The 144,179-nt window shown below is 41.0% G+C and overlaps 3 protein-coding genes across 4 annotated transcripts in view; all 3 read left to right on the forward strand.

Moving 5' to 3' along the window:
- Positions 1–4,180: 4,180 nt before the first annotated feature.
- nrcama (neuronal cell adhesion molecule a) lies at positions 4,181–54,876 on the forward strand (the record flags this gene model as incomplete). The annotated part of the gene is made up of 30 exons (XM_080491680.1): positions 4,181–4,395; positions 5,103–5,421; positions 27,878–27,928; positions 40,204–40,387; positions 41,784–41,889; positions 42,684–42,877; positions 43,056–43,178; positions 43,385–43,555; positions 44,707–44,818; positions 44,945–45,129; positions 45,238–45,369; positions 45,837–45,980; positions 46,079–46,190; positions 46,290–46,456; positions 46,564–46,711; positions 46,837–46,961; positions 47,772–47,873; positions 48,013–48,210; positions 48,312–48,382; positions 48,469–48,694; positions 48,898–49,013; positions 49,131–49,338; positions 49,903–50,025; positions 50,131–50,307; positions 50,501–50,533; positions 51,583–51,705; positions 51,826–51,981; positions 52,370–52,501; positions 52,582–52,660; positions 54,642–54,876. Exons 4-30 carry the CDS (start codon positions 40,294–40,296, stop codon positions 54,874–54,876), a joined length of 3,792 nt encoding a protein of 1,263 aa, XP_080347806.1. The 5' UTR covers positions 4,181–4,395; positions 5,103–5,421; positions 27,878–27,928; positions 40,204–40,293.
- Positions 54,877–59,707: 4,831 nt separating this feature from the next.
- Positions 59,708–70,380, forward strand: cntn1b (contactin 1b). 2 transcript variants are annotated; one of them, XM_080491924.1, is made up of 24 exons: positions 59,708–59,835; positions 62,100–62,235; positions 62,335–62,370; positions 62,471–62,597; positions 62,712–62,893; positions 63,549–63,644; positions 63,739–63,951; positions 64,040–64,139; positions 64,259–64,443; positions 64,556–64,680; positions 64,768–64,885; positions 64,978–65,128; positions 65,399–65,526; positions 65,637–65,809; positions 65,936–66,059; positions 66,159–66,326; positions 66,499–66,648; positions 66,744–66,814; positions 66,907–67,159; positions 67,274–67,395; positions 68,201–68,390; positions 68,481–68,602; positions 68,698–68,854; positions 68,941–70,380. In XM_080491924.1, the coding sequence occupies exons 2-24, from the start codon at positions 62,181–62,183 to the stop codon at positions 69,021–69,023; spliced, it is 3,129 nt and encodes a 1,042-aa protein (XP_080348050.1). In that variant the 5' UTR covers positions 59,708–59,835; positions 62,100–62,180; the 3' UTR covers positions 69,024–70,380. The 2 variants fall into 2 exon arrangements, with proteins under 2 accessions (XP_080348050.1, XP_080348051.1); XM_080491925.1 differs by having other exon boundaries at positions 59,763–60,029.
- Positions 70,381–141,815: 71,435 nt separating this feature from the next.
- pdzrn4 (PDZ domain containing ring finger 4) overlaps positions 141,816–144,179 on the forward strand; it is a gene marked incomplete at both ends in the record, with an annotated part of 12,253 nt that continues 9,889 nt past the window's right edge. Inside the window, 3 exons of the mRNA XM_080491586.1 lie at positions 141,816–141,848; positions 141,971–142,236; positions 143,054–143,156. Of these exons, the coding sequence (XP_080347712.1) occupies positions 141,816–141,848; positions 141,971–142,236; positions 143,054–143,156 (402 nt within the window). The remainder of the gene's footprint in view (positions 141,849–141,970; positions 142,237–143,053; positions 143,157–144,179) is intronic.

Here is a 144,179-nt window from a genome sequence, read left to right on the forward strand (position 1 = left end):
ACTGAAAGATGGAACGTCTGCCGCTGCTGATGGTACTGGGAGTAGAAATGGTTTTACACGAGAGCAGATATCAGTGTGATTTATAGATTTTTTTTTTTAAATTTTAAGCAATATTGAATATTAAAAACATTTCTTTCTGCATTGTGGGAGGAAATCAGAGTACCAAATCAAAAGCGCATGCGAACACAGGCCACAAGTGCAAACTCCTCGAAGAAAGACTCCTTACCTGCCTGTAACTTGAGGTAATCTAATCTAAAGCAATAATCTGTATTATTATTACTCACTGACCCACTTCATTACGTCCCTTTGCTAGTGTCCGGTTGGACCTGCCAGAACTGTCTTCGTGTTTCATGGCAGAGATTCAACGAGCTGCTGCAGAAATTCCTCGGATTTGGATCCATAATGTTGCGGCAGCTGTTGATTTGTTGGCTGCACATCCATGACGGAAATGTCCTGTTCCACCACATACCAAAGGTGCTCGGTTTGATTGAGATTTGGTGACTATGGAGTACCATTGACATTCAAGAAACGGGTGAACGATTCAAGCTTCCTGGTATGGTACGTTTACCCGATAACCTTTTTTTTCTTTTTAAAGGGAAACATTGGATTTATATATGAATATTCCTCAGGGTGTTGGTATATTTGACTTATTATTTGAGGTTTGAGTTGAATAGTTTAAAAGAATCCTTGCCGGTATTAAGATTTAAAACTTCCCCTCAAATTTAATGATATGAATTCTGCACAAAACGCAGAGGTGAGTGAATAATTCCACTACTCGGGTGTGTGAAACATCACATTGCGTAACACATGACAAAATATTATTCGGGTCTCCTGTCAGGCTGTTTGGAGACCGGGAGTCTTTGACAAGTGCCGCTCGGGCAGATAAATGAGGTGAACATGAGATTAGCGATCCGTGGCGGCGTTCATCCTGTTGGCAATTTTCCCCCACACGTGAAAGGCCTCGGTGCCAAGGTGAAGTGGAGCCTGCCGGCCAGTGTTCGTGTGAAGTCGCAGGATATATGTGTACATTTATAGATATTATAGTTCAAACCTCTGCAATATTAGTTGCTTGTCGTGGCAGGAGCTGTCTGTCTCTCCACCCACTCCTCAAGCAGAATTGGATTGTGTGGTCTTATGGTGTTCCCTAGCAACCGTTATAGTTCCTTTCTCATTCACAATCTTCTCAATGTATGTGTGCCCACGTTTGCCTAAAATTGTCCCGGATCCGCCAGAAAGATGTTATATAATAAACCCTTTTTAGGCTTTATTTATTCATTCAAATGGTTTTTTTTTTTTGTCAGGTGGAAAATGCAATGGAGATAAAATAATGATGCTTCCTTTATTTTGAAGCTGCTTCAGTTGGCCCGTGTCTTGATCAGCCTAACGAGTGCCAGGATGCGCCATCTTCTTATACAAACAACGCCACGGCATGTGAAGAGACTTTAAATACAAGCTGTCCCAGCTTGTTTAATCATGTCTCACTTTGTTTTCAAATGCACGCCAGTAACACAGCCTCACCCACTTGGGACAGGCTACATAATTTCACTTTCCCATAACAATACAATCTCTGGGGCTATCGTGGCTCCGATCCGCCAAGTGAACCAACAAAGAAGTCCATATGAGGTCAGAAAAGCGTGAAGCCGTCTTTATATATACAAAGAAAAGACAATAAACTGATTGTGTCATTGAGAAATAATCACCCAAATGGCTTTTTATCTCAGGAGTGTTCCTTATAGTCTCACCCGGGTCATTGCAGGATAAGTAGTGTGAAGACACTTGGAGCTACGAGTGGGGGTCAGTTAGGTAGGCTGTTCGGTCAACATTAACCGTATGGAAATGTGTCTGGTGAATGTCAAAGGGACATTGTTTCACCAGATTACATCCTGGCCTCAGTAAATAGGTGGAAAGAAAGCATTTCTGGAGTGACGTGTGCTTAAGAACCAGATAACTGCGTCCCAAAAATGTCAGACTTTACAGGGAAATTGTTAAATGTCTTTCTTGTGCAAATAACTAGAAGTCAAGTAATGAAATATTTCATTAATCAGTTTACAGGACTGTTTTCATCTTATGCGATGGCTCTGTAGGCAGAGAAGCTTCTACCATTTAGAAATAGTACTAAGAACATGGTACAGGACTTTTTCACAATTGGCTGCAGTATGTCTGCAATGTCACGCTGAAAACACAAAACAAAAGCATGTGTCTGTTACCACGTCTCCAGAGACGCCACAGCCGTTTACACAGTGGTGTGGCTCTCCACAGATCTCTGCCAGTCGGTTAGTGGAAGGGGGTGGGGTGGGGGATACACCTGCGCGCACAAACGCATACATCCCATTTACCCGGCATAAATGTCAGGACAGCACTGCTTGTGCCCCGTCTCCGTCCACAGTGAGATGTCTCACTCAAGCAAAAACAATCGTGCTTTTAAATCAGTTGGCCGGTGGAAAAGTTTGTTATGTTTGTACAGACCATTAATGGTGCTAAAGGCACATTATCTAGTGGTGAATGTTAATGATTTTCTTCAGTCCAGATGAATATGAAAAAATTATGGTTGTGCTGGTTTTACTTTAACAGCGCTGATGACCTGACAAATAATAAAAAAAAAAAAACTACAGGTCCCAGTACAGGTTTGACTCTCCTGACATTTCATTAAAAATGGCGGTGAAACAGTCAGAGTGAGACATGCGGGTCATTAGTGGTACTGCTGATGGCCGCGGTGCTGCTGACAGTCTGAATGTGTGTCAGACATGCTCCGTCTGGAATCGGTTGATGTGGGATTGGTGAGGGCTGTCGGCGCACAGCTGTCAGGCAAGAATAAGGACCTGCAGATTAATCTGCGGTGCAGATTGGTGGGCTGGTAGCGATAATGCAATGTGCAGTGGAGGGTTTGACACCGGCACCGCCTTGCACGGGTATGCACCGAGCCACTTGTCCAATGATGATGGCTGAGAAACACCTGTCTCAAGTCTGACATCTGAAGTTATCCAGAACCTGCACATCACATTAGTTTTAGTCACTGTTAACATTCCCAGACAGCGACTTGGACTCTATAACAAAGTTCAATGGTTTCACACCTGAGGTTGACAGGACTCCATTGACTCCGTTGACAGAGATCACATGCTGTGGAGGCGACTGAGTCTTTGCCCGTTTTGAGGGAGTAAAAATTAATTTCGGGGGAAAATCTTCAATAAGAACATTGGAGGGAACCAGTGGATTCATCTGAAAAAGCTTTTTCACGCTTCAAATTACATATTGTGACCTTTGGTTCATTCCTCATGTCTACTGGACCACTTTGTACCAGCACTAGTAGCTTTGTGCTTTATAGTCCTCTCCGTATTTTTTTCTCTACTAGTCTATACATCTGTTTATTGTTGGTGAATACATAAAGGCAGGTCTCTGCTTGTTTGTTTTGTGTGTGTGTTGTCTAATAGATAGAGATATTGTCCATGCACCCAGGTTATTTGGTGTCTGTGTTTGTCTATATTTCCACACATACGTGTCACTTTTGCATGAGAAAAAATATCCAGGATGATTATTCAATTTATTCCTCCAAGGACCATTTAAGATGCGGTGCAACTCTGAAGTGTCTTAAAAGAAAAAAGTTAAATATAAGTGCTGAAATCTGTGACCTTTGATGACTTTGAGTTGGGGTTGCTTCTGGTGCCAGATGGACGATGGATTTAATGAATATACAAAATGTTTTCCACAATACATGTGTTTTTGTGCTTCAGTGAAGTTCTATGTACTGTTAAATCACATCTACAAATCACATCTAAATATATATTCATGAGATTTGTTTCAGAAAGAATGAATGAGACCAATCATTTTTGAAAATACAGAAATATGACACATTTTATATGTATAGCACACTTTAAAATCAAACAACACCTCAAGGTGATTAACAGGAGGATGATTGAAAAATACAAAACAGAAAATACATTAGTAAAATTTGTGAAAACATAATCTGGAGATGTCTGGAGGTAGATTGTCGCAAAAATGTTGTCAAGGGGAAGCATTAAAAAGAGCAGGAGCCCCAAGACTGACTCCTGAGGGATGCCAGATGCAACATGTCTCTTGCTGGAGGCGGTTTCTCCCAATTTCACAAACTTGTGTCTTCCTGAAAGGTAGGAGTGGAAGAAGTCAAGAGCCATCCCCGTGCCTCCCACATCCTTGAGGCACTGACACAGGAAGCCATGGTCCACCGTGTTGAAGGCGGCAGTGTAGGTCGAGCAGGATTAACAGGCTGGGGCAGCCAGAGTCCGCCGCCCTGAGGAGGTCAGTTACAACTCTGACCAGAACAGTCTCTGTGCTGTGGGATGGTGTAAACACTTATTGAAACGTCTCATAAAGTTGGTGGGATTGGAGATGTTCTTGGAGCTGCAGGACCTCTGGATCCAGGTTGTACTTCTTTAATACAGGTTTGATAGATGCAAGTTTGAGGGAAGGTGATAATTCACTCGTCGACAGTGAGCAGTTTACTCTATGTGTCATGATGTTAATACTGGCAGGAAGACACATTTTTCAGAAGCGATGTTAGGAAGGGAATCTAGAGAGCTCGCGGTAAACAACTATTCCCAACTAAAACACGCCTGTCTTGTAGGGTTGTTTATATAGTATGTCCTGTTTCTGCCTGCAGTTCCCTCTACCGCCACCCATTTTTTGAAGGGGCGCTGTTGTCACGATCTATTTTTCTTTCTGCACCGATTTGGGAACGACTGAAAGATCCACGGAAGAAACGACCTCCCACTCCAATACGTTTTACTTTCACTGACAGTGGCGTGGATTTCAGTGCAGCAGTTTCTGGTTCTGGTCTTGCAGATGAAGAAATTGTCTGTTTTCATGTTTCTGTGGTTCTATGATTGTTACTAAAAGCTCACGGTGTTGATAAACATACTGAAATAAATTCAGCTATTATAGGAGAGAAGAGAAAAAAAATGGGATTTTTTAATTTAATTACATTTTTTTATAAATAGGCCTGTGCGGTTTTAACTGAATGTGATATCAGAGGATGAAGTTATAGAAAATGATAAATAAGGGACGCCCACTTTAAGATGAACCAGTTTATAAAGCGATCCATTTATTTTAATGTTCTTTCTCCCTTGTAGGAGTGTGTGGTCCTCTCGCCGTCGCAGAGACGATCTGTGCGGCTGCTGGTCTTTGACAGCGGCGGGGAGCTGCTGGTGCGGAGAGACTGAAGAGACTGAAGCGGAGGATCCGTGTGGACCACAGCTTGCTGTTGCAGCGGCTGAAGGGGGACGGACACACCAGCCGGGCACGGTCCCTCCATCACACACACACACACACGCACACACACACATTCGCTCATTCGCATACACACCTCATCATTCCCAGCAACATCAACACACACACACACACGTACAATATCAGACTGGGAAGGAAGAAGCAGCCGGTCTGCAGAAATCGGTGAGTTTATGCATTTTTTTTCATTCATTTTTTTTTTTTTTTGTGATTGAATTGCAATGTTCTCATTGTTATGTTGCATGAGAATAATGGTGCAGTGAAGGTGTCACCGCGGTGCTTCTTATTTACTACAGCATCACAGTGATGTTTGCTGTCTAGTATGGCTCAGGTGCACATATTCTCGCAATATGGACGCCGATTGTGGTTTTTTTTAAATTTTTATTTCAATTTTTTTTAACTGGATTGTGCAAAGCATCAAAGACGCACGGACCCATTGCGGTCTGCGCGCTCACCGCCATGGCACGCACTGCATCTTGAGGAGCAACCATCAAAGCAACCGGAGGGAGAGAAAGCAGTGCGATGATGATGATGATGATGAGGAGGAGGATGCTGATGATTGTGTTGGATGAATGTATTCAGCCGGTGCTGCAGCAGCCGGGGTTTGGGCTCGTTTGTGCCGCCGGCCGGCCGGTGCACGCAGGCCCGCCGCGCTGAGCCGATTATTTGATGTCTGCTGGAGATGCTGCTGCCAGCTGTAGCTCTGCTCCTCTGGGTATCATTTCAAGTGTTTGGACTTGAAAGGAGGGGTGCAAAAAAAAAAAAAAAAGCCACCGAGGCCCCGCTCATTTAAAACGAGGCAGGAAGATGTAGAAGGGGGATCCGTTTTTTTTTCTTTTTCTTCTATTCGGATCCGCACACAGATTATTGATTCTGTCATAAATAAAACACGGGCTCCCAAGGATTATTCTTTTTGTGATAGCTCTGCCTTCAAACTACTCAATTTTTGCAGTAGATTTTTTTTCTCCCACAGGGAGCCATATGTCTTTCATCAGGAGTCATAAATGAAAGATAGATGAGGTTACAATATTTGGAGATTTCATTGGCTGTGAGAATCAATTCTGTGGCCAATTATTGAAATTACAAGTCAGAACTAAAGCTGTTTTTAAAAGCAACCTCGAGATCAACTATTGTTGTATTCTGGCTTTTAACTGCACTGTTTGTTAATTTTGTATTTGTGTATTTTATTGATCATCAACAAAAGAAATATTAAATAAATGACTTAACCACTGATTGATCAAAAAGTAACTTAGCATTAAATCAGCCCACCAGCTTCAAGCAAAAGTTCCATGTATATCTTAACAGGCCTGCATTATGACTCTTTTTGCAACACATCATAGATAAAAATGATTAAGGATTGCCAGATTGTAGTGAAAGTTACTGTCAGCCTCAGCCCACGTCAAATCCCATCTGAGTAAACTGTCTGTGCGTGCAGAAACAAATGTGCAAGAGTAAGTAAAAACAAACCGTGGAAGTCCATGGTCGAGTCTTGGCAGAAGCGAAAATCATGCTCGTATATTTGGATGATGGTATGGTGTGTGGGGATACACAGAGGTGTGCTGAGGTGTTTGTTGTTTGGCTTCATCCTTCATTCCATCTGTATGCTTGTGATTTAAACATGCAGAGTTGCCCCCTTCCTGTGTGATATAGTCTTCTGATAGAGTCAGAATGTGTTCAATTGATGCTCATCGATGTTGTTGACGACACAGCGAGGGTCCACTCGGTCTCGCGCCTGACTCCAAAAACAGGTCGTGAATTGGAAGAATTGCTGCGGCGGTAATAAGGGTGGCGTTGTGTGTCAGCGAGGAGCTGAAAGTGTGAGCGGTATCATGCAGTGTTAATATTTGCAGTCAGCATCTGCTGTTGTTGTAACACTCCGTGATACAATATGACGTGATGCTGTGTTTTCATTTTGACCCTGCGCCCTGTCTAAGCCGGTGAGCTGCTTCACTGAGTTTCACATAGAATAACTCTGCAGTGAAGGAACAACTTGTGGTCTATTTAACCTGCATGGAAATGTTAATAGAAGCTCTCTAACCTAAATTTATTTTGTCTTGATCACACTCTGGTTGGAAAGTAGGCAAAACAGCAGAATTTGCTTTTATTTCATGGGAAAAAAATTACATTGTTCCCAACATCCTTTTCATTGTATTACATAAAAATGCAGTTACAGGAATCCCACATGGGCATCATCATAGTTTAGTTGTAAGTACTCTCATATCACAATGAGAATATTCCCAGTTTGAGTCCAGGTTCCTCCAGGGACCCTGGCTTCCTCCTACAGCTCAAAAACTTGCATTCAAGGTCAGTTGGTGACTGTATAGGTGTGACTGTAGGTGGGTGGTTTTCTGTCTCTCTGTGTTTGTCTCAAGTTGGATAAAGCATTGGGGTGGACGAATAGATTAATCTCACATGCATCGTTTCATAATCAGCCCATCACGCAGCATTGCTAAGGAAGTTGTGTTGCAGAATGTATATCAGATGTGCCCTTGCAGGTCTGTTGGTTAAATCCTTTGGTCCAATTTAAAAATGCCAGTGTGACCCTTAAAGAGAACCAAGACGATTTGTATGTTTTCTAATCTCTTTGACCTTTAATCTGGACCAGGAAGCCCAGATTACATGAGTGAACACTGTTTAAACCACATATTGGAAATAGTGTTGCTTTCAGTCGCTATGTGCTTTTCATATTGAGTAAAATTCCAATTTATTTCAAAATAGTAATAATGCTATGTGGTATTTTGTTAAGTGGCATACCAGGTGTTGTCTGGTAGCACTGTGGCTGTCACGACCGCTGTCGGCCAGCTTTTCCACTCGCGAGACATTGGAAGACATGACTTCAGTCTCCCCAGACCGTCAGTGCAGAGCCAGCACGGAGCCATTACTCATGGCAGAAGCAGTGTCATTGTCACTCTCCCTGTTCCCCTCCTCATTTATCCACAGCCCATTAGGCAGGACGTCGGGGTGGTGGAGCCTACGGTGTGTTTAGGTGCATTCTCATTCTGCCCACTGTCACCTTAAGTGATGGCACAATCTCCAGACAAGAGGGACGCATAATATTGCCTTCAGGCTTTTTGCGAATCAGGACTGATGACAGCTTGCTCATGTGTCATGTATTATTACTTTTATTTCCGTGAACTTATTAGTTGTTTTGAACATTTTATTGTGTCATGGTATTTTTTTTAACTCATCAAATGTTGTTGTTAAGAGGCGAGAATGTTAGTCACTGCCCATCAATGTAGACTGAAGTCTGGATTCTGGCCCGAGTTTGCATGTCCTCCCTGTGTTGCAGTTGGGTTTTCATCATTTACTGCAGAGTCCCTCTACAAGTCAATGATGACTCCATTGTGTTTCTTTCTTTGTTGTGATGGAGTATGTCTTTCAGCCATTGTCCGCTGGGATCGGCTCCAGCTTCCCACCGCTGAGCTTGACACCGGTGTAGAGGAAAGGGTGTGAAAGGTGGAAGGATGGGCCGGATGCAAAGATGGTTTGTCCAATGAGACGGGAGTTTTTACACACTGAACCAACAAACAGTTGCCAAAACAGCACACTGAAAATGTATTTGACTTTATTAGTAAAAACACTTTATCTTGTTGAATTCATCCCTCGAGATTGTCAGACTCCCAAAGTCATTATCCATGCAGGTGCAGATGTTAATGAAATAATAACAGAAACATCCCATGATTCTGTCTCACACTTGATTTATTGAATCTGTGCAGACATTTGTGAGGCCGCCGTGGAAGCTCTTACCAAATGAAGACAATTAGCTTCACAGATCCTTCTGCTCATTTTGGGTTAATCGCACCCTGCAGCTATGATGGTGGGCTTTGGGGTGGGAGGCGCGGAGAACGCCCTCCCCCCCTCACCCCCTCACCCCCTCTTTGATACAGACCCTCAGCTTGTAGCGGAACACATTTGGGTGGTTGTTTTCATTAGAAGATTGAGACATTAAATTAGCGTGATTGACTAAAGATTGATGAATGGGAAAATGGGGACAAGTTGAACTTGTGCTGATCGACTTCTGAGATAGCAGATGTCGTTGTTCTCTCCCATCCTTGTGGGACAGATGGCTATTTCATTTTTTCTCCTCCTTTTATGGAAGATGATGTTTTTGCTGGTAGACGGGAGGGACTCACTTTTGTATGATGATGAATGAGGAGTGAAAGAGCTGAGTTCAAATACTTTGTCGCGCATGCATAAATGTCTTTACACCATTGAGTGACACACTGCAGAGGAAACGGTTGAAATGTGTCATTTCTGTGAGAGTGTGTGATGTATTTTTCACCATTTAAGAGATGGTATTATGCTTGTTATATTAAGGTATTTACAGTGCTTGAAACAACTGTTTAACTGCAAATGTCACTGCTGAGTTACAGAATCAACGAAAGAAAAAAGGTAGAAAGAAAGATAAAGATCTGAGGAGATTGAGGGAATTAAAAAGAAAAAAACAAAGGGATTTTCAAAAAGACAAAAGAACAAAGAAATGGTGGCCATGTATAAGAGGAAGGAAATGGAGAGGAAAATTTAAATTGCAGAAGGGAAAATGTGCAAAGGAAAATAGAAGATAAAGGAATTGAAAAAACAGAAACCGCAATGAACAAGAAACAAAGAATTGGAAAGGGATTAAAGAAAAAATTGAGAAAAATGAAAAGTAAGAGTAGAGTAAGGTAAAAAATAAGGAGTAAAAACACAGGAAAAGGTGACATGAGGGGAAGAGGAAGATAAATAAAAGGAGATGAAAGAAAAAGATTAAGGAAGTCACATTGGCAATATAAAAAGTAGAGGGGAATCAAGTGGAATTTGGAAAAAAAAAAAAAAAAAGAGGACAGAAATAAAGCTGTGTTGAGGAGGAGTAGGGTGAAAAAGAGTGGCGAGGGCAGGAACGGTGCGCCGCTGCGATCACCAGCTGTGCCAAGACGCATCGGAAGTAGAGCAAGAGGCTGGAGATTAATAAAAGGAGACTTAACGTACCACTCCCCAACTGCTGGCAGGCACATACGCTGGTTCTCTCTGTGCGTGTTAGTACAACCACAGTTAAATAACTTAGAAAGGTCAATAATTACACCTCGTCTTGCCTCATGCACGTCTTCAAAACTCCAAGCCACAAGGATCTCCTGAATGCCGGCAGTTGGTTCGCTTGCAGGCTGCAGATCGGTTGCTTGTGCAGATAAGGTGGGCAACAGATGGGACAGTGGGAGCCATGAGAGGAAGTTGCCAGACTGGTTGTAGCTGTCACTTGCTGAGTGTAGAAATGCATCAATGTATCAGTCTGATTTAATTTTATATACTGAGCCATATGCAGACAAACCGCGTTTCTGCTTTAGTTACATTGGAGTTTACTGAGGTGTGACTGTCACTGCAGCAAGACGGCAAACGCTTCAACGTTAAACACTGCTCGAGAGTTTCAAAAGGAGATTCGCACAAGGTAAAGACAACTATGAGGCCCTTTTCAGATGCTAAGGCTGGAGATATTGTGCATGAAGTCTCCTGCTTTTGGGTGTTCTCAGGTTTGTAGTAATAGGAAATAGGACAGGAGACGAGCCTGATTTAGAATGACTCTGAAAGCGGTGCAATTAAAAGGTTGGGAACCACTGATATAGAGCAAATTATAATCAAATTAAAGGGATTTTCAATATGACATTGTTTCATACGTGAATGGAAGCCGATGTTGAAGGCTTATGTCTTTTTCACTTTTTCCAGTTTCATTAAAAAGCAGTATTGAGATGTGCTTCACATTAATATTTACCTGATTTCATAGGAAAACTAATGTTTTGGCTCTTTTTTAAGTCAGAAATCAAACCATATTGAGGTCATATGACACAATATTGAACACAAAGGGGGATTGGCACATTGGTTCATTATACATAAGGCTTAAAAATAATACCCCCCCCCCCCCCCCCCCATCTACCACAATCGTTGTCACAGCTCTAAAATGATTAGTGAGGATTTAGGTCAAAGAAGCCATTAACCAGCTCTCTTTATCACACTCAACTTCCAATTGGTCTGTGGCACCAGCATCACATGACAAGTGTCAGCCAGGATAGAATTGAACCCATCACCTATGGCAGTTTTTACTTAACTGCATTACTTTCCAATTAGTGAACCTGTATTTTGAAGTAGATTTTTAACCCGCCCCCTGTTGTGAGATGAGATTAGCTCGATTGAAAATGTATCTTCGGGCTTTCGCACATGACTTGTGAAGTATGTAATTATGTATTGCTTTGTGTTTTTAAGCAGTTTTTAGCCCCCCCCCCCCCCCCCCCCCCAGCGGCTCTGCCAATTATCAATATTCTTATGGGGCGGGGAGAGTGGCTCCAGTTCAATGGAGTCCGCATGGTGTCCTCGGTCCTACTCGTCTGACCCCAGAGAGAAGGCCGATCTGAGGCCAGCCCGCCTTCGCTGAGCTTCCCCCGCTTGCGCTGAAAGAAGGTCTTTGTGGAAAAAAGATAAACCGGCTGCGAGCAGATGAGTAGGACGGAGAAGAGAAGCGCCTCTCAGTGTGGAGAAGCCATCGATCAGCTGAAGATGTGTCTGTTAACTGATAAACCAATTAAAAGCGGTCAGACCCTCATGTTTGTGGGCCTTGACGAGAGAAAAGACAGGCATCTATCATCTTAGCATCTTTCAGTGCTGATATGTGTCAACCTTAAATTCTATTACAACTGATACATGGGCCAGCTGTGCAATGCAGAGTGAATGGAACCCCCCCCCCCCTTAATGTTTAATAAAAAAACCTCTGTCATCATTTCTGAGAAATCACAGTGCAAATTGCCCTTTTATTATTTTGTATGTGGTCAATTTCAATTATTGTGTTTACAAGCTTTGTTTTTATTTTCACTCTGTTGTCTAACGTGGGAGTTTCTACTTCACTGCTTTTATGAGAGTGCCATCTAAATTTCATTGCAGTGACAATAAAGCTTCCTTATGCCCTCTACAATTGTTCTTCCAGTTATAAACGTTTCATTAATCACCTTAAATGTCCTTCCAGCATGTCTGTTTTACAGTCAGCTGGCCTGACATAAACGGCTCCCCGGGAAATATGACTTACAGTAAGAATAAGTCATTTCCTTTTTATTCTTACTCAGCATCACTGGATGCGTCTGGATGTCCGCCCATATAAGTCAACGGCTTTTCAAATCAGTGATAATGGTGCGCTCTGCCACTCTTGCCACTCCACCTGCTTCTCTGTCTCTTTCACCCTTCAAACTGCTGAGCCGGCGTTTTTTGGGGGGGATGCCGGATTCACCGTGTTGTCCCATCAGAGCGGGGCTGTGTGTTGCTCACCTTGTCCCTTTGCTCTGTGACACAATGCTGCTGCTCCAGCACTTTAGCTTATTGCAATTTGACGTGCGATCCGAAGCAACGACCCCACTTTTATGAGAAGTGCTCGTCTCAAGGTTGTTATTTAAAAGGAAAAAAAAAAAGTAATTTATTCTTCTTTTTTTTTTGGTTGATACCACTTGAGTCGAGAGGGGCCTCTCATTTGCAAATACACATCAGTTTATTATTGTGAGTCTTTGCAGCTGGCACTGATCAAACGAGGGAACAGATTGCAATCGAGCCACTTTCGACTAAATTACCTGCTCGCTTCTGCACTCTCTGCTTTTGTTATGTGGGAGATAGATGACCTTGATGTCCCTCCTCAGATTGCTAAGATATACAGTGATGATACACACGGCAAGATGGGAATCCAGCAGGCTGCATGCACAAAAGCCGGTGCACGCACACACACACACACACACACACACACACACACACACACACACACACACACACACACACACACACACACACACACACACACACACACACACACACACACACACACACACACACACACACACACACACACACACATCCGTGCAGGTCCACAGACAAGTTAGGTCATCCATCAACGCGTTGCCAGCCATGCAAGGACAGAAGCTACAACCTGCCCGTCAAAAATCAAACAGTGGATCCATTTTCATATTGGTGATTTCAAGTCACATCACAAAGTCGTTTTAATACCAGTTGCTTGGAGATTACAGCTTCTTGTATTCCATTGCACAGTAGAGAGTCACTGACCACAGGAAAACATGTATTACTTTGAATGGGAAGCTTATGGTGTTTTCAGTTGTTTTGTGAAAGATGTTTTCTTCAAAATTTAAACGTTTCAAAAACACACAAATCACTCATGACATCATGACGACCTGCAGGTCCTCCATTTCCCGCCAAAAACAGCCCCGACCCACTGAGGCATGAACTCTATGAGATGTATGAATGTGTGGTCACCCCAGGAAGTTCACAGCAAATTCCTTCAGCACTTTGATTCTGATCCTCTATGGGACAACCGGCTTTAATGAGCCTCAGTCACTCATGGCCCCATGACTCGTTCACCACTTATCTTCCGTGGATCAATTTGCATGATTGCTGGGATTGACTGAATCCCAGATTTCATGTACTTTCAAAATAAAACATATCCACCAAGGCAGACCCGCATGCAATGAATAGCAATTGTTCGCGTGCGCTTGGTGGATTTGCATTTATATACATGGTAAATTAGCTTTTGTTCAGAATATGTAGCAGGATATTTGAAAATCTTACTGACATTTCAGTCTTTAATAGCTTCAGTAGATAGCTACAGCTCATATGCCAAGAGGAAATGGAAGAAACAACCTCTCAATTACACTGAATAACGTTCTGTTCATGTTTTTTGCCTTTTGATATCAACATGATCGTACAGTTTTCTATGGAAATGTCATGGACATGAGCCTGTTTAGCTAGATCATGAAATATGACATTTGAAGACTTCCACATTCTTTAAATTGTAATTGCTTCCATGCCTGGGAGGGCTGCAGATGGCTCCACACTACGCCTATTTGCCCGGCTTTCTTTTCCCCTGCGTCCTCCCAGCATTTTCCCACCGTATGCACACTGCTGGTATTGACCCTCAACCCACTCCATCTCTCCTCTTCTCTCTGCTCTGATCCGTGACTCACAAAGACTATTTAACCTTTACCCAGCTAAGTGCAAGCCAGTACTTGGTTTCTACCCACTGGCTGCAAGCGCCAAATATCTCTTCTTCTTCTTTTTTTTATTGCTTTTGCTTGCTTTTATGGAAATACTTGAAAATATGACACTTCTGTATATATTTCATTGCCGTTTGCCTTTCTCTTCTGTATGTACCATAAAGTTCCTATAAGACAAAAACGAACAAATAAGCAGCAGCTTTCTATTTTCCACCTGAACATGTCAAAGGTCAGGAAACCTTTTCACTTTATGTATTCATTTGAGCTGGTCGTCCGTTACAGCTATGCGACACATTATCTGCAAGACATTCGCTCGACAAAAGGCCCATTAATAAGTACAAAAAGGAGATACTTTTCAAGAATGAATATCCATTCCCCTTTTCCCATGGTGTTTTCCCCTCGCACAACCAGGTAACACAAGCTATCAGGTGACGAGGGCGTGTCCTCTCACTGTTGGATCACATTAACTGCCACTCATCCGGTCAACACAGACACAGCAAACACACCCGTTCTCCTGTATTACCCTCGTCTTTTCGCGCAGCTTTACTAAACAAACTGAAGCGGCCGTGGTTCTGTCAACTCATGCACAGACACTTGACTGATCTACACTGTGATTGATGCTCTGGTATCACACCTTGTGGCGGCCCTCCTCTCTATTATCTCTCTCCAGCTGTACATCAATCTTTACCCTCTCTTCAGAGGCAGATTATTTGAAGGGAGACCTCCGCCTTACGTGGGACTGTAGATCAAAAAGAGAATAAACTGGAAGGGACCATCGCCTTGTGCTTTAGGAGGCTGATAAAATTGTAGACCAGCACTTACTCACAAATGCTGAAGCAGTCACCAGCGTGTTCTCGGACAATTGGATGAACTTGGTTTCTGTTTATCTACAGTTTGAAGGATCGTATATTGTGTTTTTGTTTTTTTTTTGGTGGTATGAGTCCTGCTAGTAATGTCAATCAGTTCAAAGCCAATTGATCCAAACTGTAATTGATCATTATTTCAACAATAATTCATATATTTTCTGAGATATTTAAGAAAACACGAGTTCAGTTTGTGGCACTTGCTTAGGAAACCCATACGTGCTCTGGGAGAACATGTAAACTCCACACAGAAGGATGATGGCTGACATATCTGCTTTATGAAAACGATGTTGCCCTTTAGGAACCTTTACATGGGGACCTCCAGCATGCGCTTGGACAGTTTGCTGCCTCTCTCATGGTTTTGTCACGGAAAACGATGGCATGCCCTCTCCAGGTAGTGGGACGAACCACAGAGCCTCCACAGGAAGCTCTCCGGCAGGATTCACAGTACGACTCCTGCAGCCCCAAGAGATAATTTCTGTTTGAATAATTGATGCCCTCCCACTTATGTGAAAATTTGTGTCTTATCATCTTGCTCACCATTACTGCTTTGGTGAATGAAATCTTGGCCACAAAATACTGTTCCTACTGATAAATTATTTAGTGCAGTTTCCCGCTTGTCACTTGCACTTGCAAAAAGCCTCCATGTTTTGGGGTGGAATTCGGGAGTGCTCTGGATATGCTGTGAAATGGAAGACGGTTACCGACATATGCATTTCTGGATCATTCGGTCATCTATTCTCGGAAGCATTTTGAGTTGTTGCTACTTTCCTTTTGATTTCATCATTTTGTGGTTTGCTTCTTTGTGTTTCTCGTGTTTTGGATTTATTTGTGTTTTGGACCTTTTCGATCACCCCTCTAGGATACCTTTGCCTCAGATTTTTACCTTTAATAAACTGTTAAACTTGGATATAAGTCTGCTTGTTGGGTTTGCCACTGATATCTGACAGCGTTTTCCAACCACACTGAACGTTTGCACCAACACACTGATTGATACCAGGGATTACTATCACAAATCCATAAGTGTCAGGCCAGCAGGTTGTATCGACATCCAGATTATTGATCCGGGGATTAGAATTGGGGACCTAGAGGGCATCAGTGCCGCTTTAAGCAGAGCCCTCTGTTTAGGGAAGCTGTGTGATCCCTCACAATCTCATTAACGGCGGACAGACACAGTCGAGTGGGTTAACTCAGTTGATCTTTTTCGCCAAAATCCCTGCAGTCATTTTGTGAGACGGGAGTTCCTCCAGCCATTCACTTCTGACAAGAGCCAAATTAATTTCATGGTCCGTCATTTTTGAATGTACAAAAAAATAAAAAATAATCCAGAGCTGCTTAATGGGCCTTTTGTAGAGCGAATTTTGTGGATTTTGATACTTTCTGAATATCCATTTTATAACAACAATATTGTACATTTTAATCAACTAATAAAAAAAAGAGGACGTATTCACACAGACGGCGTTGTAGACTGTCCCAATGTAAACCCAGCGCTGCTTTTCTGTGAGCGACACTCGTTAGCTCAGACGGCATCTGTTTTTAGAGAAGCAAAGTGCTGAGTGGGGCCTTTGTATAGAGATGGCTACAGCCGGGCCCTTGCTGTCTGGCCTTCCACAAGCTCAGCACCGCTCGCCAACAAGGCAGCGGAGGCCTGTGGGCACTGTTGAATAGCATGAGCTTGTGTGTATGCATGCATGCGCCACACGAGATGGCGAGATAGCAAGCTGCTAGGGTCTGCTACTTTGGTGCGGCCTTTCCTGAGCCGAGCTTCACATGTTTTTCAATAACTGGGGTTTTGCTTTATTTCCCGCCTACTGCTGTTGATCTGGGATCTTTTTTGGTTTAACGGAAAAGCTGTGAGACAAGAACTGTTGTGAATTACACATGTGTTGGAGGTTACTGTCTCTTTATTTATTGCGACACTTTGAAGTGTTTCTAAATCACATAAATATGCATAATTTCTGTCAAGGGCTTACAAAGTCACTTTGTAGAAGGATCTTTTGGGCACACTGCATATACTGAATGATGGTGTCAAACTGTGTAAAAAAAGGATGTGGATGAGAAGTGGGAAGGAGAGGAGTTGCGTCCAAAATTCCTACATAAACAACTCCGATGTTTAGTACAAATGCTGATAATTCATTGTTAATTCAGGAGATAACAAATATGGTCACTCGCCTATAAAAGTAGTCAAGGATTGTACTCCTTGTAAACTTGAAGCTGATTTCTTTTTTGGTCCATTGGTTATAACTTTTGTTTATTCACACTTGTTCTGCATGTTTCAGCTCAGCAGGGAGAAAAAAATATATATTTTGGTTGTCTGTACAGTATATTTTGCATAAGCACAAGAGTGCTCTGCAGATCCTCCAGGCTGGCAGGTAGCTGAGTCACAGCAGGTGTCCAGTTATTTATAAAGGGATACTGACCAATGGCTGTTGCCTCTTGCTGCAATGACAAAGAACGAGTACACATTTTGGCAGTAATACGCTAACTTATCACTATTAAAAAAATGCAACGCCGTTACAGTAAATGGTTACTTCTTCAATGTGTTGCACAGTACAAGAACATAGCCACAAATCTGTCATATTCCTTGTTTGTCTTTTTTTAAATTCCAACTCTAAGTAATATTAATATTAGCCTGTATCAACGCTTTATCTTATCAAGACGTGACTGCAGCTGTCTGTTTGTGGTTTATATCAGCGTTTTAGTTTTTTGCTTCTTCTTGTTATCACTAGTTCATTCACCCTTTAATTTTAAGAACAGGTGCCACGAAAAGTGTGTTCCCCTCACGCGAGCTTGTGCAGATGAAAATACTTGACTTTGATGATAGCTTATGACACTAAACAGACCAAAATATTGTGTGTTTATCACCGTTGATTCCTAACTGTCTGAACCTGAGTGAAACAATGATTGTGACCTACACAGTGAAAGCTCAGCAGCACAGTACCGCATATATTCAGACAATAATACACTATTAAATAGAAATGCACTAATAATACAAGTAACTACTTACTTTTTTATTTTCAGTAACTAGTTATCAATTAAAGCACTTGCACAAAAAGTCACTGGTAACTTCATTCGATTACTTGTTTTCTTTTTTCAACTCGCACAAAGAACTGAAGACGATTTTTAAAGTCAGTAGAATTAAAAATGGAATTCTTGTTTGTCACCACCGAAAGCATGAAAAACAGAAGACTTGCATATTGCGATGAAGTTTGTGCAACAAATGTGTTTGCAGTTGTTAATGAGATCTAACAGAGAACAGTGTTGGCTTTCCTTTGTAGATGTGTTTATGTCCATGATGACATTCTGATCCTGATAGTTGCTTTGACAGTTTGGCTCTAAAATCTCAAAGTTTTGCAGTGAGAATCCAAAACAAAAACACACCACTGATCGTTTTGCGTGACCTCTTAAGTGATTCTCTTTACATAGTAATTTGCTTTCTCGTTTAAAACTAAATGATTATTTAAAAGGAATGTTAGTTCAAAGACAGATTATAACTTGTCTGACTTATATAATGCTTAATGAGGATGACGGAAGAGGTGCCTGTGGTTAAAAAGCAAAACTTTAAAAAAATTTTCCTTACTTCCACAAGCATTTTTAAAGTATTACAAGACACACACAACCTGTCCTCCTTTTTACTAAGAAGAGACAGACCACATAATGCCGTTATTGGGACACACAGACACTTATTCATTCAAGGGTCACAAATGTATTGCATTAACATCACAGCATGGCATCATTTTCATCTGAATGGTTTTAAAAATGGCACGATTGTGATATTATTGTGCTGCAGTCCTGTGACTCCGAGCATTTCAGGCCACTGTGGGTTTGCATTGTCTGCCAGATTTGAATGCAGGTGAACGCTGCCTCGATGTGAATTTGTTTAATGGAAATCAAGGCACAGACTTGGAAGCAAATAAAGCAACTCTATGTGTGTGAATCCATGTGTGTACACTATATGTGTGTATGGATGTTGATTCGCCGCCTCAGTGATCCTGCGCACCGCACTGTGCGCCACAGGAAGCGGCAGCTCCACGGTACAACCGAGCCGCGGCAGCATCCAAACAAGTTATGCTGCGCCTTTTCATTTTGCTGCTTGGGTGAGGTCATAGCTCACGGCTGTCACATCATCCAGGGAGACATTTGCACACATCATCTGCAGCATTATTAGTGCCTCCTTTGTTATGTGATGTTATGTTGCCATAATAGCAACGCTTGGAGCTCCAGAGGTGAAAACCATGCAAGGGTCCGTTGAAATTTATTTGACCTTCAGGTGCATAAACAAATTAGGCACTTAGAAATGCCAAAACAAAGCACACAGACATGTCAATTCAGCCACCACAAAGGCTCCAGCGAGTACATTATACTGCTTTTGACATGGCACTACGTTTTGTCTCCGTGTAAATTGGGAGTACTTGTTCAGAAGTGGACTGTTCGCGTCAAGTCTATCCATTCTTGTGAAGTACGTGTTTCCGAGCTTTTGCTTTTAGTGAAGGGCAACTGCTGAGTGGATTGTAATTAGTCACTTTGCGTTAGACACGCACAGCCACAGACACACAAGTGATGGAAACTCTCTGATCCTGCAGGCGCCACAGAGTAGCATTCTGTTGTTTTCACTGTCGTCTGCAGAAACGTAATATATGACATATCTGCGTGCTGTCATGAAACAAACAAAAGGCGTGATTGTAGTGCAGATTTTTCTTAACAATTCTGTGTTTGGAGAAAACGTGTGGTCTACATTTGCCATTGATGTTTCAACGACTCAAACTGAAGCTGCGGATTATGAGAGAGCGTCTTAGTCATTCACAATGACCTGCATGTCCACAGATTGAACGTAGTCTTACGACACATGTGTCAAACCCATTTTAGTTCAGGGGCCCCATACAGCCCAGTTTTATCTCAGCGAGGCTGGACCAGTGAGAAGATACCAATGATATGCACTGATTTACATGCAAATAAGCAATGGGGACATTTTAATAAATTGCCATCTGAATTCTTCTTTGCCACAGTGATTTAATTCAGATTTATGTTGGTGAAAGCCTGTTGCCGTGTTGGCCTGTCCACTCTGATACCTTTTGTTCAGTGTGCCTGTTTTTCATACACCCAGCCTTTCTCTGACTTGATGCAGATGTAATTTTCTTCTTGTGACGATCCCAAATACATTGCATTGCATTTGTGGTATGTAGTGAATTTCGGGTAAAAGTTGGGTAACCGAACTGTAAGTGGTTTGTGTATGTGGGTCTTGTTGAATGTTGGATAATCTAGTAATACAGAAAGGCCATAACGATTGTGAAAAGCTATGACTTTTCTCTCAACTGGCAGGGACTCTGGAGTTGAGGCTAAACTGAAATACCACATCTGATGGGCTGTCAGTGGAAATCGAATCCATACATACACATATTCAGAAAAAAAAAGGAAAAAAAAAAACCCCTGAGGGAGGGAGGCACGCTTTATAGTGGAAAGCAAGTCTACGTCTTCCTTGATATATTCTAAAAATAGCAAATGCAGCCTTGACGTCTCCTGCTTGCTCGTTTCCAGATCAGATCGGTCTTTGCAGAGCGCTGTGCTGCAGGATGCACCATATGCGCAGCCTTGAGGTGCTTTGTTTGTCCGGCGCGAGACGGGATGAGGAGTGAGTCGCGTTCATGCTGGGATTTTGTTAAAACACGAAATAAAAGTGATCCCATTTGCTTTAATCTCACTTGGTTACAGTTACACAGTCAGACAGATGTAGGGAATGTAATATCTGCACGGGCACCGCTACGGGAAGCTTTTGTGTTTGCCCGTCACTTCTTCATCACACATTCTGAGAAGCCTTTTTTTTTTTTTTATGAGTCCTAAATTAATTAAAGCAATCCCCCTTTATCGGTGTTTCTAATATTAGTAGGCCTCAATTCTCTGTGCGACTCGTGTCTTTGTCTCTGTTAGGCGGAGGCGGCGTAGTCAATATTAGGCGTCTGTCTCCCAGGCGCCCTATAGGTCCATACCCTTTGCTGTTTGCGCACTCATGTAAACAGGCCTTCACTTCGTCTCACTCTCATGCTCAGTTTCTCATCAGCCTCCACCCACTTGAGGTCTCATTGCTTTCCTTTACATCTGTCTCCGTCTTTGCTTTCCCTTACGTGTCCTTTGTGTTGTTGCCGTAGATATGATGGTCTCCTGGGTGCAGGCTGCACAAATGTTCCGCAGCGTCATTCTGACATGTCCTGTCATCGAAAGCTGAGTCCCGCTCTCTCGCTTGACTTTCTCCATGGTAATAGAGCCACATAGTTTCTTTAGGAGTATGGGCTATCCTCAGTCTTTTGTAGATACATGGAAAATTGCATTGTGTGCTGCATTTTCAGTCATAATATAGACTTTTCATTTTCCATCTTGCACAATGTTGAATGTCACCCACTATAAATTAGACCAACTAAATCCATTTGAGTTCTTTTAGGATCTCATATAAGTTTTACCCGATCTGCACCTGCTTCATGCTAAGTTAAGTTTGCAGACGAGTGGAGCCTATCCCAGCTGACACTGACTGAAGGGAAGGCGCGCCCAGGACAGATCCCACAGATTGCTACGAGGCAATAGTGCCACTGCTTCACGTGTTTACCCTTTTGTACTTCTCTTGTATGTTGAAAATGTTTATGAAGACACTTTTTCTGAGACTTCAGGGTGTGTCACAGTATTAAGTCTCCCTAATCTGTGTTTTCCAAATCAACTTAAACAAAATTAGGACATGTTATGGAAAAATAAATTAAATATATCTACTAAAACTTTCTCTTTCCTGGTTTATTTTTTGTTTATTTAAAGTTAAACTGGACTGATCTACTGGTCGGGTATGCTTGTTCAAAGTTGTCGGTCATTAGAGCTATGTGCAATTTAATCACAGAAAACTGTGATGATAAATAATTTGCTGCAATATAAAATTCAGTCCTCTTCATTCAATAAAGGAGTTCTCTATAGTTCTCTTCATGGTATGTTCACACCACCTTCTTTTCTGTATTGTACTTGTATTCAGTTTGGGCAGGAAGGATTAAAATCCTGCGAGAAGAAACCAGAAGTCGCTATTTCCAAACATGGTGCTTCATTGCACGAGTCTGTGATCTGTAAAGGAAGTCACATGTTGGAAAGGTCCAATGTGGAGGAGTACATGTTTGTGTTAAATGAGGTTTTATAGCCTTGGGAGAGACCCTCCACCCTATCCCCACCCCCAGCTCAGCCTGCAGAAATCCAGAAATTAAAATGGAAATCAACGTGTGCGACAGCCCCTCTCACACTGACTTATTTAATGGAGTCGGGCATATGGCGAGCTATCTGTCTGCCTTCATTGTGCCACACAGCTTGTCTTTTAAAGTCACCCCACAAATCACGAGTTGTTTTCTTTCTAGTCTCTCTGTGTCTTCTTTTGTTGCTTCAGACCTCCCTCACTTCGCTCCATACACTCCTTGTGTTGGGGCTTTGAAATGAGTCTGATGATTGAAAACATACCTGGACACTTTTACAAAAAGCTCCCCCACATTGCAGAGGGCTTAGCGGAGGATCAGCCGAAGTGGAATGCTACATCCTATGGTTTCTTAATCTCGATTTATCTATCGTGCTCTTACTCTGCCTGCGTGTACATGTGACATTCATGATGACGCCATATTGCGCACTGTGTGGTGTTGAGTGGGAACGGCGGCGGTGGGAGAAGTGCCCCTTTAACCTCTGTAGGCAAAGAAGAAGGAAAAAAAAAATAAAAAATTCCAGGGGGCAGTAAATCTCTCTGATTAAACCCAGCTCTTGTAAACTGCTCTTTTTGTGTTGGACTGGACTGTGTGCGTTGTCTGTCATCTGAAGGATGCTCCCAGACTTGAAATTAAAAAGCCTTGGAATAGTCATGGTAACCAACCCCCAGTGTCTTTCTAACACGCACAGACACACACACACACACACACACACACACACACACACACACACACACACACACACACACACACACACACACACACACACACACACTACAAGGGGATGTATGGAGACCTTCAATAGCTGCTGGCAAGGCCAACTTCTCACTGGCCTGTGGTATTTGTCGATATCCTCATACACTGACATAAAGAAAAGTTGTTCTTTTTTCATAATTTGCTAAATGTGTCCAAATCCAATCCAACAATAGATAAAAGCACCCGTGACTATTTCAAAATCCTACATGAATTCAGACTCAGTTTCATGAACAATCCGAGTGACATATTCTCTGAACATTGCAGACAGCCATAATTTATTTGTTCCCAAGGGGGAAATGTATCTGTGTGACACAACGACATGGAGCAGTAAACCCAACCTGGTGAGCAATTTAATAAGATCGTCGATCATTCGCGGTGACGACAGGAACATGCAGACAGATGTACATGAGCACAGAACATGCACAAGTCGTAATAAATAACCAAAGCTTGCATTCAGACCTCATCCTCACGGCATCACAGACGGTATGTTTAATACTGATCAGACCAACCTTCAGGCCTTCAGCTGTCTACGAAGCAGAAATCCCACCAATTGTTGTCAATTATTTTTAGTTTTTCTTTTACACTAATAGGAGTTTCAGCACTGAATGCATTTTGTCATTGTTGAACTTGGTCCAGTAGCGACTAATGAAGACTTTTGATTGAATCAGCGTGTTTCTCGTTGTTTGACCATTTCAAGGTCAGTTGATGTGTGAACATCAGACTTAATTGGGGCTAAGATGCTCTAGGTGCAGGATTTTACAACTAAAACACAAGGGAGCGTGAATATGAAGTCCAGGCACCACAGAAGACACCCTACTTGAATTTAATGTCAGCTTTTTATATTAAAGTTAATAAACAAAGCATTAAAGTGGTCTTTCCACAGGTACTTGCAAATGTTTGCGACAATTCATGACAAGGGTTTTGATACAGGACGTTTTCACCCTCACTAAAACAGTAAAGGACCAATGAAATAGTCTTCTTTTTGAAGGCCCCTACTCTTGTATGTTCATGACATATGTTTTCACTGTAATAGATTGACAAATCTGAAAAAAAATGGGGTGATTTCAGAAAAAGAAAAGGTTGAAGTGACATCCTAATGACATAGGATCTGGTTATGATCACCTTTTAAGTTGTTATTATTCATAATGCTGATCTGGCACTTTGTGAGGTAACAGAGTTTGCACGTGTAAATCATTTTGGATAGAAATCAGATGGAAGTAAGAATCTGGGTGAGGAGGCAGTCGAGTCGTGTGTTCAATGTATTTTTTGGGCAGCTGCTAGTTTCACTGAATGCTGAGGCCCCTGAGCCTCTGGGATTACACACACACACACACACACACACACACACACACACACACACACACACACACACACACACACACACACACACACACACACACACACACACACACACACACACACACACACACACACACACACACACACACACACACACACACACACACACACACACACACATTTCTATTCATGCCTGGGGTCAGTTATTCTATCACAGTCTGCAAAATCCCCTCTTCTACCACACCAAACATTGAGGCACATGCAGTTTACGGCTCCCAGTGGAAAAATAAACCCAGGGAGCTAATTGAAACAGCGAATACATAGTAAATCAAAGAGGTATTGCAGCAGATCTCAATGCGTTTGGCTTTACTCATCAAATGTGGAGATCAAACTGTAGTTAGTGGACGGAGATCCAGGGACTTCAGAAGAGACAGTGGCCTTTTTCTTTGGTGCGTATGTTTCACATTCACACGGTTGCCATGGATATATTTTGGATTCTTCCCGAGATCAAATCTAATTTTGCTTTGTGGATCTTTCTGAAGGTTAATCAAACAGATTCCCAATATTTAATCGAGCTTATGTGCTTCTGTAATGTGACACACTAAAATAGAAAGTTGTTCTATCATCTTCCTTTCAGTTTACTCAATACCCCCCCAAAATTAAGGTATGTTGGCAGGAATCAATATATTTGACTGATTATATTACATCTGTCTGTTATATCACTTTTGCCAACTTAGGGTTACTGCAGGTTGTGCCAATCTCAGCTGACCATGAGGGAGGATCGCCAGTCCATCACAGTGGAACTACATAGAGAAACAACCGCACAGTCACACATAATACACATCGATGGGCAATGAAAAAACACATACTTGCTCAGGGAGAACATGCAAACCCGTCGTTTACCCGAATTCCAAATTTTCTCCATGTTAGGTGAGAGTACGAACCATTACACCACTTTGCGACTCTAATGTAATGTCTCAATCAATTTGCTTTGCAATACATTTTTAAGACAGGGCATCCTTATTTGTGGCTTTTTTCGACAAGACAATACCAAGTGCTTCACACTAACAAAGATACAATCAATGCTGCAGCAAATGCAGTATGAGGAAAGAGGAAAAAAAATGTGAAAAGGTACAAACATCTAAGCATAATTAAAAATTCATAACGGGCTAAAAATAAGGCACATCATTAAATGAGTAATTACTTTAACTAATGTGTAATCTGTTGTATATACACCATTATATATGATAATTTGTTATTAAAACCCCCATGTGTTATTTATAGCTGACTGGTGTGACTCGAAAAGGTTTCAACCTAATATATTACATGCATAAACAGTACCGTTTGAAGTGATTAGGGTATATTGTCTTTACAAGAACGAATAGGCACCAATGAGGTACAAAATAATGATATTGTGTGATAGATTTGATGGATCCATTTTAAACAGTAGATGGGATTCAGGGTCATTTGTTCTGTGCTGAAGTGTTTTATCACTGAGAAATGTAACAATTTCCATTTTTAAATAATGTCCATTATAATCTCTGATGGCCTTATGTTTACATCAAAAGCGTCATGCTGTGTTAAGATAATCTGCTTCTGTTGTAAGAGGCCTATCACGTAAATATAAGAATATTCTCTATGATTGGCTGAAAGTAAGTGAATGGACGAGTTTCCTAAAATGTTGAACTATGTCTTTAACAGTGAGCTGCAGTCTCTGCTCCTGGAGGTCGTCCTCGTCGTCCGTATGTCTCTTTTTTGTCTCCATGGCAACGCACTGGAGCATGGGGTCAGCTCAGTTAGGTTTGCTCTTCTGTTTGCCCCCCCCTTCCAGTTCTCCTCCTCCGTGGCTCTCTCCTCCCCCCTTCTCTTGTGCCCTGATGATGAAGCGCTTTTAGATTTGCCCGTTAATAATGCATGTTTCTGATCCCAGCTCTCTCTTCATTTTTTCATGTTTGTTCTCACTCCTTCTCACACACTCTCTCTCTCTCTCTCACTCTCTTGCACTGTCTTTCTGAGGCGCTCTCTTTTCCCCGCATTCTCCGTCTTCCTCTCATCTTCCTCGCCCTGCCTTTCCTGCCACAGTTTTCTGACTTCTCGGTGCATTTCTGCCTCCGTTCATTAACATCTTGCACTCATTTTTTCCTCTTTCCCCTCGATTTCCTCCTGCCTCCCCTTAGTCTCATTTCGATTTGTTTCAGTTCAGCTGCGATAGAGATCAATACAGCTCAGTTCGAATCAGATCAGTCCATGTGGTTGAATTTAGTCGACCCGACCTCATACGTCTCAGATATTCCCTTGAATTCAGCTCAAACTAAAGTATTTTTTCTCCATGGTGCCAGCATTGCACATCATACAACCTTTATTTCCTTTTGCTTTGTACACCTTCTTCCCTTTCATGGGTCATGGTTGGGGTTGGGTCATGTGAGTTTCTCTGATTCCTCAGTGTGACACCAGCTATTCTCCCGAGTCGATAGTTCAAGAGGAAGTCCTCCTCTCTCATGTTTTTGTACGACCAGACAAGTTCAAACACCTCAGCCTCAGCCATTAACGGCCGCTCGCATAACTCACCATCTTTCCCCGCGGAGCTTACTACAGTTTTAATGGCTTTACGTCGAAATGGGCCGGCGTTCTTTGTCTGTCACATTTGTTTTGCTAATGTGAGATGAATGGAGACTCCCTCTGGAGATTATGATAATGCATTCACGGTCACGGAGGGAAGGCGGTTTGTGCCGAGGTGGGAGGCAAAGTGTGCATGAGTGTGAATGTGTTTTGGGTGTTGGGGGGGGTAACTTTTCATTTGTGCGTGTCCCCCGCTGGAGGTAAAAGTAATAAAAAATGACACGAGACATTTGGGTTATTGAGTGAGGAGCTTGTGTTCAGCAGGACAGAGTCATTTACTTGGTATTCCCCCGAGAAGCAGGGGCTGCCCCGCTCGTGTGCGACACTGGCCTTATATTAGAAAGAAATTAGATTCTGGTAGCTTTGAGTGCCAAATGAGATCCTCAGTTACTTGTAGTTTGTTAACTTAATTTGAAGAACTAATTTCCAGAGTAATTGTTTTGTCAATTTAGGGCTGCAGTACCTTTTACATGTATAAATAGATTCATCATTGCCTGATGAATCTGAATTTTATGAATGTGTCAGAAGTGCTTCTCCGAGTCCTTAAATTTTATTTGATGCTGAACTGATGATATGAGGATAATATTCTAAGTTTGCATAATTGTAAGCTCTGATAGGTTTTTCTTTCTCTGTCAAATTAGTCGTTAAAAAAAACAACAACCCAAAAATCCATCAGTGCTGCAAAATGTCAGAGGGAATCAAGTTACTACGAACATATATTTGATCATATTATAGTTTGTTTGAGATGTACTTTGTCATTCCATTGTAGTAGTAGTGCGTGCATTACGCATATCTTTGTTTTGCGTCTCTCTGAGAGAAATTTATTCTTGATTATTATTATTCATTGCATTTTTTCTTTTGTTTGCTGCAGGTTTGGAAATCCATCTGAAGACAGCTCACAGCTGAGGTTTAATCCACACAGGTCAGTGAAGGATTTTTTTGAAGCTCTATCATTATTGATTTGTTTATTTTGTTAATCCAGTTTCAAGTGAAATGGTACAATGCTATTAATAAAAGCTTTATTTGGATGCACTCCTTATGCAAACAAAATGCACACAGAACATATTTAAGAAAGAGCCTTCCCATCAGAATGCTTCAAAGCACTAAATAGCAATGAATAACAATAAGAATAGAGGAAATGCTTATTAATGGAGTCTTCATTGCAATTTGGAAACACAAAAGGATTCAAAATCGATTAAAAAAAATAAATAGATAGATGAATTGATGGATAGATACAAGTGAACATTTTGTATTCAAAGTTGACATGATAGAAGATGGAAAAATAGGAAAACGGGAGGATTTAAATGAGCTTGACAGTGAGAGCATCTCCAGAGCGGTTGTACAGTGCTCCTGGTCTCCAGTGATCAGCATCGTCATATCATAATTTGTCCAAGGACGGAAAGGTAATAAACCTTCAACAAGGTCATGGCTGGCCAAGACTCAATGATACAGCTGGGGAGCGAAGGCTAACCCATAAGGTTCAGGCCAACAGATGTAGAGAGACTGTGGCTGAAACTGCCACAGACGTTGATGCTTGTTCTGATAGGAAGCTCACACCAGGAGGATACGCCTTGAAGTTGCTTTTAAAACTATCAACAGTGTTGTCCTTTGGCCATCAGGACATCTTTTCCAAATAGAGAGCAAAGTTTGTTCACACGGACTCTGAGCCTGACAGGGAGCCAGTGCATGCAAATCGGTATATTATTATTATTGTTTTAAATCACATTCAGCTAAATTTAAACACAGTTAGAGAGTCAAAAGTCCTTTATATGTCACACACAACAATTATACAAAGTATAATGTGCAGTGAAATGCTTTAATCACCTGTTCTGGACCAAAACAACAGTTTTTTACAGGATGGGAGAATAAGAATAAAAATCTAAAATTCACATCATGAAAAAATAGCACACTCTATGACATTAATAACAATTAATTAAAAAAAAAAAAAGGAAAGGAAATTAAGGCACACAAAAGATAAATAGATAAATACACATGGGTAGACCAGTGTTGAATAGTGCAAATAAACTGTATATACAAGGAAATTTGCCGGGTCTATTTAACAGGTTGTTTATGAATCCAACAGTGGCAACACCAAAAATCTAATTACACCGAGCATAAAGCTTCAGTGACATTAATGCTTTCATAGTTAGATTGTCACTCTGCAGCCACTTTTTCTGCTTTGTTCAAGGTGATGTTATTAAATGTGTTACATCTGTCGTCCGCTTTGTCTATTTCATTTCTGCCTGTCAGCGATATGTTATTACACAATGAATTGAGCTGTTTTCCCTTTAGGTTCAGTTTAGTGACAAATTGCCTTTTTGTATCAGCTTCTCAGATGATGCTTGTGCTTAAAAGGAAAGGTCAGTTAGCCTGGATGAAAAGTGCTGAGTGTTGGTGGGTGACTCACAGCTGGCAGTGACTGATTTATACCCTTTGCAGTCCTGCCTGCACCATGTTTGTAACTGCACTATGTAAACTTAACGAGTGGTACGTTAACAAGCCAAGGACAGTTGCTTAATGCACGCTGTAACCTTTGTGTGGCAGTGATTTGAGTTTCACCTGGGAACTGTCTAAGTGTTCGATTTTGCTCTAAGGGGAGGAAATATCAGTGATCATATATTGTGACGTTCAGGAGCCAGAAGTTTAAAACGTCACACCTCAGCATCGGTTTCTTAGGTGCGATACATTTGTGCTAAATCATGCTAAATCCTTAGCCAGCCGGTAACAGGATGCCGACACTCTGAAAAGTGAGAGGACAGTATGATTACTCAGCATGTGTTTTTGGAACCAGGACTTTGTTTAAATATGGCTGGGAAAAAAAAAAAATAGGAGCCACATGTCCTGGCATCACCTGCTGTTCATCTGCTGCTGCACATACTCCTGTGCGCACGCACACACACACACACACACACACACACACACACACACACACACACACACACACACACACACACACACACACACACACACACACACACACACACACACACACACACACACACACACACACACAAGCAGTGGATACAATTCAACCCATGTAATGCAGGGGATTTTAAAGTTTAAATGAGGTTTTTCCCAGTGAATCAGTCTCACACTGATTCACTCGGGCATATTGTGGACTACAAAGAATCACACAGAGGAGGTTTTCCTCTTCGATAAGCCGTCTGGATTCCTGTTGGAATACCTTGGATTGACAAATACGGGGCTTACACTAATGAGTGCAGATAAAAAGCTGCTCGCATGCTGCATCCACCTTGCGGAAAACCCATAAAACATGTTTGTCAGCAGGGAGCAATACTCTTTGTAAGTAGAGCACGCTCAGCAGAGTATTACATAACACACCGCTACAGTGTCTCCACCTTCCATTACTACCGTTGTTACCTGAACAGTCCCATGAGTGCCCTCCATATTATTGAACTGAGCCATCATTTTAAGAGTGAGTCATTATCATGGTGTTTTATTCCACTGAGAAGCTGTCATGGAAGAGTGTTTAGAATCGGAGGCCTCAATTATGGATTTTGTCTCCTCTCCTCTCCTGCCTGCCCTCCTCCTGTACCTTCTCCCCTCTTGTCCACCCGTCTCTATGAGTAATCCCGATGAACAGATGGATGGAGGAGGAAACAAAAGGGGCATGCCAGCTTGTTGCGCTGTTTTAACACCGTCAATCAGTCTCCTCCCCCCTCTCACCTCCTGCCCCCTTCCCATCATGCTCTTGTTTTTATTTGTGTCAACATTTCAGCCTGTTCTGTCTTAATCTGTACCCCCTTCATCCCTCCTCTTTAATCGTTTCATTCAGTTCTATTCCCCAGCCATCCCTGCTGGGTTTATTGGTCATCTCACAGCCAGATATGTGTGGTCTGTAACTGTAAAAGGGTTGTCAGTGTTGCCCTGAAGGACAAACACTCTCACATACTAATGGATAGTACCTCACGTCAGAGTAGTCACGTAGCAAGGCCACGTGCCGCTTTGTGTTCATCAATAACTTTTACCTAGCAATAGCATCCAGGAATACCAACGAGGTGGACTTGTTTACTAGCCTGGCTGGATTTATGTCTCCACTTGCTCTTTGTCGCACTGTATGAAAACGAAGCTGCTTGTATTGATCTTCGGTGTTGCATTCAGAACGCTTGCTCTTTGCGTGTTTGATCTTACTTTGTCACAATTGACTGTTTCACCACTGTTGCACATGAGCAGTAAGATGAGCGGTTATAAATGATCCAACTTAAATGCCGATATATCCAACTTATGGTTGTGGGGTGCGGTGGTTGAAAAATGCACACCCCACATTAAAAGACATGCATTGTTGACATAAATTATGTTTTCATGTGTTTTGTTCTGGTACCACAATATATTTTATACGTATGTCAAATGAGTGACCTGGTAACGTGAAGGGCGAACACACAAAATCCAATGAAATATGGTCTAAAAATGTCATTATAAAAGGGGAAATCAATATATTGATTTAATAAAATTGATCATGGTGAATACTAATTCATATTTTCTTCGACTTCCACTGTCGTGTTTGTTCTTTTGGATTATCGGTTACCTCAAAGAACGCCTTTGTTTGCATTTGTACTATGCAATTATGATCAACTCACTGATGCATCAATTTGCTAGTTCAGTTCAGTGCAACAGACTTTGCAGGCTTCAGAGTGATGTACTTTCAAATGATGTTCAATATCAAGCCATTTTTCAAGGATATTGATGATACTTCACGCTACCTGTCACACATACACACACATACACCACAATTACTTATGGATTGATCCAGCCTGGCTCTGTGCCCTGCCCCTGACTGAGATCACGCTTTGTGATGAGATGACCTTAGACAGGCGAGACGTGGCTCCACAAGCGCACGCTGACATTCATGCTTACAGATTAATGCAGTCATAGACGGACATAGGCAAACCAACAAGTTAGCTGAAAAGCAGTTTAATTTCCATTCTACCAAGATTTGTTATCATTTTTTCAGTCTCTTGGATTTTCATGGTATATTTTTATTATTGGTGGGGTTTTTTTTTTTACTGACAACTTTGCTATTGTTGACATTTGACACAAACTGAACTCCTCCGCTTGTTATTGCAGCTCTCTCTCAGTCACTGGAAACATAATCCTTTGAATCGTTCAACCTTCGAACTCTTCCCCCGCTTCAGAGTGACGGCAGCTCTTTTACACAAGTGCGCCGGGAGCAAAGCTGTTAATGCAAAAGAAGCGCCGCTCACATTCCCTGAAAAGGAAACAGGGGAAACAGGAAATGACCAAGATGCTCATTCTTCATCAGGGTCAAGTGCTTGAACATGCTCGGGAATGCTTTGCAGAGGGGCTCATATTTTCAAGTCCACCCCCAGAGACATGTATGAAGTGATATGCTTCTTGTTTCACAAAGTGTGACATTGCAGGTTAAAATATTTGCCACCATTCATGCATAAATATGCTTGTTCTTCTAAACCTGCATCAGGCCAGTGACCATATTTGGTAACTTGTGCCTCCCTTGCAACTGGTAAATCAAAGGAGATACTCCAGGAAAACATATTTGAACTAATAGTAGTATATTTAAAATACCATAATAAACAGTGTTTGGTCTTTGCTTTGACAAAGTGTCAACTATTCCCAGTACGTTTACCTTATTGATGCATTTTCATGAAAAAAAAATAGTAGGAGAGTCATTTCAAACATCTCTCTGATAAGTATAGTACTGTGGTTAACATGCAGATGACATCGTTCCCTATTCTTGATTAATCTCATATTTTGAACAAGGAAAACTCATTCATGAAATATTCCATAACTTTTAAAAGTAGTTTGCAGCGTACATGTAAATAGTTGTTTTTCTTTCCCCTCATCATGCCTGCACACGTCGGCACTGCAGCCACGTGTTTTATTGCCAGAGGTGTCACCTTGTGCCCCAGAACACGCCTGCCGTTTCAGCATTATCCCGTTGGTAAACAACGAGGAAGGACAATGGCGCCCCACGGGTCAGTGTTTGGTGGGTGGATGTGGGCAGGCGTTGCCTGGCACATGCTGACCATCAGCACTTCGCAAAGCCTCAGAGAAAAGCAGCCGCTGGGGGATTCTGCGGATGATGCTAGAACGACTGACCCGAAAAGGGAAGGCCTCCGCCCGCGCGCTCGTGTGTGTGTGTGTGTAAACATGCATGTGTGTGTTTCTATGTGTGCACTTGCAAAAGTGGCTGAGATAGTTTGTTTTGATTCGGTGGCTGTGTGTGATCCGGTTTGGGGGCTGTTCCAGACAAAGGGCCCGCCATCTCTGTCTATTCACTGTACAGAAGTGGTGTTAGTGGAGTGAAAGCTGCTCTTATTCCAACTTCCAGTGGGTCAGACAGCCTCTGGTGAAGTCAGCAGTTCAAAGATGGGGTCCTGCGGTTCACAACATTCATACAGTAACTACGAAAGTAAAGCTAAACGCCGGAAGACGCACCCATTCTCACAAACACACTTAAAAGCAGGAGCCTTCAAAAGTCTGCTATAGGTTCTTCATCTTATTAGGGGTTTTCAATGAATATGTGCAAAACTACTTTTCAAAAAACCTCAAAACAGCCAAAGTCCCTTCCCGTTATTAGTGATGCCTTCCCAGGACTAAGTTATTAACCACGGACTGCTTTTAATGCACTCATAACTTTTATTATATTGTACACACTGACTTACCTTTTGAGTTAGTTCAACTCAAGCCATTCCAATAACTATTTTTACAGCTTCAGTAAATCCAGTAGACTCTTTTATGTTATTAAAAATACTTTACTGACATCAAATTTGTACCATTTACAAGATCATTACAAATAATAAAGCCACTATATAACGTATAGATATAAAATAAAAAATGCAACCCTCTCAAGCCATTCATTTGTACCATTTTTAGGATCAGTGAAAACTAATTAGGATCATAATGATTTATAGAATAGATCAAAATAAAGATTAAAAATATCTCAAATGAATTATATTTTGCTTAATCTGCAATGATACTGTCATTGGGCATCAAGTCAACTTAAATAAAATGGGTTTATTAAACTCAATAAAGTTATGATACTGATGCTTAAAATGATAAAGTGTACTCAGTTCAGTTGAGTTATCATGACAAATATTCATTTTTTTTTTGTTGAAAGACATCAATGCAAATGATATTTATCTTGCATTCAAGTGATTACAACATCCTTCTTTGATTAAGATGTGCTATTAGGAATTACAGTTTTTTTGAAAACTTGACAGAAAACTCACAACTAAACATCTAATAACTTGATTATATTCTTAAAATATGTTACCAAAACCTTGATGTTTTAAGTCCAAGACGATACAAGCATATAATATGCTCATCCCGATCCAAACAGAACCAAAGATACAAGATGATCCGTCGAGGTCTGTCTGTGTTCAACGCTCAAAATAACTAAATCCCTTTCAGTAACAAAAGGATGCTGTTACCTCACCTGAGTTTTTGTCATTTTTACAATAAAATCTGCGTCCCAGCTGTGCTTTTCCCAGTGTATAATATGTGTTTGAGAGAAAATACACCTTTTGTAACACCCAGCATAGCTTGGCATTGTGTCGAGAGTGACTTCCTTAATGCCGTCGCTCTTATTAAGTGTCTCCTTACCTTCCGAAGCAAGAAAAAGTGCAACCTTATCCACCCATTGTGTTCACCGTAAATGTGCTTAAGTAAATGATACTTAACTCTGTAAGAGGATATGAATAAGCTCTCATCGATCAAAGAGAGATAGTGAAGTGTTAAAACCTGCAGCTTATCTTCCAAATTGAATAGTCCGGTTATAGAGTGCTGCAATTTTCACCTTATAGTAGACGTGTTTTCTCAAAGGTCGAAAGAGAAAGGGAGAAAAAATTCAGCCAATAACATTACTAAGGCAGCTTTTTTCAGACGTTTAATATTTTACTGTGTCTCATACTGTGCAATAATTGTTTTTTAACTTGTGAACATGACGTACAGCACATAAAAAGGAGTTTATTGAAAGTGTAAGGCTTTATTGGTCAACAAATAGTAAGTACAAGTAAGAGGGGAAAAAAAGCTTATTCTTGGAATATAGTAAAGTGAATGTTAAATATGATAAATAATATATAATAATATAAATAATAATATGATAATAATGCTCAATTGAGCCTCTGAGGTAAAGTCCGAGTCTCAGGCACTGGTTGCACAAAGGCAATTGTTAGTTGTTATCGGCAATTTCACTCATATTCACTTACATTTAGGTGCCTTTCAGCACAGAGGAGTCAGAACTGTGCCTGCAGAGAAAATATGTCTACTGTTGATTTTAATCTCATGACAGACTTAAGTTTTTATCCTCAAACTGTTGCTGTGGTGTCACATGTGCACGACCAGTGATCTCCCCATCCAGTCTCGCTGAAAGCAATCAGACTCAGTCTATTGTCTCTCGAATCTCTCGGCGGCCTTGATTGGATGTGACTGCACTTGATTGCGTCCTCCATCCCTCCCTCCGATTCCCCTTCCCGCCTCACTTTTCCTTCGCCTCATCCGTCTCGTCAGGCTGTCATCCCTCTGCGTCTCCGGCTGTGACTGAAGGCTGTGTAGTGACCAACTTAGCACATTGCTTTAGGGTTTGCAAACTGAGAGGCAGGAGCGACGGTTGGGTTTGTGTCAGCGGGCTTCACGTCACGTTGAGAAGTGTTTGCTATGCTTAAGCTTGCAGTGGCTGCTTCCACTGAGGTGACCCGAAATAAAATCACAGAGGAACACTGTGTTTAGCTCACAATAGCCGAATCTGTCTGAGCGGTTGAATTTTAGCATGTTAGTATAGGGGTAAAATCTGGATTGAGGCATTTTTAGTGGGAGTTTGCACTGAAATGCCAATTATGACTTTACATCAAAATATGCTTTTCTTTTGGGCTCCGTAGATAACAAAAAATACATGCCAGTAACAAGCTTTACTGCGTTCAGTCCTAGTTCAGCAATGCAACCAGCACACCTGTTACACTTACAAATGGTTTTGCATTGTTGCTTATTTTAAAATTAAGATTTGTTTTCACTGCATTTACATTTCATTCATCAGCTCTGAAAACCTTTATCCATCAGTATATTTCTTCTACAAAATCACAAAAGAAAAAGAGGCATGCTGGTGAACGGATAAGAAAGTAAGAGTCTAAGACAAAGTCAAACATCTGCTGAAAATGTTGCTGTATAGAAATATTTTAGAAAAAGATACTCATCATTCTTTGTAACTTCAAGTGATGCATTTTTACATCAAGATTAAGGCTGAATGCGACGAAAGCGTTTGCATTTTGTGAAGGTCATTTCAAATTTCAGGGAATCCACACACAAACAGGCTTTAATAAATCTGATATGTCAGTTTAAACATCTAATTAATTTTCTCTTGTTGCCAAAGCTTTTTTTTTTTTCTTCTTTATTTTTTTGTCACTGTCCTACATATCAGTCAGCTCAGTCAACGTGCACATGGCGAACGAGGCACCACAGCCATGGCGGCTGAAGGTCAGCGTGTGGCGCGCATGTAAACGGTCCCACTGGTGGATTAATTCAGTTACATGCGCGGCGTGCAAACACGAATGACATTTTATCTGGGCTTATACGTGGTATTATACTGCGCGGCCGAGACTTCCCAAAAGGTCTGTGTACCAGCGACTCATCCTTTAATAGGGACTCTTAAAATATCTTTGCAAATTCATGCTGCGTGCGGTAAAGTGTGATATCTTGAGGTCAGAGGTTTCGCACGTGTACCCTTCAGATTTATCTCAAAAAAGAACGGCAGCCTCCAGAAATGCTCAACAAGTACTGGAACACAGTGGCCAGATGAGAGACTATAACCCTGATGTAAGGAAGAAGAGGTCATAGACGGACCTGCCCACCAGCTGATGGCATCCTACTCCTCTTCCTCTCTCTTATCTTTGCTTTTGTTTTCTCGCCTGTGAGAAAATGAGCAATGAGAAATTATTTTTGACCCGGCAGCTTCAGGACGAACATAAGACATGTGCATGTGTGCACATTTCTTTGGACATTATTGCTGCCAGAGGAATATCTTCCACTGCAATGAGCAGCACAGCCTTTAACTCGGAAAATAAAACTCCCCCAACAGGCGTCGTACGCCCATTAACATATTCAACAAACAGCTATGAAAGAGTGTTTGTCCCCTTCACGTTGAAGTTCACTTTAATGCTGCATGTTCATGTGTTTCCAACATGAATGTCTAAACAGTGTCCCGGTTCACACTTGGTGACATTCTAGCTGTTGAAATATGGAGATCTTGACATTTGCACATGGTTGTGTGTGTGTGTGTGTGTGTGTGTGTGTGTGTGTGTGTGTGTGTGTGTGTGTGTGTGTGTGTGTGTGTGTGTGTGTGTGTGTGTGTGTGTGTGTGTGTGTGTGTGTGTGTGTGTGTGTGTGTGTGTGTGTGTGTGTGTGTGTGTGTGTGTGTGTGTGTGTGTGTGTGTGTGTGTGTGTGTGTGTGTGTGTACTTTTTTTTTCTTTTTCGCCCTTGGGCAATCTCATCTCTGGAGATAAAAACAGAAACGCAGGACACCAACAGATGACGGATGAAGACTTATTGCCATGCTGGGGATATGTACAAGATAAAGGACTTTATTTCAAAATTAAAGAACAAAAATTCCAATCGAAGAAACACTGAAATGTTGTGAAAATACATCAGCATTTACATACATCTTCTTTATTATCATTAAATACACACCAATCATCTCTTGATATTTTGTTCCAAAGAATCTTTTTGAATCTTCTACTAAAGTAAACGATGCAGTATTCAAACTGTCTTTACATTTCTTTCTGGTATTCCATAAGTTCCTTCCATGAGCAGGCCTATAAATGCGCTGGGTTTCACCGTGTCTCTGTGAGGAAACGGCCTGCGGTCCAGTTAACTTCAATATGGCCACTGTCACTGTGGGCGAAGAAGCCGCTTTCGCTGTGGCAGAGTGGAGCATTAATCTAATTAATCTTAAAATGGGATATTACATTTGCATGATCATATTGCCTGCCCCCCCCCCCCCCCCCCCCCCAATGAGATTAGAGGATTTTAGTATGCATGGACAGCGCTTTCTCTCTGTTGTTTTTCAGTCTCGATTTACGAGTGCGAGTTGCATCCAACAGGACATTTGTAATTAGCCGTGTCCTGGGGTTACACTCTCTGGCGAACTCAGCTGGAAAGCAATGTGACACAATGCTTTCTGAGCGTGTTTTCATTACTATACTCTCCATCTGACATGCTTGTTCTCCGGTACACTTCTATTTAGCAAGGAGCTTTGTGAGTTCACCTTGAGATGCCTCTGAACGCTCCCTGTGGCTGCTCCACATGTATGCACGTGTGTGTGTGTGTGCGCTCTGTATGTGCAGATGCTCACTGTGAGTAATGAAGATGTAAAGATGCACTTACCTACCTGACAGCAGAGCACTGCTCTATCCCATCTCGAGCAGCTCACGAGGGTTGGTGTCACCCTCTGAATACAATATTCATTCCTGCGTCTTTATCATAGAGAATAAAAGACACAATCACACAAGTTATATTTGCAATGCAATAAAGGCTGGCTCACGTGCTGCACGTGAACCAGCCTTTATTGCATTATTTATATTTATTTACTGCTTTTCAGAGTTTAAGCAATTGTTGTTGTTTTAAGGACTACAGCACAAGTCAAATTTTATATTTTCACTCATGTTAAAATCTGTTGCGGCTTCTTCTGTTCTTAGATTGAATGCAGGAAGAGAAGCAGAATGACTCGTGGTGTCGTTATTTTTACGAAATGGTTTTACAAGACTGATAGGGCTTGTTATTTTTGATTTCCTTCTGCAATGATATTGACTGTTCTTGGGTCGTTAAAAAAAACAAATTACACCTTTGAACTTTTTTGAACAAATATATTGCTCTGTGAAAATGTACATTTTCTGAAGGTGCCCGTCAACAAACGTGTATTAGTTTGAAAGCAAGAAAGAAAGAAAGACAGACAGACATTCATCGGCTGACCGCAGATTGCAATATTTAAGTTTCTTTCTCCCTCAGTACTTTAAGGATCCCTGAGGGCAAACTGCACACGTCTAAGCTTGTCCAAAGTATGCCAGTTCACTTTCTAATCTCCTGGAATTAAATGAACTTTATCAGTAGTGGAAAAGAAAAATCATGCTGATGTTTTAATTACTTAATCTCCATGGCTTAGGAGTGGCTGAAATGTGTATTGTGTAAAGCACATTTCTCTGCGTAGTGATGTCACAACGCCACTGTTGTGCTGATTTATTCACGCAAATGAATTAAGACCTGCCGATGCACATGTGACAATTTATGCAGAGCACGAGTCCGTGAACATAAAAGGATAAAACAAACAACCATAACATGCAAAAAAACAAAGATAATTTTCCTTCGTCGTAGTTTACGAGAGCCCATTAATGCCAACATGACTGCCGCGTGCTTGCGGTGGCTCTGTGCGTCAGTCTGTGTCCCGCTGTCATACGCCACACAAACAAAAGCTAGCGCTTGTGGGCTTGCACTCATGTGGAACCAGATCCATATGACTAATTTGGTGTGTTTGTACACGGCCGTGCCAATCCGAGTGCGGTTCTATTCGCAGCAGAGGGCCTGATTGTTCCGGGCGAGCGCACTCACATGCCATATGTTTACAGGCAAGCACGTGGTAGGCATCTCGGTGGTGCACACGGGATATCCCAGTGTCTGAAGAGCATAGTAATGTGAACACAACAAGTAAACAATAACTCCACAAAACCGCTTGTGTCTGCTTTTTAGGAAAACACATGGAGGCGAGGCGTTATTGTAGGACGGGTACAAAGTAAAATCACAAAGAGGATGAAGAACATGCACGATGCTGAAGTTGTTTAAGTTACATGGATGTGAAGCAGGTCTGTTTTGACTTCAGCTCCGGCAAAAGTCTTTATGTTGGCAGAATGATAAGCTGTCTGCCAGGATAGCGACTCGCAGAGCTTGACTGAAGATGGCTATTAAATTAGTCCACTTCAAAGGAAAATCCAACAGAGTGAACTCTCCATTGTAGGTCAGACTAAACATTTACAACTATTTACCTACAGTTCATTTTTATACCCTGATCCGCTATACATTATACTTACACTGTTTACGATTTTTCTCAGTCTGTGTATGTGCGTTTGATTATTCTAAGATATGACGGCAACATTTAAAATGCTACTAATGATAAACTCTGTAATAAAGTACGTTGTGTTTTTTTTTTCCATTTGTAGAGTGGATTCGGACTCGGTTACTCTGTGAACCACCCTGACTTTACTATCGTGGGCACAAGGCTTCTCGGTGGGACGGTGACACACCTGAACATGGACAGGAACAGGAAGTGGGTGCCGGGCTTCACAGCGGTGCTATTGATACTCCTGAGTTACATGAGCTCAGCGCTTGAAGTGCCTCTTGATCGTAAGTATTCTTCTCATCGATTTGACATTCACTGTGATTGTAAGGCAAAATGTGAATACAGGTAACATGGAATATTCAGCTGTTTCATATCGTAAAAGTAGAATGAACATTTTAAACTCTGTCTATGAAAAAATTTGTGATGCACAACTTATAACTTCCTTTTGTCGTCTCAATGAAAATGGAAAAGTTATGTTGCTTAAACTGTCAACTTCCGATTAAGATACTGCAAAATCATCATGCGGCTGGTTTTTATCTGTGCCACTTTTCTTCTGTGTGGTCTTTTGTTGCCCTTCTCTCTCCTTTTATCGAATAAAATAGAATAGACTAGGACTTTATTTATATAGCACCTTTCACAGACATGAGTCACAAGGTGCTTTACGGCACTAAAAACTGAAAAAAATAAAACAGAGATAAGATTAGTAAAAATACAGAAGCAAGGAAAACATACATAGTCATACAAAAAAGTAAAATTGAGCATCTGCAGGTCAAAGGCCTGCCTGAATAAAAAATGCTTTTAACTGCTTCATGAATGAATAAATACATTAATTATAAATTGTTTTGTGGCCATGGATTATAAACGAGGCCTTTATTTTCAGATGAACCGTTGAATGTTGACCTGATATCTTGTCTTTCTTAAGTTTATGCAGTTAAAAATCATTCCATCTTGTTTTCCTATAAATTTGGCATATCGTCCCAACGTTTTTGGAAATGAAGCGGCATTTCAGTTTTGCACGTTTCGGCATGAGATTTTTTTTGTACATGATTACATTTTTTAAAAGGAGTCTTTTTACCTTGATATTGCTGTCCTCGTGTACTTTTCTTGCATTTCCTGCTCCTCCCGAGTACACTCCCACGGAAAACCTACTTGAATGCATAAAAGTATACGAGTGCAACTATTTTTCTTGAACTTGTGTTTTCCTTCTCGCAACAACTAACAACTTTCCTCAATATTCCATTACTGTGGCACGGCATGTCACGGTGGACAAAAAGCTAAAGTACTGGAAGGATGTAAGTTGGCCCAAATGCTGCTGTGACCTTCAGTGTGGCGTTTTCGCTCTTAGGATAATGTTTTGCTTCTGTGTGGCTATAAGCAGTGGTGTGCATGCATTTTTTTTGGTTTGTTTTTTTACAGCACTGTGAGCATATAAAACGACCTGCTTATCTTAAAGTGTCACTTAGATGTTAGAGATGGTAAGTCGTCCGATGCAAGGCGAGATGGCTGCTGTGTGTTTTGTTTGCAGGCAGCGTTTCAGCACTACATGACCTGGTTGTCAAGTTTGGCTGAATGCTTGTTGCATGCTACTTGCGTACGTTCGGCTTGAACACTTGCGCCGTGTGCTGCGTTCACATTGCCGGGGCTCGTATCTGAATCGTGCTTCCGTTCGTGTGTCTCCAGTGCCCCAACCCCCCACCATAACGCTACAGTCCCCAAAGGATTACATCTTTGATCCGCGGGAAAACATCGTCATCCACTGCGAGGCCAAGGGGAAGCCTCAGCCCAGGTGAGAGGAAACAACTCCCAGTGCCTAATGAGCGGTTTACATGCTGCGTTACGGTTTAATCGCAGCTCCCTTTTCCGAGGCGCAACTTAACCTGGAGCCGTGCAGAAATAGCACCATCGCGGCTGTTGTCTTAGCAACCGGCCACTTGAGGAGCACACCTGAAAGAAGCTGCGGTTGAGATGCATCACCATTTTAGAAATTAAGTTGAAATCAGTTGTAAATGTGCTGTTGAGAAATCAGTAATTCAAATTAATCTGCATGAATAAGTCATGAATTATTCAAAAGACAAAGTGAAAAACAGGTCGTCCCAGACAACCACACTGATATTTAACATCTTAATGCTTAATGTGTATTTGTCACATAAATATGTTTATATGCTTAATTGTATGTTTCTAAGGTAATAATTATATATGTTATGTGAACATATGTAAATGTAAGTGTCTATATCTGTACATCTGTCCACCTTATTTTTATGTTAATGCAGCACATAAAACCTTCAAAACAAATTCAATGTATGCTGAACATACCTGGCAACGAACATCTTTCTGATTTACTCCAATTATTTGAAGTGTGGGAGAAAAGCAAAACCTCTGGAGAAAACCCACTTTTACAAAAGGAGAACATATAAACACCTAAAGAACCCAGTGCAGTACCGAACCTGAGACATTCTCCCTCTAAGGCTATAACCACTGCCATTTCCTTGATTTTAACAAATAGACTATATTGCATGTAATCTTCTTGTTTCCCGTGTGGAAAGTAAAATAGTAATAATCATTGTTTTCCTTGATTCCTAGCTTTTCATGGACAAGAAATGGGACCCACTTTGACGTAGAGAAAGACTCAAAGGTCTCGATGAAGCCTGGATCAGGAACTCTCGTCATTGACATCAGTGGGGAGAAGGCCGAGGCGTACGAGGGAACGTACCAGTGCACCGCTCACAATGAGCACGGCACTGCTGTATCCAATAGCATTGTCATCAGACAGTCCAGTAAGTCCTCTGACTGATCTGAACTGCAATATTTCCTTAGGTTTTCAACAATGACAACAGATTTTCATAGCTTGAGTTGGAGTTTTCAGCATTTGGCGACAAATATGAATGAATATAATCAGCACCTTGTGACAATGAGACACTCTTATTACCTTTGTCTGATGTTTGTGGCTCACAGGGTCCCCCTTATGGTCAAAGGAGAGAAATGAGGCCATTGTGGTGCAGATGGGGGTCTCCCTTGTGCTGCAGTGCCGCCCCCCTGCAGGGCTTCCCCCTCCTGTTATCTTCTGGATGGATAACAGTGAGTCATTTCCTTATACATGTACAGTATATGCATCAACAACAAAGATGATAACAGACTTTGTTCTCATCTGTACATGAACTGAATGTACACTCAAAGCTGCATTCAGTCACAAGAAAATCCTATTCAACATTAAACAACCCATTTGGTTTATTAAACTGCTCTTTGTTTTGATGTGTAATACTCTCTCACTCCCTCCCTTTTAGACTTTCAGAGGCTGCCGCTGGATAAGCGAGTGTCCCAGGCCATCAATGGAGACTTGTATTTTTCCAACGTTCTCCCAGAAGACACCCGGAGTGACTACATTTGTTACGCTCGCTTCCCACATACACAGACCATCCAGCAGAAACAGCCTATTTCCGTCACGGTGTTGAACAGTAAGTACAAAAACAAGAACTGAACAGGTCAACATTGAGCACAATTGATATTGCGGGAAAGAAACTCGACATCAGATGGTGTTTAGATGGTGTTTAGAGATTCTACATGTATGTCTGAAATACACTTTCACTGACTAATGCATTGGCTATTAAGACAAAGAAGGAGACGCCATCGTCAAGTAAACCATTGTCTGTTTAATCCTTTAGGCTTGCATGCTTATGGTTTTCTGTTATATTACAGTGGAAACAATGAATGAGACTCTGGCTGCTTTGTACAATTTCACTGATATCTTTAGTGGTGAGTGCTGCCGGTTTATTCCCACTCAGCCCATCCAGTGTGAACCCCAGCCCTGTTTTCACTCCGTGATACAACCACACCTGACACACTCACCCTCACCCTAGCCCCTTTACCCTCTGCTGTGTTTACATTAACACACACTCTTTCCTGGGTTTCTCCTATTCCATTCTCATGCAAAACCAGTTGTAACACTACAGCCTTGCCATTTTTTTTGCTCAGTACAAATGAAATTCTTCTGCATGGCATGAAAAAAATTGCCTACGAAAAATGAACAGCATCCAGTAATTATGAATGATTCACTACAGTCTGCCATGGTTGATCAAGCCTCAGTGCATATCTAGCTTTATTTTAGCTGAAATAAAATACATTAAATCAAAGATTTCGAGGAAATATTACTTTATTACATGATCATTGCTCTTTATCATGCATTCTGGATGGCAAGTGTTTATTTACTGACCTTTTTAGCAAAGTTTTAAATAAATGTGAATATTTCCATGAAGAATGCTTTAAATATGGGCACGTATGTTTCTCTCTGAGCATAAACTTCTCTGTCCCTCATCCTTTCCAACAGAGCTCACACTTTATGTGAAGAAGTATAAAAAGACACAATGGAAAAAAACAAAACAAAAAAACAGACAATTTACTAGGTCATTGCTCCCTCATTTTCTATTCCTTCTTTCACTTTGGCAAACTTATTTGACTTAATTGCACCTTTTCCCCTCATGATGTCAGTGCCCCCCCCAAAAGTCATATAGTCTAGCTTCCCAAACATCTCTCAAACAAACCCTGTAGCAAGAAAATTCTTCCCGCTGATGTTTCAGTCTGATTATGTCTCATGTCCTCATGTGTTTAGACAGCCCAGAGGGGGAACGTCGCCCTGGCTTCATGCTGCCTTTGGGTACCACCAGCACCAAGATGGTTCTGAGAGGGGAAGCTCTGGAGCTGGAGTGCATTGCCGATGGCTTGTAAGTCTGCACATCCACTAATCTACCAGTCTCTACTACTGTACAAATGAAGCAAACACTATGAGGAGTTGGAGTGGTAAAATCACGAAGTGTTTGAACTCGTATTTACAATGGTTTCTTTGACAGACCCACTCCAGATATTTCCTGGGAGAAGGACGGAGGCGAGCTTCCCAGCAGCAGGATGTTGTTCCTCAACTACAAGAAAACACTTCGGATTTCTGATGTAAATGAGGCTGACGGTGGCGATTACCGCTGCATGGCTACAAACATCCTGGGACATGTACACCACATCATCAAGGTCACGGTCAAAGGTACGTTAGTCTCGAATTTTCTCAGAAGTGGTTATTACTTCCACCCTAAATTAAGCGAAAGTCTCATGAGTTTCCGTCCACCCTTTCATTCCTGTTTACAACCCGCAGCGGCTCCTTTCTGGGTCAGCGCTCCCAGGAACCTGATCCTGGCCCCCAATGAGACCGGCATCCTGACTTGTCGGGTCAGCGGAGAACCCAAACCGAAGATCAGCTGGTTTGTTAATGGAGTTCCCATCGAGAGTGAGTAAAATGATCTGAGGCGTAAAGAGCAGTGGAATGTTGCACTTTGGTGGATCCACTCTTACACTGTCTTAAAAAGAAAAGTTACAAACTTAACATTGTTGGTTGCAGGCCTTTCATTTAATATACATTTGTGATCGAGTGCAGAGCTCACCCGTTTGGAAGAGACTCAACATAAAGTTCTCTCAGGCATGTGGTCATGATTCACCCCGATCTCCGTCAGTTAGAAGTCTACCGGGCGCATCCAGCTGTGAGGAGACCCTGGAGTCTGCCTTGGACACACTGAATAGATTTAATGTCTCAGTGAGAGCGGGTCGAAGGCGCCCCAGAATAACTAGAGCTCTTCATTTTGCCACCACGACCCCATGTGGAGAATATAAAAAAAACGGACAGAACGAACAATATGCCATACATTTATTGTTTCATATAGTAAATGCCTTTAATACTCCTGTCTGGTTCGTTGCTAGATGCGCCTGAGGATCACACACGCAAGGTGGAGGAGGACACGGTGATTCTCAGTAACGTGCAGTCCGGGTCGAGTGCTGTCTACCAGTGTAACGCATCCAATGAGTTTGGCTACCTGATGGCTAATGCTTTTGTCAGCGTTCTTGGTGAGTTAAAGCACGTTTAACAGCTGCTGCATTCGATAAGTTTAATCAAGCACAGTTTCTGAGCTGGAAATTTATTCCTGTGTTTTTCTTCCATACAGCTGAAGCTCCAAGGGTCCTAACTCCACCCGACCAAGTGTACAAGGTCATCACTAATAACCCTGCACTGCTGCACTGTGCTTCTTTTGGTTCACCGATACCCAGCATCACGTGGTAAGAGGCTTACCGGATGAAACAAACACTTCCATATACACTCGTATTAGAAAGCTCAGGTGCAGTAAAGTTAAGCTGTCTTTTGTCATCGCCATGTAGGTTCAAAGACAGTCAGATCAGCATTAAGAACGGTGACCTGTATGTGATCCATGAGAATGGTACACTGGAAATCAACGTGGCCCAGCCAGCGGATAGTGGAAAGTACACCTGCATTGCCACCAACAACCTGGGGATCAAGGAGAACCACGTCTCCCTGGAGGTTAAAGGTCAATATGAAAGAATCACATTGCAAAAAGCAACAAAAGTGCTTTATTTCAGTCAGGGGGGTTTCAGTTGAGCAATAACAGTATTTTATTTCCCTTTGGTCTTCCAGAACCAACTCGTATTCTGAGGCAGCCTGAATACAAGGTGGTGCAGAGAGGAATGAGCGCCGTGTTCGAGTGCAAAGTCAAACACGACCCGTCACTCATTCCCACCATGACCTGGCTCAAAGACAAAGGAGAGTTGCCAGATGATGAAAGGTAATACTTGAAGACTATGTTTACAGTTTAACAAAAGTCTTTGCTAAATGTCTAATCTGTAGGAAAAACCACATGCATAAACAACAACAACAACAACCAAATTTTTTTTTTGGTAATACTCTCAGGTTTGAGGTGGACATGGACAGCCTGACCATCAAGTATGTGACCGACGAAGACGAGGGCACTTACACCTGCGTCATGAACACCACCCTGGATCATGACTCAGCCAGCGCCATGCTGACTGTTGTGGGTACGGCACACATTTTGAATGATCTTCTTCTTTTTTTTTCTTTTTTTTTTAATTCCTCCATGAACTAAAAGTCTGTTTCTGTTTATTTTGCCCTCACATGAATACTGTTCTGATCTGACCTTTGTACTGATTTTCTACTTAAATTCTTTCCTAGAATCACATAATAGTTGGTCTTTCTGCTTTTTTTTTTAAAAATGTCTGTAAATAACATCTAACCCTCTTCTTGAACTTGATTATTGCTTCTTGCTGTCAGAGGCAACTCCTACTCCAGCAATCGTCTACGGTAAACACTTTGTTTCCAGTGTTGCATTTTGCAGCTCTCAGTCCCTCATGTCACCCTCCGTTATTTTATGAAACGCCTCCCTTTGTAGTTGCAACAACTTCTTTTTTTTTTTAAATCGTGTGTGTTCTGTTTAAAATTTAAAATGTACAAAAATGTTGCTTATTTCACAGCTAATTTCTGATTTCAAATATTTAAGACGGATATCAAAGATCTATCACATGGGTTTACAATGAATTTTCAATATTAAATGCTAAAAAGATTATATTTTACAATCCTGTTCCGGAATTCTACTAATAAAGATATATGCATGTATTATTTCATGGACTATATGAAAACACCCAGAATATAAAATCTTAGTAGAAGCCAAACATATGTTTAAATACATGATAGACTTTACTACACCTCATTCATTGGTCATTCATGCAAAGGTATTGTGTCAATGTCAATGTTTGTGGGTTTGCTGTTTTCAATGGATGGGCACTTTTTTTTATTGTTCTCCCGTCCTGAGTTCCTTGTTGTGTTTACAGAGAGACCGGACCCTCCCACTGACCTCGAACTGACTGACCAGACCGAGCGGAGCATCCAGCTCACCTGGACCCCCGGAGACGAACACAACAGTCCCACTCAGAGTATGAAAAGTCCTATTACGCCTTCATTACATTTCTTTTTCCATGAAATGTCCAAATCATTGTCCTGACGTTAGTTTTGTAATCCCAGTGACAAAAATCTGAATTATTACACTTTTTCTTTACATACTATTCTTTCTAGAGTTTTTGATCCAATATGAGGATAGGCTTCACAAGCCGGGAGTTTGGGTCAACCTGACAGAAGCAGCTGGTACCAGCACCACTGCACAGTTGGCCCTCTCTCCTTACGTCTACTACTCCTTCAGAGTGCTGGCTGTAAATAACGTGGGCGACAGTGACCCCAGCCAGCCGTCGCGCCAATACATGACCAACCCTGCAGGTAATAAACACAAACAACCTCCAGGAAATACAGTCACGTACTGTTGTGTCCGGAATTGTAAAAACTATCCAGACTAAGCTGTAATTTCCTGGTTTTCTTAGCTCCTGATGAAAATCCATCAGGAGTTCAAGGAGCGGGATCAGAGCCTGGTAACTTGGTCATCACCTGGATGGTAAGATTTCTCATTTACACCGAGAAATCAGAACATTTCAGTGTTGTTTTTCACCGAATGACTAATTTCAATGATAATTTGTGCAGCCCTTGACTGGATTCCAGTCCAACGGGCCTGGCCTGGAGTACAAAGTTCACTGGAGACGGAAAGATGTGGAAGAGGACTGGTCATCACAGAATGTGGCCAATGTGTCACACTTTACCGTGTCTGAAACTCCAACCTACGTGCCATATGAGATAAAAGTTCAGGCTTTGAATGATTATGGCATTGGCCCCGATCCCGGAGTGGTGATTGGATACTCTGGTGAAGACTGTAAGTGGCCTTTATGAAGAGAATTTAATGCTGAGGTCGTCGTGTATTATAAATTAGGAGGAAAATGACAACTTTTGCATGAACTTTTCATTTCAGTAGGAGTCTTACTCGCCATATCCTTATTTTAGAGATAAATAACTTCATGTTATGTGACCTTGACCGTTTCTTTCTGGTGTCTCCCCCCAATTCTTTTCACTGCACAGTGCCTTTATCTGCTCCCGAGAGCATCCAGGTCATGGTTCATAACAGCACCCTTGCAGAAGTACACTGGGAGCCTGTATTGACCTCCTCAGTACGGGGAAAACTACAGGGATACAAGGTATTGTTGAAAAAAGAAAAATGCTTATGTTCTCAGTACTCCTCTGCTGAGATAACTTTGTTCTCCATGTTGAAAAGAACAATTTGCTTAACCATCTATCTCAAACCTGTCTTCAAGGTGTACTACCGCCGCCTGCGTGGCCTCCATGAGACTGAAGAGCAGCCAGACCAACAGCAGCAAATTTTAACTTTCAGTGGGAATCGCAGTGAGGGCCGTCTGCCGGGTCTGCAGCCTTACAGCATCTACAGCGTCTTCATCAAGGTCCTGAACAGCAAAGGAGAAGGGCCTTCGAGCAACAGCAAGACATTCGATACGCCAGAAGGAGGTGTGTACGGCGCAGGGCTCGTCAACCTTTTGGAATGTGGATACAGAGTAATGTTATCGTGTGGTTTGTACTGACCACTATTTTCAGAAAGTTGTATCTGCAGGCTAAGGCTGTTTAGAGCATGCTGAAGGTAGAAAACTGAAGACTTAATGCGGTGAAGTTTAATACTTAACTATTTTGACAAATATGCCAATAAAAATACCAAACATTCATACTTCTTACTCAAATTATTAGTTAAATCACTTATATATAGACAGACATACTTACTTACTACTACTGTAGGTGTGTCGTTCTCGACATCACAGCAAGCTAGGGATATTGAAACTGATACTACAACCACTTACTGCTGACAGTCTCACTTCACACACAACATCTATATAGTACACCACAAACCCTGGAAAACAAGCAGTATGTCTTCCTTATAATCTCCAAGAAGGAAGAACCCATGAGCAACTGTCTATCGAAGCCCCCAATGTCAGTCTGTGTATTGCTCAATAGCCATTGTTAAATAGTAAAAAGTGACTCAAATCTGTCATGTAAAGTATTTCTGATTTTTGTGTTCAGTCCCAGAGCGACCCTCTTTTCTAAACGTGATCAACCAAAGTTTGGACTCTATCACTCTGGAGTGGGGTCCACCTGTGAACAACAATGGGCGCCTCGCTGGATACACGCTCAGATACCAACCAGGTACACTGTGCGATGGCATGACACACCTACCAGTGTGTTTCTATAAATAACGTGGTGAAACTCACTATTCTATCTGTTTCATTGTTTGTTTTTCTGTGCCTGCAGTCAACAAAACAAATGACCTAGGACCGATCAAAGTGCTGACTTTTCTACCCAATGAGACCATTACCACCCTGGGCAGCCTGAACTCCAGCATGCTCTACAAGTTTTACCTCAGTGCAAAGACAATCAAGGGTTCTGGCCCCAATGTCTCTGAAGAGGCTTTCACCGCAATGGACACAAGTGAGTTTCCCACGAAGTAAAATAAGATTCATTTGTAGCACGAAAGAGGGAAACATTCAAAGTCCCACAAAAACAGAGTGCTGTGACGGATGTAAGGGGTGTGAAAATTACAGCCATGAGGAGCTTCTCCTACGTTCTCCGACTAAACGTCTGACTCTTCGTCTATCTCTTTCTCTTTCTCTCCTCCCTGAAGCTCGTACTCAGCCCACTGTAGAGACGGGCAAAGGTAACGCAAGTTTGCCACTGGAAGAATCTGCATGCTAACTGTACCGGTCGATATCAGAAGCCGAACTGATCATAAACGAGTCTTTAGTTTTCTTTCCCGGCATGTCACGTAGCAAACTCCTGGTAGGAGCGTATAGAGTTCCAGAGAGACTTCCATGGCACCTGCAAGCATCCGTGCTTGTGTCCTATTCTGAAAGAATAGGTTGTATTCACTGTCTACAATTGGCTTTTAATGCATTACAATCGGCTATGCCCGTAGCCTTTGATATTATTCTATTTTTTTTACTTCAAATGACAGTGAATTCCCTTGCATGATGCTTTTATGTTACTGCTAACACACTTTAATTACCTGCTGATACTCCACAAACTATTGTTAGAGAACGAGGTAGAAATCCATTTGAAGAGAGTTTGCATGTTGAGGCTTAGAGTTGCACGCTGTTATTTTTCTTGGCACCCAGCACTGAACTGGATGAACTCCGCAGCGTCAGCGTGGACAGAAGTTGCCACAACGTTCTACTCTTAGTGCTGTATGCTGTCTGTTGTGGTGCGCTATGTGTGTTGTCTCACTCTTCTCCGTGTTCTTTCAGGCCCCACAGAGCCCCCCCACCCAACCTCCCCCATCACTCAGTCTCTGCATTCCCCGTTTCACAAGGGTACAAACACTCCCCGCGCCCCTCACTGCCTCCCCAAACGCCGACCCGTGAACCCAGCTGCAAAAACGCTCCATTTCGCAAAATGTCGCAGCCAAACAGTGAAATAACGTTCAATCTCAGGAGCTGGCTGGAGATCAGAAAATACTGATTTCTGTTTTCATTTATTTTCTCAAACAACAGAAGTTTGTACAATTTAAATGGCAAACTGAAATTTATTAAACTAGACTGGATGCTTAAATATACATACTTGTAAATGGTACTTCTTAAATTATGTACATGTGTATGTATTTTATTCCAATTTTTGGTCGTTCAAACAAAACATTTCGGGTAACTTTGTCAAACTAGTTCTTTTTCATTTTGAATGAAAAGCTTTTTTGTCTTTCTTGTGCTTGCTCAGCGCCTCCCGTAGGCCCTGTTTTTGGTGCAGTTAACACTACTATATCAGAGGACTCTGCACTGATCACTTGGGAATACTTTGGACACCATAAGACTGTATATGTGGAATATATTGTAGAAAACAGTAAGCTCTCTCACTGTATTTCCATGTTTTTAAAACACTGGTGCATGTCTTGAAACTGAATTCTCAGAACTGATCTTTAAGCATCACCATTCAATAATTCCTCTCCATCGCCGATTCTAGGTAAAGAGGACTGGAAAAAGGAGTTGGTTAACGGGTCACACTCTCATATGATAAAGGGTTTGAAGCCGGGGACGTCGTATAGGGTGCGTGTGGTAGCTAGAGACGCAGCCGACCCGACAGTCCACAGCACCGACGAGTTGTTGGTGGTCGTGCCAGGTGAGGCGGCATGCCTCAGGACAGTCAGTCTCTGTGTTCGTTCTTGCCTTGTTTGTTTTGTTTTTTGTTTTCGTAAATCTCTGTCCCATCGTCAGACGTGCATCGTTACATTCAGGCATGATCGTTCACGAGTTACTTTCCTAGTTAGTGTATTCGCATGTCTCAAGTCATCACTAAACGGTTCATTAATTTACTGTCATAGCTTTTTCTTTTTCTTCTTCTTCATTTTGTCATATTCCCAGTGCCCTAATTGATCGTTGCATATTAACCCATGTTTAATACTCCATTTACAGCCTTTGTCAATGTCAGCGTTGCTCAGCATGAACTTCGTCTAGAAATGTGGACAAACGCTCACTCTGTTCCTCCCCTTCTCTCTTTCTCCATCTAGCTGTACCGAGCCGGCAGGTAGACATCGCCACCCAGGGCTGGTTTATTGGACTCATGTGTGCCATTGCTCTGCTCATTTTGGTGCTTCTCATAGTGTGCTTCATCAAGAGAAACAAGGGCGGCAAATATCCAGGTACAGTGAAGCTTATCGGTGCATATTACAAGTACAATGACATCAATAGGTGGAAATAAACTGAAAATATGTTTCTAAAGTCAAAGAAAAAGAAGATGCTCACCAAGACCCTGAGATCCAACCCATGAAGGAGGATGATGGGACTTTTGGGGAGTACAGGTGAGCTGCATTCATGACCAAAATCAGGATTTGTCAAAGAAGATTTTACTTTCTTTTTCTTTTTTTCTTTTTTACTACTCACTGTTTCTTGGTTTGACTGTTTGTATGTAGAACATTTTACCAGGCTGCAGAGACACTCTCCCCACCAGACTCCATTACCAAACGCTCCATAGAGGCAAGGCGAAATCCAGACGAGTCTTTGTTGATCTCTATATTCACCAACTCACAAGCATATGGGCCATCTTAATAAATGGCCTTGAAGCGCCTGAAATATGCTTTCTACTTAACGTTTCTTTAACAATCTACTCCATCTCTGACCGACTCAGTGGTTATACTAACTAGAAGGAAACATTTTAGTTTTTCATTTTTTTTCATTTTATAGAAATAATAACCCTTTATAGGGCATTGAATGAAATATATAAGAAAAAAATATATTATCACCATAAGGACAATTTTAATAGTATTTAAAAGTAAAACTTTTAAAGTCAGAACATTTTCCATTTATCATCTATAATGGCAGGAAGTGTAAATCACCAAAATAGCACATATTTCATGATTTATAACTTTAAAAAAAAAATCTGAATAGAATATATCTCGAAGTAGCATCCAAATTTTCATATTCATCAAATTCTCTAAATGAAAGCATCGGGTGACATTTATCAATAAGTTGAAGTAGGAGGTTCGATTCCAGATTAAAACAGTCTTTATGTCAATAGTAGAGGTTATTGGAATCCTATACAAGCAGTTTTACAACCATGCTTAGTGACTTTTACTGTTGTCAATGTTAGTTTAAAAGAAATTTGAAGAAACAAAAACATGACCAATTGCCCAAATAAAGGGTTTTTAGTTTTATTTTTATAAAGTCTTTAGTTTGAATAATTTAGCTCTTTTGGTATATTCCAACTTCATTTTCAAGCTTTCCTTGTGCATGCTCTCTCCTGAAAAACTAAAAATGTATGTGTGTCTGAAAAGCACATAAGATAGTAGAACCTGTGACTCGTGACCTGCTTTTCATGTGTCCTTCGATTCTTTTATTTTTTGTTTTTTTTTCATTTCTCTGTTTTTGGGGAGTTTAGGTCGATGGAGAGGTAAGACAAAGTTGCGGTAAAACTGGCATGCAATTTACGCAACCTTTAAAAACAACTTTGAGTTGTTTCTGACTGAAGTCAGAGTTGAGGCGAGAATAAAGCACATCTGATCTGCGACGTAGTCGACACTTTAACTACAGTTTCAGCTTCGACACTAAAACGTAACATTGCGTGACTGCTTTTTGCTGACTGTAGCTTGCCTCATTGAGCTTTCTAAAAGGATGAACGACCTTTAGCTTGAGATCAGAGAACAGTATGATCCTGTAGAGCTTGTGGAGGATTTCGTAGAATCTGCGTTTGTAGACAAATGGAGCATATGATGCCGGATGCAAATGGTACTAATGAGTTAATCATCAGAAAAATACTTGCATTTGTTCATATTTGCATGTGAACGGAAAGCATAGTAATCGGATTAATTTCCAGAGGTTGCATTCTAACTCAGGGTACGTCGCAAAGGATGAACTGCACGCATTTGCAAAATCCCCTTTTGCATTGCACCCAAGCTTACATCACCTCAGCACTAACACTAGATAATGTACAATGTATAAGGATTTGAACTGCCCCACTGTACAAGTACCTTACCCTGAAGCGTCATGGTCCACGTTCCTTTGGTTTGTGCACGGAAAGGACCATTGAGTTGTTGACATGAAGTGTTTTAAACACTCATTTATATGTAGGAGCAAAGACAACGAGCAAACAAACGACATCCCACCGTGACATTATCTTTGTGGCAAGGTGTGCTTGTGCAGTGGAAAGGCAGACTGCTAATGTGTGAGAAGCCAATGCTCGAGTCTGTCTTTTGTATGGACATTAGGTTTTAGTTTTATTAAATTTTTTCCCCAAGTGCGAAATGCATGAGTGACCTTCCTTCAAACGTGTTAACTTTTTCGCAGTGACACAGAGGACCACAAGCCACTGAAGGGCAGCCGGACGCCCTCCAACGGGACGGTGCGCCGTGACGAGAGCGACGACAGCCTGGTGGATTATGGGGAGGGTGGGGACGGACAGTTCAATGAGGACGGCTCCTTCATCGGCCAGTACAGTGGCAAGAAAGAGAAGGACACACACGAAGGCAACGAGAGCTCAGAGGCCCCGTCTCCTGTCAACGCCATGAACTCGTTCGTGTAACTGAGGGCCGCCGCCCGGCTGCATCGGCTGCTACGGCCGCTTACGTCACCCTGGCAAATGTGACCATGGAGGCCGTCTCTGTGGTGACAGTTGCTAAGGTGACAGTTTGCTGTGAACACCTACTTGTACCCCTGCGGTGGCTGTCACTCCGGTGGCCGTGGCTGCCCCGTCACCAAGACTGCTTACACGTCCCTATCGCCACATCCACCAGCCCCCCCCCCCCCCTCCCCCCGCCCCCCCCAGTCACACTGTGACCTCCTCTGATCAACACACACCCGACACGGCGAAGACTGACACCCCCACACCTCCCCCACACCCCCAACACGACCATGAAAAGGTGTGATTCGAGGGATGTGACAAAGAAAGGAGAGACAGAGAGAGAGAGAGAGAGAGCAAGCAATATGGGATAGCGGAAGGAATGTACCAGAACCAGAAGGGGTTTGAACCACTCAGACTGAGCATGATTGTGGCAAAAGTGTGTGTGTTCGTGCCATTTGATCCTTTTTTTTTTTTTTTTGGAAAACTAAATATGACATATCCAAATATATATATAAATATATATTTTAAACGAAGTATAGTACGTGACCCGCGGGGAGGCGAATATGCATTGAATCACCTTCATAAACATCTGCATGAAGTTTACCATGGTTCTGTGGAGTGTCTCAGCCCCCTCGTGTCACTTGTTGCGGAGGAGAGCGGCGTGTGGAAAATGTATGTGGTGCACGCCTTCACGCGGACGGATATGCCTTCGATTGTTTTCCCCGTTTTCACTCAAGAAAGAAAGTGTTCAATGGCTTATGATGTATAGAGAACGCGCTGCAGCGGCGTGTTTGAGGACACTTGCTGTGAAATGTGTGACTCTAAGTAGAAACAAGCGTATGTTTTTTTTTTTTTTTTTGAGACAGATGGACTGTACATATGTAATAGAGTAAGAAGGAAGCTATATTTCAAGGCCAGGTGTATCCATGTGCTGCTGTCATTGGAAACCCAAGTTGGAAATGCATTGGACTCGGCGCTTGGTCACTCCTTATACCACCAAGCCTGTCAGACAAAACTCCCACACTGAGCTCCAGCCGGCCTGTTTTTACCCCCCCCCCATGTTTTTTTCTTCAGCTTGTTTCTTTGTTTTGTTTTGCATGCATTTCTTTCCCGATTGGTTTCGAGTCACTGTTTCTTGAATACAAGTGGAGGAGTGATTGATCCCGTGTCGTCTTGAAGTGCTTCCACCCCGAGTCCTGGCCGCTGTCGAAGCCTTTGTTTCTTAGGGGTTCTCAGAAGGATCTCCTCGCCCCCACCTTCTACTCATGTATTTGCAAGAAATGTGTCACATGCAGAGAAAGTACACGTTGTAGTTTCTGGATATTCCGATGTTGATGATAAAGAAGCTCTCAGCACAGTTTCTAGTGCCTTTGTAGAGAAAACTGACCCAGACTCCTCCTCAGTTTCATCAGTCTTCATACACAAAACAGGCCAGAGCTCATAGCTGATCAGAAATACCACGACTCCGTGATGTGAAACATTCTGATCTTGCTTTTGCGAGCATTGAAAACGACTTTAAACATGCACGATTCAACGTACAATGAAGAATACGTTCATCAAGGAGTTAAGATGCTGGAGTATTGTGGGAATGTTGGCGAATAGCCTCTTCAAACCTAAATTTTTGTGGTGTCCAAGGAAATCTACACAAAACTGAAATCAACTTCAAATAGGCAAGCCTCAAAGTTTTATAGTGGCATTAGTTCTGAAGAATAATTGTCAGGTACAGATCGTTATGGCCGTGTGACAATCATGTTATCCAGCTACCATCTGCTCATGCATACAGTTAACAACCATAACGAAGGTTTTAATATTTTGGACGTATGACGAGTGTCGAAATGATAACTGTGTCGGAGACCTGAGTTCATTTCAAGCATTCTCCTCCTCATCCATTCATCGCGAGGAGAAGCCGCTGCTCAGCAGCACTAAACTACTGCCAACCTGCTCACCAGGTAACTGCCAATAGGAAGCCGACTTCACGTGAAAACCTGCTGTCGCCTGCTGGTAGCTCTTTCAAACGAGGGGGGGGGGGGGTGGAAAACGGCGTTATGATGCTGAATGTGGAATGTTTTTTTTTCTGTTTATATGAATGAAAATATTGATTTTCTTTTTTCACTGCAAATGGTAAAACACACTGGTGACTCTGGTTTATGCATTTAACCCTTATATATGTGTGTGTGTTGTTTTCATTCGGAGTGCACCACTCAGTGAGTTTTTATTACTGTAAACGAATGAATGAACCTACGGGCGAATGTTTAAGAGTGTGTGTGTGTGTGTGTGTGTGTGTGTGTGTGTGTGTGTGTGTGTGTGTGTGTGTGTGTGTGTGTGTGTGTGTGTGTGTGTGTGTGTGTGTGTGTGTGTGTGTGTGTGTGTGTGTGTGTGTGTGTGTGTGTGGCACATGCATGCTACCGTGTAACAGCGTGCGTGATGTATACTACTGCTTTCTATCTCTGGTCTATAATTCCAATGTGCGTCAAACGGTCTCCTCTGACTCTGGACAGGAGGTACAAGAAAACGTTTTCATGTCTTAGGTTTATCATAACTTGCATCAAGTTTTTAGGTTGCAATGTGTCAGCTCTCCAGGTGTAGATATTTTTGTTGTATTTTGTAAATATTGGCTTGATCTGTTGAGGGTGGAGGTTAGAGCTTGACCTCAATTGGCCCGTGCTGCATTATAGGTCGGGGGGTTGAGAAAAAGGCATTGTGTGAGGTGAGACTATTTACAGCTTTCACTCTTTCATTTAGTGTGCAATTGTTTCTTTCTTTCTTTTTTTTTTTTTTTTTTTTAACTTGTCAGCTAAATTTGCAAGGTCAGCTGTTTAGCCAATCAGGTACCCAAGGAGATTATTTAACTTGTGAGTGATTCAGCTCTTGTGACACCTGTATTTGTTTGTCTACGACAGTTCATGCACATTTTCTGTATTTTTCTTATACACACACACTTACACAGTTAAACAGGCTGTTACATTTCAACGTAATTCACAGATGTAACTTAGGACGACATTTCGTGTCCGGTTGAAGCGTGTTGTCCTGAAACAAGATGAAAATCAAAACAAAAATACAAATGAAATTAAACTAATTTGGATTTAAAAAAAAACAAACAGAAGGACAGTCGGCATGGGCATAGCGTTGGACTGGCCAGTTGGTGTGTGAATAGCCTGAAAACAATGTTTTAGTTACTGGTGAACTCCGTATATGATATGATATGATATGATATATGACATTCTGGTTAATGTTGAAGCTACACAAGAAGCATGAAAGGCTGTCGAAATGGTTTACTCTACAATATGATATTGCAAAATATTTTGTATTTTAAATGAAGTTTAAAAAAATGAAATAAATGTTGGTTTCAGGATTTCAAAACATTTGGGTTTCCTTTTGGTGTGCCTTTAATTAAAGATTAACAACTGTGCTTGTGGCTCCATCTGCTGGTCAAACAGGTTTTTGTCTGTAGTCGATAAACCTCTAATCCTCAGATTAACACACATCTGTGCTTATGTGTTGTCTCTATTTTTCATTCACATCTATAGAGAGTTTCACTGTAATTTGATGTGTTTGTTCTCTCTGAAGTAAATTCATCAAAATATGACATATTGGCCATCATAACATTTTGCTTGTTATATTCTTTTTTTATATCGTGTTAAAGCCAGGGTGTGATTTACAGGGGGGATAGGGGGGGTGAACAAGAGTGTATCAACATATTCCCATCCTTCTGAATTAGGATTTTTGATATATCTCCCAGTGGTTAAAACTTCATCATCATTACACCGGATTAAACACATCAAATAATTTTCTTCAAGTAAAGCAGAACTGCCAATTTTCCGATATCAAGAGTGAAAGTCAGCAATTCTTAACTCACATAAAAACTAATAATGAATACTACAAATAGCTGCAAACACTGCTTGATGTCTGACTCTTCAATGGATTTTACAACAACAAAAAAGTAGTGATTAACACTTTAGTGACTTCAGATTTATAGGCAACAAAAGAAAAAGCATTATTAAAGCTTCTCTAGTCAAATACTACTACTTCAACAAGCTTTGTTTTATATACAGGGCTTGAATCTTTGTATCTAATACAATTATAGTTTTATTTGTCTTCATTGCATTCACATCACGTTCATTATGGATAATATGTGTTCAACAAACTCACATGTTGATCCATTTATATAGATTTATCTTTATTACTGTCCAACAAAGGAAAAATCGTATTGTGAGTTTCTTTACAAATGCTATCAGAATAACACCCACGTGTATACAACACCTTCAAAAACATCATACATGTGGATCAGTCAACCAGTCCCCATGTAATCATTTATTTCATAAATTCGAACTGGGGCTCAGATCACATCTCTACGTGTGTGAGTGTTGAGATGAACCTTCTATTAATAATTGATTGACCTGAAGGTCATTTATGATGCACTGCACATGGCTGCAAGAACTATAAGAATATGTACGAGGTTTTCTTGGTATATGTGGCTTGTTGTGTTCATGCGTGTTTAATTTTGGGGCTATTTCTAATGCATTAAATTATCGAGCTCGATTTTATTTTTATTTTGTTAACTTAAAACAACACATATGTATGAACCTACCTACCAGTTAATTGTAACTAGATATTTTTAATCTGATCTTTCTAGTTCTATTAGTAATTCCCTGGTTTTTTTCAGTGAGGGATGCGCCGCAGCAGCAGCACCAGCATGCTGCTCGCATCCCTCCCATCCTCCTCGCTCGTGCGCTCACGCACCAATCACAGCCGCCGCCTCTCCGCCTCCCCGGCGTGCCACTCACGCGCCTTCGCCCAATAGAAAAGTTGGTGTGCACGGGACGCTCGCTCGGGCGGGTGGGCTCAACGGGACGATGCGGTTCGGGTCCAGGTGTGTCATGCTAAACAGCGCTGTGAAATTACTGCCATTCTGCCTCTAAGGTAAGAAAGAGACACCGCAGAGAGAGAGAGAGCGAGAGTGTGTGTTCATGGTCCATTCTGGCGCTGTTTGTCCGGACTTGCGTTAATAAATGCGGGCTGAGTTGAGCGCAGTGTGAAGTGGACCGGCTCTGGAGTACCGCAATGCAGAGCGGTGAACTACCGGTGCCGCGGAGTCGTCATTGGGGCGAAGTGATGTAAGGGGCTGCGCACTTACTTTTTTTTTAGGAGATGCGGGGGGGATGACTGCGACAAAGTCGGTGCTTGTCTGGCGGAGGCTTTCCTCTTCAGCCTCCGTGTCTGCAGGTTTAGTCCCATCATGAAACAGGAAAGTGTGCACGAGGCTGCAGAGGAGCAAGGTGAAAGTGTCAGATACTGTGTGCGTCAAGGACGCAGGGAGCCATTGGATGGATGCGTCGTTGCAACTGTTGAGGGATAAAATGTTGCGCATAAGGGGCAACACCCTCCTCAGTCAATACATTTTAGTTTTAATAAATTTTAACTTTGTGATCAACATACTGCAGCTCATAATATCACATGCATATGAACTTAAAAAGCATTGGCAGTGTTTCTGGTTGCACAGTGTCCTGCTCATTTCCTGCAGTGTTTTATTTTTCACCCAAAAAAAGCTCTAACAATGACTTGTGTGTTCAAGAATCGTGTTTCCCATCACTTAGCTGGACTCTCTCCAAACACCCACATGTATTTTCTTGGATGAACACTGCAGCATTTGTGTGCATCCAAGAACAATATAATCCCCCAGATGTGAAAAACATGCAGGCTATATAAGGCTGCAAGTTGAATTGGGACCAACCATAATATATTTTTCAATCTTGCACTTTATTTAGACTTATGTGTCAAATTTAAGTCATTAAATTCAAGACCTGAACAGAATTACTGGAGTGCCTTCTTGTCCAAATATATTGTGCAACAAACATGTTTATTTCAGCCAGTTCTTAGGACAATATGGGCTTATTCGTCTGTGTTGACCTAAATTCTGCCGGTCTGTCCAAAGAGGATCTGCCATGGGATTATTTGCTGGGGGGTGCGGGGGGTGATGAAAACACACTCAGATGAAGTGATCAGAAACAGCAGGATAGGCTGAGACTGTAATCTGCAAAAGCGTGATTTTTTTTAAATTTTATTTTATTTTTTTACAGATTTCTATTTGAATTGTGATGCAGTAATATCTGCGCTAAGAATCTTGTAGATCAATCTCAAGGACATGCAGCGGAGTAGTTGTGAGAAACAGGCACCCAACTGCTGTGCAGCATTGTGTTATTGTTGAGTCATCAAGTGTGCTGTGTCTGCAGTTGCTGCATGTGAAGGAGCCTTTTTACTGGGTGCCCCCCCCCCCCCCCCCCCCCCCCCCCCCCCCCCCCTCTCTCTCTGGTTGGTTGAGACAGATGTTACTGCTGACTGGGAGGGGAGGTGGCTGTCTGGCAGCTCTTCCTTCCGACACGCTCATTCAGCTTCCTTTTTATTTTTTTATTTCTTCTTCTCACGCCCACAATGACTCTGCAAACACCATGTAACCATATGAAAGCCTTTTGTTTTGCATAATGACTGCTGTAGATAACACGCAATGGTTTTTCCTTGAGTTACAATGTTATCTGCACGAATGAAATGCAAACTAATATATTCATTGTGAATTGGAGTATATTTTCATATTTTATGCTTCTTGCCTTGATACACATTCTCATTCGAGTCAAGCTATAGACAGAGTAGCCCTTAAACAATCCTCTTTCCTTTCACTGGGTCCAGATATTTTTTCAAAAAACTGTTGCCCAGATTTACCTTATGACAAATAAGACATCCTCAAGCTTTTGGTCTTTTAGATTTCCATGCTCAGGCATGAAAAGTTGCAGGTGCACACAGCAGCCCCATGGAAGTGATTTATAAGGCCGTGTGACGTGACAGCAGGAGCTGTGAAGATGCTGCAGAGCTGCCGTGTGTTTTGTGAACCCAGACACTTCTGGGATTTCAGTGTTTCATTGTGCACGCAACCGACACAGACCTGTGTGCCTCTGCAGGTGCGTGTCCTTGTGAATGTGCACACTCACAGCTTGCACCGCGCAGTGTTCTGCTGAGTCACCTATGTGTTGAATTATTTATACGTAAGGCCGGGATTTCAGCTATCTTTTCCCTAGTCAGTGAACAGCCTGCATCTAAGTGTGCAATCAAGAAATACATATGTTGTTAAATGAATGATAAGATTACTCAGTAATTCTGAAAACAAGCATCTCTTTCATTCTCTCCTTTTCCAGTTCATGCCTGGTCCGTCAACATCTTCGTGTCCCTCTGTCCATCCAACTGCTCTCCTTCAGTGAGTCGATCTGCAAACTGTCATGGCGTCCACTGCTTTACTGCTGCTGGCCCTCTCGTCCTCTGTCTCCCTCACAGGTAAGACAAATAATCTCGCTAATTACTAAAAGATGGTTCTTGTGATAGAGTAGTCGGATCATCATGAGCCGACCTGACAATGTTTGTGCTTTTTTCCAGTGGCGGTGTTGTTTGGTGAGCCAAGAATATATGGAGGTAAGCTGGAATTGTCTTCCATGAGGAAAAACAAAATAAACAGCTGAGGAGGGATTTGTAAATAAGAGCGTGATTTAATAGTTTACCTTAATATTCTCAGAGGATGCTACTGGTTACGGCCCCATATTTGAAGAGGAGCCTGTAGATGTGGTTTACACTGAAGACTCCCCGGATAAAAGGCTCTCCATGAACTGTCGGGCACGTGCAAACCCACCAGCTACATACAGGTCACACAATTTAAAAAGAAACTGCATGGAACATTTCACTTAATTTCAAATGAATGCAGGTACCTGTGTATTATTGATTGTCTCCCACATTAATCGTAATAATTTTCCCTAAAGGTGGCGTCGTGATAACTGGGAAATCAAGTTGATGGAGCAGCCAGACGAGCACTACAGCTTGGTGGGGGGGAACCTGGTTATCACCAACCCATCGCAAAAGAAACATGCCGGGACGTACGTCTGTGTGGCCCGGAATATATATGGCACTGTCATCAGCAAAGAGGCGAGGGTCAAGTTTGGATGTAAGCCCAGAAACCAAGTTACTATAACTAATCATTTAAAAGCAAGATGGTGTTCTCTGATGTCTCTTGATGTGATTTCACCATACGTTGTGCGTGTTTGTATTTTTTATTTTTTTGTAAGATCAACATATATGAATTAAGGCATATATTGGATGAAAGATTTTCAAAGTGTTAAGAGGATGAACTGCCCCTCAAAATGATTGAACCACATTGCGCCCCCCATAGTCCTTCTAATTTTGACCCACACACAGAGGTTATAGTGCTTCACTGTTTGACTTTGTAATGTTTTTCACATTACAAATTATATACAGTATATTATTGGTATTGTAGCATAGGCAAGGAAAAGTATAATTCAAGTTTTCCTTTTGAAATATCTGTCAAATCTTTTCATATAGTCTGTAACTGTTGTTACACATATGGTTTTGCAATTCATTTGATCGTCATTTTCATTAAAGTTATGAAACCTGTAAGTCATCTAATGTATTTAATTTTTACAACCTAATCATTTCTTCTCATCATGCTTTCTTCTCAAAAATAAAAGAGTTATGCTAAAAAAATAAAAAAAAACATAAAGAAGCAACTTCTTTCTGAATATTGTTCAATCGTTAATCCTGATTGTTCTTTTTTTTTTTTTACCTTTTCGTCTTATGTGTAGTTCTGGGTGAGTTTCCTGATGAAGAGAGAGATCCAGTGTATGTGAAGGAAGGACAGGGAGCCGTCCTGCTGTGTGCCCCTCCAAAAGCCTGGCCACGTATGTACAGGCTCGTCTTGTATTTTCTCTCCGTTTATGGAAAGTTGAAACCTGAAACAGGGAGTAATGACTTTTCTGTCTTCTCCCTTCACAGCCGAGGTGTCTTATCGCTGGATCTTCAATGAGTTTCCAGTTTTCCTGTACACGGACCGACGTCGGTTCGTCTCCCAGAAGACGGGGAACCTGTACATCTCCAAAGTTGAAGCGCAGGACGCAGGAAACTACTCCTGCTTTGTTTCTAGTCCCATCTTAGGCAAGAGCGTCTTCTCAAAGTTCATCCCTCTCATCCCGTTACCACCCGAGGATGGTGAGCAGCCGCGCTGCACATCAACAACACAGAAATCCTCTAGTTTTAACACCATTTCATGAATAATGACCATTTTTATTTGCATCAGGAGAGGAGAGGAAATATCCAGCAGACATCAGGGTGAATTTCCCGGACACCACTGCCATGCTGGCCTCTAATATTACCTTGGAGTGCTTTGCTCTTGGAAAGTAAGATTTAATCCTTTTAGTCAATGTTCTTACAGACTGCTTCAACATATTTGATATATGAATTACTGTGTTTTTTAATTGGTGCTCATGTGTCCCTTTGTATCTCTGTGTCCATTCAGTCCCATCCCTTACATTGTGTGGAGAAAGGTGGACGCCACAGACCTGCCAGCGAATCATGAAATCAGTGAATCAGGCGCCGTGCTTCACCTGTATAATGTACAGTACGAAGATGTGGGCGGATATGAGTGCGAGGCCATCAACACCAAAGGAAAGGACTGGCACAAAGCCTGGCTCTATGTGGAGTGTAAGTAAAGCGGCCGGCGTGCATGTTGCGCAATGTTGATGACTTCATTTGACCGATATGAATCGATGTTTTCTGGTTTTATACAGTGATGTGCTTGTTTTGTGTTTTTCAGCTGCGCCCGAGTGGGCGGAGACAATCAACAACACTCAGATTGATATCGGATCAGAGCACACGATGCGCTGTGTGGCGTCCGGGAAACCCTTCCCGTTCATCCGCTGGTACAAAGACGGATATATGGTAGAGAAAAAAAACGCTTAAAAAAATTGGCTTTAACTGTTGGTAATTTTTAATTAAATTTCCTTTTTTTCACTGTGTGTTTTCTAGTATGGGAAAGGTGAGCTGAAGTTTTCCAGTCTCACGTTTGACGACTCAGGGATGTACCAGTGTATTGCCGAGAACTACTGGGGCATCAAATACGCCAATGCTGAACTGCGGGTCATTGGTGAGCTTTACCCGTTTATAATCTATTGAATATACAAAAAAAAAAAAAGTAATGCTCAATCCTTTAAAATTAAATGTACGATCTCTTTCCAGCTTGTGCTCCAACATTTGAGTTTAACCCTATGAAGACGCAGCTTCTGGGAGCTAATAACGGTCGTGTGGTGATTGAGTGTAAACCCAGGGCGGCTCCTCGGCCTCGATACACCTGGACAAAGGGAAAGGAACTCCTTTTCAACAATTCACGGTCAGCACACACACACACACACACACACACACACACACACACACACACACACACACACACACACACACACACACACACACACACACACACACACACACACACACACACACACACACACACACACACACAACCAGTTAGCCCGCAATAAGAAACCACTTTGTTTAATTTGACCATATTAAATCATCCTAAACATGGAGAACAAGCTGTGCAGTTTTGAAATGTACTTTCCTCATTGGACCTCATCATTTAAATCAGTAATCTTTTTTTTAGTATATCCATCATGTTTGACGGGAGTCTGGAAATCCGCGACGCCACCATACACGACGAGGGTTTTTACACCTGCTTGGCTGAGAATGACAGAGGAAAGGCCAACAGCTCGGGCTACCTCACCATCACAGGTCAGTGGTTGTGCATGCACGTGAATATCTCAATTCCATCAACATTTACAAGAGAAAAAAAAAGAAAAGTCTTTAAATTCAGCTTTACTTTTCATGTGTCCTTCACACAGAGGCGACCAGCCTCTCGGTGGCACCGGAAGACTCTGAGGTGAAGGTCGGTGATGAGGTGATCCTCAGATGTGCTGCTTCATTTGACCCCATGTTGGACATCACATTCATCTGGACCCTAGACTTCAGAGTCATCGACCTTGACGCGGAGTGGCAACACTACGAACGGGTTTTGGTAACGTCCATTTTGACGTCTTTCACACCCTCAACCGTAGTTTTTCAAACTTTACATCCGAAATATTTACCCTTTAATACTCACTCCGGTTCCTCCCTTTCGCCTGTCTTCCTCCCTGTTGGTCAGACTGAAGATGGGGTCGGTGACCTGCGAATAAAGAATGCGCAGATTTGGCACGAAGGTCGCTACACCTGCACGGCTCAGACCGTGGTGGACAACGACACGGCTTATGCCGACCTCAAAGTCGTTGGTCAGTCACAGCACATTTCGATCACATCCGTGTGGATAACAGGGTCCCGTTCACATTTTATTGTCACGCGTTTAAAACCCTTTCTCCAACACATGGCAGGCGTTCCAGGGCCTCCCGGCGTGATCCGAGTGGAGGAGATCGGTGACACGTGGGTGAAGCTGCTGTGGACTAAAGGGTCCGAGCACAACAGCCCCATTCTCTCCTACACCATCCAGACCAGGCACTACTGGGCTCTCTATGAAGATGACTGGAGGAATGCCAGCACATGTGAGTTCTGCTCAGCCGTTCACGTATGTGAAAAAAACAGGAACATCCTTGTCTGATCTGAACTGAGCATTGCTTGAAACTTCTTTGAAGTCATTCGATCGTTATTGATAAACTTTTCTTACTTTTTAATTTGTTCTGGTGTCTTCTGTGTTTTTTTTTTTTTATTGTTTAGCTCCAACCTTTCTTGATGGTAGCATGGACAGGGCAGAGGTGACAGACTTGTACCCCTGGATGGAGTATCAGTTCAGGATCATTGCTACCAATGAGTATGGCTCTGGAGAAGCTAGTATCCCCTCCCTCAAGATCAAAACCTGGGATGCTCGTAAGGACCAAGAACAAGAATAATTCAGGATTTTTTTCACGTCGGGTTTTGAAAGACAAAAAAAATGAATCTGTTGTTACTTTTCGTCCTCACAGCTCCAGTGATCTCCCCCACTGATTTACAAGGTTATGGAGGTAGAAACGGCGAGATCTTCATCACATGGACAGTAGGTGTCTCCATTCCACCTTCTTATTCACAGGTTCCGTTTGTTACCTCAGTTTAAATGAGATGCGCTCCACTTCTACTTGCAACCCACAGCCTGTGCAGCCGTGGTATTTCTACGGCAAAAAGTTCGGCTACATTTTGGCATTCAAGCCTCACGATGCTTACGACTGGTGGTACGAGACGATCTCGGACCCCGAGACGAGACGGCACGTCCACAGAGACACCTACTTCGTCATGACAGATGAAGATTTCCAAGTGCGTGAGTTCCAGGTGAAGATCAAGTCCTTCAATGTGAAGGGAGACGGACCCTACAGCCTCACCAAGGTCATCTACTACCCACGAGATGGTGAGGACTTCAGATTTTAATCGTACATGACATGGTCAGAATGTCTCTTCATTCGTACCTTCACTATAAAAATGGAGAAATTGGAAGGGAAGTGAATCGTTTTCCTTTCTTCAGTCCCAACAGAACCGCCCACAGATGTCTATGCTCGACCGGTGTCTTCCACTGAAGCCCTGGTGTGGTGGTTGCCTGTGGTCGACACTAGAACGAGTCTACAACAGTACATTGAGGGATACCAGGTACCATAATACCTGATTTCTACCTCTAAAAGATCCCACATAAAATGCCATTATATTACATGTTCTCCATGTTTAAACCTACATATCAAAGACTTTGTAATACACAGCCTTTTCACATTTGTCAAGAGCCACCCAAAACATAAAAAGGAATGAGCAGAACTTCGAGTAGGAGGCTGTGATTTTATTTGCAGAAATAAGCTGCAGTTTTTGCCTCTTCTGTAGCTGAGACATACTGACTCAAATTGCAACGGTAAGCTGGAATCTGCCCTTTGCTTTCCCGTTGCAGAAGCAATTTTAAGCTGAAATTCAAAAGAAAAGAATGGCAACAGAAAAAAATATAGAATTTATATGCTAATATTGTAATTATATTGTCCCAAATTAGTCAAATCAAGGATGTTTTTTTGCAATATTTGTGGGGAAATCATATATTTTTTCATTAATGATTGAAAATATGCAGTACCCTCTCATTTATGATTATACTTTCAATTTGACTGTTTTACTACATTATATGGAGGCTTTTAATTTATATTACCTGAGATTTGAAATGGCCAAAATCATTATGTCACTTCTGTTATAATGCAATCCACTTGTTCATTACTACTGTACACCTCAACCTCAGTAGTAATTTGATGTTTTTAAAGATAATCAACACAAAAAAGGGAATTAAATGTTAGTGTTCCAATTTCAGAACTTAAATGTCTTTAAAATATATGACTTCAGTCACTGATTTGCGCACTCTCTTCTCAAATTCACTTGTAAATCTGCAATTTGATGATTACAAAAAATACCACGTCCTGCTCTTCAGGTCAAATACTGGAGAAAGTACGACGATCCAGAGCCAGGAGCCCATCGCATATTCGTCTCGGCAGAAGTCAATCAGACCAGGCTGGAGAACATGCTGCCAGACTCACACTACCTCATTGAGGTCCGTGCCTTCAACGGAGCGGGCCTCGGACCACCCGGTGAACACTGTGAGATGTTCACAAAGAGGCCACGTAAGACCCATAACACAGCGCCAAAATCTGCAATTAAAAGAGTAAGGATATCGATTTCACAGTTGTGCTTAATGAAGTGTTTGTTTACAGCACCGCCAGATCCTCCAAGGATGTGGCGCTACATCAGCTGGACAGGAAAATGGCTGTATGTGTGGTGGGATCACATCCAGTACGACTGGTTTGGCAATATTTCCTTTCCCCTGTACTACAAGGTACGTTCAAGCTCTGTAACGTTTTCCTCCTCCATGTGTAGCCCAATAGTCGAAGTTAAAACTCGTTTAATATGTCTCTGTTCCCCGTTTCACAGGTCATGTTCAGGAAGACGGGCTACATATATGGGAAGGTCTACGTCACTGGCTGGCACTTCATGGACTTCCCCATGCCTCAGGTTGGAGATTATGAACTGATGGTGCGCGGCCGTTATGAAGGAGGAGATGGCCCAGTGAGGAAGATTAGGATTCAGGGTGAGTCTCAACCGTCATATAGGTTAAATCATTACTTCTGTTTGTTTTATCCACCTTATTTTACATTGTTTCTCTCTCCTCTACAGGTCAAGCATCTACAATCACACCCACGTTAAGCCTTGTGTCATCGGTGCTGCTGGCATTGTGCATTGTGGGACTGGGAATTTAAGCCTGTCACAAGTGTATCATATACTCTGGGAGGGAAATCCATATTTTTCAGCATCAAGCGGTCCTCACACTGATCACCGATTAAGGTCCCACAACAGACATCTGCTCTGCATTAGTTCTGGTAAAACCCTGCACTCAAAGCTGTTGTTTGTGTTGAATAAAATTAGTTTTGGACCTTGAAACTTAATTTCTATTTACTGTGTCAGAGGAATAGCAACTGTTGAATTGAGATGTTTTAGTTAGTGTACCCTGAGGTCAAGATAAAAGAAGATGGATGATGACTGTAGGGTGGTTTTATAAGGTACATTTCTCTCCAGCCACCCTTATAAACCAAATCCATATAGAAATGTAATTTTTAACGTGTTTCTTCAGGGACAAAAAATAGTTTTGTCACTTTAAAAGCAATATGATACGCCTCTTTTTCTGTTAATGAGCTCGAATGTCATGAAGGTTTTTGCGATTGTCATGTTAAATTGGAAAACATATTCCATAAAGGTGATGACATTACTTTTCGTAGAAGATCAACATAGTAAATCAGATAGAAACAATCAGAAAAAGGAATGCATTTTGTTTGACTCAAGCAAAGAAATAACTAATGTACAGGGTTGTTAAGATATATTGCTGGTAATTTTCCCTCATTCGATCACTCACAACACACCACATTCCTCTTTATAGTTCCATTTCTCTTTACGATAGAGGCACTGTTGTAAAATATAAAAGCATACTTTACTTTTGCTAAAACGAAGTACTATTATTTTCTTCAAGGATGCAGTGTGATTTGAATAAACCAAATCCACAGTGTTCAGTTAAGTCTTTTCAATTTCAAGGAAAGCCATATCCCGGGCACTTTTTTGTAAGACTATTAATGTTTTTTGACAGTCAAATGTTACTTTTCAATAAACTCTGACACACAGGGTTTTGTAGGATTAGTAGCGGCTTCTGTATACATCATGTATCTGTATGCTAATGTCCTTTCTGACGGACTACAAAACCAATAAACAGAATACAACAAGAACATGCTCATACAACTTTTTAATCCTGTCTGAATAGTTTCCTCTGACTATCTTCAAAAGTGCATTCTCTTTATTGATTTATTTATTCATTCATTCATTCATTCATTCATTTGTTTGCCTGTTATTTCTTTGGTTAGTATTTAACAGCAGTAAACTGAGGGGGGTAATGGATTACTCACTTTATTGTCATTTTATTGTGTTGGGATATTTCAGATTTTCTGTTTTGTTTTGTTTTTATCAAGTATGTATGTGCTTTTAGTCATATTTACAGTCCATGTCATGTAATCTATATATCTATTACACTCCTTTTAATATTAAAGGTCACCACTGAGTTTGGCAACATTTAAACCTTTTTGTTCCTTTTTCCTCTTTTAAGACTTTTAAGACAAACATTTTTTCAGACATTTGTTTACTAAATATATTGAAAGATCATTGGAATTTATGTATTTTATTATTAATTTGAGAAATGCTGATTGATCATTACTATTTCATACAAGTGAATTGAGTTTTTGAGTACTTCATTTAAGCTTTGCTGTTTTTCAACACAGCAGATTCATTTGTAATTGTGTGAATATTTAAACACTGCAGTTGCACTTGAGAACAACATTCCTGCCCCTCTGACTGCGAGGACTGCAAATGCAAAACAAAGATTCTCATTTCTACAGAGAAAAGCGGACCGTTTTTTACATTTTATTCAAAAAATCGACCAAGAAACACCCGCTTCTGCATGACAGACATGCTTGTATGTTTATTGGTGCCTAGTTTTTGATATTTTAAACTGAAAAACAAAGAATCGTTATAAGTTGTAGTGCAAACATTCTGCTAAAGAATATGTTTATATATAGCCTGGAGAATAAAATGCGATGTGCAGTGTTAGTCAGCAGATGGCAGTGCATCAACACGCTCTTAACCAACGTTCTCCATCGTTCCACTCCCATTTACTTAACGACAGTGCTTTGTTTGTTTCAAGCATGGATATTGGCATACTCCTTTTAAAGTATTGTAATTTGATTTTAAATGATAAGATACGTTTTACTCTTCCATACTGAACCACGTTTTAAGAGTGTCCATATTTAAAGGAAATTATATCTTGAAGCAGAGTAATAAATGTTCATTTTTGATCTTTTTATTTTGATCTTTTTTTAAATAATATTCATGAACTTGTTTTGGTGTCACGTGGTAATATTTACAAGTACTTTAACAATTTCCATTATGATGTGTTTGAGTGTGTTTTTGTTGTCATTCCAATTTGAAAATAGCAAACCCATAATATCTTGTGATGCTCTTAGAGGGAAATCTGAGGGTTTCTTTTGTATGTTGAGTGCTTTTAGTCATGATCTAAAGCCTCCTTGTTTGTATACAGTGTAGTAGTCTCTGTGTGGGTGGCTTTTACCTCTCCGGTTTCCACCTCCATTACTAGTTTTTGCTCCATGTTTACCTCCATCCCTTCAAACAAACAACATGGACAGGCAAAATCCGAGCATGAGGCTGAAATCAGTGCTGCCATCATTTACCAGCAAACACAGCAGATGCACAAAGGTGAGTCCTCCATGGCAGGGGAGTGAGTCTTCCTCCAGAGAAGGATATTGAAAAGCCTCTTGTTGTGATGCACACTTCTGTCTGCTTTTATTAACATGCTCAATGTTGATCTCATACAGTGAACACAAAAAAAAACACTGTTTGCTCCTTTCATCCATCTCGGTGGCTTGGAATGGAACATCTCTTTAATTTCCTGCACTCATTTTGCATGAGATTGAAATTCTCGAAATGTTTTTGCTCTGTCCTTTCGCGAGTGTCTGGTGCTGACTCCAAAGACGGAATATTGCTAATGTTGCTGATCACCGCATGAAAGTATTTGTGGCGTGGCTCGCTGATATTATGATAAGATATGTGCAGGAGGAGCTGCTTCCCCAACAAACCATCAATGTGAGTGAGAAAGGTGATGTGGTTAACTCACCTGATGAGAGACGCACATGCGGAGTAAGCTCCAGTAGTGGCTGTGCTGCACAATAACTCAGCTCAGCGGGAACTGAGAGGAAATTCATATCATCGCCAGATTTCATGAATATCACTGATACAGCACGGGACCAACGTGATTTCCTGGTCTCATATTATTAGAAGGCGTGAACTAGAGAAACAGACTATACTCCAACCAACTCCGCCAAGCACTACTGTTCACATTTTAGACAATATTGTCTGTCCATGTGTTGCAGAGAGGTCTTTCTATCCATTTCCGGGATGGCGACGCCCCTCTTTGTGCTGGAAGCCACTCACCTCTGTACCCCAGCTTGGCCGTCACGGGAAGATATCAATCCCCTCACTGGTTTGCCATTTGGCCACCATGTTGTCTGTTTTCTCAACATATTTGTTGAACCATCATTACATTTTGTGCCAACATTCAATGTTGGCATGAGACCTCCATTTCTAGAAGACCACAGAGCGACTTCTTAACTGCGGGTTGAATTTAAGAAGTCTGAGGGAAAAGGTTCAAATGAAAACTTAAAGAATATAGTTAAACTGAGCTCTACCGTATTTGGACGTTTCCTTTCCTGTTGCTGTGCTAAATGATGCAACTCTGTGCAACATCTTAAGTCTGAATAATATTTTTCCAGGATCGTTTGTAATGTGCATCTGTGTATAAGCACACTGAGGCACCAGCTAGGATACCCACAGAGCTCTGCAAACAAACAAATAAATTCACTCGTTTTCTCACAGACACCAGGTATTCTAATGCAACACGCCAGACACAGAAAATAAATTCACTTGATGCACTGGAAAGCTGATTATTTACTTATTAGATATTCCCTTTGCTGTTTTCTATTTGATCAGAAGAAGCTCTCTTGCTGTCAGGTTTGGACCTGTGAGGGTAGAAGTACATAAATAGATTTAGTAAGAGATCCGTAGCTGTTAGTGCTCAAAGCAGGTTCAGCCTGTGTGATCTGCCGTCTCTTACGTGCGCTCATTGCATTTTTATCAAATCCTCAGAACCCTTTTAACCCAATTTCCTTTCCGTGAGTTATTCCCAGTTTTACCCACAAGAGAACGTTGTTTATTGTTTTGTACACTACAAACATAAACAGAGAAGGTGTTTTCTGCAGCAGTTCATGAAAAAAACGTCAAACATTTGATTTTTTTTTTTTTTTTTAAAACACCAGGACATATGCAAAGCAGCGTGCATTAGCCTTTGCCGTGGCCCATAAATCACGTACATTTGGCAGTGTCCCCCTGGCATGCTCGCTAGTTAGCCCGGACTGGAGAGGCCTCTCCTGCTGGTCACACAGAGCGGCGAATCCCACCGAGCGACGTCAGATGGCTCCCGGGGTTTGGAAAGAGCCGCACTAAATCTCTCAGACCAATTTGGCGCGGCAGAGCCGGCCCGGGTTTGCGCGGCTAACCAGGTTAGCAGCCTCCAAGACCAAGGTTGTTGGCTCCTCCTGCTGTTTGATTGGCTGAAATGGGTCGCGGTGTCAGGTCAGGATGTAATTGCCTGTTCTATGGATAGTTTATAGCCCTGTTTACCCTGTGACGAATCGCTCCTTCACACCGTGCCTCTTCCTGGTGGTGGTGCTCTGTCAGACGTGAGGGTGATAGGTGCTCTCTCACTATTAGGGAACAAAAAGAATCGGCACTTCGAGGCTGAAGGAAACAATTTTAGCTGTATTGTGTGGCGTTGAAGGGGAATTGATTGCTTGGTGTGCATTGCATACTCTCTGAAGAAGAAGAAAAAAAAAAACTTATCTGTTCAGGGACTAAATTGGGAAACTTCATTGTGGAAATACTCTCCGGATACCAGAAACCCAACAGTGCTGTCTGAATTCTGAAACGAGAACACACAGGTTGGACTATTGTGTGACTTGGTTTTGTGCGGCTCATCAGTCCCCCTGCCAGATTTGTGCTCGCTCTGCACCACGACCCCCCCAGTCGGCTTTGGCAGAAACACGAAATCCTTTTCTCCCGTCGTCTCTGTCTTGTGCTGGCAGACCCGATGCTCGCTGATGCCGATGCCAGAAACTCAGTTTCCAATCCTCTTTGAGTCCAATTAAAGATTAAGAGCAGTACATCCACAGAGCCGGGAGCCTTTCTTGTCGAAAATACCTTCTTCTTTCGGTGCCATTCCTGATGCTGGGAAATGGGCAGTGTGCACAAAAAACACAATTAGGAGTGTCATTGTTTGACATCTGTCGCGGCACTTTTCGACAGACAAGGTTGTGTTTAGCTGCTTGGTTCAATTTATTCCAACGTCTCGAGCCAATGCCACAGTAAAGTACAAGATAAACAAGGGCAGAAGCATAAAACTGAAAATTCTCATTCCTGTGAAAATGGGGGCATTTCTTCAGCTTTCATGTAATTTGGTCTATTGTAGGTACAGATAGCTTTTACAGTCAGTCTGATACAGAAAGATGCCACTTACTCTATAAGGGTTCACGAAACACGCTCAAATGTTGATCAAATTTGGCACACTCATCAAGACTGGAGAAATCTAAAAATTCACCCCCAGAGTGCCAAAATGTCTCTCTAGCGCCACCTAGAAACACGAAAACGACCACCACGGCCCGTAGGAATGTCGTAGGGAGATCAAACCCAAACTCAATTTTCTGTCTCATCGAGATCTAAGAATCAGGCGCCGATACCCCTGACCTAAATTCAACAGGAAGTCTGCAATTTGCCTTTCAAAGTAAGATTGTCACACAAAAAAAGGCCCTCAAGGAAATGCTATTACCTCTGAGGGAGAATAAATTTGACCCCCTAAACAGGCTCAAATGCTCACCAGATTTGGCACGCTCATCAACTTTGGTTAAGAATATTAGAAAATATAAAAAAGAACCCCACAGAGTACCAAAACATGCACTGTAACGCCACCTAGAAACACTAAAACGGCCACCACAGCCCGTAGGAATGTCGAAGAGAGATCAAACCAAAACTCCATTGTCAATTGTTTGGTCCCGGATGTGTGGCAGAAAACACTGAATCGAAAAACTGAATTAGAATGGAGAGAAGAGAATCTGAAAAGTGAATGAATTAGGGAGCTGATTTTTTTAGTTTAATGAAATACAGTTTGGATTTTATTCATCCCTTCATCTGTGTTCAAAGTGCCACCTGGGTGACATGCTTCTAATCGCTGACCAGCAAGGATGCGAGGACCCGTTCAAAGCTGTTTGCAGCTTTAATTCTGCTTAATCTGGAAGCACTGAAAAACTGGATCCTTACTAAAGTAGGACGGCTCCTTCCAAGATGAGTCCGTTGTAGGACAGATTAACTTCTGATTCATCAGTACAGTGGCAACATAACAATTTATAAACGACAGCAACTGTATAAATTATTAACCACAGATGCTTTTATTTTAAAAAAGAAATATCACATTTTGTTTAATAGTTGTTGGTTGTTGTTTTTTTTATTTAATTTTATTTTAGAAGGTCAATGTACCTTCTGTTGGGTCTGCTGTGGCCTGTAGGCTGAGTGTGCAGGATTCCATGATGACGACGATGATGATTTTATTTCAGACATTGTTACCTATGCTGACAGAAAATAATGATTATCAGACATAATCTATACACAACTTATAATTTAGGGGGAACAAGGTTAATCAACCGATTAATAAATCAACCAAAAAATTATTATTGGTTATTATTACATTACTGGTTGCTCCATGGCAGCAGTACTTTACTGCAAATAAAGTACTGCCAGTGTGTTAATATACTCAACTACAGAAAGTATACATCAGGGTGTCAAACCTTGCTTCTTTAATACTGCAGGTGTGCAAGTCTGCACAACCTATATGACATATCGCATATTCTAGTCAAACACACCTTAATGACTGAACGGGATGACGCACTGGTGCCTGCCTGTGATTCTAATTACTGAGGAGCCTGATGATCAGTTTCTAGTATCTACAATTACCCTGTCAGTCAGGTGGAGGGTCTAGGAGAGCACAGCATTCATAACATCCACCACTCCCTTTGGTATTCACTCTCAGTATTTTCTATCCACAGACAAATACTTTACATTAAACACTGAAATAAGTAAATTATGTCACATCACATGTCTGCTGTGGTTGAATGGGAACTGTTACAAGGTGCATGTAAACAACTCTAAGATCCGAGGAAAGAATGAAGTGAGCAGAAAGTGACTTTTTGTTAAAGAAAATAGTAATCATCTGCTCAGTTCCACCCTTGTTTCGGCTGTGGACAAAAGCGACGGGCTGCAGCCATTAGTGTTTGGTGTTGCTCGCTCTCCGCTGTCACACATGAGGCCGTAAAGTGAAGGATGGATGTCAGGCTGACAAAAGAGGAACGTGAAGCCCCTTGCTGTCAGGAAGGAAAAGCTGGAGGAGCGAAGCAGAGAGTGGCAGCACAAAGAAAAGGAGAGAAAACAGATGGCAAAAAGTGAGAAATGAAAGACGAAAGGCTGGAAGGGAAAAAATGAAAAAAAAAAAGCGACTTTGAAAACTCCACAAAATGATGAGGCTTCACTCTGTCCCTATGAAGTGAAACAATCACCTCCATCCTTCCCCTGTCCAGGCTGGCTTTATCAAACCCTGCCCAGCTACAGAGTACGTTTCTCTAACAGGGAGGAGATGACATGAAAGTCGAAATCAAGTCCATGAGCAGATCTGAGTAGGAACACCCCTTCCCAAAATATCCTTTTGAAATTCTCCTTTTTATGCTGAAAGATGTTGCAGCGATGATGAAAGTATCAATTTCAAAAGTCTAAGCCAGTGTTGTTGCCTCAATCTGAAGTGGGAGCAGATGCACAGCGAGATGGAAGTGCTGCCATGTCTATCCTAATGTCTATTTACTCTCGTTTCTGCATCTGTATGGCCTTTGTCTGTTTCTTTCCTCTTCCGACTGCAGGCTGGATGTAATCCTTTTCACACACACACTGGTTTTCATCTCAGACTAGTGTCAAGAAGGCTAACAGATTGCATCACGTCTAAGGGCACAAACACGCTGAAGTTCAGCCCCTGAGATGATTTACAGAGTCAATACAGAAAGAGTCATTAGCGGCGGAAAATCCCGGATCCAGCCTGTTGTCATCTCGCACGACTCGCACTCGTACGAAGCAAAGATTGTCCACCGCAGCAAGAAATGTTGTCCTATGTCAGCCATAAAATTAGATCTCCACAGAAAAAAAACACAACAGTAAATATGTCACTTCCTATAAATGATGGCCACCTTTTGTTGGCCAAACAGTAACCGACATGACACATTGTAAGCTTTAACAATCGTCTCTCTTTGTTATCAGAGGGGCCGACCCTGAGAGCAAACAGCTGTCATGTCCTGCCTATATGCAGATAAAGCCGGCGTTGTGTTCGGCTGCTGCAAAGTCCAATAAATGTGATCAAAGAAACTAAATCCTTGAAAAAAAAAAGCGGTGTCTCATGTATGTCCCAACATCTTGACATCGCGCACAAGTAAGTAAAAAAAATAAAAAATAAAACAAATAATTAATCTGTGCCACAATTGTAAAAAAAAGTTATGCATTTGTGGGATGACCATCAGGACAGAGTACGTGGATTTTGTTGACTAAACATTTTCTAATCTCCTCTACCAATTCCAACAGCTTGTTCGGCTGTTTACTCTTGTTTCGTGAATTTCATCTCATAAAACCTAAAAAGCACTGTAACAAATATAAGAATTCTTAATAGTTTGTGCTTTTTTAAAATAAACACTTCAAATTAATGCACTTTTCTTTTTGGATTTTTACATCTTGCTTAGTTTTTTTGCCTTCTCCATATATTCTACACACATTATTGCCCCTTGTTTTGTCATTAGTTAGTCTAGTTTTTTTCTCTCCAGTATGTCTAACCTACCTACTTTATGACTCTTCTCAGTGCCTTGTGTAAAAAAAAAAAAAAAGTCAATTTTCTCAGCCCTTGTGTCGTGTGCTCACATCTTCTCCCTTGAGAAACTGTAAACACGATGCTTTAAAATGCTTCTGCCAACATAATCTCACCTGTGATTCTGTCGTAACCTCGGTAATTTGAAAAAAAAAAAACCATTAAGCTGAATGCAGAAGCCAGGTCATTTAAATGGAAGCGATGAGTTCCGTCACCGAAAATATGACACGACAGAAAGATGATTAATCACAGTAGAGACAAAGCTGCTGTGGTGCGTCTGGAGATTTTAACACAGCTCTTAATTACCGGAAACACCTGGACCAGCCAGACACCGAAACTATGTGAATGCCACTGGTTTTGTAGGTATTTGGTCACAATCCAGATGACTGGACATACACAAACACCTGTGTCCGAGTCAATATTAACATGTGGAATATAACCTTTATACATACATATGTATATATAAACATTTATTATTCAGGATCAAAATTAAGGCAATAAAAAAAAAAAAAAAAAGAGACTCAAAACATAAGAACTACATATTGTCGATTGAAACCATTTTCAACCCGTTTAAAAAAAAAAGAAAGAAAGCAAAACAGGTAAAACAATGATTTTAGATACTTAATTTCTTTTCTCTTTTCTTTTTTTTTTAACTTATGAGCCACAATCAAAAAGAATAAAAACAAAGAAAATGGCTTGGAATATTTCTGTTTACGTGTGCTAAAACTATAACACGTGGAAGTTTCACTGCTTGAATCAAATTTAGACAAAACGTTTGCAGTTTATTGGAGTCAAGCTCGAAAAACTGGTCAACAGAAGAAATAAAATTGTTTTCACAGGATGAACAATCATAGCCTTGGACTCGTAAATTGACTTTGGCATATACAATTAGAGAAGTGCTCCTGTGTTACTCTGATTGACACTCCGACATTTTTCTTTAAAAAATGTTTTAATAAATAAATAAACTGCTGATAATCCGGCAACAAACATGCATTTTTCCGCTATCCCCACAAATACATGCAAATATGTAAGGTGAGAGTGCTTTGTGTGGGGGTGTCTTATCGTTTTAATTGAGACAGATGCATTTTTAATGTTTGGTTGTACCTCAAAGCGAGAGAAGCATCAAATTATGCCAAGTCAGTAAAAATGCTAATGGATCAGCAATTGCTCTGGGTTCTCCTGAAAGACGAAACTTTGCAGTTTTTTTTTTTTTTTAATGTTCTTTCCCCCTGGTGAAATCTTTTAACCTGCATTTGTTTCGTTCTTGAAAAGCTCAAACGGTCCGTAAGTGCTTTGAAGGATGCTGATTTAGTTTTGTATTACGCTCGAGATATTGTTCCATTCATATAAAACAGCTGCGCGGTGATGAGTTGGTGAGCTCCCAGTTTGTTCTTTACACGGAGGCATTCAATACAAACCGTTCACAGCTTCATAATCCATGATAGCATTTGTAATCACCAAACGCAACATCTGTTTTCTCCGGTAGATCTGTGTTTATCTCCAGGATTCGGCTCCGAATGCCCTCCTGAGGTGGCATTTTAACTCCAGCCGCAACGCCCGCAGAGAATCCGGCTGACATCAGAGAGGATTTGCATTTCAGTGTCGCGGGGCCCACTTGTCAGATGCTGTCACACCAATGCAGAACACGTATATGTGCAAGGAGATGTGGACAAACACAAACAGACATCGACGGGTAGACAAACAGACAGACACACACACACACACACACACACTCCGTTGCCATCTGTCAATTCCTGAAACCTCAAGGGAGGTACAGTGGGATGCAGACTGCGCCACAGTTGGGTGCTAAAATGAACAGCACAGCAGATGTTTGGGTTGCTTTCCAGTAAGTTTTCTCGACCAATCTCGGCTCAGAAACTGCCAGTTTCACGCCGCATGAGGATGCGCGGCGTGCTCTTGTCATGTGATAATGTCACTTATCCAAACGTGTCACACAATGTTTTTTTGGGGGGGAAAAAAAAAACCACCTGCTGCCTGTTTCTAATTGTCTTTTTGAAGGACAGGCTGCACATGTCCGGTGACGTGATGTCAGGACCTTTGGGGGCATAAAAATCACAACAGTGGATATTAAACTGACACAAAATTAATATTATAGTTCCAAGAAGACCAAGAAGATCATCTGTATCATCAAGAATAGAAGTTAAACGGCTCATGGGGAAAATGAGAGTCTTCCTGACCAGGCTGAAGGATGAAGTGGTGCTGGATAGGAATGGAACTATAGGACAAAGGCAAGATGACCATCCATCCATCCAGTGCATCTCTAACAAACGTTCACTCCCAAGGCCAGTTTGGAGTCACTAATTAACCCAGAGAGCATGCATCTATCTTTCATTGTCAAGGAGACCATGCAAACCACAGATAACTCTCACCTTTCCCACTAAAGTTGGGCCAAGTGACCTTCACTGCCATTCAGACGGTGAGGAAAGAGTGATTATTACTACTCCTCCGGCACTTGGCAGAATGAGCATTTTACAATTTTTGAATAAAAGGAAGTAGAGAGAGAGAGACCGACTCTAAATGGACTAACTGGACAAAAAAAAAAATGTATGTATGTATTAAAGATCAGGTTCTCTTGACATAAATGGTTTGACCTTGAAAGTCATAAATAAATATACAGCATCACAGCTGTGGATTTTGCTTACAGGGATATATATGTAAACAACACAGAAAAGGAAATATCCCCCTAATGGACTAATGCCGAAGCTTCATTAGCTGTGCTCATACTGACACAAATCAGAATGAAAGTCTGACATACTTCATGTAAACACGTGCATCGGAAGACTTTAATATGGCGGGGTCCAAGTGAAGGAAATAGAAAAAGCTCTGATGGGTGACTGAGAAGACAAAATAAATACTTGTATTTTCCTGAGAAGGCTCTGGAGATGAGGATGTTTTAATTTGCTGAGCCAACAGTTCCATTTGAAATATGTGTGCAATAAAGCATTGTGGGAATGATCTAAAACAGATGATATACTTGTTGTATGTAAATCCGGACATCAGTATGATTAATCTATTCAGTGTATCTATAGCCTTACCACAAATGGTCAAAATAAGAAAAGTTGGGTTGATGATGGAATTGGGTCAGAAATAATGGTAGGGCTATAGCCTTACCAAAAATGGTCAAAATATTAAAAGTTGAGATGATGATAGAATTGGCTCAGAAATTATGGTAGGGCTATAGTAGGGCTATAGCCTTACCAAAAATGGTCAAAATAAGAAAAGTTGGAACGATGATAGAATTGGCTCAGAAATGATGGTAGGGCTATAGTAGGGCTATAGCCTTACCAAAAATGGTCAAAATATGAAAAGTTGAGATGATGATAGAATTGGCTCAGAAATGATGGTAGGGCTATAGTAGGGCTATAGCCTTACCGAAAAAAAATGGTCAAAATAAGAAAAGTTTGGATGATGATGGAATTGGGTCAGAAATAATGGTAGGGCTATAGCCTTACGTAAATGGTCAAAATATGAAAAGTTGAGATGATGATAGAATTGGCTCAGAAATGATGGTAGAGCTATAGTAGGGCTATAGCCTTACCAAAAATGGTCAAAATAAGAAAAGTTTGGATGATGATGGAATTGGGTCCGAAATAATGGTAGGGCTATAGCCTTACCAAAAATGGTCAAAATATGAAAAGTTGAGATGATGATAGAATTGGCTCAGAAATGATGGTAGGGCTATAGTAGGGCTATAGCCTTACCAAAAATGGTCAAAATAATAAAAGTTGGGATGATGATGGAATTGGGTCAGAAATAATGGTAGGGCTATAGCCTTACCAAAAATGGTCAAAATAAGAAAAGTTGGAACGATGATAGAATTGGCTCAGAAATGATGGTAGGGCTATAGTAGGGCTATAGCCTTACCAAAAATGGTCAAAATATGAAAAGTTGAGATGATGATAGAATTGGCTCAGAAATGATGGTAGGGCTATAGTAGGGCTATAGCCTTACCAAAAATGGAAAAAAATAATAAAAATTGGGATGATGATGGAATTGGGTCAGAAATAATGGTAGGGCTATAGCCTTACCAAAAATGGTCAAAATATTAAAAGTTGAAATGATGATAGAATTGGCTCAGAAATAATGGTAGGGCTATAGTAGGGCTATAGCCTTACCAAAAATGGTCAAAATAAGAAAAGTTGGAACGATGATAGAATTGGCTCAGAAATGATGGTAGGGCTATAGTAGGGCTATAGCCTTACCAAAAATGGTCAAAATATGAAAAGTTGAGATGATGATAGAATTGGCTCAGAAATGATGGTAGGGCTATAGTAGGGCTATAGCCTTACCAAAAATGGTCAAAATAAGAAAAGTTTGGATGATGATGGAATTGAGTCCGAAATAATGGTAGGGCTATAGCCTTACCAAAAATGGTCAAAATATGAAAAGTTGAGATGATGATAGAATTGGCTCAGAAATGATGGTAGAGCTATAGTAGGGCTATAGCCTTACCAAAAATGGTCAAAATAAGAAAAGTTTGGATGATGATGGAATTGGGTCCGAAATAATGGTAGGGCTATAGCCTTACCAAAAATGGTCAAAATATGAAAAGTTGAGATGATGATAGAATTGGCTCAGAAATGATGGTAGGGCTATAGTAGGGCTATAGCCTTACCAAAAATGGTCAAAATAATAAAAGTTGGGATGATGATGGAATTGGGTCAGAAATAATGGTAGGGCTATAGCCTTACCAAAAATGGTCAAAATAAGAAAAGTTGGAACGATGATAGAATTGGCTCAGAAATGATGGTAGGGCTATAGTAGGGCTATAGCCTTACCAAAAATGGTCAAAATATGAAAAGTTGAGATGATGATAGAATTGGCTCAGAAATGATGGTAGGGCTATAGTAGGGCTATAGCCTTACCAAAAATGGTCAAAATAAGAAAAGTTTGGATGATGATGGAATTGGGTCCGAAATAATGGTAGGGCTATAGCCTTACCAAAAATGGTCAAAATATGAAAAGTTGAGATGATGATAGAATTGGCTCAGAAATGATGGTAGAGCTATAGTAGGGCTATAGCCTTACCAAAAATGGTCAAAATAAGAAAAGTTTGGATGATGATGGAATTGGGTCCGAAATAATGGTAGGGCTATAGCCTTACCAAAAATGGTCAAAATATGAAAAGTTGAGATGATGATAGAATTGGCTCAGAAATGATGGTAGGGCTATAGTAGGGCTATAGCCTTACCAAAAATGGTCAAAATATGAAAAGTTGAGATGATGATAGAATTGGCTCAGAAATGATGGTAGGGCTATAGTAGGGCTATAGCCTTACCAAAAATGGTCAAAATAATAAAAATTGGGATGATGATGGAATTGGGTCAGAAATAATGGTAGGGCTATAGCCTTACCAAAAATGGTCAAAATATTAAAAGTTGAAATGATGATAGAATTGGCTCAGAAATAATGGTAGGGCTATAGTAGGGCTATAGCCTTACCAAAAATGGTCAAAATAAGAAAAGTTGGAACGATGATAGAATTGGCTCAGAAATGATGGTAGGGCTATAGTAGGGCTATAGCCTTACCAAAAATGGTCAAAATAATAAAAATTGGGATGATGATGGAATTGGGTCAGAAATAATGGTAGGGCTATAGCCTTACCAAAAATGGTCAAAATATTAAAAGTTGAAATGATGATAGAATTGGCTCAGAAATAATGGTAGGGCTATAGTAGGGCTATAGCCTTACCAAAAATGGTCAAAATAAGAAAAGTTGGAACGATGATAGAATTGGCTCAGAAATGACGGTAGGGCTATAGTAGGGCTATAGCCTTACCAAAAATGGTCAAAATATGAAAAGTTGAGATGATGATAGAATTGGCTCAGAAATGATGGTAGGGCTATAGTAGGGCTATAGCCTTACCAAAAATGGTCAAAATAATAAAAATTGGGATGATGATGGAATTGGGTCAGAAATAATGGTAGGGCTATAGCCTTACCAAAAATGGTCAAAATATTAAAAGTTGAAATGATGATAGAATTGGCTCAGAAATAATGGTAGGGCTATAGTAGGGCTATAGCCTTACCAAAAATGGTCAAAATAAGAAAAGTTGGAACGATGATAGAATTGGCTCAGAAATGATGGTAGGGCTATAGTAGGGCTATAGCCTTACCAAAAATGGTCAAAATATGAAAAGTTGAGATGATGATAGAATTGGCTCAGAAATGATGGTAGGGCTATAGTAGGGCTATAGCCTTACCGAAAAAAAATGGTCAAAATAAGAAAAGTTTGGATGATGATGGAATTGGGTCCGAAATAATGGTAGGGCTATAGCCTTACGTAAATGGTCAAAATATGAAAAGTTGAGATGATGATAGAATTGGCTCAGAAATGATGGTAGAGCTATAGTAGGGCTATAGCCTTACCAAAAATGGTCAAAATAAGAAAAGTTTGGATGATGATGGAATTGGGTCCGAAATAATGGTAGGGCTATAGCCTTACCAAAAATGGTCAAAATATGAAAAGTTGAGATGATGATAGAATTGGCTCAGAAATGATGGTAGGGCTATAGTAGGGCTATAGCCTTACCAAAAATGGTCAAAATAAGAAAAGTTTGGATGATGATGGAATTGGGTCAGAAATAATGGTAGGGCTATAGCCTTACCAAAAATGGTCAAAATATGAAAAGTTGAGATGATGATAGAATTGGCTCAGAAATGATGGTAGAGCTATAGTAGGGCTATAGCCTTACCAAAAATGGTCAAAATAAGAAAAGTTTGGATGATGATGGAATTGGGTCCGAAATAATGGTAGGGCTATAGCCTTACCAAAAATGGTCAAAATATGAAAAGTTGAGATGATGATAGAATTGGCTCAGAAATGATGGTAGGGCTATAGTAGGGCTATAGCCTTACCAAAAATGGTCAAAATAATAAAAGTTGGGATGATGATGGAATTGGGTCAGAAATAATGGTAGGGCTATAGCCTTACCAAAAATGGTCAAAATAAGAAAAGTTGGAACGATGATAGATTTGGCTCAGAAATGATGGTAGGGCTATAGTAGGGCTATAGCCTTACCAAAAATGGTCAAAATATGAAAAGTTGAGATGATGATAGAATTGGCTCAGAAATAATGGTAGGGCTATAGTAGGGCTATAGCCTTACCAAAAATGGTCAAAATATGAAAAGTTGAGATGATGATAGAATTGGCTCAGAAATGATGGTAGGGCTATAGTAGGGCTATAGCCTTACCAAAAATGGTCAAAATAATAAAAGTTGGGATGATGATGGAATTGGGTCAGAAATAATGGTAGGGCTATAGCCTTACCAAAAATGGTCAAAATAAGAAAAGTTGGAACGATGATAGAATTGGCTCAGATATGATAGTAGGGCTATAGCCTTACCAAAAATGGTCAAAATATGAAAAGTTGAGATGATGATAGAATTGGCTCAGAAATAATGGTAGGGCTATAGTAGGGCTATAGCCTTACCAAAAATGGTCAAAATATGAAAAGTTGAGATGATGATAGAATTGGCTCAGAAATGATGGTAGGGCTATAGTAGGGCTATAGCCTTACCAAAAATGGTCAAAATAATAAAAGTTGGGATGATGATGGAATTGGGTCAGAAATAATGGTAGGGCTATAGCCTTACCAAAAATGGTCAAAATATGAAAAGTTGAGATGATGATAGAATTGGCTCAGAAATGATGGTAGAGCTATAGTAGGGCTATAGCCTTACCAAAAATGGTCAAAATAAGAAAAGTTTGGATGATGATGGAATTGGGTCCGAAATAATGGTAGGGCTATAGCCTTACCAAAAATGGTCAAAATATGAAAAGTTGAGATGATGATAGAATTGGCTCAGAAATGATGGTAGGGCTATAGTAGGGCTATAGCCTTACCAAAAATGGTCAAAATATGAAAAGTTGAGATGATGATAGAATTGGCTCAGAAATAATGGTAGGGCTATAGTAGGGCTATAGCCTTACCAAAAATGGTCAAAATATGAAAAGTTGAGATGATGATAGAATTGGCTCAGAAATGATGGTAGGGCTATAGTAGGGCTATAGCCTTACCAAAAATGGTCAAAATAAGAAAAGTTTGGATGATGATGGAATTGAGTCCGAAATAATGGTAGGGCTATAGCCTTACCAAAAATGGTCAAAATATGAAAAGTTGAGATGATGATAGAATTGGCTCAGAAATGATGGTAGAGCTATAGTAGGGCTATAGCCTTACCAAAAATGGTCAAAATAAGAAAAGTTTGGATGATGATGGAATTGGGTCCGAAATAATGGTAGGGCTATAGCCTTACCAAAAATGGTCAAAATATGAAAAGTTGAGATGATGATAGAATTGGCTCAGAAATGATGGTAGGGCTATAGTAGGGCTATAGCCTTACCAAAAATGGTCAAAATAATAAAAGTTGGGATGATGATGGAATTGGGTCAGAAATAATGGTAGGGCTATAGCCTTACCAAAAATGGTCAAAATAAGAAAAGTTGGAACGATGATAGAATTGGCTCAGAAATGATGGTAGAGCTATAGTAGGGCTATAGCCTTACCAAAAATGGTCAAAATAAGAAAAGTTTGGATGATGATGGAATTGGGTCCGAAATAATGGTAGGGCTATAGCCTTACCAAAAATGGTCAAAATATGAAAAGTTGAGATGATGATAGAATTGGCTCAGAAATGATGGTAGGGCTATAGTAGGGCTATAGCCTTACCAAAAATGGTCAAAATAATAAAAGTTGGGATGATGATGGAATTGGGTCAGAAATAATGGTAGGGCTATAGCCTTACCAAAAATGGTCAAAATAAGAAAAGTTGGAACGATGATAGAATTGGCTCAGAAATGATGGTAGGGCTATAGTAGGGCTATAGCCTTACCAAAAATGGTCAAAATATGAAAAGTTGAGATGATGATAGAATTGGCTCAGAAATGATGGTAGGGCTATAGTAGGGCTATAGCCTTACCAAAAATGGTCAAAATAATAAAAATTGGGATGATGATGGAATTGGGTCAGAAATAATGGTAGGGCTATAGCCTTACCAAAAATGGTCAAAATATTAAAAGTTGAAATGATGATAGAATTGGCTCAGAAATAATGGTAGGGCTATAGTAGGGCTATAGCCTTACCAAAAATGGTCAAAATAAGAAAAGTTGGAACGATGATAGAATTGGCTCAGAAATGATGGTAGGGCTATAGTAGGGCTATAGCCTTACCAAAAATGGTCAAAATATGAAAAGTTGAGATGATGATAGAATTGGCTCAGAAATGATGGTAGGGCTATAGTAGGGCTATAGCCTTACCAAAAATGGTCAAAATAAGAAAAGTTTGGATGATGATGGAATTGAGTCCGAAATAATGGTAGGGCTATAGCCTTACCAAAAATGGTCAAAATATGAAAAGTTGAGATGATGATAGAATTGGCTCAGAAATGATGGTAGAGCTATAGTAGGGCTATAGCCTTACCAAAAATGGTCAAAATAAGAAAAGTTTGGATGATGATGGAATTGGGTCCGAAATAATGGTAGGGCTATAGCCTTACCAAAAATGGTCAAAATAATAAAAGTTGGGATGATGATGGAATTGGGTCAGAAATAATGGTAGGGCTATAGCCTTACCAAAAATGGTCAAAATAAGAAAAGTTGGAACGATGATAGAATTGGCTCAGAAATGATGGTAGGGCTATAGTAGGGCTATAGCCTTACCAAAAATGGTCAAAATATGAAAAGTTGAGATGATGATAGAATTGGCTCAGAAATGATGGTAGGGCTATAGTAGGGCTATAGCCTTACCAAAAATGGTCAAAATAAGAAAAGTTTGGATGATGATGGAATTGGGTCCGAAATAATGGTAGGGTAGCCTTACCAAAAATGGTCAAAATATGAAAAGTTGAGATGATGATAGAATTGGCTCAGAAATGATGGTAGGGCTATAGTAGGGCTATAGCCTTACCAAAAATGGTCAAAATAATAAAAGTTGGGATGATGATGGAATTGGGTCAGAAATAATGGTAGGGCTATAGCCTTACCAAAAATGGTCAAAATAAGAAAAGTTGGAACGATGATAGAATTGGCTCAGAAATGATGGTAGGGCTATAGTAGGGCTATAGCCTTACCAAAAATGGTCAAAATATGAAAAGTTGAGATGATGATAGGATTGGCTCAGAAATGATGGTAGGGCTATAGTAGGGCTATAGCCTTACCAAAAATGGTCAAAATAAGAAAAGTTTGGATGATGATGGAATTGGGTCCGAAATAATGGTAGGGTAGCCTTACCAAAAATGGTCAAAATATGAAAAGTTGAGATGATGATAGAATTGGCTCAGAAATGATGGTAGAGCTATAGTAGGGCTATAGCCTTACCAAAAATGGTCAAAATAAGAAAAGTTTGGATGATGATGGAATTGGGTCCGAAATAATGGTAGGGCTATAGCCTTACCAAAAATGGTCAAAATATGAAAAGTTGAGATGATGATAGAATTGGCTCAGAAATGATGGTAGGGCTATAGTAGGGCTATAGCCTTACCAAAAATGGTCAAAATAATAAAAGTTGGGATGATGATGGAATTGGGTCCGAAATAATGGTAGGGCTATAGCCTTACCAAAAATGGTCAAAATATGAAAAGTTGAGATTATGATAGAATTGGCTCAGAAATGATGGTAGGGCTATAGTAGGGCTATAGCCTTACCAAAAATGGTCAAAATAATAAAAGTTGGGATGATGATGGAATTGGGTCAGAAATAATGGTAGGGCTATAGCCTTACCAAAAATGGTCAAAATAATAAAAGTTGGGATGATGATGGAATTGGGTCAGAAATAATGGTAGGGCTATAGCCTCACCAAAAATGGTCAAAATATGAAAATTTGAGATAATGATAGAATTGGCTCAGAAATTATGGTAGGGCTATAGTAGGGCTATAGCCTTACCAAAAATGGTCAAAATAATAAAAGTTGGGATGATGATGGAATTGGGTCAGAAATAATGGTAGGACTATAGTAGAGCCTTACCAAAAATGGTCAAAATATGAAAAGTTGAGATGATGATAGAATTGGCTCAGAAATAATGGTAGGGCTATAGCCTTACCAAAAATGGTCAAAATAAGACAAGTTGGAACGATGATAGAATTGGCTCAGAAATGATGGTAGGTCTATAGTAGGGCTATAGCCTTACCAAAAACGGTCAAAATAAGAAAAGTTGGGATGATGATGGAATTGGGTCAGAAATAATGGTAGGGCTATAGCCTTACCAAAAATGGTCAAAATATGAAAAGTTGAGATGATGATAGAATTGGCTCAGAAATGATGGTAGGGCTATAGTAGGGCTATAGCCTTACCAAAAATGGTCAAAATAATAAAAGTTCGGATGATGATGGAATTGGGTCAGAAATAATGGTAGGGCTATAGTAGAGCTATAGCCTTACCAAAAATGGTCAAAATATGAAAAGTTGGGATGATGATGGAATTGGGTCAGAAATAATGGTAGGGCTATAGCCTTACCAAAAATGGTCAAAATATGAAAATTTGAGGTAATGATAGAATTGGCTCAGAAATGATGGTAGGGCTATAGTAGGGCTATAGCCTTACCAAAAATGGTCAAAATAATAAAAGTTGGGATGATGATGGAATTGTGTCAGAAATAATAGTAGGGCTATAGTAGAGCTATAGCCTTACCAAAAATGGTCAAAATATGAAAAGTCGAGATGATGATAGAATTGGCTCAGAAATGATGGTAGGGCTATAGTAGGGCTATAGCCTTACCAAAAATGGTCAAAATATGAAAAGTTGAGATGATGATAGAATTGGCTCAGAAATGATGGTAGGGCTATAGTAGGGCTATAGCCTTACCAAAAATGGTCAAAATAATAAAAGTTGGGATGATGATGGAATTGGGTCCGAAATAATGGTAGGGCTATAGCCTTACCAAAAATGGTCAAAATATGAAAAGTTGAGATTATGATAGAATTGGCTCAGAAATGATGGTAGGGCTATAGTAGGGCTATAGCCTTACCAAAAATGGTCAAAATAATAAAAGTTGGGATGATGATGGAATTGGGTCAGAAATAATAGTAGGGCTATAGTAGAGCTATAGCCTTACCAAAAATGGTCAAAATATGAAAAGTCTGAACGATGATAGAATTGGCTCAGAAATGATGGTAGGGCTATAGTAGGGCTATAGCCTTACCAAAAATGGTCAAAATAAGAAAAGTTGGGATGATGATGGAATTGGGTCAGAAATAATGGTAGGGCTATAGCCTTACCAAAAATGGTCAAAATATGAAAATTTGAGGTAATGATAGAATTGGCTCAGAAATGATGGTAGGGCTATAGTAGGGCTATAGCCTTACCAAAAATGGTCAAAATAATAAAAGTTGGGATGATGATGGAATTGGGTCAGAAATAATAGTAGGGCTATAGTAGAGCTATAGCCTTACCAAAAATGGTCAAAATATGAAAAGTTGGGATGATGATGGAATTGGGTCCGAAATAATGGTAGGGCTATAGTAGGGCTATAGCCTTACCAAAAATGGTCAAAATATGAAAAGTTGAGATGATGATAGAATTGGCTCAGAAATGATGGTAGGGCTATAGTAGGGCTATAGCCTTACCAAAAATGGTCAAAATAATAAAAATTGGGATGATGATGGAATTGGGTCCGAAATAATGGTAGGGCTATAGCCTTACCAAAAATGGTCAAAATATGAAAAGTTGGAACGATGATAGAATTGGCTCAGAAATGATGGTAGGGCTATAGTAGGGCTATAGCCTTACCAAAAATGGTCAAAATATGAAAAGTTGGGATGATGATGGAATTGGGTCAGAAATAATGGTAGGGCTATAGCCTTACCAAAAATGGTCAAAATAATAAAAGTTGGGATGATGATGGAATTGGGTCAGAAATAATGGTAGTGCTATAGCCTTACCAAAAATGGTCAAAATATGAAAATTTGAGATAATGATAGAATTGGCTCAGAAATGATGGTAGGGCTATAGTAGGGCTATAGCCTTACCAAAAATGGTCAAAATAATAAAAGTTGGGATGATGATGGAATTGGGTCAGAAATAATGGTAGGGCTATAGCCTTACCAAAAATGGTCAAAATAATAAAAGTTGGAACGATGATAGAATTGGCTCAGAAATGATGGTAGGGCTATAGTAGAGCTATAGCCTTACCAAAAATGGTCAAAATATGAAAAGTTGAGATGATGATAGAATTGGCTCAGAAATGATGGTAGGGCTATAGTAGGGCTATAGCCTTACCAAAAATGGTCAAAATATGAAAAGTTGAGATGATGATAGAATTGGCTCAGAAATGATGGTAGGGCTATAGTAGGGCTATAGCCTTACCAAAAATGGTCAAAATAAGAAAAGTTGGGATGATGATGGAATTGGGTCCGAAATAATGGTAGGGCTATAGCCTTACCAAAAATGGTCAAAATAAGACAAGTTGGAACGATGATAGAATTGGCTCAGAAATGATGGTAGGGCTATAGTAGGGCTATAGCCTTACCAAAAATGGTCAAAATAATAAAAGTTGGGATGATGATGGGATTGGGTCAGAAATAATGGTAGGGCTCTAGTAGGGCTATAGCCTTACCAAAAATGGTCAAAATATTAAAAGTTGAGATGATGATAGAATTGGCTAAGAAATGATGGTAGGGCTATAGCCTTACCAAAAATGGTCAAAATAATAAAAGTTCGGATGATGATGGAATTGGGTCAGAAATAATGGTAGGGCTATAGCCTTACCAAAAATGGTCAAAATATGAAAAGTTGGAACGATGATAGAATTGGCTCAGAAATGATGGTAGGGCTATAGCCTTACCAAAAATGGTCAAAATATGAAAAGTTGGAACGATGATAGAATTGGCTCAGAAATGATGGTAGGGCTATAGTAGGGCTATAGCCTTACCAAAAATGGTCAAAATAAGAAAAGTTGGGTTGATGATGGAATTGGGTCAGAAATAATGGTAGGGCTATAGCCTTATCAAAAATGGTCAAAATAAGACAAGTTGGAACGATGATAGAATTGGCTCAGAAATGATGGTAGGGCTATAGTAGGGCTATAGCCTTACCAAAAATGGTCAAAATAATAAAAGTTGGGATGATGATGGAATTGGGTCAGAAATAATGGTAGGGCTATAGCCTTACCAAAAATGGTCAAAATAATAAAAGTTGGAACGATGATAGAATTGGCTCAGAAATGATGGTAGGGCTATAGTAGAGCTATAGCCTTACCAAAAATGGTCAAAATATGAAAAGTTGAGATGATGATAGAATTGGCTCAGAAATGATGGTAGGGCTATAGTAGGGCTATAGCCTTACCAAAAATGGTCAAAATATGAAAAGTTGAGATGATGATAGAATTGGCTCAGAAATGATGGTAGGGCTATAGTAGGGCTATAGCCTTACCAAAAATGGTCAAAATAAGAAAAGTTGGGATGATGATGGAATTGGGTCCGAAATAATGGTAGGGCTATAGCCTTACCAAAAATGGTCAAAATAAGACAAGTTGGAACGATGATAGAATTGGCTCAGAAATGATGGTAGGGCTATAGTAGGGCTATAGCCTTACCAAAAATGGTCAAAATAATAAAAGTTGGGATGATGATGGGATTGGGTCAGAAATAATGGTAGGGCTCTAGTAGGGCTATAGCCTTACCAAAAATGGTCAAAATATTAAAAGTTGAGATGATGATAGAATTGGCTAAGAAATGATGGTAGGGCTATAGCCTTACCAAAAATGGTCAAAATAATAAAAGTTCGGATGATGATGGAATTGGGTCAGAAATAATGGTAGGGCTATAGCCTTACCAAAAATGGTCAAAATATGAAAAGTTGGAACGATGATAGAATTGGCTCAGAAATGATGGTAGGGCTATAGCCTTACCAAAAATGGTCAAAATATGAAAAGTTGGAACGATGATAGAATTGGCTCAGAAATGATGGTAGGGCTATAGTAGGGCTATAGCCTTACCAAAAATGGTCAAAATAAGAAAAGTTGGGTTGATGATGGAATTGGGTCAGAAATAATGGTAGGGCTATAGCCTTATCAAAAATGGTCAAAATAAGACAAGTTGGAACGATGATAGAATTGGCTCAGAAATGATGGTAGGGCTATAGTAGGGCTATAGCCTTACCAAAAATGGTCAAAATAATAAAAGTTGGGATGATGATGGGATTGGGTCAGAAATAATGGTAGGGCTCTAGTAGGGCTATAGCCTTACCAAAAATGGTCAAAATATTAAAAGTTGAGATGATGATAGAATTGGCTAAGAAATGATGGTAGGGCTATAGCCTTACCAAAAATGGTCAAAATAATAAAAGTTCGGATGATGATGGAATTGGGTCAGAAATAATGGTAGGGCTATAGCCTTACCAAAAATGGTCAAAATATGAAAAGTTGGAACGATGATAGAATTGGCTCAGAAATGATGGTAGGGCTATAGCCTTACCAAAAATGGTCAAAATATGAAAAGTTGGAACGATGATAGAATTGGCTCAGAAATGATGGTAGGGCTATAGTAGGGCTATATAGCCTTACCAAAAATGGTCAAAATAAGAAAAGTTGGGTTGATGATGGAATTGGGTCAGAAATAATGGTAGGGCTATAGCCTTATCAAAAATGGTCAAAATATTAAAAGTTGAGATGATGATAGAATTGGCTCAGAAATAATGGTAGGGCTATAGTAGGGCTATAGCCTTACCAAAAATGGTCAAAACAAGAAAAGTTGGAACGATGATAGAATTGGGTCCGAAATAATGGTAGGGCTCTAGTAGGGCTATAGCCTTACTAAAAATGGTCAAAATAATAAAAATTGGGATGATGATGGAATTGGGTCAGAAATAATGGTAGGGCCTTACCAAAAATGGTCAAAATATGAAAAGTTGGAACGATGATAGAATTGGCTCAGAAATGATGGTAGGGCTATAGTAGGGCTATAGCTTTATCAAAAATGGTCAAAATAAGAAAAGTTGGGATGATGATGGAATTGGGTCCGAAATAATGGTAGGGCTATAGCCTTACCAAAAATGGTCAAAATAATAAAAGTTGGGATGATGATGGAATTGGGTCCGAAATAATGGTAGGGCTACAGTAGGGCTATAGCCTTACCAAAAATGGTCAAAATAATAAAAATTGGGATGATGATGGAATTGGGTCCGAAATAATGGTAGGGCTATAGCCTTACCAAAAATGGTCAAAATAAGAAAAGTTGGGATGATTGAATTGGGTCAGAAATAATGGTAGGGCTATAGTAGGGCTATAGCCTTACCAAAAATGGTCAAATTAATAAAAGTTGGGATGATGATGGAATTGGGTCAGAAATAATGGTAGGGCTATAGTAGGGCAATAGCCTTACCAAAAATGGTCAAAATAAGAAAAGTTGGGATGATGATGGAATTGGGTCAGAAATAATGGTAGGGCTATAGTAGGGCTGTAGCCTTACCAAAAATGGTCAAAATATTCAAAGTTGAGATGATGATAGAATTGGCTCAGAAATAATGGTAGGGCTATAGTAGGGCTATAGCCTTACCAAAAATGGTCAAAATAATAAAAGTTGGGATGATGATGGAATTGGGTCTGAAATAATGGTAGGGCTATAGCCTTACCAAAAATGGTCAACATATGAAAAGTTGAGATGATGATAGAATTGGCTCAGAAATGATGGTAGGGCTATAGTAGGGCTATAGCCTTACCAAAAATGGTCAAAATAATAAAAGTTGGGATGATGATGGAATTGGGTCTGAAATAATGGTAGGGCTATAGCCTTACCAAAAATGGTCAACATATGAAAAGTTGAGATGATGATAGAATTGGCTCAGAAATGATGGTAGGGCTATAGTAGGGCAATAGCCTTACCAAAAATGGTCAAAATAAGAAAAGTTGGGATGATGATGGAATTGGGTCAGAAATAATGGTAGGGCTATAGTAGGGCTATAGCCTTACCAAAAATGGTCAAAATATTCAAAGTTGAGATGATGATAGAATTGGCTCAGAAATAATGGTAGGGCTATAGTAGGGCTATAGCCTTACCAAAAATGGTCAAAATAATACAAGTTGGGATGATGATGGAATTGGCTCAGAAATAATGGTAGGGCTATAGTAGTATAGTGAATGAGGCAATCTGATGTCTCAATTAGAAAGAATCAAATCAGTTTTGCAAAAAAAAAAAAGGAACCATGTAAATTGTGTGATTCTTAAATGACAAAAAAAACAAAATAACAACAACTTTCTCTTACAACTAGATATTGATTGCATTTAAACATAGTTTCACAAAATAGGCCAAACAGCCTGGAGCATAATGGATTGAACAGTAGATTAGGAGTAACTGTGAGGTCGTCACTACAGGTGACCTCTTTAAAAGTGCACATAGTAATTTTATACACGTCTGGTGAAAAGAGATCAATTGCCTTAAATCTAAAATATGACGAAGTTCTCGTGAGTCTTTTGTTAATGGCATGCTTGTCATCAAAGGATGAATACCACTGAGTGCGGGGGAAAAAAAAGTGACGCATAATGGAAACGCTTGATTGGCTTCACGTCCATTCACTCAATATGACATCATCACCACACTGTAAAAATGGAGTCTGAAACAACAGGGACCTCGTCCTGTCGGTTCCCAGTAGACGTGATTGGAAAGCTTTGCATTAGTCATTGATGGATGACACAATGAAGCCTCTCCTTTCCTTTGTTCCTGAACATTACACATATTGGCTGAGACTATAAGCTTTCTCCCTGCTGATGACACCAGAGGTCCTCTGCCAGAGATTAGCAGCTAATATAATCTGTTTGAAGGAATAAGCCCCGATAAAGCCTCTTCTTTAAGGAGTGATACTGAGTTCTACTTTTGAATTGTTCTGTTTGGATAAAAGATTGTATGAAGCGGTGGGGTTTCTTCCCTTTTCACATCCAGAATTTAGCTGTCACCATGATCCAGGGTGGAAGTAAGTAGGGAATTAATATCTCACTCAAAGACACTTGACAAGGGCATATTGTGCATTATTTCCTCGTGTTATCTGGAGCAAGACTAAAAATCTAGAGCCGCGCGGGAAACTCCCTGAGCCCGAATAATATTATAGACTCAGTCGAGATAATCACCCTACACCCACACGCTACTCACGGTGACTCCCTCCGCACACCCCTGTGGGGGGTACGCTGCATTAAGTGTCAATTTAAACTAACTACAGGTAAATGGTAGCGGGTTCAAAACCCTTTATATTCAAATTGCATCACTGCCCGCTAACTGGGGACACTCACATCGATGTGTGGTGCCTGTTTTGTGTCTGTAATAACGACGAACAGCTATAGGTGTTGTTTTCAAGCTATTTTTTAACTCTTTGAAATCCATCTATCTATCCATCCATCCATCCATCCATCCATCCATCCATCCATACTTTGTCCAGGTTATGGTCATGGGGAGCTGGAAGTGATTCCAACTTTGTGCTGTTGGCAGAATTTAGAATGGACAGGTTGTCATTTCATCACTTGGCTACAGCATACAACCACACATGCACATTGCACACTGAACAGATTTCCACTGGAGAGAGGGCTAAACAAATTGACTCAGCCGATCCACACAGACGATTTAGAGAGATCAGTATGACGACTGTTTGGGAAGTATCGAGAGAAAACTAATGCAGGCACCAGGGAAACATGAAGACTTCCCACCGAGAGACGCAAGCCCAGAATTTAACCAGTTTTAGATCGATTATACATTTGACCTCATTAGTAAATACAGTATCAAATGACTAATTTAATCACTGATATATGTTAGAAGATGTTAGTCTGGTATATCTAACAACCAACCTATGATTGAGTTCATGTGATGTCATGTTTTGTCATGTTGCACCGTCTGTGTCATTCTCTATTCTTCTGTTCAACATGAGCAAAGGAACCCCCCCCCCCCCCCCCCCCCCCCAAAAAAAAGCAGAAATGTACAATCTCCTATCTCTGCAAACTATTAACCCGCTGCTCAGTATGGCCTCAACCGTCGCTTTCAAACTCGCTTTTGTCGGGTGTGATTTCCAAACCCATTTCTCACATTTCTCAGAAAGTGCAGAGGGCAGTTTGTGGACCATGCAGCAGATGAAGACACCACATTGTGGGTCCATTTAATGGCGACAAAAGGACAAATCCTAACTGTCAAAACAAATGAGAGAGAAAAAAAACCCTCCATTGCTTACAAAAATGTCATAACAAGGCAAGAACAAGACAATTGCAAGGTGTGTTGTCAACCTTGTGTGAGAAGCGCATCGCTTTAATTCCGTGCAAAGGTTAAAAATGTTGACAACTGTGAACGGTGGCTCGACCCGAGTGTGTCCGGGAACTTTATGATGAGGTCAAAGGTCAGAGGACAGGGGCTGTGGGGGTAATGAGGTCAGACAGTGATACATTGGACGACCCGTAATGCAAACGACCCCGCAAGAATTGATGAAAAACAAAGACAAGCTCATTTGTCATTTCTCTCCTTATAATGTACTGTGAAGATTCCCCCTCAACCTCACACATCAGCTATTAAAACATAGTGACTAGAAGGTAACTGGCTGTACGAAAATGGTACAAAGGCGCCATCCTCCATCTGAACAGAATCAAGCATCACTGAGCACTTGGAATAATCCAATTTGCATACTAATAAAAATAAATGGAAGTCAATAGGAAAAGAGGCTTCAGACAGATGTTCGATTTAAGTCATGGAGTCAGGCAATTACATGTTCGTAATCACTGCTTTTGTAGCACATGCTTCAGCCCCAGTTTCTCCTGAGCTTAGAAAATACCCTTGTGGTGAGAGAACATGCAGAAATACCAGCAGGAGCATAAAGATTATTTTGTGACCTTTAGCCTTTTGAGTGACCCCAATCACAGCAGAGTCTAAAGTGCAACTAACAATGATGAGTAATAATGGTTATTATCAGTTGTTGGGGAGAAGAAGGAGAGAGGGATAAGCTTTTATTCATCAGTGCCTCTGAAAAAAGGCATAAAAGCAATATTTATCTTCACATATCAGCATTGGCAAACACAGCCTGACACACTATATAAACTGCGCCGTCTTGCTGCATGTGCTCATTATGTATACTTTCGAGATGTTTGTTCTCTGATAATAGAGCAATCTGCCAAAATCTGCATGGAGAGCTTGACAACGGAAATCCGACATGGCGCATCGCTGACGGATCACATTTGGCTGCTGAGAGGTGGAGAGCTGTTGTTGTATGTCTGGAGCTTTTTCAAACAGTTCTTAATTAGAAGTAGCATCTGGGCTTCGCGGCCCAGAAGAGGAAAAAAAAAAAAAAAAAGAAGAAGAAAAAACATCAGGAGGCTAGAACGCATTTGGATATAGCTGAATATAATAGACCAAAATTTGACCAGATTAGCATTTTGAGTGCAGAAAAATGTGCATTGATTTTGAAGAAAAAGTTTTCCCGAGTGCCACGGTCCAACCTTTTATTCCATAATGACTGATATCTGAAACCATCGCCTGAACTAAAGATGGAAAGTCTTCTGTCTGAGTAGCATATTTGCATTTGTAGTGAAGAATAAAAACTGCGACCCGAAGACCCCGAGACTGATGAAAGCGCCGGGCTTTTCTGTGGGCAGCCCGACGATGGAAAGGCCGCGCACGAGAATCGGGATCCTCCGACAACAAGCCGTGCAATTATCTCCACCGCCGGCCAATCAGACACACTGCGCTGAAGCAAGAAGACCGCAATCAATCTCCAATGCTGGTAATGAGAAACATATTTTTCTCTGCCAGTGAAAAGATAATCAGCAGCTGAACAGATGGGTCAACAGGTCTCCCTACGAGGGTGTAGTGAAACAAATAACACAAATCTCCATCAGCCTCGGCGGCTTCACAAAATCCTCAAACAAGGTTACCTTCAGACCCTTAACACGGCACTGGTATTGATCAGTGAGGGCGTGCGTGAAAGAGAACAGAGAGGCGTCTTCGTCTGTACCGGCAGCACTCTCCCAGTGTACCCTATGTAAAGTACGTATTGATTTGAATACGTACTGTACGCTGTAGGAGACCGCACGCTAATTGTCCGCTAATCGCCATCAGGGCAAGCAACACATCAACTGTGCACCTCGGCTTGGATGGAACATCACTTAGTGCTTTCAAAATGTGCAATTCATTTCCATTAAATTAATAAAAGTATTCAATTTCCAGCCAAATCTTCACATTTTGGAACAAAACCCCCCCCCTTTTTTTTTTAAATTAGCATGAGGAAAAACACATAAAAAAAAATTATTCAGGAGAATACATTAAAGCTGGTTAAGAATCACTGTTTTTGGTTCCCTCATTATTCAATCCATTGCCTTTTTTTTTTTTTTTCTTAAAGCACTCGGCTGCATAATTCAATACTTTGGTTTATTATTCAGAAAGAATGTATATCCAATACAAGCCGTATATATCTTAATGGAGCCTATTACTCTTAAAGATGGGCTTTTTTTAATGTACACATGTCGGAAATAATGCAGAATAAAGGAACATTTAACACTTTGAATGCTTTCCTCCCTATTTGATTGAGAGTTGGATCCACAAACCAAGACCAGATGCAGGTTTTCTCAAGTGCTTTATCCAGCCGTCTTGATTCCAACTGAGTTGTCTAATTGATGTAAACATCTCATGATCCCACACAAATTAAATCGTATGATTAAACATTTGTAATGATTGTTTTAGATTGTGAGGTTATCATATCCCTGTGGTGTTTCTACGTGTGTGTGCTGGCACGCGCTCGGGTGTAAGTTAATGGAGGTTGTTTTATTTTGTCACTGTTTGTGAGATGGAGGTGAATCCAATTTCACATAATTGGAATCAGTAATTGAAATTTATGTTGCCACTTAAATTTCCTTCTACGACTTTTATTTGGCCAATTAGAGCAATAAATGAGCGCTCCCTAAGTTTGAAAGTGAAAAACATTAAATCCTATAAAGTGAAGCAGAAAAACATGTTAAATAATACATTTATTACGCTGTTCTGTTTTATATTGGCGGAAAATTCAATATCTCATTTCTTATTCCCTGCTATGCAGCCTTTGAAGCTTACGTAGGACTTTTCTTTTTTGTAATTGCGAAGACGGCCTAACGCACTTTCTTTCCCCCACGAGTTTTCAACAAAGCTCCTGAACAGGTTTTCCTTGGTGTCTCGATTATATAACACATAACAACAAAGGCGACATTCCGTCATCAGATCTTTTGTTTCCATATTCCCAAGGACGAGCGTTTACTTTTTGTGGCGTTGATATATTCCGACGAGGACGCATTCTAAGGTTGGACAGGACATGTTTGGAGGTGACCTCAGTGCTCGTCTGACCTCATGTGACTCCAAGTTTATGACCCGTGATGCTGCTGAAAGGACACAAAGGCATCTTACCGAGGACATAAATCCATATTAGACGGCGCCGCGTAGGGGGTAATTGGACAAGTCCTTTATTTGAGATGCCACATATTACGTTTGGCAGTTTCAGAAATTTGCTTCTAACTGGTGCAGCTCAGAAATATACAGTCCAGTCCAGCAAAGTGAGTATTGTAAAACAGTTCAATTCATATATTTTAGCTCTATTCGCCATAGATTACAATATTTTCACTTTTCTTTACATTTCTTTCTTCGGAATTTCAGCTTTATTGGATAAAATGTAGAAATAACTGATAAAACAATCAGATGATATTTTAATTTCTTAAAGATTCACTGATAGGAAATGACTTATTTGAAGAGACTGTACTCTCCAATATACATGTGCCAATCAGTCATCGTGTGAGCACATGTAATAATTTGGAATAAAGTTCTTAATCTTTCAGAGAGTGCCTAAATGTCTTAAGCTTCTTTTTTTTTCTTTACAACTACAGACCTCGTTATCTGACCACAGAAGCTCAGAAGTCAAAATTTTCTTGTGTTTTCTTAATAGTTTCTTTAATAATTTCACATTTTTCTGCAGTAAATATACACCTTATTGGAGCCACGAGCACCGTTGTCATCTAAGCAGCCACAACACGACAAAAGTGACGGTTTCACTTGAAAACATGACGTGAGGCCATACATCTCTCACCTTCTGCACTTTCAGTGTGGATAACTATTCAAACTATTTCAATTATTTTGAGGTTCAAATGGATATGACTTTGCTGTAAAAAGATGAAGTAGCAGACAGCAACAGATGAATTAAATTGAGATGCAGTGACGGTTAATACACAGACAAACTTTCCACCTGATACCAGCTGTTATTGATCTTAGAGGTGAAGGGAGGTATGCACAGAACACCCTCGCAATTAATTAAGAGCAAACCCTAAAAATCAGGGGACTGTTTGTATGCACGAGGTACTTGTTGACAGCTGAAGTTCTGTGCTAAAATCCCTTCTGGGGTGTCATTTCATGGAGGCTTGTTTTTATTGTCTGCACAGTCTGGAACAGGATAATTGTCATGCATTGGAAGCAGGGGAGCATGACAGGCAGAGACACACAGGGAGACACATCATACTACTGGTAGATACTGACACCAGCCTTCCATTTGTCTCATATATACGGCAGGACAAGCAATACCCTGTGCATTGATCAGTGCGATTGTTTTGGGGGTTTTTCCACCCCGTTTTTGTTACCTTTTACCCATCACTTTCTGTCACTCTTTGTCCATCCGTGCAGCTTCATTAACAGGAGAGTCAAAACTCTTTTTAGTTCGGGGACCGCATGCAGTCTAATTTGATTTTTAATAGACTGGAGCGGCAGAATGAGAACAAAAGTTAAACGTTTGTGCTTCATTTAACTGAAAATGAATAGGGAAGCTTGCCTGCCAAACTGTTTGACTGTTTTCTGCGGTCTTCAGTATGCATGTTTTCACAAATATATGACAGTTTCCACGATTGAAGCTAATGATGTTTCACTATCGCCATGGCTGATTTTCCTTCTCAGTGTTGTTTTTTCTGCTATTCTTGCTTTAAAGAAAAGTGATCTCAGGGTGAATGAACTGGAATGGACCTTTGAGTGGACTGGTTCTGACCCACGGGCCGTACGCTTTGACACCCATCTTGCTCTTTTCTTCTTTTCATCTTCTTCAGTACTTTTTATGTCTTTTTTTTTTTATTTTATTATCTCTCTAAACAGACCCACCTCCCCTCCTCATTACACATAACACTCAGTAGTATCCGTAGGAGCTATTATGTGAGAGATAGTTGCACATAAACTTGAGAAGCACCTCATATAAACTTATGAAACATAATTTTAGATGTCTGAGTACGACATTACAGAGAATAAAACATGATTGCTCTTCATCGATTTTGATCTGTTAACAACTTGTGTACATTGTGCGCAAAAAACATACACATCATTCTGTATTCACGGTAATGGCATCAGAGGTGTTTATTCAGACCAGGATTAGTGTGCGGGTTGAGTGTTTGGCACAACAACATATGGCTTTTAATAAACAGACACTAGATGAGGTCCTCGGCACTCGGGCGAAGCCGAACAGTTGACTCAGAATCCATCAGTTAATTTCTGCATATTGAACGCCTCATGTTGCCATCTGTTGGACTCAGATTGGTTGTTATGAGTCTATCTGCGACTATCTGGTCAGGCCATCAACAACGACAACAAAAAAAGACCTAATAAAATGACATTTCACTTCTATTGACTGTTTAGTCCTCAATAGTTTTCAACCATATGAACTGAACTAAAATTAGCTGTAACATTTTATTTTTAAACTCAGGAGAAATGCAATATATATATATAGATTTTTCATAAATCATTAGTTTCACAAAAAGAAGTCGCATGATCAATTGTAATATCAATATATTGATTATAGCATGCCTAAATCCAATGACCCTATTTTAGAGGCGTGTAGCTGTAATGATTTCCTTCTTTTTATTTTGATGTTATTTAGTAAGATTAGGCCATAAGGAGATTAATGATGCCTCTCCCTCTCCATCAATACGTTATGGCTCAGACAAAAGCAGCAGTGGCAGGTCGACGTTACCGCTAATACAAATTATTCTTATCATGTTGCAGCTGTTGTGTTCGGGTCACAGTGAGCGAGTTAATATTTAACCAAAAAGCAGTGATATTACAGGCATACTTTTATTTTTGTTGACGTAGTATTATATGACCTGAGCGCAGTTTGGAGTGATGAGGAGGATCTACACCCCCTCTGGTGGACTCATTCCCTATTCTGAAAAAAAAAAACCACAATATTTTTAGCAGGCAAGGTATAAAATCTATCTCCCCCTCACTGTGGTTAAGATTACCTCAGCAGCAGGTCGACCAAAGCGCCATAAGATAATTGTATTTTGAAATCCAAGTACAGCAGAGCTGTCAACTCATACACATTGAGGAGTAAAGTCAAACTATTAACTGAGGCCAACACGTTGCATCTATGGCCTCATGCTGATTAGAAAATCCTGAGGAGATTCACATAAACAGCTTTTGTCGTTAAAGGCTGAATGATCCCTGAGGTGTGATGCATTGAAAAGCTTAAATATATAAATAATTTTTACTTCATATAAATGACTGTGTCAATCTTCTGGCTGTTCACAATATTTTATTCTATAATTTCAATTCTTAAAATGTGTTTTTTTTTTTTTTTTATCAGATAAATTATTACCTCACTGTGAAATGCTTGTTCTCTTGGTTTCCGTTTCTTCTTCCTCTTTTATTTCTGACACATTATTATGTGTTTCCCGTCTGTGGTGATTACTTTCTTAATGTTTTGTACCTGCGTCTCATTGCTAGTGTGTTTTAATCTCAGGTCCCTTCGCATCTTCAGTCTTTGGTCTTGCCTCGCATCAGCTTCCGTCTCTGTTGTCATTCAACTCCACATCTCTTTTGTGTTACAGATCTTTCAGATTATCTCCCTTAAAATTCACCTCCTGCTTTCTCCTTGGCTTTTGTAGTGTGTTTTGTATCCTGCTGCTGCGCGCTGTTTTGCAACCACCTCGAGTTTTCTGTGTTTTCTTCTTTCAAACTTAACCCCTGTTGGCATGCCTTTGGTTCCTCCCGGGTGTATCCACCATGACAAGAGCAAGAAATAAGTGGTTGGACATTTGGGCTGGTGAAAATGGAAAAAAAAAAAAAAAAAAATAGCTTGAAAAAGAGGGAGTGATGAAAAAGTGAAGGGAAGGGAAGCAAAATGACCTGCCCATCGAAATGCCTCAATAAATACACCTAATAGCCTGCCATTAGGACACATTACACCAAGCCGCGACTATGTTTGGCATGATTTGATGCTGGGACCTTTAATAGGCCTCTTCACATTTTATCCCTCATGCCCTAAAAGCTTTGAGTGGTCTTGCTCGCCACTGCAGCACTTGAAGACTCTCCTGCTCCAGGCCCTGAAATTATCATAAAATGAAAAAAAAAAAGAAAAGTGGCCTCTTAGGTCAAGTAAAGGCACAAATAACAGAGATGCAAAATGATGTGTCTACAACAACTTTATAACTTTTAATCGACATGCATGGTCGTTTTTATTTATTTATTCTAAAATAAAAAGTCAGATTTGTTTGAATTCATGAGTTGCAGGTATATTTTGTTTTCATCAAGCGTGAGAATAAAAACATGTTTGCGCTCAAATTATTTGGTATCTGGATGAAAAAAAGTTAAAGTCACGGAATTCCATTTTGATATCAAATTCAAAGCTTGTGATGAAATTCCAGTTTTGTCTGTGCTGTGAATATTAATACTAGAGACAACACGTTAACCAGCGAACGCGTTTTTGCCAGCCGTCAGTCCAAAAATAAATAATACAAGTTTAATAGCGAACACAGCTACGGGGAGAGCTCTGATCTAAAAAATACGTCTGCAATTATGACTAAGATTAAAAAGAGCACTAACCAAATGCTACGCTGACTCACTACTGCCACCTAACGCACAAAAGAAGGCGTGACTTGATTTATACGCACTGCACCTTTAAATGTACTGAGCAAAGCTGTAATATCAAACCGCAATGTCAAATGTCTGGACGTTTTAGATCCACACTACTGGAGCTGCTGTCTTCAACGGAACTGTATAGTGATGTCGGGGGAAAAAAAATATAAAAAAAAAATACTGCATTGCACCAGCGTGTTCAAAGACAGTTGAGTTGCAGGAACGAGAAAAAGACTGATAAATCCAGGGGCGGTAGCTGATGAGAGGTTTGAGCCAGGGGAAAGCTGTGAACTCACATCTGGTTGTTTTTAAGACAAATATCAGTGAGGACAACATCTGATTTCTTTCTTTCTTCAGAATAACACAACCCCTGTTTTTTTTGTTTTTTTACTGACCGGGGGAATAAATGGGGAAAACAACTGGGACGGAAGGAGGCTTTGAGGCATTAATGGTGCTGTTCGAACTTTGACATTCCACTGACCCCGTGGCATCACGAATCCGCTGAAACAAGTCGAGAGATTAAGTACCTTAACCGCGCTAATTTTTTTGACCGACAAGAGTCATCCCACTGGGGCATTAGTTGACCTTCACATGACCTTACAAGCCATTCTGATGGAATATCCATTCAAGGCCCACACAGAAAATACTTCTTTATGACATGAGAGGTGCGGATTGAAGTGACACATTTATTGGACGCATTACGTGATAGAAGGTGATTTTAGTAGCTCGGGTTTTCATTCCCTTTTTCGTCATATGGAACGTAGGTCACTCCTGAACACTAAAGCAACCCGGTCAATCACTCTGTGAAACAGTTCATTTTTACTTTTTGCGCTCGTAAATTCAGATGTCTCGCTGACACTCATTCTCTGTAAGATTATGTGTTGAGAACAGTCATTTTCAAAATTCTGAAACAAAATGCAAAAAATATGGCATCTTCAGTCAATCGGTTTCATCTAAAAGAGGCTTATCTAGCAACAACAGTTCTGTTTTATAATGTTTGTTGACCCCCCAAAGCTGCCAATGATATATCTTTGATTCAAGCTTTGTGGAGATCGGGCTCATAATAAAATAATCATCCTATACCCGTTCAGGACAACATATTCAAATTGTTGATTAAATAATAACAAATACATATATATGATCGTTTCTCATGCTGTTTATTCCACTTTCTGAAAAAACACATCGCCGTAAACCACGGTGATTTTGTTCCAGAGGCATAAAGACCAATCCTACGCATCACAAGAGAAAAGCCTCCTCCATTGTGTCGATCATAGACCTCTGACTGCTGAGGTTGACAAGACAACTGGTAAAGAAGTGTTACAGCGATTTTCGACAAATATCTCATTATTGCCAGAATTATTTCTGCTGGTTACTTTTCCTCCTGCAGCCTTGAGTTGCAGTGAAGAATGCCTCAAACAGAAAGACATTCTTCATTTTTCTGTCCGCCTTCAATGCAGGACATGCCGGTCAAACACACTTGACGTGGCTCCTTTGTCACATTTTGGCAGTGAGACGACAACTCCCAGGTCAAATCGGTGTAAAAGTTATCTGGATTTTTCTGTGGGTTTGGCAAAAGGAAAGTGGAAAAAGTAATGACACATTCACACACGGTGTCGATCCGTCTGCGTGCACACATACACACACTTGTAGGTATACACATCATTACAGCATGGCTCCACCAATATGAGGCTATTTCAGTGACAGATCTCTGCTTAGCGCTCCTCTGTCATCTGCTCTGTCATATTGCTCCGTTGCTATGACAACCGTGGCACGATGTCAAGAAAGGGAGGTAAAAATGGAGGTCGTAGTCCGTCTAGTTCCACTCAAAACTGCTCCGATCAACATATTGCTCATGTAGGTGAGCGCTGCTAATTCATGATAATATGACAAGTCCAATCATGTGTGGCAGGATGATTTGTCCTTAACAGGCAGTTAAAAAGCTGTAAAAATGCTTCTCGCAGCGTTATGACTTTCACCATTGGTATATCCCAATAAAAATGTACACTCTGACCTTCTGTGCTTTCTCCCTGTCCAGTGCGGTTGTAAAAAAAATGGCTTGATATTGGGTCATAAACAACTGACAAGGTTGCCGCCAGATTAGAAAAACAAGTGACTTCATAAGGTAAAAGAGAGGGCATCAACATACGGCATACAACATGCATACAAAGTAAATATTTGATGTGGTTAATGTAAAGAGTACAGAGAGTATGATAACTCTCGCAAAAGAAATAAGTGAAGCACTTTGCGTTGGGTCAAATTTGACGCTTAAACCTGAATTCTATTTGGGTCCCGGCCAACAATCATCTTACACATAATTACCGATGTAAGAAAATTTAAGTAACGCACATTAAAAGTCTTTGTGCCATTAATAAATGGCAAACAATAATGACTGTGGCCGAATCCAAAGCACAAAGCAATCTGTTGGACTTGTAATCATAGCTGACCTTTGCTAAGTGGCTCCTTACGAAATATTAACCAGCAAATAATAAAGTGCTTACTGATTGGCCAGCCCTCTACAGCACGATTAGTGCGAGGGTCAAACACGTGTTGGTATTTGGCCCAAAAGCCAAACTACTGCTGGTAGAAGGTGTCCCTCTTTTTATTTTCATCCCTGCTACTGATTACAATTGGTTCCACTATCTCTTTGTCCAAAATGTTTCGACATAATTAAAATCATCTGTTCACCCAAGTTCGGAATGGTTTTGTTTGGTGCAAACATCAGAATAGCTATACTTGCATTTTGAGGCAGTTTTTTTTACAAATAATAGCAACAAGTTCCAGACTAGATACTTTTCAGTGGCCTTTTTTTTTAAACACATTTCCATATTATTGAAATATCATCCATCCACCAAGTTTCTATGTTGCCTTGGGACTGTAGGTGAGGAGAGGGTAAACAATTAAACTACAACTCTGGACAGATTGCCGGTCTATCGCAGCACAAACACAGAGAGAGAGAAAGATAGTCAACCACATATTCTTATTCACACCCACGCAGAAGATAGAGGCACTAATTAACATCAAGTGCATATTTTTGGGCTGGAAGTCAAAATTAGATTACCCAGTGAAGACCCACACACCCATGGGGATGAAAACAAGCTCTACGCAGAACGGTCGCCGAGCTCAGACTGCAACCGCAGATATTGTTGCTATGAGGTAGGAAGTGCCCGGACTGTTCATCACAGCATCAGTTCAATGAAACCCTTTTATATGAGAGGGACTACTTGAGGGGGAGAAGTTTCACTTTGTAAAGTGGCTTATAATTCTAGATCAGAAATCCAATTTTTGTTTTTATCTACTGTGAAGTAGTATTATACTCCAAACAGTCGTAACATGACAACAACGGACAGTTTAAGCATATAACATTATTCTATGGAGGCCCTAACTCGCAACTTACAGAACTTTTAATAAGAAAAAGGAGACCTAAATACAGTGGTTTGCAAAAGTACTCATACCCCCTTTTTTTTGTAAATAAAGGGTAAAAAAATAAAAAATAATAAAGTGAAAAAGCTCTCTAAATTACAGTCGAACTGGTATCATTACCTTGTAATGAGTGGGGCTGTAGGAAAGAACATGACTGTCCTCTGCAAAGCGCCTTCAGAGCAATCCATGGTGAAGTTTCAGTATCAGCTCTGGTTAAAGGTCAGTGGTTGGATGTTGTCAAGATCTTTAGTCAGCGTGAACTTCAAAAGTGTACGTATGTGCATGTTGCTTAGTGCTTGTGAAAAGGTTCCTTTACAATCCTCATTAGCGATGTAAAGACGGCCGACATCTGATCCTTCGCTCCTTCTGACCTGCGAGGTCATAACAGAGCTGGTGTCGAGGCTTTGAGTAGCAGCCGTCGGCGTTCAAGCTGCTGTGAACACAGTTTGTAATTAAACATCTTCCATGTCAATATCAACTAGATAACGGTCAACTGTCTATCGTGTAAAAGTGTGGACGTTCATTGATGAGTGTGATATGAGTGTTGGAGAACGGTGCAGGATCAAACGTATTCCTGCTTCTTTTCGGGCGTGTCGTATTGTTTATGGCTTTGCCGTTTAGTTTTTTTATTAACGTGTAAAAATTTAAAAATAAATAATTCAGTCTTTCATTCCCCCAAACCTTGATCAATAACAGGCTTGTTGTCCTGTTTATAATAAAACATTTATCGCAGGCGTAGAAGTAAACATCTTCTCTCTGTTGTTTGATGACATTAATTTTGGACTTTAAGACCTTTTGTTTCAAATAAATGGCATATATTGTCCAATGACATGAAACTGTTCAATTGGACTGTGATGGGTCATCTTGTTCTCATAAAGTCATATTTTTCCTGGGCAGTATGGCCATCGAGGGGACAGTAAATGTTTTTATGGGTCACTTCGGACGGAGACCGGGACTGGCACGGTGCTACAGGCACGCCCAGTCAATCAAGCAATCAATCACATTTATTTGTGTGTAGATCATTTTGAAAGCAAATAAAATAAAACAAAACATTTTGCTCCATATATCTGGTAGCATTAAAAAACCCTGCGCTGCAACAGGGAACATTTAAACCCAAAAGCCCCGTAGCTCTCCAGCAGATGCAACTAAACCAAATAAAAGGCACCGTGGGAAGGATGAGGTGAAAGCTCAGGATTATGTTTGTTTATCTACTAATTTTATTATCACCATGAATGAGTAACAACCTCAACTTTACATATGGCTTTGTTTGGAAAGTCTCCATCAACAAGCCAGTGTCCGTTTTATCTTTAAGAGAAAATACACGAGGGCCACCATTTACAAAATGTGGGAAAGTTTCTCTATGCACTATTGTTATATTCCAGTTTCGACAAACACAAACAGTCACTGATTGATGTAACACAGTGTTTGGTTGAAAAAAACTCTAAGCATTTCTCAGGACAACATACTGGAACTGGCATTTGGAACTGGCTTTGAGTGGCACTGCGATCACAGAATGACACTAACAATTAAAGGACAGACATTTATGCCTTGGGTAACAGCAATCCCCCACTGACCTGCTGTATAGATTTACCCAATATAGATCTGTCTTCCTTGGGATTTTGCCAAATTACTGTATGTTCTACAATCCAAACCTTATTGAGCATATTGACTGTAAGGCCAAATACTGCCAGTTAGCCCACCACACCCGTACCTCCAAATCAATACAGCGTGTTCATTCACAACCAGGGCTCGGGCCCCCCGCTGTTACGGAGGCAATGTAGCGCACACAGAGCATTCAGATGTAAAGTCGAGGAATACTCCTCCCGCCTTGTAAAGGAATCAACGTCCACAAAATATTTGTGTCTGTGAACGACCTCAGGAGAAAACAGGAAAGGTTTAAGGGCTCAAACATAAAACTCAAGCTGTAGGTCTGGAAAGGACATCACCCCGACATGTGTCCTTTTATTTTGTGCTTCTGCATTCCAGATGGAGGTATTGTTCCCAGGGTTTCTTCTATTGTCGCCACACCTCAGGTTGGCACATTGACATAAGCACTACCTTCATATCCAGACATAAGGAGGATCAGGGAAACAATGGCTACTTCCTTATCTTCGCGACAGGCGGTGGCTCGTCCTGCAGTCGGGATTAGACAGGAAAAGAGGGGCATCAGCAGCTGGAATCAGGAAGTGAGACAGCACGCGACTTTGTGGACCCCACTTCGAGCTCAGTGGCGTGGGACTAATCCTGTGTCCTCTGACCGAACATGCTCTGTTTCTTACACCGCTTTATCACCGTGTGTGGGGAGCCAGATTAAGGCCACATTAATTCACAACAGGGAAGCCCTTTTATGCCCAGCCGGTGCACTGATAAAAATCAAAAGGGCCACGCTCCGCCGAGGGAGGATGTGCATGCAAAAGACATAAAAGCAAGGGAGTGGGAGGCAGAAATGGTGAGATCTTAAAAAGAAAAAAAAAAGAAAATTAATAAATGTAGTGCCTCCCAGTCGTGAAATGATTAATAGAATTATCATAATTACTTTAAGCTACTTAGAATTATTTCTGCATAACAAATTACTTCAGATTGACAAAATAGCAGCTCTTTCACTTACAATATCACACAATAGATCATTAAAAAAGTTTTCTTTCAGTCAGAATCGCTTCAGTTTTCAGAGATACACCTCTCATTTCGTGTACGGTTATTACTGGTCGTAAAACCCAGTGAAAGAAGAGGTTGGAGGTTTGCTACCGCTGCCCGAAAAAAAATGTGTATTTGTTCAATTTAAAAGCTCATAAGAGATTTTTTTTTTTCTTCTCAAGCCTGGACTGAACGAGTGATATGGTTCAGAAGAGCTGGGGGAAAAGCCTCTGGGCTCACAACAAGAAATGATAACAAAATCAAGAAAAAGGAAAAGAGTTTCTAGAATTCACGTTCAAAAGAGCCACGGCAGATTAGATTGTGGAATTTGGGATTATGTTTCTGCAAGGTATCAAATCAACTGGGCAAAATCATGTGCGTCTTTATATCAAGACACTGACATTGTTCATTACATTCTTGTTGTGCTCTATTTTTTCTGTTTATGTATACCTTTTGTTGTACTGAGCAGCAGAATAACGGAGGAGCTGCATGCTCAGCCAAGCGTGGCCCAGTGCTTATCCAGAAAGCCCGGGGATGATGTGTCCTTGTGCTTCTCAATCTGCCTTTGAAGTTTTAGGTCAAGTCTGTCTGTGGAAGCTCCTGCCTGTGTATGTGTGTGGGGAAGAGGCTGGCCTTGTGCCCCTCCGTAATCCTGTTAAGCACCTGGACAATGGAGGAACAGCTGGCCTGGCCTTCTTGCTCTCTGCTGCATGGAGTGGAGGAGAGGATGATGTGAGTTGCATTCAGATGGAGGAGCAGAAAACAATAGGAAGGAGCAGGTTGTCGACTGAATGGACAGATCTACCTACTTATTGATCTATTTTACACACATATTGCGCGTGTCTGCCTGACAATCCATCTCCATATTTTTTTATCTATCTTGTCTTGGGTTTCTCCCTCGCTCCCTCAGGGTCTCCAGAGGTGCTCTTGTGACTCCGGTGCTCCATCCATCCTCGCGGTTCAATACTGGCACAGATGTTGTGGAAAGTTTAAAGGGCCCGCTTGTGCCATTAGTCCAGCAGCGGGGCCAGGGAGCAGCAGGGGAAGACTTCTCTAATCAGTTTTATTGGAGCCATGCTATTGGGTTAACACAACAGGGTCAGGCCCGGAGCCCAGCGGCACTCCAGTGCAATGCATGTGTGTATGCTCACAGGGGATATATGTGTAGGTTTATACCCCTAGGCTGTAGCACCGACCGTAGTGTCTCTCCACCTTTCACTAATGCACAAACATACACACACACACACGATGGTCGGAGTGAAAACCTGAGACGCAGCTGTGATCCAGAGCCACTCCTGCTGGTTGAAACGCTGTGATCGAGTAATTGCATGAGCTCACAATATATTAGCGTAAACCCATAAACATGTTTTTCTTGTCAGCAATTCAGATATCTGGAGTACATAAAAGGAGAAAAGCAATAGTTAATGAGATAGGCTGGCAGATTGTTGAAGCTGTAGCTGGACCATGATACACTGACCCAAATGCAAAACTCAGCATTGTTTTATTTTTTTTATTTTATTAAATCAGATGTGAAGCGTTTGGAAACATTTCTCAGAAAAAAACTGTTTATATTGGAACATTTTACCAGAAGAATGACGACCTGACCTACTGGTGTTAATACTTGGGAACATGAAGGAATCAATGATGCAATTTCTCTTCTGGTAACTGGGAACTTAATCGATGAACAAAGTGTCCATTCTTTTCTAGAGCAACTCCAAAAACCACATTACTCACCAGCGAGGATCAGTTATAGCCAGAATTTATTTTCTGGCCAAAGAATGTTGTCAAAAGTAACTAGCTACTACTCAATGAGTAGAATTCCACCGGAGATTGATTTTTCTGTATTCCTTCTCCACAGCAGTCAAGGTGAAGCTACTGTTGTGAACCTGAAATGTGAACCTGTGCCCCATCGCCTGAGGGTAAATCCATCCTTACAGGCTTCTTGACCCCGCATGACTGACGCGGCGCGAGGTCGGCTGGTCAGACGCCAGTTTGGCTGCTGGCTTATCGGGTGAAGAGGCTGTCACGGTCTCACATCCCCCCCCCCCCCGGTCATTCTGCCTCCGTGACTGCAAGTTTGTTGTATTTGTTGAATCGTGAAGTTAACCAAGCAGAAGTTAACGCTGCGTCCGGTCGCAGCGGTTCAGGAGTGATCTCCAAATGCTCCCATTAGCTTCTCTAAATAGCTTTGTTCAGTGGAGCGACGTGAGGGAAAGTGTTAGTGACTGATTTAACAGTGATATGGCTTCCTTACATGGGTCTGCTTGATGGTGGCTTTTTATACGGCTTCATTATCACATGTTTTGTCTGCATGTGCACATGTGCAGGTTTGTGTGTCTGCACTGGCCTCGCTTTACTCCGTAACTATGATTGGACTTTCAAACACACGTTTGTACCACAACACACTTATAAATTAGTTTGGGATCCCCCCCCCCCACGACAATGCGTAGAGGAGAGATATTATTATGAGGATTGGATCTGAACATTGGCTTTGTCCAAAGCAATTAGACAATAATGAATAGTTACAATGAAATTATCAGAAGAAGAGAAATAAATGCTTTTCAATTATAATCATTTCCCCTCAGCTCGATGCAGTAAGTAGCACTCTAATCCCGTTTTTAGATGAATAGTTCAGAGTGTTCAATAATGTATGGGTTATGGCGTGTGGGTCGCCCTCAGACTCTTCTCATGCCGTTGGCTTTGACATGTCCAGCTGTCTACGTGAACAGACATCCTGCTGTTTTGCATTGATCCTTTAATACACACCAGGATATTTAACAGTTCATTTTACTGTCATGTTACTGATGAAAATCACGGGCTTAATTTGCCAATTAAAAACCGATATCAGACGTAAACCTCACAGCTCCTTTTCAAAGTCGAAACAAAACTTGTTGTGGTTTTGAGCCTCCAAACTACCTTTCTGAGGATTTACAAATTACACTACTTGAAGGACACTCGCAGAACCTCGTAAAACCAAGATTTATGGGTCCTAGGTGGTTTTTTTTTTTATTTTTTTCTTTCGGATTAAAGATACGGCTCTGCCTCGTCTCTGTTATGTGTCTACATTGATCTGCTTCAAGGCAACTTTGTGGAAGAAATGCAGAGGAAAGTTTGCACCGTTAACTTATTTAATGACAGTTTCTTGGTATTCTGGAGGGCATGCCTTTGAGCTGAGTCCGAATACGTGACCATTGTCCCTAATTAGATCACCTCGCTACCAATGACGCACTACTCCGTCAGTCGTCAAGGATACCATGGGCTGTTTTACCTATACCTCACAACCTGGACATTTCTTTAAAGAAGTTCATTCTTACTTCACAGGTTCAGAGCTTTCCTCAAAAAGTTTCCAATTTCAGAAGTAAATGTGCAAAGTGGTCTATTTTCCTGCAATCACGGCCATGTTAGACTTTATGCTAATGCGGTGCAACTTTCTTCCTTTGAAGTGCAACACTTCCCCTCAGTAGCAAGCTATTTTTGGTTAACCTTCCACAGGCTGGCCAATCGCACGGACCGACTCTGCCATAAAATATATAATGACCAGTACCAGCTGTTTGAAGGCGCCTCTTTAACATAAAGTAACTTGCATGTCAAAGAAGCAGGAGCCCTTAAAGGCACGACACCACCGCTGCTACGCTGCTACGCTGCTACGCTGCTATGCTGCTACTACAGACGTCAAAACACGAAGCCGTAATTTGTTTGGGATGGCTAAGTGTGTTCCCAGTAATAGGTTTTGAATTCCATCTCTCTTGAAGTTATACAAGTATTTTTTATTTATTTAATTTTATATAAGAGCAGGAGCCATGCGTCTGCCCAGCTTCTCATTCACACAAGAGCTATGATACGGGAATATGAACTGGGGAGGAAATACATTGTGGAGATGATTGAAAATGGGCGACATGAACAATATATAAGGAATCTCAATTATGACGCCAGATTTGGTAGGAATACCATGCATCACTGATTTAGTTTCAGGTCTGTGAAAAGGATATGAAAGATTTCGTGGGTTCGTCGGCAGGAGTATTTGGGTCGTGGTTAACATGGTTCTTTAACAACGAGAAAGAGTTCTGATTCCGGGCCGTGGTGTGGAGTTTGCATGTTCTTCTTCTGATTGTGGCGCTCCCACAGTCCAGTGACAAGGTGGGGGTTACTATGCCTCTCTCTCTGTTAGCCCGGACTCCAAGAGCCTCGAAGAGTCCATCCATTTAAAAAAAACAACCCAAAAAAACATACTGAGTATACAAAGTTTTTCATTTGCATTTAGATAGTGCATACTAATAATAACAATATCTGCATGATAATCAGAAATGTTAAATCTCACACATTTCCAAATACCCTTTTATTGAGCACAAGCCCTTTTAAATAAGCTATTACATGACGGTTCGATGTACAGTGGTTGGTTCACTCTTATATTGTTTGGAACAGTCGCTTCACTTCAGTCCGCACTTCTCAGTCACTCTACAAAAACACCCCCTGATTACATTCGCTTGTCATCAATCTAAGGTTAGTATTAACTGAGGTCAGTATATCTGAAGCTTCAAGAGGCAGAATTTAACCAACTGGTAAGGTCTTTTAAGAATACTTCTGTAAAAAGTTTAACATGCAAATATAACATAACTATGTAAATAATTGTACATGTATTGTCAATGGATTTTAACAACTTGCTGAAATGAATTGGCATCATTTGACATCAGTACTTTTTAGTCTTTAAGTTTTTAAAGTGGTAAAATAAGGTCACCCTCTGGTGAAAAGAAAGAGTATTACAAGCTCTCCATCCTGTGATCAGGATTTTTATCATTCCTGATCTCGGCTGTCCAAATCACATCCCGAGGATACTATCAATCATCATGCTTTTACTTTTCTACAGCTTCAATTTAATGGTGCTGGTACTTTGCAATTCTCACTGCTAATAATTTTACATATTGCACTTCAAACCCACTCCGAACATCTGGCAAATTAAACTCTCCAGATCACCAGATCTCAAGTCAGACCGCCAGCGAACAGCTTCCTGCTGACTGGACTTTTAATTGTTTTTAAATGTTCATATTTGCATGAGCCGCTTCCTCATCTCTGAGTGAATAATTGAATCTCTGAATGGTAAGAAGTTCAACAAGGCTTGATGCCGACGGCTCTGGTTGTTTACATTGCTTAGAATAAGAAATTGGACTTCTGACACATTTGGTTAGTGCTGATGTGTGTTTCCTATTATCACAAAACTCCGCAGTAAGCAAGGTTCAGCTGGAAGCTTGAAGGACAGCCAATAAATAATGGCTGCAAGTTAATTTACTTGAACGGCCAATGGGGAATTTTAAATGTGATTGCTGACACTCATTAAAAGTGTTGTAAGCTGCACTGTGATTTCAGGGTTTGTACGGAAATGACATTTTCAATGTGGCGTCGATCTTTTGGGAGTCCGCTGTATTTGTGTGTGTTACTTTGTGCTTGAGATATTGTGTTTTTTTTTATGTGCAGCGCCGGACGATCCAGACAGACGTCGTGATTTCTACTCTTGCGTGTTTGTCAGCAAATCTGAGCTTATGGATGGATCACAGAGGCGGTTTAACCAGAGTGCGGTTGCATCGTTAAGCCCAGACACAGACTGCAAACATCAGCATTGAGCGACAGTGGAGGGACACACGACTGAGGAGGAGAACAAAGCAGCGCGGGAGGGGAAACTAAAAACAAAGGGAGAAACCTTCAAGTTCATTAGTTGGTGATGTCACCCCGAGCAGTCACCTTCAAAGGTCAGCGGAGACGGCGGTGACCTCATCAGGGAGGGAAAGAGTGGTCCGAGGGAAAGGGTGAAGCGTTATCAGCGAGGTTGTATCTGGATGTGCACTGACACCCTCGACTGAACCACTGTGGTCTCTGTACCTGCGTGACTCAAGATAAGAAGAATGACACATCTGTGCTCTCTGCTTATAGTCTGAGGGGGCAGAATTAACAAGTCTGTGTGGTGAATAGCTTTTGTTGGAGCTGTAACGCGTCAGCCATTGCAAATGTGAGCTTTAGTGAAGAAGGAATAAGCAGTTCATGCACCAGAAGCACTGATTTTCAGGCTTCCTAATAAGAAATTGAAGGCTGTGGATGAAAACGTTCAAACTTTATTTAAGGGTAATATGGTGTAGTACGAGGTAGTATGATGTGTTTTTTTTTTTTTTGTAGATTTTATTTTGTGAACCTGTCCATTCTTCTCAGGAAAACCCTAAAGATATTCAACATTTTCCAACAAAAACAAGTAAAGACTGAATATTGAATATCATTGAACGGTAAAATACTTGCACTTGTCAACATAAATAAATAAAGAAAATGTTTCTGGGAAAAAAACAAAAAAAAAGTTGATGGTGCATTTTCACTAGAAAATTATTGTGATTCCAGAATAAGTCTAAGTTTAATTAAACTCTTTGCTTGCATGCTAATTCTACTGACTAACATATTAACAAGTTGAGAACCTGTAAACACAATGCAATGCATTTATACAATGCATTATTATTATATTTCACAAAGTAATAGCAGATTATTCTGATCAGTTTTAATAACATGACCCTTTAACTTTTTAAAATATGCCTTAATTTGCTGAGAACATGTCTCTATCTTTTATAGAAAGTTCAAAATATGATGGATACATTTAGAGTCACAAAGAAGATCCTTTCTCCATTTAGAAATATGCACTTTGGTTTGTGACGCAGCCTGGGTTTCTCAATGGGAAACATGTTGCAAAATTTACTTTATTCAAGTAGAGAAATGCTGGGATGGCAACCCCAAGGTTTTTTTTTTCAATTGAAACTTTTAATTTCCTTTTCATATTTGCTAATAATTCCTACTGGCACAGTCACATTAATCTGTTTACTAAATTATCCTGGGGGGAAAAACTTCCACCTGAGCCCCAGATTAGTCCTGCTGCTCAGCACCCCCTCAAGCTCACTGGAGCCCAATAGGGGTGCCCAGGCTCGAGCTTTGAAAACCACAAGATGGTCGATAAATCTACATTCGAGTTTGGTTTAAAGTTCTAACTCTCGACTTTGAGCAAAGTGATTCAAGAAACATTGACAGGAACCAGCAGGAAAGGTCATATCGAATTTAAAATTCTTCTTTTCACTAATAAAATTCTTAACAACCAGGTTCCATCATATCTTATAGAGATGTTAGTGCCATATCACCCCAGAAGAACTGCTGGAGGACCTAAACCGAGCTTCTTCAGTGATGTTTCACGAACAATCTCTCTCTTTCTCTCTCTCTCTCTCTCTCTCTCTCTCCTCCATCACGTCTGCAGCGAGTGGATTTATAACAATCTGTCTGTTGCTTGTTGTTCTCTGTCTCAGTCCTACATCCTTTTCTTTCTTTCCATCCCATAACCCCAACTGGAACATCACAAAGTCTCCAACTCTGTGTGTGCTTCCGCAAAGGTTAAAAGACAAATCCTCTTTTTCACCATCACCCATGCTTGCTGTAAAAGTGCCTTGAGTTCATTGTATTGTATTACCCGCTATATATAAATAAATCGAATTGAAAAGTTATTTTCCTCTCTTCGAATCAAAACTTGTACATTTTAGATTTTTCTTTCTCCTGAGAGATAGCAAAACAATCAATACAGTATTGCTGTCAATATGTAGTTTAGTTGCACACAGAGACTAGAAAGCAGCATGTCTGCACTGTCTGAGGGACCAAAGATCTGATAAGCTGCACACTATCTCATGTTGTTTGTCAGAAAAATGACAAAAGTGTATTTTCAGAGGGGGCGATAATGTGTTTTTATACCGGTTTTTGGTCATAAAAAAAAAAAAAAACTTCACATGGAATTGATATTTGTTGCTTCAAAACAACCCTAAACATACAGTTAAATAGTTCATACAAATCAATGTTATGCTGTAAGATTTCATGAACATCACCAAAAAACATTTTGGAATGTACCAGAAAAACTCTCTCTCAAGACGTGTTTGCATTTGGAAGGCGTAATTTTTAAAAACATCACTGTTTCTTCGATTTATCTAAGCAGCACTACTCCGTCCTCTTCTCTCCTCCTCTTTCCATCGCCTCTTTTTTCTTCCACTCCCACTCTGTCCCCTCAGACCCAGAAGAGATGGGCCAGTTGGGCTGGAAGCTAATTTGAAGCCAATCAATACTAGTCTGTGTTCCTTCCTGTGTCAGCCGAGTCCGGTGCCCTTGTCTAACTGTGGGCGAAGAGAAGGAGCATCTGTTCAGTGACTAACGCCCTCTGACTGTAAATCCATGGCCACCACTAAACACCACTCCTCCGGTCGCTGTGCTAAGTGCAAAAGGCTATCTGATTGAATCCAAATGAGATTGATCTCCTTCTCCGAATCCACTCGTTACATGACAAATAACTCTCACAGAACTTGATGAACTGCAGGGATGGGATTGTAACTCTTGTTTGAGCTTTTGAAATGGTGGGAGCATCTTTCAGACAACAAACACATGAAGCCATAGGCACAGACAGACAAACAAACAGACAGACAGACACACACACAGCATGTCCTTTACTCCACTTGTGAGCAACAGCACTGACGCTCTGATGCCGACTCTTCCCCAGATAAGACCATACCCCTCCCCTCTTCTCCCTCAAGCAGCCAATAAGGATGCTGTGTATTCACGAGCCAGAGTGGGAGCGGGCATGTGCAGGCAGCCTGCCACGGGAGGAGGTGTGTCTCTGCGAGCCAAAAGTGTGTGTACGTACGAGAATGTGCTCACTCCGAGAGAGGAGGTGGTGGAGTGGAGAGAGTGGGGCAGCAGAGCGCATGCAGGCATGCAAGTGAGAGTCAGGAGGCGGAGTGACAGGCAAGAGGGAAAGGAAAGTCAGGTGCGTTTGACTCAACTAATAACTGATATCCACACGCACACACACACACACACACACACACACACACACACACACACACACACACACACACACACACACACACACACACACACACACACACACACACACACGCACACACACACACTTACAAACATACAAGCACACACACACACACACACACACTGATGATACTGCACCCATACCTTCCATCCATAACAGTGAACTATAATGTGTGTGTGTGTGTGTGTGTGTGTGTGTTCAGAGCGACAGAGGGGATCTCTGAGGATACACGGATGAGAAGGAGGTGTGGGGGGAGCCAAGGAAGAGGAGCCTGAGTGTGCACAGCCCCAGGGGGAGCTCACACATACACACACACACGCACACACACACACACTCACTCACACACACACACACACACACACACCGCAGACAGCGCACACACTCCAGCAGAGGCTCCCGGCACTGTTTCCCTGACAACTAGAATGGGCTGCAATTTGTGCACCTTGCAGAAACGGGAGGAACACTACAAACTGCTCTATGAGATTGCACAGGTAAGTGAGACTTTGAGAATGGTGGGGGGGTGGGGGGGGCTGATGGGGAGGGTCATTATCACAAACTTAACAACAGCAGAAGTAATGATGTTAATTATGGCTGGAGTGATTTGCTATGGTGGAAAAAAAACAATTGGTTTCCCCCCATTGAGCAGTGAAAAGTGAGGCAGAATGACTAGAGGAAGCTGAGCGAAGTTGGAGTGAAACGCAAGACAAGAAGCAGTCCGGTTGAGCGGGAAATCCGAGGAAAAATAGCAGGGGGACATGAGAGGGATGCGCAAAAATGAGTTACTTCCAAGCGGCCAGGCAGAGAGCCAGCGTGTGCATGTGTGTATTCCTCTCCTATCATCAAAGTGAGTGGAGCTAGTTATTTCCCCTCAGTAGCGGGAGATGTGAGAACAAGTTCAGCTCTTCTTCCCCAGCTGGCTCCGGGGGAATTCATCACATCTCCTCTGCCAGTGACTGTCTGTCTGGGAGAAGCACAGTTCAAAGGACAGCCAGCAAATGTGTTCTGCTGTTTTCTTTTGTGTTGTTTGTCAGGAGTGGACTCCTCTGACCTGACGTATGAAGTCTTGTTTTGCTGCTGCTGACATGCACAGATCGATTCAAACCAATGCGATTTTGTCTCGAGCTGATATTTTGTTTTATTGCTGGGCAGAATATGTTTCGTGGCTTTTGTTCAAATTTCCAAAAATATCAAAATAGCTGCTTTTTTTTTTTTTTTAAACCCAAGTCAACACCTATTAACACCTAATCATCATCAAAAACATTCCTATTGCTGTCAAGAGCAGTAAAATACGGTAAATGAATGACTTAGTGGGCTTGGCTGGGATGTGTTGATTAGATAGTCGGTGTCATTAAGTGGGAAAATGTTGAAAACAGCACATCAAAATTAACATGTTTCTTCTGTTTGGTTTCTCTATGAAAGCCCTCACTATTTTTTTTTTTTGATCAAACTTTAAATACGAGTATAGTTAGAGATGAATATAGAATTTGCTGCTCTATGGTTTTATGTGAGGAGCCGAATGTGTGGAAACACGTGCTCTGGGTTCTCTCTGTTGTTGAGTACAGTGCAGGCGAACGTCAGGCGAAGATTCATTCATCATTTAGTGCCTTACAGTGTTACAGACGCCAGAGAAACTGGATACGGCATAATGAGGCTGAGCCACACTGTTGGATGCTGGTTGGTTTTGTGACGTTGGGCATGCTGTATTGAAGCACTCAAACATATGCACACATCATATAACTCACTGGCTTGTGTACTGTAGATGTCCTTAACATTGCCACTGAGGTTGTCGTCTAAGTACAGCGACGATGTTGGATACACCTCCGGTTTACGAGCTGTAACAAATATTTTCATCACTGTGATCTCCCAGCGTCGCTTGCCTCCACTTTTATGAACCTGATTCACAGCACTGCAATCTCCTGCTCATTATGCTCCCAGACTAAATGCCCCCATGCATTAATGAGATGGCTGATGTCTGTGTTGTCTGTCTAGTTTGAGTACAAGAAAATTAGCCATGTCAATTACAAGAAACTCTAGGAGGTTATGGCTCCTTTTGTAATCTGGAGCTGAAAGGGATACTGTGTACATACACACAAGTTTGTTATTCAAAGACGTGCAGTGTATTTTTTTATACATTTTTTTTCCTATTTTGATACGGTCAGAATGACTTGATGTGTCTTGTAATGTGTCTTTTTAAGTATGGAACCTGCATTTACATATCCTGTTTGATGTTCATTGTGGTGTTTTCAAGCTTTCACACACACGCGCACACACAAAAAAGGAAAAAGAGCTGAGGGAACAAATATAGCTCAGACAGTTTGTATCCGGCATAGCACCATAGCAGATGTAACATGAAGCAGGGTGTTTGCATGAAGAATGAGGATTGGATGAAACTCACGCAGAAAATGACCCTTATGGTTTTCCTCCTATTTCCGCATCTCACTGTAGGTGTCCTGGCACCATGGCAGATGTCCAAGTATTGTGTGTGTGTGTGTGTGTGTGTGTGTGTGTGTGTGCGTGTGTGTGTGTGTGTGTGTGTGTGTGTGTGTGTGTGTGTGTGTGTGTGTGTGTGTGTGTGTGTGTGTGTGCGCGTGTGTGTGTGTGTGTGTGTGTGTGCGTGCGTGTGTGCGTGCGTGTGTGTGTGTGTGTGTGTGTGTGTCTGTGTGTGTGTGTGTGTGTGTGTGTGTGTGTGTGTGTGCGTGCTGTTAAACACTCTGCGGTGTGTGCGTGTGACAGTCGACGGACACCTGCAGTTCTCATTATCAGTGTGAAAGAAAAAGGGGAGGGAGAAAAGAAAGGAAGAGAAGAAGGGAAAGTGTGTCAGTGTGACTTTGTCCCAAAACTTGAGGCTGAGGGGGATTCTACAAATCCAGAGAGACTCCTCGGCAATCCCTCCGTCTCGTTTTCTTTTTTATCATCCCAGACTCATTTTTTTTTTTTTCCTACCCTTTTTTTCAAGCTTTCTCCTTCTCTGTAACCTTCATTAGTCTCGCTCTCCACCGGTCTGTCTTCCTCTGTGCAATCTGTTTCTCCCGGCTCGCTTTACTTTGGCACACACACACAAAACTACACAGTTTTAAGCATGTTTTTGTTCTGTTATACTTCCAACAGTGCTCCACAATAGGACACCACCTGCTCATTATACCAGTGTAAAACCGATGCACGCTGATATTGTAGCTGAAACAGGACCGGAGCAGGTGCATACTGTTACTGGACTTCTGCTTTGTGTACATGCTCTGGCGATATGTGTTTGATACCTCCTCCTCTATTGGTCAGTTTCCTTAGTAGCATAATTGTTTTCGGTTAAAAATAAAGGGATTTGATGTGTGATGATGGTGAAAATGAGAAGGCCTGGCTTTCATTAGGGTTTTCTCCATTCTGACCAGTCTGGTCTATTCTAAGTAGATCAGTCTAGAAGCCTGTGTATTTGATTTCATTTTCAATAAAAGCTTTTGCAATCCGACTGCCGCGGGTTTCTGCGTATAGATCAGTGCAAAGTGAATCCTACTGTCAAGTCGTGACTTCTGGACTGATACCAAAATATCACTTCTGATATCACGTACGTCTATCTTAGTATCGATTCACATGGAAAAAAATATCGATTATTACTTTGTAGTTGTCAAAAATGTGTGTTCTTTCAGCAAAATCTAAAGATATTATGCTATTTAGGTCCAATTTCCAAACAAGGCAGCCAATAAGTAACCAATGTATAAATGCCCCACGCATCCTAGTGACACTGAAAGTACCTACAAAGTGCCAGCATCAGCAATGTCAGCTATGAGTTTACTTGGTATTGGATCAGAAAAGAGATCACTGGTAAAGTACATCACCAGTGCAAGGTGGAGTCACGCCATATCATTAAATACAGCAAAGTTCCAGAATGTTTCACTGAGAAGATTTCATGCCAGCGGTTACAGCTGTCGGTGGATTTACTCTGAAGACAAATCCAACACATTAGATGAATGCTAACCCAGTGATGTGGAGAATGGCTGGAGAGTCCAAATTAGAGGAGCGAAATATTTATTTAACCAGTCAAAACTCATAGTTCTCTGGCAGAGTTTATGGAGCAAGTACCTCGCTAAGAAAATAATGCATCATAGTTTTCTTGCTATGCTGATGTGAAGCACCAAACCACCAGCTCTGCTCTGATGTGGGCCCAACAAACCACTAAAAATAGAATACAAGTTGCTCTATCTGATGCTGGTTTTTCTGGTACTAAACCAGCGTCAAAGATATGATGGCCTACATTGTTGTTGTTGTTGTTTTCTTTTCTTTTTCTTTTTTACAGCAGGGCAGACTGAGCTAATGGAAACTGTGACAACTTACTGCTGAATTAGCAACTAAACTACAACTTGCTAATTAAAAGGGAGCCAATGTGCCAACATGCCAGCGCCACTCACTGACTGACTATATAATCCAGTTTATGTTTATTATGGAGCTGTTTACTCCCTGTTGCTTAGTGTTCAACCAGACTCCTCAATGGCAAGAAAGGGCTAAGCTGAGAAATGTAATGACTGTTTCTTCACGGAGAGTTTAAATTGAGCTTTTCATGGGCAGTTTGCGGATTTCTCACCATCACTTTTAACTCCAACAACAAAACAGTTTGATTCAGATGAGTTTCATGCTGTGCCTTCAGGGTCGTTTCTTTAATGTTGTGTATGACTCAAAACGGTGCGAAAATGGATTGCCGCTATTTTGGAGGTATGATAATGGTCTTCTCAGGCCCAATATGGACCCTCAGTGTTTGCAACAAACGAGTTCAGCACCTTTCATTTGGACGGAGTCGCAGAGCATTTCAGAGGCCAATTCCAGTTTGCAGCCTGGAGGCTTGTCCCGCTGTCTGCCACACTGCTGACTATCTCTGTTCGCACAGCTTTACTACTCCGATGCTGCCTGCTCCACCCCGGCTGCCCAGCGGCCACTGAGAGATTGATGACTCTCGTCAGACCATTTACATCGAACATTTCATTTGTGATTTTGTGCGAGCTTGTCTCCACACACTCACGCTGCGGGGCTCCATTCAGGCTGTAGCAAAAAGCTATTTCTTTCCCCGTACTTTGCTTGCAGCGGTCTTAAATTGTCCCAGAGCCTCTGGCCTTTTAAGAGTCTCACAGGACTCCTGAGTTTTGTGCTTTCAGTTCTACAAAAGTCAGCACTATTGCATCGAACTACACTGTACTATTACTCATATCTAAAGTAACTTACAAAAGTAAACAACTTTGGTTTCACTGCGCAGTTTGCTGTCTAAAGATCTTGGATGTTGGTTCTAACATTGCAAAGTTCTACAAGAGATATTACCGTTCTAGTGGTCACAACTGCGGGCAACGTTCATTGAAGTTTGTCCAGTTTGAAAGTCAATCAGTGGGACGTTACATCAATAACTATGAATGAAACTGCAACCTGCATTATTAAAAGACATTTGGCATATATAAGGGGCATTGCTTCCAGCGAAGCTGCACGCCAAATCAAATTGGACATTCTGCTTTCAGATTGAAACATTAACCTTTTAACAAGAGACACTGGATATATGAGACTTTACACCATTTCCTGCTACATTACTGCAGGATAATAGCATTTAAATGAGATTTGCACTTTTTTTGCTCGTGCATAAATGTGAGTGTGTGTTGCTATGACCTAGGCCAATATTTGGTGTGGGCATGTCCTCCAGAGACAGATGCCGTACCTCATGCCCAGCCTGTTAGACAGCATGGAAGGGGGCTAGACAGACACCCCTTCATCCCGCCGCCACCTATGGTGTCCAGCAAAAGCCACACAGAGCAGGGGAGGCTGTGGTCAGACCCACACAGCCGTCACCTCCATATGGCCAAATCAGAACTCAATGACTTCATAGCAGAAAGGAATCACTGTTATTGCCTAAATCAACCAGGGACAAAGGGACTTTGTTGAAATTCTTGGAAAAGATATGTAAAGTATCAAATCTCAATTTTGGCAAAACAATTCGGAGATAATAGACAAAGCATGCAGGATTTAGAAAAAAAAGTAAACTTCTGCTCGCAGGTCTCACCTCTAATTGACATATTCGGGCCATAAATTGCGCAACAGATGAACAAAACTGTCCACTTATTAGAGAAACATAACACCCACACTGTTCTCTTTGTTTCTGTCTGTCTCCTTCCCTCTGATGGGATTTTGGGGAAAGTATTGCATGAACTGACCTTTTCTTTTTTTCCTTGCATTTTTCCACCCAGCAAGTTGTCTGCCTGTCTCTGTGGGTCAGTGAGTTTGACCTTTTCACCTCTGAGTGTAATTCCACTTGACAAGTCTCTCGCTCATACACAGACAGACACAGAAGTCTGGATTTTCAAAATCTCTTTGGTTGTCAGAAAATCCCAGAGTATGAATTTTTCTGATCTTCATTCGGGTGAACTTGGATGGCTACTTTTATTCTTAAACAATGTTAATTTGGGATTATGGAAACGATCAATGCTGTACTACACAGATCATCTGGTGTCTTCCATCATGGTTATAGTTGCTCATTGGAGCGTGGCGATAGTACAACATGATTTAGAGGTGCATATGGGCTCAACACTGGCGCTGTGGGGAGCACTTCTTCTGGGTTCAGGCCTAAAACTGAAACAGGAAACGGGGTGGGATTCAGTGCCAGATCAAAACAGCATCATCTTTGTGTTTTGTGGGAAACAGTTATAATTGATTAATCATTTCGTAAGTGAGAGTGACAAATGGAGTAGAATTAGCATCCATGTGTGGTTTCTTTCTTTGTGTTTCTGTCAGTTTGGCTGTGAGCAAACATACACTTTGTCCCTGTGTGTGTTTGTGGGGAAGGGGTGGGGGGCGGGGGGGGGGAGGTTGAGGAGGCGGGTCACAAAGTCAGGGAAAGACATGTCCAATGTGGTTGTGTGTGGTGGGGGGGCGGCACCGTTCGCCGTTTCGCTCCACCAGCCAACAATCTGCCCCTGTGTTGGCTCTGATAAGCCCAGGATGAAAGCCCTTTCTGTGGGCAGAGTGACACTCCTCAAACCCATCTCTCCTGTGGCCCCTCCAGACGAGGCAAAGGGATGAACACATGATGCATGTGCGCACAACAGCAGTGGTGAGCGCTAGATATGGCTATTTGCACACATTGTATACATCCGTGTTAGACAGAGAGAGCGAATCACAGAGGGTGCAATCTTTCATCGGCTTTACTGGGGTTTTTTTTTTCTCCAATTTTACGACTGTGTAAAAATGTCATTCAAGCTCTTAACACCTGAGGAGAGGACTTATCAGTCGTTATCAGCTTCTCCCTGATTACCATACTCACCAATCAGCCAAGAGGCCTGGACTAGATAATACAAGGCAGGAGAGGAATAGAGAGAAGAGGGGATGGGTGGAGTTAGAAGAGGTAAAATGTGAGGTAACTGGCACAAAAAAAAGCAGGTGTGACAAAGAATAAGAGGATTGCACAGCAGTAAGCCAATAGTGGAGTAAATGGAAGCAAGTAAAGATAAGTCGTGTACCATCAATAAGTCATTTAAATCCTCGCTTTTTTTTTACCCGATTCTTCCTTTTAAACCTCACCCTCTCCAAATCATAAAGTCTCAACCCCTCCTTCTCCTTCTCCTCATCCTTCCTCCATCACTTATCAGTCACCAGACACAGTTTCAAGTCTGTTCCGTTCCACTGCCCCTGTCTGTCTCACAGCCTGTTTGTCACTGTCTGCCTATCCAACTCATTAATATAGTTTGGCATGACCCCACCTTCAGAGGTGCCTCGGCTTCACCCTGCGCGTTGGGAAGACCCTGGAAAAGAAAAAAAGAAAAAGACAAAGCATATACGGCGCAGAGATGACCTGTCATTCATGTATAGCAGAGACAATCATTTTTTTGTCGAGCCTTAGAGTATGTGCTGTCAGCCAGTGACTGTTATACGATTTGAAGCCAACCTTGTGCCAGAATAACCCAATAATACACCTTATGGCCACATGCTGCAGGCTATGTTTTGTCAGGTTAGGCAGATGTTACAAGGAACCATCTGGAGCTGTTATGGATATGTTGCAGCCATTTGCTTGCTACATGCTGCTATGAAAAAATAAAAAAAAATGCACACATATGCATGAAATATGTACAAGGAAAAAAAATCCCCTCGATATTTAGACGTTGCAGGGGGTAGGGAATGCTGAAGCACAACTTCTGAGACATTAACCCTCCCTCCCAAACACCCTCCACATTAGCATAAAATTTCTCCCAGTCAGATCTCTGGATGAGCTGTTTGGCAGTGAAGGTGCAATTCTCATCTGAGACCAAATGTCAGTTGTACTATAAAAGGAAAACCTCCACTTTTTCATGTCTCTTTATTCTCTTTGCCAAGAATTTCTCCATCACGCATAATCACTTGGGGAGACAAGAACAATGGCCCATTTACATCTGGGTGTTGGTAATATCAACTACGATGTCTTTTGCTTGACAGCCAGTGCGGCATCTGCTTTACAGCATGGTGTCAAAGCAAAATAATCCCACAAGCACTAACTGTCTTGATATTGCCGTGAGCTGCGTGCTAAAAAAATGCAAATGATCCATTGTGCCACCACTGTCAAGTGCGTTTTGAACCCACGGGGTGTATCTTGGGTCCAGGTGGTCTAAGGGGAGATTAGGTTACAGCAGGGAGCTGGTGTTGAATTCCCACTTAACCAACTTGGGTTTGGAAGTCATTAGGCCCACTCAGAGCCTGGCATCGCGTCCAGTTACAGATAGAATAACACTAAACCATCTGCATAGTAGGGGGGGTGATTACATTTAGTGCGGGGTGTAACCATAAGCCTTATGCTAGAATGTGAAATGCCTTCAGGAGGCAGTGTGGCCCAAACACTGTTGCTTTTTTTTTTCTTTCTGTTGATTGTAGAAATTTAGAAAGACTTTGCTTCAAGTTGGACAGAAATATCGCCACAGATAAAAAGTGCAAAATGTTGAAAACAAACAATTTTATCTTAGAATGTTGAAGGGAAATATTTTAAAACAATGAGGGATGTATGGATGACAAAGCTTGCTGGATTTCTTAAAATAATGGCAGGTGTGCAACAAGCAAATTAGTTGTTTTATTATGATTTTGCATGCATGCATGCATTGGGATTTAGTTTCCCTCTCATTTACCACCAACATGTACATTTCTGACTTATTTACTTAAGTTGTGCAAATGACCATCATCTCCTGACTCCAGGCCTTTGTAAATGACTATGCTGGTTCATTTCATTACCTGTATTCAACCCAAGTTCCCTCTCCTGTCTTAATCACATGCATTTAGTTTGTTCATGACAACACGGCTCATTTAACTGCAGCCTTCATGCAATCAAGACCTCTCACCAACACATCTCTCGTCACTACAAACAACAAAAAGAACCGCATTAAATCGTTTCATGATGTTGTTCGTCAATTCGCAAGTGCATACCAGATACTATCATAAATTCTGATTCTCACCCATATATTTTCCGTACAACCACCAGCTTGATAGGAAGACTCAAAATTACAGTGTGAAGATTTTCAGAGAGATTGTGGCTGGAAAACACACGCACATGTCCACACACACGCACAATTTCGTTTTGTGAAAGATAAAAGAATCAATCTCACCCATTTATCTCAAGAGTTTCTGCACTATTCCAACAACTCTGCGCTGTTTTCATATTTGATACACAAAATCCATATCTGACGTCCACATAACAGCTCCAGATCTGATGTTGTTTCAGATACGATCACTGTCGTGGTATTTCTCGTGAGAAGAGATAAGCAACAAAGACAGAGATTTTTCCCCTAATATGACAAGAGAGACACAATTTCTGGTTTAACTTCCTTAACAAATCAATCCAGAGTGTCAACAGATTGCATGATGTTGTTATATTGTGTTCCTTGGAAACTCACATGAACTAAAGATAAGACCTCCTATAAAAAGAACAACAAAAAAAACCCCCAGTCTGATTCAATGAGTTAACATGTAATATACTCACCACTACCCATTCACCCTTCTATTACTATCATATTTATTCAGACTAGGGTTGTTGGACATGGAGCCAGTCCCAGTTGACCAGTTACTCACAGGACTCCCCAGTGCTTTCAAAGCCAGAACCTGATCACAGTTGCTAGTAACTCATTGAAAAAGTAGTGATTAATTACTAGTTTCTGAAACTGAAAAGTAACTAGTTGCAATGAAAAAGTAACTGTGGTATTGTCACACATTAGCTCAGCTGAAGTTTCATCTGTTAGTTAGTAGGTAAATGATGCTATTCAGTCATTATCATACAGTGTCTGGAACTGCAGGCGCTCACTTTAAGTGGTTGCAAATATTGTGCAGTCATACAGGAGTCAGCATAATACCTGTTATAGAAAGAAATGGCAAGAAGAAGCAGCAACAACAAAGCAAAGTTAAACTGGACTATAATTACTTCCAATTGGAAAACATTCGTGTCGCTATCAGCCGTTAAGAAACAAGCTTCTCGAACACAAAAAGTGACTTTTTTAAAACTTTATTTCGAGTACAGATGATTTTCTATTTGACTTCTACTCCCCATCTGTCAATTATGTTACTGTGATTTGTTTACAAGATAGTTTCCTGTCAGTGATGTCATTGTTCTGTGTAATTATGAGTGTAGTTTTAATCCTGTAATAGTAATCATCTATTAGTGGATTACCGCTAAAAGCAGTTGCATTAGAATTTAGTGTTAATTATTCCCTACAGTGAGGCTCTCTAAGTATGGCCTGACTTATAATACATTACGGGCCGATGCAATTAGCCATTTACTCACTCACATTGTAGACTTTAATCCTGTTCAGGCGGTTGAGAGAAAGTCTTGATTGAGCCGGGCTGAACGAGGGGCAAATTGCACCGCCGAGCGTCACTCACTTAACTAACCAGCCATGCTTTTGGATTAAGGCATATTTCATCGAAGGGAGAGCTCCACTCGCCCGCTCACAGCTACTGGAGTGTGAAGTCGTTTTTCTTTTCCACCAAAGGGCGGACCGAGGAAGCCTCGTGTTATGAATAATGCTAATGGGTGAGGTGCTTCCCGTGAGCATAAACATGCGTCGCCTTAAAGGAAAGAAGGCGAAAGTTTGGTGGGAGGAGGAAAGAGTTCGCACTCCCAAGTTTCTTTTTAAAAAGAGACTTAATTTTATGTAAAAAGCAGCACATAAATCTTTTATTTTCTTGCTCCCCCATGTTTTCATTTTCCCAGCTTTAACATTTTTTTGTTAATTATGCCCCTGCAGCCGGAGAGGGTGTTTTTTTCACCTTCAGCGAGATGTGAATAACTGAGATTCATAGCAGGACGGATTCAGTGATATTGCCTCGTTTCCGAACATCACTTAAAAAAAAAAATGCACATCAATAAACTGATTTATGGTGAAAATGCTTAATGTGTTATGGTAAAACTGTGACTATGGCCTCATATTTTCTCCTCTGTGAAATCTGAAATTGCAGTTTGAAGATTAAAAAATTCAAATTAGGAACTTGGGTGTGTTTTTTTTTTTTTTTTTTTTTTTCTGTTGCCGGTTTCCTCAGTGCTTCAAGCAACAATGGGATATGCAAATCTCCCACTGGTGTGTTCAGTCAGCCTTTTATTTCTTGTGTGTCTCTTCAATGGTATTTATATGTTGTGTCACTTTTTGTGACTCTGCTTGCGGGTCTGTCCGTTCACCCCATTGCATTGTGGTCGCTTGGACCCAGAGCAATGGAGATACTGAACACAGCCACATGTCAGAGTCGACGTCAGACACTGTGCCTAAATCAGACAAAAAGGGACGTGCTCTCCTCCATTCTCTCCAAAACAACAGTTGTTTTTTTCTTCAAAATGTTGCATGTGAAACAAAACTATGGGTAAATGCAAATTGAACACTCCCACTTATTAGGTATTTACAAGAAACATAAACAAGTTTAGTTGTTTTTGATTGTCATAAATATTAATATCTAATTTCATGATGCCGCCACTGACATTGAGTTGTCATTCAAGGCTTAAACAAGCTCATTTGAGATCATTAAAAGATCCTATTTGTTACTTGTTATTGTCAAATTCTAATCTTTATCTTTGTATTTTCTGTTGAAAAAGCTTTACTACTTTCCCACTGCAGCTGTTGTGTGTTAACTGAGTATTTACTTGATTAGTTGGGGATTATTTTAATTGGTGTTGTAGGTATTAACAGAGGCAGCATGCTTTATGCGATATTAAAATGTACTGCGGTGCCCACATTCTAGGGACACACCCCCCATATCACTATGGCTCACAGTGGAAGAATAAACTATACAAGTTTCCCCCGACACAAGCAGTACTTTGAGTTGAACAAGTTAATCAAGATTCCATAAGATTAAGTGACTAAGAGAAATATTGATCATCTCTGAGCTTATTCTACAGTACAAAAGACATGTCTTGACAGAAAATCCACGTTGTTCAAGCTTTCCATTCAGAGGAGCAACGCATAACCTCTTTGTGAACTCGGCCGTCTGGATGAAATATGTGGGTCTAATCGGTGACCCCCGAGAGCCTAATTCAAACTCGTTGTAGTATGTGTCGAGGGGCTGGAGGAAGGGCCACTCTATTGTTCAGACCGGCTCACTGACTGTTGTTTTAATGGCAGATGAGAGATTAATGGCCATCTAATGACTGTGGGGAGGACACGACGCAACAATAGAGTCCTGCTACAGCACAGGCCAAGTACATTACTCAGTCAAGACAACGATCTGCATGAATGCACACATACACACAAACAAGAATACACGTGTAAGGGAAAAAATAAATCTCCAGACATACAGGCGCGTTAATATGTACAGATGGAGAGGTGAGAGTGAAAGTGGCGTTTATTGATTTGTCAGTAACAAAGTTTCGCAGTCATCTGGATTCCCTACGCCTCATCTCATCGCAAGAAAAAAAAAACCAAACTGAGCTAACTCTCAACCCACCAACCCCCCAATGTGACAAAAGGAGGCTAATTTATGCATTGGCAGCGTGGTGTGCGAGAGGAATAAGAGCGCGGCAGCGGGGCTGGATGCTCACTCTTGGATCGCGGTAATTGTGATTTGGTTGCTAGGATGTTGAGGGTAATGAATGTCTTGTTGATGCAGTTTGTCATAACCCATGCCATCCGTGGCTGCTTGAGGACACGCAGCCTATTAGTTAAACACAGACACATTGGCCCTGCCATGATGTATGAGCCCACCAAGCAGAAGGCATTAGTCACTTTACCAGGGAAAATGAAGAAACCCGCCATCCAGCAGTGTACTTCTACAGGAATGGAGCAAGAAAAACCTCTTGATTTTTTTGCATTGATTTTCAAGTTTTGAGGTAATGATTTGAATGTAGGAAATCTCATGGAAGCCACCGTATGAAGTTGTCTACATTGACAGCGTCACTGGCACACGCGCCATTGTCAATGTCTCATAAATAAAAGAAAATACCCACATTGTGATTCCCAAAAAGCCGAATACAAGACGAATCATGTTTCATTCTGTTGGCTGTACCACTGGGAAGGATCTGTATTCATGAAGCCTAATTGAAAGGAAGCCCGCCTTGCATATAGAAGTGGTACAAAGAGCAGGAAATGAGATGGTTCCTTAATGCATTCAGTGACAGATGATAACCTTTGATTTCCCCCCACTTACATCAGAAATGGCTGCTTGGAATGACAGTCACAAGTCAACAGTCTCTGATGTGTGCGTGCGTGTCTCCACTGCGGCTGTCGTTACGCTCGGGTGGAGGGAGGTAGACTTGTGAAGAGCGAGAGGGGAGAGAACCCTTAAGACTCACACATAAAACAGCCAGAGACACAGAGCTGTGCTGGGTCTGTTTATAGAGTGCTTTAGCAACATGGAATGTTTCTTTTTTTAACAGGCTGAATCAAAACAGGAAAATAGCACGACTGATAGTGACAGACGATAAAAACTACAAAACCTTCGACAACCAGAGAAATACAAACAGTCCACAGAGTAAAATACAAGAAATGAAAGTCATCAGATCAATTGAAAAGAAAGAGTCAAAGAGAGTAGAAAGGAAAACAAAACCTGAAACTTACAGTATTTAGTCACTATGAGTGAAGCCATTTAACAAGACTTGACCCAGGAATATAAAATAATGTGCATACTGCTGAGGATTTATATTTTAATGAGATATTGGCAACTGTTTCTGTACAAACCAGTAAAATAATGCAATATAGAATATCTTTATGGTCGTATATTCATCTTCTTATTGTCTACCATCCTTATATGTTTGTAAAAAGACGAAAAAAAAAACAAAACAACGTTTCAAATGTAACTAAAAACAGTCCACGTCGATGCGGAATGAACAGGACTGGAAGATGGTGGAGATCGAAACTGTGCAGGCAGGCCGCTCCAGACTTTTTAATCAATAAATCAAAAGTAATTAAAATCACATTTGTTACAGTGTACTGACACTGGCTTGTGAAGCAGGGTTATCAGCCACCGCATTCAGCTCATTTATCGGTTTAGCTACCTCACGAAACATGAATGACCTCAATAAAATGTAAACACAAGTCGAAGCTCGGCAGTGGCACTAATCCTCGCCTTCGTTTTTGGAAGATATAAGCATTTTCTGGATTTTTCGTGGGAATACCTCCTTGAATTCTTAGAAATGAGGTTTTGTTTTTTTGCCCTCCACAGGGAGGTAGCAGTGTACGATCAGCCACGGCGCACAAAGTCGATGTTGTTGAAGGACGCTTCAGCAGTGCGTGTGCCTCATGATGGGGGGGGGGGGGGGATTAAACGCAGTTGAAGGACAGTCCAATGGCCCGTTACTTCTCACTGGTCTCTGTTGTTGGGTCCATTTACAGCAGGCTCCTATTTTTGAGAATAGTTCATACGTTTTTATTCCCTGTGTTTCTTTCTGAAGGTGAGATCTGACGTTTGGCAAAAGCCGGGCACGGTGAAGAACAATTTCTGTCGCGAACGCGGCCTAATCTATTACATACAGATACTGTGTGAGGTAGTGGGGATCGACCTGCAGTGGCTGCTTAACATCAGTGCCGTCAGCGGATTTAATCCATGTTTCATGTTGTCATGCTGTTTTCCTCATGCAGAACTAATTGGTTGTTTTTGCCTGTTGTGCAGCAGCCAATGTCAGAAAAGAAAAATTGTGGAAAAAAAAAGAGCTGAAGGACACTCATGAAAACTTGCGCACGCACGCACGCACGCACACACACACACACACGCACACACACGTGTACTCTCGTGGACATTGACGCGATCATGAGCGCAGAGGAGCACAGCCAGGAAGAGCTGAAACTCAAAACAGCAAGTAAGAGTCCTAATAAGAGCGCTGAGTGAAATCTCCTTGAACCCATTTCCATAGCTTATCACACACACAAGCACGAACGCACACACACATCCAGATCACAAGCACAAATGCTCTCCCTTCCGCTCTCTCTGCCCGTCTGATTTGCATTTTGGTTAACACTCTAATTGCCTCTCATTAACTACCTTGTCACTTTGATTAATTGGTGTGATACAGAAATGTAAAACAGCAGAGCATTACAATGCATAGTGAACAGCCACTGATTGGAAACGACGAGCGAGTCTGGCTAAATAATGCAAAACAGAGGTGAAATGTCACCGCATGCACTTGAAAGTACGGTAACTAAAGACTTTTTCCATGAATCTTTTTCAAATTTGGGAAACGCGACAGAGTCAGGAGCTGCCTGAGTTCAAGATTTGAGAGTTTGGTTTCAAAACATCCATCCAATGTTGCTCTTCTTGAATCCATGGGAAGATAAGAGAGAGAGCTGAATGTTAAGGCGAGAGTGAACTAACTAGCTTTTAATGTCAAGGTAGCGCTCTGAGATTTGATATAATGACAGGTAACTATCTATTCCAGACTGAGACGGGGGTTTTTTTTCTCCCTGAAGTGGGGCAGTGGCCTGAATATTGTCATTTCTGATTTACCTCATGGATCATGGCACAAAGTGTACGCTTATCCCCCTGTGTGCTGCAAGTGAAGTGTCCGTAGGAATGAAAAGGTGCCCTTGAGCTCATCTCCAGCTGCTCCTGCAAACTTGGCAAAGTTCCAACACAATAAGCCTGAATTAGCGGGAAGTTGCTAAGATTGGACTCGGCCGACCTTCTCCGTCTAAATACCGGTGTAACAGCATGACAACAGTTTTCTGGAGAGACTTATTACACACTCAGCTTAAAATTGGCTATAATTGGAGTAAGTCGTGTATTTTAGCCATTCTCAGTCATATCTAACACAGCGCTACAAAACTCACCATATCATTTGAAAATGCCAGAGCTGTAATTGTGCAGAGTATGAGATCTATGTGTGTGCATGTGTGTGTTGCATTTTCCGACTTTACAACACTTTAAAATGTGACAAAGATTCTATTCAAACACAGCTTGACAAACTATGTGATTCATGTCACGACCCTACATTTCATCATTACAGCATGTTTGCCTCTTCTCTGTAGGCTTCATGTGTTCAGGATGTATCTTGGCTGTTTTCTGAAGTTTCCATGTTTTCTCCAAATGTAAGTTCCTTTTCTTTTTTTTTTTAAGAACTTTTGCATTCTGCCTTTGTCTGGCCTCTATTTTCCACATTATGCCTGCACGGTGCATTGTCAGCATTGGCAATATGCATGTATACATATACATGTATTACAGGTTATATTACGATTGCAATATTGCACTATTCCAATCTGACATCACATATCACGTGTTTAACTACTATCACGCCGCTCAATTTCATTGTGGGTCATGTGTTCTTTCTCAGTTTTGATTAAATGCAGGTTTATGATGTACATATGCAGATGAAATTTGGAGTTCCCTCATGACTTCCAGTGGTACTGTCATATTTGTTTCAGATCCACAAGCTTCCAAGACACAGATTGGAATAAAGACGTAATGAATGCAGAGTATAGACAAATGGCTCCGTGCATATCTATATTTAGTCCGAGGATCTGGGTTTGGGACCCGTGCTTTAGCTTATTTGTTGAATTAAGGAGACTAATTGAGCTGGCAGTTGATTATTGTACACATGACCCACTGAATTAGAATCTTCCCAGAGGCCCTGAACAAAGTATCACGATAAGCTACTTTGATGGACTCTCAAAACATATAGAAAAATCGTATTTTAGTTCCGTTCAAATCATTTGTTGTTAAGAAATTGGTTTCAAGCTTTTCCATAGGTAATATAATCCATTTGTACCCTGAACTATCAATTCTGCTACAGAAAGACAAGAGTGTAATAAAATATTCATTTCAACCCCCTCCATTTTCTTTCGCTTGTCTTTCCCTGGTTGTTTGTCACACATGCGTCAGGGCGGTCTCGTCCCGAATAGGGTGGGATTCAGTTGACCGAGCTTATGGCCCACCAGTTGCACAGCCTGCCACTCAAATGCATGAAGCCACAATCGTCTTTGCCGCCGATGCACGGGGTGATATTGCATGTCAAAGACTTTTATTATTGAAATGAGACATTTATGACAGCGAGCCCCCCTGAATCACCTCAATGCAGCGAAAGGCGGAAGAGAAATGAGATTTGGCAGATTGCTGGGGCTTGCCAGCTGCGTTTCCTCACTCATCACAATATGCCAGGTTCCATGAATGAGAAAGCAGCCTTACTTTGATCGAGCTGAAGTTTAACAAAAAAAAATAAAAAATCATGATCTGTGGTTTTCTGTAGCTAAAGAAAAAAAAAAAAAAAGTGGCGGTGTTGAATGCATCTCCTCAGGGGCATGTGAGGTCATTGTTGAAAAGATAGGGTGTCTCTCTGTGGCAGCTTATTGTTTCGCCGTCTATTGTGAGCCTCCTCAATGTAAGATACTGATATTATTCAGTCAAACACAGTTAATGGAAATAGGCACATTGTTGGGCTGTTTTCAGTCTCTCTGAGGCTGATGTAATGCTTAAACTGCATGTCTGTGTGTGTGTGTGTGTGTGTGTGTGTGTGTGTGTGTGTGTGTGTGTGTGTGTGTGTGTGTGTGTGTGTGTGTGTGTGTGTGTGTGTGTGTGTGTGTGCGTGCTTCCATTCTCTCAATGATATCTGTCAGATTTAGCTGGCGGGTTGAGTGGTTTCCATCACACTCTTATCTCAGTGCTACAAACACACACACACACACACACACACACACACACACACACACACACACACACACACACACACACACACACACACACACACACACACACACACACACACACACACACACGTCAACAAACAAACAAACAAACACGTTCTCGTATCTCAAGGTTTCCCTTATCGCACCTGTTTGTCTCCAAAGGCGGAAACAACATTTAGCCATCTTAGTGGCCGCCCGATAAAAACCCTGCGACGCACTGGAAGCTTGACGCGAGTCTTGCATTGAGCACATGGAAAGCATCACGCTCAGGACTGACTGGTTTTCACCGTGCAAGCTGGTCTCAACACAGCCATTTCCACATTATGGTCCACTAGTAACCCCTCATAGCCAACGATGTGTGTAATGGGTGCATCACAGGCGGAAAAATATGGCATTAATAGCTTGTGGCTGAGACACAGCCTTTTCAAAAACTCTGTGTGTTCAGGCGAGGAAGTAACATATCAAAGCCTCTAATCCCCCGGCCTCTTGGAGCACAACACGGGAGCGAACACAGTGTAAATCCAGAAAGAGCCTATATGTTTTGTTCAATAAAAATATGATTAAATCATTAAATTCTCACAAAATAACACACTTTTTCATAACTATTCAGTTTGAAACCTCCACCTGTGCTTAGGTGCAGCAAATCTTTATCATGAATATTTAAAAACTTGAATTGTAATAAATAGTGAGGAGATGTGCATTGGAGCATCATCATCATTTGAACCGTTGGCACAACTAGAAACCACTGCATGGGGCCAGGAAACCTAACATGGCAAAAAAAATATGTGAATTCAATGTGAAAACCTTTGCAACCAAAGGACTGATGGCAAAGTTAAAGGTAAAGAAAGATTAAAATTGCTTTTGAAAATCATAGATAGCGTGAACCTCTGCGGATTAGTGAGTCTAATCATCAGTTTACACAACTAGAAATGTACTGTCAAAAAGATCTATTGTTCCTCTCCATTGATTTATCTTTTATGCCATTTTCATCTCATTTAGGGTCTCAGAAAGCAGATACAAAAAATATGACACATCACACATCATCCTAACGTTTTTGGAAAGGTGCTTATGTTCTCTTTCTTCCCCTTATTTGACTGTTTTCAAGCACATGCACCTTCTATTATACCCCCAGAGCTACAGTAGTCCATAAACAAAGCCTTTCCATAAATGTTGAAAAAACATTGTATATTTCTTGGCAGACTTTTCCTCATTGATATATTATTCTTTACACTTGAAAAGACAATTTCCCCTCAGGAAATATAGTTTAATTTAGGCATAACCGCTCTGCCTGGAAGTGTCTGTGCTTGGAATCAGCATACACAGAATCTGCACATATACACAGTGATAGATGTATAGGTGTGCAGATGCCATCAATATCAACCAGTAATTCCATTTTGATGACAAGATCCCTTTCTCATTACTCAACCGTGCTCCTTTGACCAAAACGACACAGAGACAATATCGCCTCATTACATCATCTGATCTAACCGGCGAAAGCTCCACGAGACCGCGAAAAATAGTGAGTTCATGTTGGCCCACGGGGAAGGCTGTAATGAACCAACAATCGAGCACAGCCTTCATATACCGCTCAAGTTAAAGGTTATCATTGCCAATAAAAATGGCTCCCAGTAGCCCTAAACTAAAGCTTCCTGTCTTTCCAAACACCTACTCTTAAAGGTCATGGTTCAAAGTGGTATGTTACACTTTAGGAGGAATGGGGATTCTGTGTCTTATGTGCACGTGTGTTCCTGCGGTATGTTTTGGTAAGTGTGGTGCGTGTATCATTGATTTACAGTCGTCTGTGAAAATGTCACTTCTTTGTTATCTGACCTTTTTTTTTTTATGTTCATTCTTTTCGCTCAGATTTTAATGTCAATATTAACTTGATGAGAATAGAAGAAAAAAAAATGCTTTAAATAGAGTAACACAATAATGTCAGAGTAAAAGAATCCGGAATGGAGGGTAAACTAACGTCAGCGGTCCACACAAATAAAGAGACGCACTTGTGCATTCATACCTCCATGTTGTGGTAAACAATTAACCTCAGATGTATGTTTTTGGACTGTGACCAAACAAAACAAAAAAAAACGCTAACAGGAAGAACATGCAAACTTTGCACAGAAAGCCACACAAGCCCGTACTCGGACCAGGGAAAGTCTTGCTGATGGGTGGGAGTGTTAATAACCAGAGTGTCGTCGGCATCATAGTATCGATTACATTTGTCTGTGGCTTTGTGTGTCATAAAGTGACCTTTGAGGTTGCCCAGATATTGACGAGGGATAGAAAATGACACAGTTCTTTGATTGTTGGGTTTCTCTCAGTTAAAAGCACCTCGAAGTGACTGTGTTGTATTTGGTGCGATATAAATAAAGTTGAATTGAATTGAATTCTTTATTCACTGACTTTACTGATGACTATAGAACCACTAAACACAAATAGACTGATTTGCATCTATACACTATACATAAACTGAATATAGCTGCATAGTCCTTGAGGAAAGTAATGTATGAAATAAAGACTATTTTATATAATGTAAATGAGTATTGCTGAAAGTAACAAAGTGTGTTTTGTGACTAAGCAACTGGGATTTGCAATCCTCAAAAAAGACTGTCACACAGCTGTGAATGTAAATCGAGCAGTGTGCGATCATTTCACAAACACACATTTTAACTCACAATAAAGCATAGACAAAGAGAAATCTATTTCGTTTATGTCATCTCAAGGCTTCAAAGTGCGCGTCTCTTCATCTCCTTATTGTGCTCATTCCTGGTTTAATCATCCTTAATGGTTTAAATTCAGTGTATACGTCACACACACATGCACGCACACACACACACACACTACGTGTTCTGAGCCATTATCCCCAGTCTTTGTCACATCTGCTTGCTATTAATCAGCTCCCAGTTAGCTCATCAACAGGCAGATTGAATAGAGGGACAACAGCAGGTAAACACGCCAGCAGGTGTACGTGCACAATGACTTCTTGCCTTCCAGACCAGTCCCACTGATTGGAAATTGATGTGTCCATCTGGACCTCATTACAACTTAAAAATGTCAAATCTAACTTTTTTTGGCACTTGTTTTTTTTTTTTGGGATGATGGGATGGTGGGATGGAGTGAAGATGAGCTGAATCGCAGAAACAGGTCCTCACAAGAAAGGTTGCAGCACCGTGTGTAAGTTTTAGCCTGGATGTTATGATCCCGATCAGCATTTCAACCCTTGATAGCAGCTTGGTTTTCTGTTCCTGACACCGACGCCGTCAACGCTATCATCCTGATGTTCAGCATGCACTTCCATCTTTCAAGCTTGACAAATATTCCGACACTTGCAGACATCCCGAATCAATTCAAACGGGAAGTTTCACAGTGTTACAAGCTGAAAATCTGCTTGAGCAAAGGGGTTCGGCATGGGTAGAGCGTGTAACTGGATAAAACAAGGTGCCCTACGTGCAGAGTGTGTATAGATGTGTGCGGTTTCGCACTGACGGCTGTCAGGACGATGACTGAGCACACTTGTTCTCACTTGGCCCCCTGTGCCACGACCATTTTTTTGATCTTGTAAATTAAGGAGACGCTGCTCGCTAAAACTGGAGCTCCCAAAGGGGTGAGGTTTACCCACTGCTGCTCCTCTCCACTTTGCTGCTCATTTGCCTAAATCGGTCTTGTTATTCTGCAGCTAATGGACTTAATGGTTGCAATGTGATGTAAATAATGCATTTGAGTTAGATTGATTTGAAAAAGGATATGGAGAAAAACAGAATGAGGTATAAAAATAAAAAAATAAAAAAATCAGCCCATTAAAGCATACCTTGGGGAGATTTTCCTCCTTGCTGCAGTCTGGTGTATTATACAGTCTCTGTGAATGTGCCCATAGCGTAAAGGTTAGCACATTTCTGAATAACTGGTCAGCAGTTAAAATGTCTGAACCTGCTGGGAAAGTGTACTGTGTAGGTAAAAAAAAGGGAGGGTATGTAATGCGCTCTCCACCCAGAATTGAGCACTTAACTTGTAGTTGCTTTACTGGGACCAATTCCGTGTCTGAATGTGGAGACTTGGAAATGTACTGTCAGATGTCCAGCTGGGAATGTGAAATAAGTTGTAGCCGAACACAGCATGCGTGACTGACAGATACTATCTGGATAAATGAAGGTTATAAATGGCACCGGAATCCGCAAGGTCTGTTTTCTCGTAACACACATTTCTTGCTTGTGAACTGTACATTATCCCCCATATATCTTGTTCAAGTGACACAATGCAGAACTCACCCCAGGAGACTCTTTGCTCTCGGTGTCCCGCAGGTGAACGGGCGCGACTTCTCCAAGGTTGAACACGATGAGGCGGTGGTGGAGGCCATCAGGCGAGATCCCATCGTTGTGCAGGTTCTCCGGCGCACTCCCACCACTGCCACAGCTGCAGTCATGCACGGCGGCTCGCCGCAGGACGCGTGCGTGGTCGATGTCTGCACCCAGACGGACATCACCTTTGAGCACATCATGGCGCTGGCCAAGCTTCGGCCCGCTACCCCACCCGTCCCTGACATCTGTCCCTTCCTTCTGTCTGACAGGTGAGGCCCGGCATACTGTATAACTCGGGGGAGGAAAGCATATCCTACCTGTCACCTGAAAAGCAGAAAAGTATTAATGGCACCCATTGAAATGGCACAGGCATGTTAGAAATCTTTCCTCTTAATGCCGTTAACTAAAGCTGGGAAATTGTTATTTTCCTTTATCTGGGGATTTGAAGCTTCATCGAGGTTGCAGTACTGTTCTTTTTTCATTTCATAGTAGCTATTAAGAAGCCATAATACTATGTGGAAACCCCCAGCAAAGCTCAGCACTGTGATATCATTATGCAGAAGCAAACCCCTCATGCAATAATTGCATCGGTGTGCTACATCCATTTTCCTAAATGGGAGCTTTTGCTGGGCGATTAAAAGCCAATGGGCTGATAACGCATGCATTCTGATGCTGCACCCATTCTCCGACTATTTATAGGGCTTTGCTGGGTAGCAAATGAAATCAATTTGTCCCATAAAACTACAAATCAGCTCGCATTGGTCAGTAATTACAAAGACGCAGTTATCACGGTGACAATCTACAGAGGTCATGGGTTTTATGAGGAGAATAGTTGATGTCTGCATTATAATGGAGTTGTATGGAGTGACATTTACGAAGAGCTGTTAATAAAAAAAAAGAAATAACATGGAAAGAACAGTAGCATATGCAAAGTTGTGCCATTTCATACACTACAGTAAGTACAAGGAATGCTATGCTACTCAGACACTAAACAGAAAGCTAAATAATAAGCCGAGGATCACTGCCATAAAGCGAGTGGGACATATATTAATGATCCTCAACTGCTTCTTTTTTCTCTCTCTCTAGCTGCCATTCTATCCACACCATGGAACACGAGTTTTATGAATGCCCAGAGTACCTGTCTAACACCCCTGCAGAGGTGGAAAGGACCGAAGAATATGAGTATGAGGTATAGTTTTGAATTCATCTATGGATTGACCGTTGTCCCGGTCATGTTATCTTACAATATGAAAAACATCCACAGCCTCAAAACAATTCAATGCTTATGTATGTTGTTTTTTTCCCCTGGAAATAAAAAGAAACTAATCTCACAGAGTTCAGATTTAATAAGGTGCTTTTCGTAACAGGATTTTAGTGATATAATAACAGAACACCTTTTCGCTTGAGATAATGGTAAAGCTAATAGTCAACATAAGTAAACATGTGACCAATTTAATGAGAGTAACCAGGTAGTAACTCAATATTGCATGGAGGCATTGCAGTAACGTGTTAGTTCATAATGGGAAGCTCAAAATCTGTTTGTTTTTTTCTGTGTTGAAAAGGTTTTGACACAAACTACAAGCAATTGTAATCCTGGTTCATGTCCTTGTTGTTTGTTCATACATTCATTTCTGCTCCATTAAAAGCTAATTGAGGGCACTGAATTCAGTTATAGTTTTGCACTCAAACAAATTGTCATAATTCAGTCTGGAACTCAAATGAAAACCAAGACAGACTAAGCACAGTGATTGTACAATGAAAATATTATATTGTAACTATGATAAACAAGGTTATTTCTTCTTTTGATGCAGTGGGACCTAGGGCCACTGTTGTGTCAGTAATTCACAATCTCTTGAGATAATCCAAGGCCAGCGCTGATGTACGATGCACACAAATAGCACAACAATGCAAGAAAAATTGCCCACCTCAATAATGCAGTGAAATTGGCTGCCCTTCTGTCAAAGCAGCGTCTATTCTTTACATTGTTCTGTGGTAGCACAGCGAAGTCCCCGGGTTTTAGAGGGAAGGCCATTCTTCTTGTAATCGCACCAAAAGAAAATCAGCCGCCCCACTGAATTACCAGACTGATTCACCCACAGAGTTAGGTTTCCTTTCATCAGGAATTGCTGTTTGGAAATATTCGTCAGAGCGTTTCAGGCGGCCACTTCGGTGCAAAGAGAAATTGTTAATATGCTCTATGGGAAAAAGCTCA

Source organism: Lipophrys pholis (assembly GCF_963383615.2).
Source record: "Lipophrys pholis genome assembly, chromosome: 22".
NCBI classification, from domain to species: Eukaryota; Metazoa; Chordata; class Actinopteri; order Blenniiformes; family Blenniidae; genus Lipophrys; species Lipophrys pholis.

What these genes read in the sequence shown, in the direction of transcription:
- cntn1b (XM_080491924.1), top strand. Translation starts at nt 62,181, where the DNA reads ATGGCGTCCACTGCTTTACTGCTGCTGGCCCTCTCGTCCTCTGTCTCC. An exon ending in CTCCTTTTCAACAATTCACG is followed by an intron (nt 65,129 to 65,398) that starts GTCAGCACACAC and finishes TCTTTTTTTTAG; the next exon opens with TATATCCATCATGTTTGACG. An exon ending in CTGGAGGAATGCCAGCACAT is followed by an intron (nt 66,327 to 66,498) that starts GTGAGTTCTGCT and finishes TTTATTGTTTAG; the next exon opens with CTCCAACCTTTCTTGATGGT.